Source organism: Crinia signifera, chromosome 8, assembly GCF_055691185.1.
Source record: "Crinia signifera chromosome 8, ASM5569118v1, whole genome shotgun sequence".
Taxonomy (NCBI): domain Eukaryota; kingdom Metazoa; phylum Chordata; class Amphibia; order Anura; family Myobatrachidae; genus Crinia; species Crinia signifera.
The window spans coordinates 12,477,788-12,594,060 of NC_139224.1; the positions used below are offsets into that span (position 1 = coordinate 12,477,788).

Genomic DNA, 116,273 nt, shown 5'->3' on the forward strand with positions numbered 1-116,273 from the left:
CATCCCTACCGAGGACCCCATCCGGGCTGCAGGCCCTATCCCTACGAGAACCCCATGCTGGCTGTAGCCCCCATCCCAATTGCGGACCCTATCCCTACCGAGGACCCCATCCCTGCTCGAGAACCCCATCCTGGCTGCAGACCCTATCCCTACTCGAGAACCCCATCCTGGCTGCGGACCCTATCCTGGCTGTTTTGCAGCAATCCCTGTTCCAGCACAGGCAGCTCTGCACTCTCCTTCTAGGGTAAATGACTCCTAACCGGGGCACTATCCCTATGACCTGTACCAGTTACCCACCGCAGTGCGGCTCCACCTTTTATCCCCTACTTATCTATCGTCCCTTCAGACGGAGTTAGTGGCTTTGGAGTTCTATTAGAGCTGGGATGTTGCCCATAGCAACAAATCAAAATCTACTTATTTAGAGTATTTTGTGACTCCGTGACTGGAAAAGGCATAGCGATGACCATTGGCTATCGATGTATCATAACAGTCAAAGGTATATGGTCAATGTAGATGCTTCTGCCATCGCTGGTTAAGAACTAGATTGCTTCCTTCCATTAATGGCGCAATTTGTTTGTACCCCATGGTGCATAGCTCCACACCCTTATGAGTGGCCCCTGGGCTAGTCAGTCACATAAAAGTGATAGCCAACCATTGCATAGTTGGCTACTAATCGATGGCCACTTGTGGTCAGCAATGGTAAAGGTTGACATGCAAAAAGGAGACTGACAAAAGGTCAACATAAGATTTTGTTATGTTAACATGGACCCCCACTTCGTGTAGTGCATACCCTACTACAGTGGCTCTCAAACTCAATCCTCAGGACCCCACACAATTCAAGTTTTCCAGGTCACCTTACAGATGGCCATCGATGATTCAAAAGCGATGGGTTATGGCCAATGTAGAATACTTTTGCCATTGATGGGAGACATCCAGTTTGTTTCCCTACATCGATGGCACAGCAAAACCGAGGTCTTGGTTTTTTTTTTTTCAAAGTGTCGGGAAATGGAGCATAGCTCTGCCCCCGACACCCACAAAGCCCCGTTCATGTGTTTTGATTGGCCCACAGGCCAATCACTCAAACATAATAGAGGACAACCGATATATAAAACTATCGATGGCCACCCATTGAACAGTTTTAAATTATCAATTGCCATTTGCACTTTTGCCAAATCGATGGCAAAGGCACCGATAGCCATCCCTAGGTCACCCAGCAGGTGCACTCATTACTCACTGACACATTTTAAAAAAGAGCCACAGGTGGAGCTAATTATTTTGATTTGAGTCCTGAAAAACATGCACTGTGTGGGGTCCTGAGGACAGTTTGAGAACCTGTGCCCTACTAGACAGCCCAGGGTGAGCCTATTACCAGAGATCAGGACAGTGATTTGCGCCCCCCCCTTACAAATAATTAGTGTCTAGACATCATTGGTCCTGGACATCTGAACGTTGTGATAATCGGTCGTTACTCTGTTCCTTCACGGAACACCTTGTTTTTTAACATGCATACACCACACGGGTACATATTCAACGGAAGTTCGAAACAAAACATTTTAATTTTTTAAAGATAAGAAAATAGAAACAAATGTCCACGGAACATAAAGGCAGTTAGGCGGAGGAGTCTGGCCCGGCCACCTTATCTAACCCATTAAAGAAGGACGTGTATTCCTCCCGCACCTTTTCAGCCTGGACAGTGGCATTAGGTGTGGACCGTGACCTTTCCAGTCCAGGTAACCTGGCACAGTCCACCACATGGTCCTCTGGAAGAGAAGAAGATGGGGGGCATGTTGGGGTAGTCTTCCGCCTCATATAATTGTGTAGAGCGCAACAGGCCAACACCACCCATTCTATTTTATTCACCCTTAGGTCAATAGCAAAGTGGAAAATTCGGAACCTGCTACTCAACATCCTGAATGCGTTTTCAACTACGCGGCGGGCTCTTGAGAGCCGATGATTGAAAATGCGTTTCTCTTTTGATAAGTCCGTCTGCGGGTAGGGCTTCATGATGTGCTCCTGCAGAGCGAAGGCCTCATCTGCCACAAACACATAGTCCAGCCCGTGTCTACAGTCCTCAGCTTTGGGGAGGTCCAATTGGTTTGAAAGCAGCCTCTCATAAAATACGGTGTCTTCCAACAATTCACCACCGGCGGCTCGCCCATTTTTGCCCACATCCACAAATAGGAACTCGGAGTTAGCATTTACGATCGCCATTAAGACTATGCTATGGTATCCTTTGTAGTTGTAGTACAGAGTTCCACTATCTGCAGGGGGCACGATGCGGACATGCTTGCCGTCGAGGGCACCTGCGCAATTGGGGAAATTCCAGCGAACCTCAAAGTCCCGGGCGATTTCTTTCCACTCCTCAGCATTAGTGGGGAACTGGAAAACAAATCATTACTACATATTGCATAGTGAAACGCAAAGTCACACAACATTTCTAGAAAGGCAGTAAATAAAGATTGCTTAGAAATTAAGCACAAATAGCCGTGTGTGCGCCTCATAGGGAAGGTGATGTGCAACGCAATAGTCAGGCTCAATAGTTCAAGCATACTTGAGATATCTAGTCATCTGTCCTCGCAGGATATGGTCATTGGGTCACCAGCATGATTGTCGACATGGGTAAGGCCGGCAGGGTCATTCGGTCGACATGGGTAAGGCCAGCAGGGTCATTCGGTCGACATGGGGCTTTTTTACTGTTTTTTGAGCTAAAATGTGCAGACATGGTATTTCATGCCCTACCATCCACTAAGGCGTGGTGGGAGAACACAAAACAAAACAGTGTGCCGAGCGTTTTGAGCCATGCGAGGAAACGCAGTGCTACGTTTTAGTGTTTGTTAACTGTGTTGACATTTTATAAAAAAAAAAAAAAAAAAACACACACACACACACACACACACACACACACAGACTTTCAATGTCGACCTTACCAATGTCGACCTAACGACCCATACCCGTCCTCACTATTGAGAACACAGGCAGTGACATATCGCTCAGCACACATCGCTGGCGCAGCAATCTGAGTGATTCAGTATCTCAGCACAGAGCCAAACTCTCCCAGTGTGTACGGGGCACAAGTCAGCAAACCGCTCATTTACAGCTATTAGTGTATCCTGCACCCACATACATTAATAACTTCATTATACTCAAACATTCAACACGTACAGCCGCCCATCTGCAGCCTCCCATTATAGCCTACTGCAGCGCTGAACCACTATTGGTCGACAGGCCATAGGTTGACGCATGAAAGGTCGACACTGTCAAAGGGTCGACATTATTTATATGTTATTTTCCAAAAAAAGCACCCAGAGCGTAGCGAGGTACCATGCCTCAATCATGGCGAGGGGACGTGGTGCACTTACATGGTGTCCTGTTGACCTAGACACCCCAAAAAAAAAAAATTGAAGAACTCATGTCAACCGTTTCCATGGCGACCTATTGCTTGTGTCAACCTATGGCCTGTCCACCAATAGTGATCTACCTATTGTACGTTCACCTAATTACAGTCAACCCTATTACCAATACCCATATGCACAAGTGTCTCTCCAGTTGTTGTGGAACTACAAGTCCAAGCATGCCTTTCTAAACTTAACTTGGCAATAATTGAACTGCGACATTTCATTTTACAACAGCTAAACCAGGGCTGGGCAACACCGGCCCTCCAGATGTTAATGAACTACACATCCCAGGATGCTTTGCATTAGTTTTGCTATGTGGCCATGCTGAAACTGATGCAAGGCATGCTGGGATGTGTAGTTCATTAACATCTGGAGGGCCGGTGTTGCCCAGCCCTGAGCTAAACTATGGCTGTCCCCAGCTGTTATGAAACTACAAGTCCCAGCATGCCTTGCCACAGTTTTGCTATAAAGGAAAGCTAAAACCATGGCAAGGCATGCTGGGATGTGTAGTTTCACAACAGCTGGAGGGCCACAGTTTTGCTATAAGGGAAAGCTAAAACCATGGCAAGGCATGCTGGGATGTGTAGTCTCACAACAGCTGGAGGGCCACAGTTTTGCTATATGGGAAAGACAAAACTATGGCAAGGCATGCTGGGAGGTGTAGTTCCACAACAGCTGGAGGGCCACAGTATGGGCAAGTGGTTTATCATTACACCATGCTGCGCCCATACTGACCCCACAGCATAAAGCGCCGACTACACCGGTTCTTACCTTCAGATACTCGTTTCGGAGGGCGCTGTACAGGGCCCGGCAGGTATCAGGTATTATGACACCCAACACCTGGGGGGAGATCTGGGTGGATAACCGGATGTCCTGCAGCGATCTCCCGGTAGCCAGGTAGCGCAGAGTCGCCGCCAGGCGTTCCTGAGCAGAGATGGGCCTGCGCAGAACCGCGTCCCGCTTCTGGATGAGGGGCGCCACCAGCCGCAGCAGCTCCTGGAACATGTCCTCATCCATACGCAGGTAGGTCCTGTAGTCCTGAGGGTTATTCTCCCGGATCTCACGTAGCAACGGCCTACGGGACAGGGCATCCCTCTTCAGCCGCCGCTGCTTGGCCCGGGAAACCCGAGCGAGTCTCCGCTCCCTCCTCTTCCTCGCCCACTCCATCTCAGTCATCGCAATAGCCTGGCAGTACAACACCTTCAGCTCGTAGTTATCCATTGCAAAGCACTGACGCATGTATAGTACAAGACACACTGACAGCAAAATGGTCGCCGACATTTATAGCCTCAGCAAAAAGACACACCCCCTTCTATTGTAGCAGCACCTAGCCCCGCCCCCTTACCTCTGTAACGCGGTAGCAGCACGCAGCCCCGCCCCCTTACCTCTTATTGTAACGCTGTAGCAGCACGCAGCCCCGCCCCCTTACCTCTTATTGTAACGCTATAGCAGCACGTAGCCCCGCCCTCTCACCTCTGTTACGCTGTAGCAGCACGCAGCCCCGCCCCTTCACCGCTTATTGTAACGCTGACGCAGAACGCAGCCCCGCCCCTTACTTCTTGCTGTCACATGTAGCAGGACGCAGCCCCGCCCCCGGTGACGCACGGCCAATGACAGACACCCGGGGGGCGCCTGTGCCTCTGGTTGGGGGGAAGTACTGTTAGCGGGTGTGGCGCGCTGTGAGTGACATGACAGGAGGCCGGCTCCGCCCCCCCGGGTAGGCACCATTAGGCAGCAGCGGCCGGGATGTGAGCTCGGCGCCCGGTCTCCTGGTCACCGCGGCCCCAGCACTGTGAGGATGAGCTCCGGCAGACACAGCTCGGAGCGGGAGTGTGAGTGAGGGCCGGGGAGCGGGCACGTATCATGCTGGGGTGGGTGTCTCCTTCCTGTCTGCCTCCCCGCAGGTGCCCCGGGGGAGATTGGGGAGAGGTCCTGCGGCTACTGCACCACACACTGCTATACTGTGCACAGGGGCAATTACTGAGCGGGTACTCACTGTAGGGGCAGTAACTGAGGGCACTTACTGTGGGGGGTAGTTACTGAGGGGGCACTCACTGTGGGGGTAGTTACTGAGGGGGCACTCACTGTGGGGGTAGTTACTGAAGGATCACTCACTGTGGGGGGTAGTTAGTGAGGGGGCACTCACTGTGGGGGGGGGGGTTACTGAGCGGGTACTTACTGTAGGGGCAGTAACTGAGGGCACTTGCTGAGGGGGTAGTTACTGAGTGGGCACTCACTAATGGGGGTAGTTACTGAGCGGGTACTCACTGTGGGGGGTTGTTGCTGAGGGAGCACCCGCTGTGGTAGGTTGTTATTGCGGGGGCATTAACTATGAGTCAGTTACTGGACCCCATATATCTCACATGTCAGGTGTGGTATAACTAACCCTGTATCCCGACAGTCAGTATAACGACACCGGAAACCCGACTGTCTGTGCTCCGACAGGGTGGGCCGAGCGCAAAGAAGCCCCTTGTGGGCTCGGTGGCTCGCTTTGTTCACCCCTACAAAGGAGAATAGCCCCTGTCGGAGCATCGGCAGTCAGGATTCCGATGTCCTCTCTATCAGAGCAATCCCCCTCCTGCCTGGGGCCCAACACATTAGACCGCTATCGGGGCAATCCCCCCTCCTGCCAGGGGCCCACACAGACAGCTATCGGGGCAATCCTCTCTCCTGCCTGGGGCCCACACATCAGACCGCTATCGGGGCAATGCCCCCACCCCACCCCACCCCACCCCCTGCCTGGGGCCCACACATTAGACCGCTATAGGGGAAATCCCTGCTCCTACCTGGGGTCCACACATCAGACCGCTATCAGGGCACTCCTGCCTGGGGCCCACACATCAGACCGCTATCAGGGCACTCCTGCCTGGGGCCCACACATCAGACTGCTATCGGGGCACTCCTGCCCGGGGCCCACACATCAGACCGCTATCAGGGCACTCCTGCCTGGGGCCCACACATCAGACCGCTATCAGGGCACTCCTGCCTGGGGCCCACACATCAGACTGCTATCGGGGCAATTCCCTCCCCCCCCCCTGTCTACTTAGCGCACGTAGACTGACCAAGTGTGCGCCCGTTAATGGCTATAATACCAAATGCTAACCAAACAATTCTCATTTCAGCCGACACCAGTGTCCGCCATCATGCCCTGCAGCGGAGTAAGGCCGACATCCCGCCTATTGACCTGGAGGTCCTGAAGAATTTGGAAATCCTTACACAAGAGGTCGCCCTGAAGGTGGACCAAATGATGAAGAGTCTGAATGGCACAATACAGAACGTAAGATGTGCTGCCTGGATAAATAGCGTTGGGCCGCTGGTGCCTCCGGGGGTTAATCGCAGACAGGAAGCAGCATTACTCTGGGAAATAACAAAGAAGGCCCATCCATACTAGCACATCGTTCCCATCATGGTTGGTGCCATTGGTGTGTCACGGGGGCCTGGGAGCAGTGATTATTTATACAGAACGCGGGCACTGCCCAGCTCACATAAATGCTACAAAATGCCCAGATGGCAGTGTTTCAGAGTCACACAGTCTAGAGGCAAACTACCCCTCACCTCTATAAGGTGAAGTACCGCCAGTGGCCACTAGAGGGACTAAATTACTCCGTTGTGTCCTAAAAAGATATCATAACAGACTGAAAGCAATTTTTGCAGGGACATTGATCTGTTTCAAACTTGTTGGATATGGAGAGAGGGAGCTGTGAGATTGGAGGTAGGTGCAGATAGGGACTGGGGGTGGGCTAAAAACTGTCACAGCTCAAAGTGAAAGTGCATTCCGGAAGCCGTCATTTTGACGGACATTTAACTAGTATATGTATAACACTTGGGGGGAGGCTCATATACCCTTATGCTATTCTGGGACACAAATGCCGCGGGCAAACATTTCTCCTCGCACCCTAATGGGGTGTTGTGCAGAGATTGACATAAGTTTTGGGCACCCTAACCAGTACTTTTTGCAGCTAATCCCAGTGCCTTTCGGTGCAACAAGAGCATAAGTAATGGGCACCGTGGCAAAAATTCGATAAGTTCCATCAGCTGCTCCTTCCTAAAGCACCCCCCCCCCCCCCCCCCCCCCCCAAAAAAAAACAACAACTGGCTTTGCCCCTTAAATTACTCTGCAGAGGGAAATAAGTGGAATACTCAATGTAGGCAGAACAGGGTCCCTACCGCAATAGTGATACACATGTGTGACGTCTCGCATCCCTTGTGTATTTGTCAGATGACAGCACTCAGCGTGGGATACATCCAGACGTACAGGGATTCCGTGGACAGTCTCGGGGAGTCTGTGGATATGAGCATCAAGGTAATTACACTCGGCAAAATTAGCAGGATATTACATGGAAGCCCTATTAGTATCCCATATTGGGGGGCGTAGTCTAGAACTTGTCTCTTATCCAGATTCCATAGTGTTATCACCATTCCCTGTCTCCTACACTGATGAGGCAGAATGCTATGTAACACGTCCCTCTCAAAGATCACGTGGGATTGTTACCTGCGTTCCCAGCCTGAATCCGTTCTCCATGTCCTTATATTTTTAGTTTTTAGATTCTATTTATTTTTGTTCTAGAACATCCACATGGCTGATGCTTCATATTATAACGGTGTGATTCTGTCCCAGCCTTCTCTGCACACTGACCTCCTCACGCCGCAGCCTTCTCTGCGCACTGACCTCCTCGCGCCGCAGCCTTCTCTGCGCACTGACCTCCTCGCGCCGCAGCCTTCTCTGCACACTGACCTCCTTGCACCGCAGCCTTCTCTTCACACTGACCTCCTCGCGCCGCAGCCTTCTCTGCGCACTGACCTCCTCGCGCCACAGCCTTCTCTTCACACTGACCTCCTCGCACCGCAGCCTTCTCTGCGCACTGACCTCCTCGCGCCGCAGCCTTCTCTGCGCACTGACCTCCTCGCGCCGCAGCCTTCTCTGTGCACTGACCTCCTCGCGCCGCAGCCTTCTCTTCACACTGACCTCCTCGCGCCGCAGCCTTCTCTGCGCACTGACCTCCTCGCGCCCCAGCCTTCTCTGCGCACTGACCTCCTCGCGCCGCAGCCTTCTCTGTGCACTGACCTCCTCGCGCCGCAGCCTTCTCTTCACACTGACCTCCTCGCGCCGCAGCCTTCTCTGCGCACTGACCTCCTCGCGCCCCAGCCTTCTCTGCGCACTGACCTCCTCGCGCCGCAGCCTTCTCTTCACACTGACCTCCTCGCACCGCAGCCTTCTCTGCGCACTGACCTCCTCGCGCCGCAGCCTTCTCTGCGCACTGATCTCCTCGCGCCGCAGCCTTCTCTGCGCACTGACCTCCTCGCGCCACAGCCTTCTCTGCGCACTGACCTCCTCGCGCCGCAGCCTTCTCTGCGCACTGACCTCGCACCGCAGCCTTCTCTGCGCACTGACCTCCTCGCGCCGCAGCCTTCTCTGCGCACTGACCTCCTCGCGCCGCAGCCTTCTCTGCACACTGACCTCCTCTGCGCACTGACCTCCTCGCGCCGCAGCCTTCTCTGCACACTGACCTTCTTATGTCACCTGTTTTGCTCTGTGTAACTGTCTTCTCATGTTCCTCCCCCAGGGCATGTACACATTGATGGCCCGCTGTGAGGAACTGGACAGGACCATGCAGCCGATTCATGCTCTGGCCAAACAAATCAGGGAAATTAAACGCACCCTGGACATGTTTGAGGCACTATGTAAATAACTTATTGATAAGGCACTCGGATTATATTTTTAAATAAACACATTATTGCACCACTGGAAGAGTCTTTTCTGTTCTGTGCATGTACAAAGCAACCTGGAAGTGTTTCCTGAATTCTTACACCCCAGAAGGGGGCAAGACCCGTTCTCCACTACAGCCCATTTCCTGACCAGCAGATCTCCGACATTGCTCATTGTACTGGGATTACTGAGTCCTGCCCCCAGTGTTACATTCTGTCTGCAGACAGGTAAGGTAATACAGATGTCTCCTCATTCGCCGAGATCCTCTGCTATGGGTAGCAGTTTGTACCTTTTCCTTTCTGGCATAATAGCAGCTGATCAAAAAACAGAAAGGGAGAGAAAGAAACTCGGGTGGGGTGCACTCTAAAGGGCCCCATACATCAGCAATTAATTGTGACAATTTTCAGATATGGAGATGATTGCCACAATTAATTTTAGATGTGTGGGCTCCCCCTTTTGGCAATCCCAATCAAAATCGCCAATCGATTGCTTAATCAGGTTTTTAAACAGGTTTAATAATCTGGTATTATCTGCAGATCTTTTTTATATGTGTGGGCATTCCCAATTCGTCTTCTTCATCTATTTACATTATGAACAGCTGAAATGACAATCGATTGGGCAATTTCCAGATCTGAAGATGCAATCTTTAGATGGAAAAATCTGCCGATCACTGAAATAAATCTGTAATGTGTGGGCAAAGTCAGATAGATTGTAAAATCCATTTATCTGGCCAAAAATCCCTGTATCTGGAAATCCATAAATTGTGATTGCTGATGTATGGGGCCCATTAGTCCCCTAATTGTACTATTCTGAAAGAATTAGAATTTTAACTGACAGGTGGGTCATTAGATACTGGCACCAACTGTATAAAATGATCGCAGGAAGTTACACAATAAAATGCACATAGCAATGTGTTAAATTGTTAAAATTATTTAATTTATTATTCTCTCACCATTATAATATATAGAGCAATTTTTCCATATAATTTGTGCACAAGCAGATATATAAAAAAATTCTAATTTTTTCAGAATAGTACAATTAGGGGACTTAGAGTGCACCCCACCATCCCCATTTTTTGTAGAATAATAGCAGCTGGCAGTGTGCAGGCATACTACAGAAGTACTTGGCACGCCGTGGGTCACCTGTAACACATCTGTATTTTGTTAACCAGCTTCCGAGTGATTTGCACACAAATGCCAGTGTCAAGCCCACAATGAACTCACGTCACGTTCTGGATGCAAATATTTTGCCACGGTCTCTGGCAGGGCACAGCTAAACTAAGGTCTGTGTGTGTGGACACACCTGCATTACATGGTAACACCACCCGCTCTCAGCTGGTGCTGCCTAAAGACCCCCATACAGGAGCCGTCTGACCCGATTTCCCCGGCAGGCTCGCACAAGTTTTGCATGTTATAAATCGCATGCAATTCATCACATGCAACTCCCGGGGAGCTGGCGGGGGCGGGGAAGCCAGGCAGTGTCTTCTGATTATAGCCAGTCAGTGGCTGCCCATTCACTTGTGTGTTTTTTTTTATTCGCCCGGCTTCAGCTTGAACGTAAGATATATCCTATGTGCAGCCCATCGGATGTCATACACATGCGATTTCACGTCTCGATCCATCAGAATCGGCTGACAGACCCAAAATGCATAGGGGCCTTTAGCTTACAAAGGCATTAACATGCCACAGTTTCCCATAGGACCCATCAGAAGCTGGCCTAGGATGCCGCAGGGCAATACACACTGAAATGAGGACAGCGCCGGGAAAGGGTCTCACCGTTTACATTTATTTTAACACAAACTTAAAAGGACAAACACTGATACAAAAGAAGAAAAAAAAACAGAAGAACAGAACCGGTTCTTACTGCCGCCCACTATATGAGGTGGAGACATCGCAGTAATACAGCATAATACACAGGAATGATCGGGGGACATCTAAGCGTTGACGTCAGAAACTCGGTGATTACAGAAAGAAAGACGATGATGATGATTTGGAGGTGAAGTCCATAGCGTATATCTGTATATAAAATATTTAAATGTATGTTGTGGCGATGCGAGGGGGGGTCTCTAAGTGAGGGTCTCTCCTTTGGTGACCTGTAAGAGAGGGGAGAAGTACACGTTATATTCAGGTGACCAGATCAGCCTGGAGAAAGATGGCTACAGTCAGACAAGATGGGGCTACTGAGTGATTACAGGTTCTACAAAGCAGCACAGCAAACAGGGTGTCCGGCACTCGGAAGCGTGGAGCATGCACATACCACCACACGGAGCCCTATATATAGATCCCTGGCACGCTGCCAGGGTAAGGGAGACGTTCTAGCTTGGCAGGCAGGACAGCCTTAATGGGAGGTGGTTTCATGAGGGAGCGGAAGGACCCCGGCTTACAAAGACGGATATCGGGGGAGGCACTGCTATTGGTGAAACAGATCAGGGATGTCCCAGTCCCTGGCGTAGGCATGTACCCGACAGGACAGTCTAATACTAGACCTAGAATTCATAGAATGCCAACTCGCCCACATAGAGAAACCAATGGCATGACACACTGCTAGCTCTAACAACAAAAAGTATCCTAAATTAAATATAGAATTATACCAACCTTGGATCAATGTATTTCAGAGGAGGTTTCGGTGCCTGTAAAGTCAGTCTGTACCCCTACACATTACACGCTGCTGGTGTTATCATCCTAGAGGTGTACTATTTAATCGGAAAGGTTACTAGGGTCCCAAAATCCTACTAGTGGTAGCCAAGGTCATAATATCAACCTGTGCAGCCTAATGTTCCCCATACATTTCCAACGTATTGCCACAATTCACGGATCTCCATTGGACGGGTCTGGGATTGGCGACTATTAAACATGTTAAAAAATGAGCAATGGAATATAAATTTTAAAACTACCGGTACATGTGTATTTTAGCGGCACGCATCGTATACCAAAAAGCATGCGATATACGCGATCTTGTACAATGTCATACAATTTTTAAATTGTATGACATTGTATATGGCATACAATGCGATTAAACATTGTATAAGCACCCTAATGCACCCCCACTATAAACGTGAACCCGAAGCGTGGCGAGCGCCAGCGAGCCCACGAGGGGTGGCGGTACGCGTCCTACGACTTTTTCATACCCCCACTATCCATGTCGGCGTGGAGTTGAGAATAGAAAGTGTGGCGAGCGCAGTGAGCTACCGAGCCCCGCAAGGGGACGCGGTTACCTGTGAAGCCCGCGAGGAGACGCGTATACCTGTGAAGGTATCCGCGTCCGCTCGCTACACTTTCTATTCTCAACTCCACGCCGACGTGGATAGTGGGGGTATGAAAAGGTCGTAGGACGCGTACTGCCACCGCTCGCCACGCTTCGGGTTCACGTTTATAGTGGGGGGTTGGCGTGGGGCTGCATTTAACATCGTAAGCACCCTTTAGGGTGCTTATACAATTTTTAATGGTATAGGGGGCCAAAATCGCATCACATGCCATCTGGTACATGGCATGCGATGCGATTAAAACATTGCGCGACCAACATCGGGGGCGCCGCTAAAATACACAAGTACCAAACAATCTTATTAAAAAGACTAACACAAAAATGTGCCTATTATATAATTAAAGAAGCTGGGACACTGTTGAAAGAAATGCCAGGAGCGCCCCCCAGCCCATCCATTCCCGGGACATTTGAGTGAAACGTCATCTCAGCCTCTAGTGCCGAATTTCCCTTAAAAAGATTCTTATTTGCTGGAGAGTCAATGAGGATGGATACAATGATAAAGCAGGTCGCATTTTGGTGTAGTGTGCTCCGGTGTATCCCTCCGCCCAGCTGTGCTCCTTATACAGATATCCCTCTGCCCATAGTAGGATAAACAGTGGCCAACAATCTCGTGGTCATTAATATTCACATTTTAAAGGAGAGAGAGAAAAAAAAAAAAAAAAACACTTGGAAGATAAAAGACTTTTATTGTAATTGCTTCAAAAAAACAGCCAACATCACGATTAGGAAGCATTTGCAGGAAATACAAAACGGCTTTATGTAGTGCAAACATGTTATACACAGACATACAGATCTACTACCCCACTAGTGCTCACACCTTCCATGTATGTATGGAGCAGCCATACTGGTCAGACACTGATGCCACCACTTTACCATCTATTGCTGTAGCCACATCTTGCGCTAGTGTCAGTAACAGCGCAACTCCTGGCATAAAATGTGTGCGTCTGACTCTGAAAGGGCTGGGACCTCACAGCGAGCATCGCAACCATCGGGAGTTTCCCCATGCTAGAAAAGGAATCTGCGGGTCCAATACCGCTCCTGCAATGCGAGTCTGCGTGATTAGACCAGCCCTGTTACTCTGAGAATACATTGGCAGGCAATCGCTATAACATGATCAGCAATACTGCTTCCAACTCAGAATCAGCCCTATTGTGCTAGAGGGAATGGCACATTTTGCTTCAAAGCAGAAGAACAACAATTAAATGAAACCAAGATAATATTACTGCAGGAGTCCTCTCCCCCCATCGTGTCAGTGGGCATTCAACAGTTTGTTGGCGACGGGCACACGACAAAGCAATTCAATTGTTGTTCTGTTCGGGTGCAAGCAGCTGCCACAGATTCTGCCTGCGTCAGAATCTGCGGCAGCTGCTTGCACACGAACAGAACAACAATTGAATTGCATTGTTGTGTGCCCGGGGGGGAGGGGGGGTTAGTGAGCAGAAATGTGGCACGTTGATGGCACTTTTCGCATTACAGCCATCCAAACAATTGAAATGCCCCAAGGTACTTACAGGGGGATTTCAGGGCTGGGTATGTCCTTGTGTCTAGGTCTCCTGCAGTAAAGGAGATTTTGAGCCAGACAGATTTCCTATTCTCTGGGACAGAATCTAATACAATCATTTGTGTGGTATCATATATCGCGGTGGTGAACCGAAGTCAAATCTGCCATGATTTAGATAATGTAAGGGCTGCCTTAATGTCCTCACACAACACTACATACACCCATTATTAACTTCCAATACTGCTATACACTACCGTCACGGGAGGGGGGACCTCAACCATAAACTGGTTTATCGTTTGGACAATATGTAATAATATACCATAGGAAACAGTTTACAATCCACTAGCAATACAATACACAATCCTCAGAGGCTAAACTGAGAAATTGGGGCGCAGCAATGATCCCCCACCACCACCCTTCAAGTACTTTTGGCCACAGGAGCTCCAAAACCAAACTCTCCACCGTTCCCCTGAACAAGCACCCCCACATCTGCGTCCGATCCCCCGAACCACTAGCACCGCCGTTCCACAGACCAGATGCGCCGATCAGCAGCCAGCGATGTCAGGGGATCGGGGAAATTAAGCATGTAAAAAAATGCCCGTGAGGGTCAGAGGATCAGGATGCGACTGCCCCGATATATAATAGATGGGAACCATAACAGTCTGAATGTGCAGCTGGTGTTGCTCCGCCTACTTCTCTCTCCATTCATGAAACCACCGGCAGCAGCAAATCTGCGGGAAGGTCAGAACACATCTCTACGGCAGTGTGGTCGGCAAAGCGTTAAAAGGGATTAGAAGGAGTATCAATAGGGAATACACCCCTTAGAAGAAGGGCTAAACGTTCCCATTTCCGGGATGCATGGCGGCAGGGAAAGGAGAGCGGTGCATTGACCCCAGAGTAAATGAGGACACTGAGCATAGGTGTCTGGCAAGGGGCGATCGCAGTCCCAACACAATATAAATCAATAGTTACAGAACATGGATTGAAAACTTGGACCAAACAGCGTCTTAAAAACAAGGAGAACACCATGCAGCCGGGATTCATGCAGCACAACAGTTATTCTGCAAGTCACCATTCCGGAGAGGAAGCGTAAAAGTAAAAATAAGGAACAAAAACAGAAACAAACGTGAGATTCTCAGAAATACACAGTTTGTCCTCTGCATGCACAGCCAGAAGCTACAGAGCCTTCCCGATACCACCCTGTACAATAATCCCCCGTCATTCCCAGTACAGTGTACTTGTCGCCATAGGGATCCCAGTTATGGGGGGTATTCAATTACGGGTGATGTGGCAAGGTGTGCTGGCTGTGACTCGCCACTACGGTTACCACCCCACTGAATTGAATCACCCCAAACAACTTTTTACAAATGCACTGGGGACAACAGTGAGGCATGAGGCACTACAGGAATAGCAGTCCAGGTGACGTACACGCTTTAAAGCGAATTTAGGAGATTTGACCCAACCTAATGTTTTTCATAAACAGATCCCGAAATGTTTCCATCCTGCCCCCAACTCCTATACGGCTAAATCTCCCATCTGCAGCTCTGTAATACAATAGGTTACCCCGATGGCACCACGCATGATGGGAGTACCTCACACATGCCAAATGGATGCTTACAGCAGCCCCCCCCCTCCCCCCAATGACCCCAGTACGTGGCTAAAGGCACAGCTAATGTAAGATTGTTATCTCAGATGTAGGTAGGCATTACATACCCGCGCTTCTATGTATTCAATCCGCCTTTCCAACGCCGTCAGCTTCTCGTTTAGCGTCGCCAGTCGGGAACGGCAGGACATGTCTCAAAGGAAAATGAAAAGGGTGTTTAGGATGAGTCTCCTGAGTGGCAGGGATGCAGGGGATGGGCAATGTGCAGTACATGTATCATACAACTGGAGCCAATGCCATTTTCTATAACTGTCCTCCTATCACCCCCCACACGGTGAGCATCTTCTCAGCACCAATGGCTCTCCACAGCCGGGAAAGCACCGGGCACCTCTAAATACTGCAGCGCCGGGCTTCCCCCGATATCACCATAAGAGAAGGAGGCGGGCTGTTTTAGCGGGGCACTGCTAAAACAGCCTAGCGGGAACACGAAGTATACCCTCGCCTTCCCTATAACGCCCGCATACACCCCAGCGTACTCTCCCCTTCCCTATAACTCCCTCATACACCACAGCATACTCTCCCCATCCCTATAACGCCCGCATACACCACAGCATACTCTCCCCATCCCTATAACGCCCGCATACACCACAGCATACTCTCCCCATCCCTATAACTCCCGCACACACCCCGGCATACTCTCCCCTTCCCTATAACTCCCGCACACACCCCGGCATACTCTCCCCTTCCCTATAACTCCCATATACACCCCGGCGTACTCTCCCCATCCCTATAACTCCAGCACACACCCCGGCATACTCTCCCCATCCCTATAACTCCCGCACACACCCCGGCATACTCTCCCCTTCCCTATAACTCCCGCATACACCCCGGCATACTCTCCCCTTCCCTATAACTCCCATATACACCCCGGCGTACTCTCCCCATCCCTATCACTCCCGCACACACCCCGGCATACTCTCCCCATCCCTATAACTCCCGCACACACCCCGGCAAACTCTCCCCATCCCTATAACTCCCGCACACACCCCGGCATACTCTCCCCATCCCTATAACTCCCGCATACACCCCAGCGTACTCTCCCCATCCCTATAACTCCAGCACACACCCCGGCATACTCTCCCCATCCCTATAACTCCCGCACACACCCCGGCATACTCTCCCCTTCCCTATAACTCCCGCATACACCCGGGCGTACTCTCCCCATCCCTATAACTCCCGCATACACCCCAGCGTACTCTCCCCATCCCTATAACTCCCGCATACACCCCAGCATACTCTCCCCTTCCCTATAACTCCCGCATACACCCCAGCATACTCTCCCCTTCCCTATAACTCCCGCATACACCCCAGCGTACTCTCCCCATCCCTATAACTCCCGCATACACCCCGGCATACTCTCCCCTTCCCTATAACTCCCACATACACCCCGGCATACTCTCCCCATCCCTATAACTCCCGCATACACCCCAGCATACTCTTCCCTTCCCTATAACTCCCGCATACACCCCGGCATACTCTCCCCATCCCTATAACTCCCGCACACACCCCGGCATATTCTCCCCATCCCTATAACGCCCGCATACACCCCAGCGGGGATGCAGTTAAGATCCCGGCGGTCGGGATCCCGGCGTTCAGAATCCCGACCGCCGAAATGCCGACACTTTCTCCCTCCTGGGGTGTCCACGACACCCCTGGAGGGAGAATAAAATAGCGTGCCGAGCGTAGCGAGGCACCGGGCCCGCTGCGTGGCGAGCGCAGCGAGCCCGCAAGGGGGGGCGATCCACGTCCCCCCCTTGTCGGCATTTCGGCTGTCGGGATTCCGGCGTCGGGATTCTGAACGCCGGGATCCCGACCGCCGGGATTCAATACTGAATCCCCCCAGCGTACTCTCCCCATCCCTATAACTCCCGCATACACCACAGTATACTCTCCCCATCCCTATAACTCCCGCATACACCCCGGCATACTCTCCCAATCCCTATAACGCCCGCCTATACCTCGGCATACTCTCCCCATCCCTATAACGCCCGCATACACCGGGTATATTCTCCATAGAACACCCGCATACACCGGGTACGTTCTCCATAGAACACCCGCATACACCGGGTACGTTCTCCATAGAACACCCGCATACACCGGGTACGTTCTCCATAGAACACCCGCATACACCGGGTACGTTCTCCATAGAACACCCGCATACACCGGGTACGTTCTCCATAGAACACCCGCATACACCGGGTACGTTCTCCATAGAACACCCGCATACACCGGGTACGTTCTCCATAGAACACCCGCATACACCGGGTACGTTCTCCATAGAACACCCGCATACACCGGGTACGTTCTCCATAGAACACCCGCATACACCGGGTACGTTCTCCATAGAACACCCGCATACACCGGGTACGTTCTCCATAGAACACCCGCATACACCGGGTACGTTCTCCATAGAACACCCGCATACACCGGGTACATTCTCCATAGAACACCCGCATACACCGGATATATTCTCCATAGAACACCCGCATACACCGGGTACATTCTCCATAGAACCCCCGCATACACCGGGGACATTCTCCATAGAACCCCCGCATACACCGGGGACATTCTCCATAGAACACCCGCATACACCGGGTACATTCTCCATAGAACACCCGCATACACCGGGTACATTCTCCATAGAACACCCGCATACACCCGGTATATTCTCCATAGAACACCCGCATACACCGGGTACATTCTCCATAGAACACCCGCATACACCCGGTATATTCTCCATAGAACACCCGCATACCCCGGGTATGTTCTCCATAGAACACCCGCATACACCGCATATATTCTCCATAGAACACCCGCATACACCGGGTACATTCTCCATAGAACACCCGCATACACCGGATTTATTCTCCATAGAACACCGGGTATATTCTCCATAGAACACCCGCATACACGGGTACATTCTCCATAGAACACCCGCATACACCGGGTACATTCTCCATAGAACACCTGCATACACCGGGTATATTCCACCGGGTACATTCTCCATAGAACACCCGCATACACCGGGTACATTCTCCATAGAACACCCGCAAAAAACCGGGTACATTCTCCATAGAACACCCGCATACACCGGGTACATTCTCCATAGAACACCCGCATACACCGGGTAAATTCTCCATAGAACACCCGGTACTCTCCCCTTACATATAACGCCTGTATACACCCGGTATATTCTCCATAGAACACCCGCATACACCGGGTACATTCTCCATAGAACACCCGCATACACCCCGGTATATTCTCCATAGAACGCCCGCATACATCGGGTACATTCTCCATAGAACACCCGCATACACCGGGTACATTCTCCATAGAACACCCGCATACACCGGGTACATTCTCCATAGAACACCCGCATACACCGGGTACATTCTCCATAGAACACCCGCATACACCGGGTACATTCTCCATAGAACACCCGCATACACCGGGTACATTCTCCATAGAACACCCGCATACACCGGATATATTCTCCATAGAACACCCGCATACACCGGATACATTCTCCATAGAACACCCGCATACACCGGGTACATTCTCCATAGAACACCCGCATACACCGGGTACATTCTCCATAGAACACCCGCATACACCGGGTGCATTCTACATAGAACACCCGCATACACCGGGTACATTCTCCATAGAACACCCGCATACACCGGGTACATTCTCCATAGAACACCCGGTACTCTCCCCTTACATATAACGCCTGCATACACCCGGTATGTTCCCCTTCCCCCCATAACATCCGGTATGTCCCCTCCCCTATAACACCCGCATACACCTGGTATATCTCCATATAACCCCGCATACACCCGGTATAGCTCCATAGAACCCCCGCATACACCAGGTATAGCTCCATAGAACAACCGCATACACCCGGTATAGCTCCATAGAACACCCGCATACACCCGGCAGTCACCGAAGGAGTTGAGGAAGTCGGCGATCTTCTTGATGCTGCTGGTGATGACCTCTATGTACTCCCGGTTGGCCCAGTCCTGGTGGATCTCCCTCTGCACCGGGTCTTCCTGGCTGGCCATCTTTCCGTCTCTTACTCCGTGATCCAGCACCGCCTCCGCCCGGACCCACAGCGCCGCCTGCAGGAACACTTCCCGGCGTGCCAATCAACGCTGAGGCCCCGGCGACCATCTTAGAGAAGGGTCCCTAGCACTGACGCGACGTACGGCGCCGTCTTAGAGAAGGGCAACCCTAGCTTTGACACGGCGCCATCTTAGAGAAGGGCACCCTGGCCTAGCAATTGCATGGCGCCATCTTAGATGTGGGCCCATCTGTTTCCCATACATGAAGAATAAGTACAGTACTAAGAATAAGTACAGTACTACAGCATACCTCCCAACATGACCCTCTCCAAGAGGGACACAATGCTCTGCTCCTGCACTATCCTCTTAATTAATGATTGCAATCACCTGTGGAGAAACACCTTTCCTATTAGTAAACCTGTTCAACACAGGTGATGGCAATCATGCATTAAGAGAAAAAGTCCAGAAGCAGAGTAATTTGTCCCTCCTGGCATGGGTCATGTTGGGAGGTATGCCATACCTCCCAACATGACCCATGCCAGGAGGGACACAATGCTCTGCTCCTGGACTTTCCTCTTAATGTATGATTACCATCACCTGTATTGAACAGGCTGACTAATTTTTTTGATTGAAAAAGCAGGTCTTTATTGTACATAAAGAATGCAAAAAACAGACGATAACAAATATCACACATATACCGTGTCGCAGCACAGCCAAAACACAGTACACATGCAAACAGTATAGTACATATTATAAAATACAGCACAAGATAAACTCACACTATAGACTATACTATGCACTATGCATTCTAACGGTAACATTTACACTACAGTATACAAGACTATGGGTGTGGAGGGTAGGGGGTGAGGGAGGAGGAATCACATGCCCGAAGCTTTATTGACCAGACAGACACGTATAAGGGGAGGGCAATAAATAGAAATACATCAACAAAACAACAGACATTGTGAAGTGAGGGGGAAGGGGCCACGGTCCCAAAGTCTTATAAAACAGTCCAAACAAGGGGAAAGGACCAGAAGAAAAGGGGTTTAGTCCTCTTCCTCCTCAGGGCTATCCCGAATGGAATAGTCTCTGAGCAGGCTGTGAACCAGCCTGCGGCAGTCCTGAACGGACATTCTCTCCCTCCGCAATATGAGACGATTTCTGGCAAACCACAAAGCGTCCTTAACACAGTTTATAAGGCGCCAGGCTTCCTGGGTCGCCCCATATGTGTGGGTGCCTGGGAATAGTCCATACAATACCGAAAGGTATGAAAGACAGTTCCTGGGCACGGAGTCCTTGAATTCAGTCTCTAGGGCATCCAACAACAACTGTGCGTAGGTGCAGTCCCAGAAGATGTGCATGGAGGTTTCTTCATGCACAAAGCACCAGGGACAATGTCTATACCTACACAAGTTTCGGGAGTGCATGAATGACCGGTGAGGCAAGCCGCCCTGAATGGCCATCCATGACATGTCTTTGTGTCTATTTGTGAGCCTTTTGGAGGCCACATACTCCCAGACAAACTTGGCAGTTGCTGAAGGGAGCCCTGAAATCGGTTCCATGACGTCTTTGGCTCTGATGAGCTTGTGGACATTTTTAGGTTTCCACAAGTCGGGTTTCAATCCCTCCAGTTGGTGCTCCCTCACAAACTTGGACACATCCAGGTAGAACCATGGAGTAGTCCAGTTGTAAGGGATGGAGCTGTCCCACTTGTCCCATTTAAGGGTCCTCCACATAGGTAGGAGGAAGAAGCGGGACATGGAGTTCCCCGCAGAGCCAGCACAATTGTCAATCAAAGTTCTGCGGATACAGTTACATGCAAAGAAGGCTCTCAGCATAGTTGGAATGTCTGGAATGCCTTTGCCACCTTTGAGGGGATCTTTGTACATAACAATCCGCTTGACTCTGTCCATTTTGGAGCCCCAGATGAAGTAGAAAACAGCCCGTGTGATGGCCTTGCAGATCGCCGCCAGAGGTGGCCAGGCCTGGGCGGTGTACTGAAGAACAGGAAGAATCTCATTCTGCAGCACAAGTGTTTTCCCTTCGATGGTAAGGTCTCTGAGACTCCACAATCCCAGTTTCTGACGCATTGTCGCAAGTCTTTCATCCCAGCACTTCAGGGCCGCTCCATCTCCCCCGAACCAGACACCAAGGATCTTGATGAGGTCTGGTTTTACCGTGAATGGGAATGGAGTGGAGGACGACAGGTGCCACTTTCCGAAGAGCATAGCCTCTGACTTCCCAAGGTTGACCCTTGCTCCTGAAGCACGGCCGAAGTTTTCGCAGGTCTGGACGAGGGCCGTCACCGATCTCTGGTCTGCGCAGAACACAGTGACGTCGTCCATGTACAGCGAACACTTGGCCTCTGGGTGGTCTGGACCCGGTGCGGTGATCCCTCTGATCTCTTGATTTTGCCTGATGGATACAGCGAAGAGCTCTATAACACAAACAAAAAGAAGAGGTGAAAGAGGGCAGCCTTGTCTGACCCCAGACATAACAGAGAAGGGGTCAGTCTTCCAGCCGTTCACCAACACCGAGCTGTAAATGTCAAGGTACATCAGGTTAACATACGAACAGAATAGCTCACCAAGACCAAATTTACGCAGTACCTTGCCCATCAGCTCGTGGGAGACACGGTCAAAGGCCTTTTCCTGATCAAGACTGATCAGGGCTGTGCACACATTACGGTCTTTCACGTAATGGACCGTGTCTCTGAGGAGGGCAAGGCTGTCTGCGATTCTGCGGCCGGGGATGGCGCAGGTTTGGTCTGGATGAACGATCTGCCCAATGACAGCCTTCAGCCGGTTGGCCAGTACCTTGGCGAGGATTTTGTAGTCCACGTTCAGAAGAGAGATGGGACGCCAATTTTTCAGGTCACATCTCTCCCCCTTACGCTTATACAAGATCGTGATCATTCCTTCCCTCAGCGAAGAAGGCATTTTGCCCTCCACCACCATCTCCTCGTACAGCTCGAGCAGGTCCGGGCCAATGAGATCCCACAGCGCAACATAAAGCTCTGCTGGGAGACCATCACTGCCCGGAGTCCTGCCCTGCCTAAGGGATTTAGCGGCAGAGAGCACCTCCTCCAACGCCAAGGGAGCATCCATGGCTGATTTACCTGCAGGATCAATAGTGTTAGTGATACCTGACAGGAACTTATCCGCCTCATCTGTGTCTGTAGTCTTAGGGGAGTAGAGGTTGCTGTAGTAGTCGCGAACGACCTTCATCACGCCCTCCTTCCCCTGTCTGGGGATGCCATTCTCATGACGCAGCTCTGTCAGGGGCGTATGGCCAGAGTGGAGTTTCCTGAAAAAGAAGGAAGAACACGTCTCACCCTTCTCCAGATTCTCCACCTTGGAACGGAAGATGATGCGTCTGGACTCCTCCTCAAAGTGCCTTTTCAGGCTCTTTTTGGTCTCGTCCAGGTCGTCCTTCACGTCCCAGCCGCACCGCTGGAGGTCCACCAGGGACTGGAGCTCACGCTGCAGTTTTCTGAGGTTCCTCTTGCGGTCGCATGCCTGGATACGCCCTTTAGCCTGAAAGAAACTGCGGATGTTAGATTTGGCATATTCCCACCAATCAGACATACAGTCAAAGTAACATTTGTCATTCTTCCATGTGATGTAGGCATCCTTAAGCTCAGCCAGTACTTCCTCCCTTTCCAGTAAGGCACAGTTCAACTTCCAGGAGCCTGGGCCAGATGGAAAACCATGGCCCAGAACCCCTTGGAAGAGAATGGCCCTGTGGTCAGAGAAGAAGCAGGGAACCATAGAATGCCTAACCTGCTGCACTGCCCGGGAGGTGAACACAAAGTCAATGCGGGAACGCACAGAGCCATCGGGGCGGCTCCACGTGAAATTCACGGAGCCGGCCCCCATGGAGCCCACAGCGTCCCGCAGTGATGCTTCGGCCACCATTTCCCTGAGCAGGTTGGACGTGATGTCCAGCTTCGCAGAGTTGCAGGTGCTTCGACCATCCCCTTCGATCGGGCAGTTGAAGTCCCCGGCCATCACTACAGCCCTGGTGGTGGCGAGCTGGGTCCGCAGGGTCTGGAATAATTCCAAACGCTCATTCTTAAAGGGTGAAGCATACACGCAGATTAGCCTGATAGGCTCGCCTGCCCAGGAGCCATCTACGACGAGTAATCTCCCGCAGACAAACTCCTGGACAGAATCTAACGTGAAGAGGCTGCCCCTAATAAGAATGGCTACCCCTGCAGACTTACACTCACCTCCACCGGACCAGTAGGACGGACCATGGGACCACTGCCGGGCCAGGTGCCTGTAGGACCTGGAGAAAGGGAGAGAGCATTCCTGCAACATATACACATCACATTTCTGAATGTCAAGAAAGGAAAAAATAGTTTGACGTCTGTTCTTGTCCTTAATGCTCCTTACATTAATGGTAAAAAGATTAAAAGCTACCATTTGTTAAGAGAAAAAAGGTTACTGTGGCGATACGTATACTTTACCACTCCCATCGGGAGGTGCTTCCTCTGGGTCGGCCACCGGATCTCCCTGCTGGGGTGTCTCGATGTTGTTGAGCAGTTGGTCGATGTTGTTGAGGCTGTCAAGCTCAGGCACCCCACTCTCCTCGAAGACCTCTGCATAGGCCTCCATCTCCTCCTCGAGGGTGAGGGAGTCCTGGTCTGGCTCGACCGATTCGACTGCCGCTTTCTTGGAAGATTCTGGGTCAGCAGCTGGGCTGTCTAACTCCTTCCTCTTCCTTCTCGGCTGTACATTTCCTGCATGGGCAAGTGGTGGAAACTCTTCCTCGGAGAGGAGAGGGACAGGGAGGGGGCGAGAGGGGGTGGTGGGAGGAAGGGTGGGTTGGATCACAGGTCGGGAGGGTGAGGGAGGGGGGGTGGTGTGAGCAGCCGGGATGGGAGTAGCTGTCACAGAGGGAGGGAGGGGAGGGGGGTTAGGAATGGTGGGGGAAGGTTTCTTACCACCTTGCTTTTGCGGAACCTTCTTCCTCTGCACCGGTGTGGGTGGCACCTTGGGAGGGACGATCACACCCGATGCTGCTGCGGCGTAGGATCTTGCTCTACTTGGACAGTCCTTGTAGACATGATCCACTGAGCCGCACAGGTTGCAGGTCTTCTTCGTGGGGCAGTCCTTTGTCTCATGGCCGGCCAGTCGACAAATCTTGCAAGCCAGGACCTTGCATTCCTTCCCAAAGTGGTCCTTTCCATCACACTTACGACAAGTGCGTGGCTGGTCCACGTAGTGGATAAGTCCTGCAGTTCCCCCCAGGGAGAAGCACGGTCTGAGGTGCTTGACTCCATCTGGGCACGAAGTGTCCTTGTGCAGCCTGACAATCACCGACCACTTTCCAGTCCAGAGTCCATTCTCGTAAAGGATCTTTGTGGGGTCCTTTATGACGGTGCAGGATCTGCTGAGAAAAGTGACGATGTCCTTGATGTTTGTGTGTGGGCTTCGCATTGAAACCGTCACCCGCCTCTCCTCTCTTTGGATAGGGCAGTTGCCCACAAAGCGAGAGAGAGGGGACTCAGGCTTCGCCGCTTTCACCGCTTCCCAATACCTCTTGCAGATTGCGATGGAGGCAAAGGTGGCGTAGAAGATGCCTCTGAAGAAGCTCTGGACGCTGAGCATTTCAGGTGCAGAGAATCCTTGCTCCAGGACCATCTTCTTGCCGAAGTACTCAACCGTCATGTCCGGCACCTGGCCATCTACCTCCTTTAGCTTCATCACCACAGTCTGCCTCATCCAGGGCTCCAGGGCTGGGACGGCTTTGGAGTGGTCCTGGACGGGCACCGTTGGTGGTGTCACAGAAGGGGCAGTGGAGCTAGGGCCGGCCAATCTGGTCGGACATTCGGCCGGTGACTTACCCTTCTTCCCGGGCTTCCTCCCAGCGAGGGGGGCCGAAGTGGAGGCGGTGGCCATCCTTCCGGCTTCTCGGGGCAGCTGAAGTCGAGGCAAAGGGTCTTCTCCGGCGACGAGAGGAGGAGATGAAGGGGACGCTTCAGAGGGCAGAGCAACACAAGTCTAACCCTCCAAGGAGGCTAGAGAGCGATGCACGGCTTCAGAGGGCAGAGCAAAGCAAGTCTAACCCTCCACGGAGGCTGGGGAGCGTTGCAGAGCTTCGGAGGGCAGAGCAGAAAGTCTGATACTCGGCGGCGGCGGCTCCGGAGCGGTGGAGGCTTCAGAGGGCAGAGCAGAAAAGTCTGACCCTCCTAGGCAGCTCGGGAGTGCTGCAAGGCTTCGAGAGGGCAGAGCAAAAAAAGTCTGCCTCTCCCAGGTGGCTAGGGTGCGTTGATCTCCTCTTCAGGCGAAATCTTCTTCTCCTCGCAGTCGGGGGCGGAGCTTCTTCCTCGGCGTCGAGAGGAGGAGGGGTCGGCAGTCGCTTCGGAGGGCAGCAGAGCAAGTCTGAGCCTCAGTCTTCTCCGGCTTCTCCCTCTTCTGGCGATGTTTTCTCCTCCTCGCAGTCTCGACGTCTTCGCTCAATTCGCTCTTCTCGGCCTGGCAGCGGTAGCCCTGAGAAGGACCGTTGTCGGTCCAAGAAACAAGGAGCAGAGCTGCCTCTCAGAATAAACTGATAAGAACAGATACTACACTTGATCTTAGCCAAAAGGCCGAGAAGCGGCTGACTAATAAAGAAGGTGCTTCAACCCAGGTGATGGCAATCATAAATTAAGAGAAAAATCCAGGAGCAGAGTATTCTGTCCCTACTGGAGAGGGTCACGTTGGGAGGTATGGGTATGCTACAGTACTGTGTGGGGTAATGAGGACCGAGTTCCCTGACCACTGACCTAGTGAGTGTCAACCTAGACATTGCATACCTCCCAACTTTCGTCCGGAGGAAATAGGGACACTCGCGCGGCGAGCGCCCGAAAAGGGGGCGGGGCGTATGCAAATGAGGGCGCGGCTTATGCTAATTAGCCGCGACCTCATTTTCATACGAGAATAGACGCTGTGCGCATGCGCACAGCGTCTATTCTACTAGATTGGGGGGTCTCCCAACTGCCACCCCCGCAGCGGGACAATGCCTGCCGCGGGTGGGACGTCGGGACAGGACCCGAAAATCGGGACTGTCCCGACGGAATCGTGACAGTTGGGAGGTATGGACATGGTCGACCTAGGGTCCAGATACTGTAGGAGCTACCCCTTACTGTGAGACACAGTTGCCTACCCTCCTGCATTATGCAGGAGACTCCCTGAATTAGCAGCAATCTCCCTCTCTCCCTCATTAGTCTAGCAATCTCCCTCATGTCACCTAGCCCACATTACACTGTTACATCATAGTTGCCTCCCCTCCTGCATTCTGCAGGAGACTCCCTGACATAGCAGCAATCTCCCCCTCACCCTCATTAGTCTAGCAATCTCCCTCATGTCACCTAGCCCACATTACACTGTTACATCATAGTTGCCTCCCCTCCTGCATTCTGCAGGAGACTCCCTGACATAGCAGCAATCTCCCCCTCACCCTCATTAGTCTAGCAATCTCCCTCATGTCACCTAGCCCACATTACACTGTTACATTTTTTTTGGGAAAAGGAATAAGAGACAGATACATTTCATACTTGCCGACTTTTCATCTCCCCTTTGCGGGAGACCAGGCAGAGGGCAGCTAATTAGGGGGCGTGGGAGCTCTCAAATGTAATTTGGATAGCTCCGCCCATGACCCTCTCCCATTTACGGCACAAAAAAGGGGCGTGGCTATCTAAATTACATTTTCAGATGGTACCGTAGCACTTTTTAAAGGAAGGAACCCTTACCCAATTAAAGGAAAAATAGTGGGGAGCAGAGGGAGAGAAGCAGGAGGGAGGCACGAAGCAGCCAGCCGCTATCTTACCATCTTATCTGCGGCGCTGCCTTCTGCTGCTTGTGCCGCTCCCTCTGCTGCCCCCTGCTGTGCTGCCGCTGTAGGCAGTATAGCCACTGCTGACAGATCCCCGGCCGGACAGCCGCGGCGTCTGCCTCGGCACTTTGTGATTTGCACATGCGCAGTCACTTTTTTTTTTGCCAGACGGGCTTAAAAACCGGGAGGATCCCACACATTACCGGGAGACCGGGAGAAAGGAACAAAAACCGGGATACTCCCGCTAAATGCGGGAGTGTCGGCAACCCTGATACATTTACATTGAATCATCAGCACCATTTCCCAGCACGTTACCAAGTATAGTATCTCTTACTAACTGCTTTGGGGCTCATCTACATTTGCATAGAAGTCATTTTAAATTACACACGCATGCTTCTAGGTGCCACGTTCACAATCTTTTTCCACAATTTCTCCATATATGGAAGTAGCCACGCCCTTTGGGTGGAGCATGACACGCCCCCTCAATGGGGCGCTGTGCAAAATTCTGCTACCAACCGTAATCTCCCTGAAACTACTTTTCCTGTACCTGCCGTTCTCAGTGCCTGCACTGTACCTGCCGTTCTCAGTGCCCTTTATACTTTTCATTACCCTGTGCGCGGTTATGGAGGGAGGGCATTGGCGAGATAACACCATGTTGGTGCCTTTTTTGTTCTTGGCATAAGTAAAAATTCTTATCACTATTTCCAGAAACAAGAAGACATGAATGAAATAAGAGTATCGGAGACTGTGGTAACATAGCCTCCATAATGCACAACGTAACCCCCAACCTCTGTGGAATGAGGGGAGTCAAGATGGCCGTCCACCATGGAGGGATAGCAACAATCAATGAGAAATAGGGTACTTATGTAGTATCTGGGCTGCCGATTTCTAAATCGGGTACATCGCATCGCATCGCATGCGACCATCGGATGCGATGCGGTGCGATGCGATGACCCGATTTTTCCATAGGAATCAATGTTAAAATGGACTGAGTCCATTTTAACATGGAATTCAATGGGAAAAAGGGGTCCTTTTCATACCCCTACTATCCAAGTGGGCATGGAGTTGGATATAAACCTGTGGCGAGCGTAGCGAGCCACCGAGCCCGAAGCGTGGCGAGCGTAGCGAGCCCCGCGAGGGGACACAGAATACTGTCCCCTCGCGGGGCTCGCTTCGTTGCCACGCTTCGGGCTCGGTGGCTCGCTACGCTCGCCACAGGTTTATATCCAACTCCATGCCCACTTGGATAGTAGGGGTATCAAAAGGACCCCTTTTTCCCATTGAATTCCATGTTAAAATGGACTCAGTCCATTTTAACATTGATTCCTATGGAAAAATCGGGTCATCGCATCCGATGGTCGCATGCGATGCGATGCGATATCGCATCGCATCGCATCTGATTGTATGCCTTAACTTAAGGCATACAATCAAAAAATCGGCAGCCCAGATACTACATAAGTACCAGAAATAGCTATACCCAGGAGCAGAATTAGGGGTCAAGCCTCCCCAAGGCAGATTACTTGTTGCTGCCCAACATATCATGTCGGAACTGGATCCAAGGCCTCCAGACCCCACCTAACCTTCCCCCACTTATTTTCCCACTGTAATAAATAGAGCTAAGAACAGCTTTATATTAATCCCCTGGTTAAAAAAATAAAATACAAAAATCAGTGACACATTATGGGCCAAGTTTGAGTTGGGTCGAGCAGAGTTTTCTTATTAGCATTGTAGCATAGCTGCCTCCCCTCCTGGATTCTGTAGGATACTCCCTGAAATAGCAGAAGTCTCCCTCTCTCCCCCATTAGTCTAGCAATCTCCCTCATGTCACCTAGCCCACATTACACATTTGCATCATAGTTACCTCCCCTCCTGGATTCTGTAGGATACTCCCTGAAATAGCAGAAGTCTCCCTCTCTCCCCCATTAGTCTAGCAATCTCCCTCATGTCACCTAGCCCACATTACACATTTGCATCATAGTTACCTCCCCTCCTGGATTCTGTAGGATACTCCCTGAAATAGCAGAAGTCTCCCTCTCTCCCCCATTAGTCTAGCAATCTCCCTCATGTCACCTAGCCCACATTACACATTTACATCATAGTTACCTCCCCTCCTGCATTCTGCAGGAGACTCCCTGACATAGCAGCAATCTCCCTCTCTTCCTCATTAGTCTAGCAATCTCCCTCATGTCACCTAGCCCACATTACACTGTTACATCATAGTTACCTCCCCTCCTGCAGTCTGCAGGAGACTCCCTGACATAGCAGCAATCTCCCGCTCTCCCTCATTAGTCTAGCAATCTCCCTCATGTCACCTAGCCCACATTACACTGTTACATCATAATTACCTCCCCTCCTGCATTCTGCAGGAGACTCCCTGACATAGCAGCAATCTCCCTCTCTCCCCCATTAGTCTAGCAATCTCCCTCATGTCACCTAGCCCACATTACACTGTTACATCATAGTTACCTCCCCTCCTGCATTCTGCAGGAGACTCCCTGACATAGCAGCAATCTCCCTCTCTTCCTCATTAGTCTAGCAATCTCCCTCATGCCACCTAGCCCACATTACACTGTTACATCATAGTTACGTCCCCTCCTGCTTTCTGCAGGAGACTCCCTGACATAGCAGCAATCTCCCTCTCTCCCTCATTAGTCTAGCAATCTCCCTCATGTCACCTAGCCCACATTACACTGTTACATCATAGTTACCTCCCCTCCTGCATTCTGCAGGAGACTTCCTGACATATCAGCAATCTCCCTCTCTCCCTCATTAGTCTAGCAATCTCCCTCATGTCACCTAGCCCACATTACACGGTTACATTTTGGGGGAACAAAGGAATGAGAGATAGATACATTTACATTGAATCATCAGCGCCATTTCCCAGCACGTTACCAAGTATAGTATCTCTTACTAACTGCTTTGGGGTCATCTACATTTGGATATAAGACATAATAAAAGATTCCCCACAGATGTAGCAGTACACACCCACACTTCTAGGTGCCACGTTCGCAATCGCTTTTCACAAACTCCATATATGGAAGTAGACACGCCCTTTGGGTGGAGCATGACACGCCCACTCAGTGGGTGCTGTGCAAAATTCTGCTACCAACTATAATCTCCCTGAAACTAGTTTTCAAAAGTAGGCAAGTATGCATTATAGGCCCTGGGCAAGGTAAAGCGCTGGGGCCCTACACACCCATGCATGGGAACCACTTACTCCTCCTGTGTCCTACAACATCTCACTACATCATTTTATATAGTGAATGGCTGTCAGCGCTCTGATTGGTAAATAGCTCTTGCCACCGACCAATCAGAATGCTGGCAGACATTCACTGTCTTGCTGCAGGTGGACATTGCTGCCTGCATGCTCTGATTGTGTGACCATGCCCTTTAATTGTGGGACCCTGGGCCTATACGTTAAGATGGTGGATCGGCTATCAATGTCGACAAGGGTCCATTACAACATCGGGTTATCTGGTCTCTGACATGTCCACGGTAAGATGTCATACTATTTACCTGACACATTGCACTCCGTCCGCAACAACAGATTTTTACATGTTTAAATGACCGGTTACATTTCCCATTGAGCAGATACAAGTAAAGTCGGGTACACACTACGCAATGTGTGTGCCTGGCGATATTGGCCATGTGCATACACATTTGCCGATGCTGGAGATAGGGAGCGGCGCGGGGAGCATTTTGCAGCATGGCCCTCGTTAACAAAATGCTCCCTCCTCTGTACAAGCAGGCTGACGGATGGCATACTGTAGTTAATGACCCGCGGAAGCGCGCAACCGTGACGACATTCAGCATACACGCTAAGCGGTATTTTAAACGATATGGCTCAGAAGGGGGGAAATGACCGATACAGTTCAAAATATCATCTAGCATTGTGTATGAGGCTTATCAGGCTAACAGGCCAAACGTAACAGTGTACGGCTCCACGGTGTGTGCAGATACTCTGCTTCCACCAGGGGGCACCCTAACATAACCTCTACAACAGGGGATTATTAGCTTGTAGCTGATTTCCAGGAGAGTATGAGACAATGGGAAAGACAATGGGAATGTCGACTGTGAAAAGGTCAACATGCATTTTCCTTTTTTTTCCCTTCAAAAACAGGCAGTATTTCATACCCTGCCATCCACTAGGGCATGGTGGGAGAATATAAGTGCCTGAAGCATGCCATGCGGGGGGACGGGGTACACCTGTGGTGTCCATGTTGACTTACGTCGACATTCGGGACAAAAAACGGCAAAAACTCATGTTGACCTTTTGCCTGTCGATCCTCCCATTGCCGAGCTAATGCTTGTGTCTACCTTCCGACCCTGTCAACATCAGCCATGTCAACCTATTTCATGCTTTGATTTAAGTCCTGTGACTGTCGACCTTTAGTATGTCGGCTCAGCGACTGCGTGCCATCCAGGTTTATATTAATCGACTTAATAACCCATTGTTTGGGTTCTTTTCTTGCTAATTATATCATACGTATCGCTTGTAGGAGTGCCAATAAACCAACTCTCTCCAGCAACCATCGATGGTAAAGCATTTTACCACTGAAGGCAGTTTACCGATGGTGAACATCGGCTGCGGAAGATATTACACAATGGTGGTGAGGATTCAGCAGCTGCTGTTGGGCTGATGGCGTACGAACCCCTCCGCAGCAATGAAACCATTATGTGAAGTCCCAGCCATCTATCCACATTACCAAAGGGCCGTTTCCCTCTGTAGCTCTGCAGGACGGAAGCTTCTCAACTCATTTCTAAATGGGGAAAACAGATATCTGCTTAATTTAATATATACATTTGTATGTAATTATACTAATTACATTGATGAAGAACATGCAACTTCCATGTTTGTCAGTAACCGCGTACAAGAGATTTCATCAGGATAATGTGGCGGTGGGAATCAGTGACCAGCAGTCTCTGTGATGTCTCGGGGCAGATGTGTCCAGCCCTGTGCCCCCTGCGGACTTCATCTCCCTGCCTTGTGATATTCATGCCTACTTTTGAGAACTAGAATCAGGGAGATACCAGTAGGGGGTGTGTCCCACTGTCTAAAGGGCTTGTCTAGCTCCACATATGGGCGTGTCTAGCTCCACATATGGGCGTGTCTAGCTCCACATATGGGCGTGTCTAGCTCCACATATGGGAGTGTCTATGCTTACATGCTTGTTGTTGCGAGATATTTTTATATAGCATTAGTAACAATATAGTTTGGGAATCTTTGCAAGTATTTTGGCGTAGTCGGCAGGATCTGAACCCACAGGCGAGATATGGGGCAACCCCAGGGAGGCTCGCCGGAGGATCACTCCGGAATCAACTTATCCCTGTGTGGATGAAGACGGTTGGGTGGAGGTGACACCCTTGGAAGGAGAATTTCCCTGTTGGCCTATGGTGAACGGCCACAGCGAGCAGCCACTCCCCCAGAGGGTCCGTAGAGGAAGGGCAGAAGCCAAAGACTTGAGATGTCCAGAACCCGTGAACGACGGGGGAGAGGGGTTAAGTGTAGAAATATGCCCGTGCAGGGACGGTTCCCCCTGCACCGGAGCGGAAGGAGAGGTGGCGCCGACTCCTGCAGCCGGGGCCAGTGTACTCGTGCGGTCACTGGCCCTGCTGCTGGTGGGCGCGTGCTTCCTTACCTGGGGTAGCCTTCCAACGATGGCGGGTGTGATGGCAGCGGTGAGGTTTAACCGCTGCTCCACGCAGACAATGGCGCATTGCGGCCATTTGAATTTGGCGCCAAAGGGGAGCCAATCACAGCTCCCACTCTGGCGCCCAATCAGAGGTGGCAGCGGCGACCCAATCCCGGCTTGCTGCATCATAGCCCCGCCCCCTGGCACTGGTTTGAACTGGCCAGCGCCAGGAAAGAGAGAGAAGTTTGGCAGCCCTGTACACAGCAGCAGGAGCTGCCGCCGGAGAGGAGAAGACGGCGGAAGCCCAGGAAGGCGGCAGGCATGTGCGGAGTACTGCTAAGCGCTGCCACCCGCCGGGCAAAGTGCAGAGTGGCGGACGCTGGAAGCCCGGGCACAGCGGAGTGCAACGCAAAAGAGCTTGCCTCGGCCCATGCTGCCCCGGTGAAGACTACAGGAAGCCCGGAGATGGTGGGAGTCATCCCACCTTCGGTGAAGACAGGGCCGAACACGTGGCTGGACCAGGCTTGGTCCAGCAGCTGCCCCTAGGATGGGTAAGCCCACATGTGGATCCCCTCCCTAGGCAACCAGGTGTTCGGGCAGTAGGCCCGCGGGCCCAATCCAGGCACTAGGCCTGTGGCACGGTAGTCGGGCAGTAGGCCCGCGGCGTTAAGGGATGTTATAGTTGGGCACTAGGCCCCTTTGGTGCTTTGGGCATTAGGCCCATTGGTGTTGGGCAGTAAGCCTGCATAATCGGGCACTAGGCCCATGGGTAGTGTCTGCGGACCTCCTGGCCCTCATCTAAGTAAGTTAGGCCTTCAGGCCCTTGTTGTGTGCTAGGCCCAGACCCTCCTAGGACTGAGGCCTCTCAGTAGGGGTGAGAAGTCTGCAGCAGCAGGCCTCTGACTCAGGTATTGCCACAGTGGCGATTGTGGCACGGCTGGGAGCAGCCAGAGAGAGGTAAGCCTTCACTAGTGTGCTGGTGCAGTGTTGCATTGTACTGTTTTATTTGGCACTGTGTATTGTATGCTGTACTTGGGTTCATGCAATTGAGGCCCTGTGCAGATTGTGTTCTCCACAGGTTGCACGACGCTAGGTCGCAGGTTGCGCAACGCTAGGTCGCAGGTTGTGCAATGCTAGGCTGTGGCATCTAAGGATCCAGCGCTAGGTCACAGGTTGCTCGGGCGTTGGACGCCAGGTTGCAGAACGCTAGGCCGTGGCATCGGAAGATCTGGCGCTAGGCTGCAGGTTTCGCGGGCGTTAAGCCGCAGGCGTGTTGCCCTGCCTTAGGGAGCAGGAGGTTACGTGTGTTCATTTTCAGGTGCCGGTACCAGCATCCTAAGCGAGTCGTAAGACCGGTAGGCGGCTGGTGAGTATCACCTGTGTTGCATCTGTTGTTACACCTGCCGTGTTCCACAGGTGGGTGTAACCAGTCTGAGGCCATTAGTACCTGTGATGAGCACCCCCCCCCCCTAGTGGGATTCCCCACCCCCCTTGTTTTCCCTACAGGTGATGTTACTTCGGAAGCCAGTGGAGCAAGAGGGAAGTACCGGGACCATCATCGGACCGAAGGTGGGAGACAGAGCGCAGCGCACCAGATCCTCTGCGCTGGCGGACGCCGGCGGAGAGGCGATCATGCGGGCACCGGCAGAGAGGCGCTCCATCTGCCTGAGACGCACAAGCGTCTCATGCGCTTGCGCGTCTCAGTAATTCTTGCGGCAGAGTACGACAACCCTGCCCGTGTCCACTTCAGGGACACGGTCAGGGTTAGGGGTTCGGTCGCGCGTGCGTCTCGTGCACAATGGGGGGGTGGTGGCGCAAGTGCATCTCATGCACAATAAAGAACGCATTTGCCAGTCCTCCATGTTACATACTGGCAAATGCCTCCATTTAAAACCCCCACTATCCACGTCAGCCCAAAGCAAGGCTAGCGGACACTGTACTCGTCCTCCCGACCTGTTCATACCCCCACTCCATGTCGCGTGTGGCGAGTGCAGCGAGGAAGATTACTAGCAAAAAATCTTACCCTAAGGGGTAAATTCACTCAGATGGGAGTTCTGTTGAAGATGAGATGTTCCCCTAGCAACCAATCGGATTCTATTATATTCTAGAAGGTGCCAAATAAAGAAGTAACAGTTGACTGGTTGCTATGTTCAATATAACTCCCATTTTAGTACATATACCCCTAAATTACTCACTAGAAGAAGCAGCAGCAGGCTATGGATAAGGGGCACACCAGCACAGATAAGAAGACCCTGTGTGATCATAGGCTTCTGTCTCTCTCTTCTGTTAGGGCAATGATTTTCAACCTTTTTACCTTGCGGCACACTAAATAAGTTTTAAAAATTGCGAGGGCACACCATGAGATCCCCACAAGGCAAAACACATTGGACCCCACAGGAAAAAAAACAACCTATTGGCCCCCATATAAAAAAAAACAATCACACTGGTCCCCAAAGGTAACAAAAATAAAATACATTGGCCCTTTACATGAAAAGAATAGACCAATAAATAACAGTTGAACTGGTGGTGGCTGTAAACTGGTTTGGGCATCTCTAGATCTGGGGGCACACTTGAGAACAGCTCAAAGCACACTAGTGTGCCACGGCACAGTGGTTGCAAAACACTATGTTAGGGGTTCCCACAATGGGGAATATTGAGGGTCGTCATTAGGGACTCCTGAGCAGTTGCAGTAAATAGCAGTGATTACAGAAAATCATGGTCCTTACAAAATAACTTCTTAGTGTCACCTCTGGCAGAATATGAATAGTCCGGATGATTAGGAGTATACTGCAAGACAGCAGGAGATTTATGACTGAAACAGGAGCCTCCTACAGGATGCGAGAGGGTAGGCAATTATATCCTGTTAGCGTTGCAAAGACACAGATGAGAGAGGCTGGGCAGTGAGCAGTATTGGACTGTCAGGACACGTTACCTTTTCTGTATTCACCAGTTCCACCAATAGCTGCATCTGTCAGCATCTGCTTAAAGGCGCAGATGGGCGATCGGCTCATATGTGGCCAAGTTTGACATAGAATCAGACCATAAACACTTGTCCAATCCTCAGCAGATCAGACTGTGACTATACAATCTAACAATCAGTCTATGCATACACGCTTGTCCAATCCTCAGCAGATCAGACTGTGACTATACAATTTAACAATCAGTCTATGCATACACACTTGTCTAATCCTCAGCAGATCAGACTGTGACTATACAATCTTACATCCAGTCTATGCATACACGCTTGTCCAATCCTCAGCAGATCAGACTGTGACTATACAATCTTACATCCAGTCTATGCATACACACTTGTCCAATCCTCAGCAGATCAGACTGTGACTATATAATCTTACATCCAGTCTATGCATACACGCTTGCCCAATCCTCAGCAGATCAGACTGTGACTATATAATCTTACATCCAGTCTATGCATACACGCTTGTCCAATCCTCAGCAGATCAGACTGTGACTATACAATCTTACATCCAGTCTATGCATACACACTTGTCCAATCCTCAGCAGATCAGACTGTGACTATATAATCTTACATCCAGTCTATGCATACACGCTTGCCCAATCCTCAGCAGATCAGACTGTGACTATATAATCTTACATCCAGTCTATGCATACACGCTTGTCCAATCCTCAGCAGATCAGACTGTGACTATATAATCTTACATCCAGTCTATGCATACACACTTGTCCAATCCTCAGCAGATCAGACTGTGACTATATAATCTTACATCCAGTCTATGCATACACACTTGTCCAATCCTCAGCAGATCAGACTGTGACTATACAATCTAACAATCAGTCTATGCATACACACTTGTCCAATCCTCAGCAGATCAGACTGTGACTATATAATCTAACATCCAGTCTATGCATACACGCTTGTCCAATCCTCAGCAGATCAGACTGTGACTATATAATCTTACATCCAGTCTATGCATACACACTTGTCCAATCCTCAGCAGATCAGACTGTGACTATACAATCTTACATCCAGTCTATGCATACACGCTTGTCCAATCCTCAGCAGATCAGACTGTGACTATATAATCTTACAATCAGTCTATGCATACACACTTGTCCAATCCTCAGCAGATCAGACTGTGACTATACAATCTTACATCCAGTCTATGCATACACGCTTGTCCAATCCTCAGCAGATCAGACTATGACTATACAATCTAACAATCAGTCTATGCATACACACTTGTCCAATCCTCAGCAGATCAGACTGTGACTATATAATCTTACAATCAGTCTATGCATACAAGCTTGTCCAATCCTCAGCAGATCAGACTGTGACTATACAATGTAACAATCAGTCTATGCATACACGCTTGTCCAATCCTCTGCAGATAAGACTGTGACTATACAATCTTACATCCAGTCTATGCATACACACTTGTCCAATCCTCAGCAGATCAGACTGTGACTATACAATCTTACATCCAGTCTATGCATACACGCTTGTCCAATCCTCAGCAGATCAGACTGTGACTATACAATGTAACAATCAGTCTATGCATACACACTTGTCCAATCCTCAGCAGATCAGACTGTGACTATATAATCTTACAATCAGTCTATGCATACACGCTTGTCCAATCCTCAGCAGATCAGACAATGACTATATAATGTTATAGTCTTATATACAGTATGGGGGGGGGGGCACAGCAGCATGGGGTACCCCCAATTTCCAATTCCTAGCATCAGGCTAAGCCAGAAGTGGTGATTATGCCATAGCATGGGGGGACACAGTTTGGAGTCCCCCACCCCACCCCCACATTAACCAGCCCCATAATAGCTTGCCATTGCTGGAAATCAGAATGGGGTCCCTCCTAAAGACAGATTTAGGCCTCACGGGGCGCACAGATATGGGGCCCCACTTTCTCAAACAATTCCCTGGTCAGTCAGTAAATCCCAGTGTCTGCCCACACCCTCCCAGTCATTGTATTCTAAAACCTCTGAAAAAAGGGTGTGTTCTTGTGAGGAAGGGGCATGATTACACTATAGAACCCCCGAATTCAAATGACACCACTCAGTAGTGTCCCTTATACCCCTTTTCCACTAATAAGAAATAACCCGGTAATCTCCGCGGGGACGCGCTTCTACCCAGGTTTTTCTGCTAGTGGAAATGCTCCCTGTCAAATAACCCGGTTTGGATTCCCCGGCAATCCTACCCAGGTCATGATCAGGGTAGCACCCGGTTAGCACCCGGATTCAAGGGTAGTGGAAACGCTCCCTAACCGGGTTATTTGACTGAGCATGTTAAAATCTTCACTGATTGGTGCTGCTGGGGCGCTGGTGAGTGATGTCATCACTTAGAGCCCCGCAGACTGCCCACATAGCACGGAGGACAGCGTTGTGTGCACATGTGCTGCATGTCTGTCCTGCTGACTTTCCCCTGCTGTATCAGAGGCTGCTCCAGCAGCCACCTTCCTCTCTGCCGCCAGCACCACAGGCTGCCCCAGTGGACACTGCTAATCATCCCGCAGCACAACTTCATTATGGCTGCCAGCAATTGGTCTGATGCTGAAGTGAAGGAGCTGCTGCTCATTAGGGCAGAGTAATGGTAATGGTGGCCCTATTTTGTGACCTCCCATGGTAAAGCCCTTTAAAAAGGCTTTTTCCTTATGTAATCTATAGGGAAAAAATGCCTTACCCGGGTTAAGTGTAAAAGGGGATGATCAGGCAATTTACCGGGTAGCACTGTAGTGGAAATATGTGTCCAACCCGTGTCCAACCCGGGTTCGAACCGGGTACAATTTACCAGGTCCGACCCAGGTTGCTAGTGGAAAAGGGGTATTAGTCACGTTTTTCCACACAGTAGTACCCCGTATACATATTATGCAACACACTAGAGAACATTATTAAGATTATGCTACAAATTGGTACCCCTATTCACTCTTAAGGCCCGGATCGGACTGAGAAATCGACCCAAAATCGGATGCTTTTGATGTCCCCTCGGGTCCAATGCACGGTCCCATGCACATCTAGAGGTCAGACCTCGGACCCCCCTCCCGGCGGCGGGGAACAGGGGTCGCATGTGATAGATACATCATATGTGGAAGGCCTGCAGGCTATCCTGCTGCCTAGGGAGGTCCCGAATGGTTCGTGGGGGATTGGCTGGCAATACATCGCAGCAGTGTATGGTCAGCTTTACCCTCCTACCCCCCATTCCTCTCCATTGGGGAAACCAATCCCGGAGCATTCTTTCAATCCCGGAATTCGGGATTGAAAAATGCCCAATCCCGGGATTCCCTTCCCTAATTAAAAAACCCGCCCGCATATTTACTTACATGTGCGGTGCGGCTGGGCGGTGAAGCTGGGAGGGTGGGCGAGCGATTGCGGATGCCGGGAGGCGGCCACTTCACACCGCGAGCCGGCAGGGAGGTGTGCGGGCGGCCGGGCAGGCAGGCGGGCGATGACATCATCATGCTGCGCGCCCAGGACGGGGCTGTGCAGCTGCATGGCCTGCGCAGCGTGACCTCTGGCCTCATCACGCTGCGCAGAGATACAATGCCAGGACGGGAGTAGACGGGCAGCGCCTGAGCACTTGCTCAGACGCTGCCCGGCATTAGACTGCGCATAAGCAGTCTAATCCCGAAATTGGAAACTCCAATCCCGGGATTGAAATCCTGCCGTTTTAGGGGCCAAATCCCGGGATTGGCCACCCTACTCTCCATCCTGGTCCCCATTACCCTCTTATCATCCCATTCCTACCTCTCCTGTCCCCGATGACCCTCCTATCCCCCCATTCCTTCCTCTTCTGTTCCCCATTACCCTTCTTCCCCCATTCCTACCCCCCCCCCCCATTCCTTCCTCTTCTATTCCCCATTACCCTCCTACCCCCATTCCTCTCCATCCTGCTTCTGATTACCCTCCTATTCCTATACATCCTGCTTCTGATTACCCTACTATCCCCCATTCCTCCCTCTCCTGTGCCCGATGACCCTCCTATCCCCCCATTCCTTCCTCTTCTATTCCCGATGACCCTCCTATCCCCCATTCATCTCTCCTGTTTCCGATTACCCTCCTATGCCCATTCCTCTCCCTCCTGATTACCTTCCTATCCCCCCCATGCCTCCCTCTCCTGTTCCCGATTACCCTCCTATCCCCCATTCCTCGATCTCCTGTTCCCCATTCCTCTCCCTCCTGTCCCTGATTACTCTCCTATACCTCCATTCCTTCCTCTTCTGTTCCCCATCACCCTCCTATCCTCATGAATCTCTCCTGATCCGCCTCCTATCCCCCCCATTCTTCTCCCTCCTGATTACCCTCATATCCCCCCCATTCTTCTCCCTATTGTTACCGATTACCCTCCTAATCCCCCATTTCTCTATCTCCTGTTCTCCATTACCATATCCCCCCATACCTCTCCTCCCTGTTCCTGACTACCCTCCCTCTTCTGTCCCCGATTACCCTCCTAGCCCCCTTATTCCTCTCCGTCCTGCTCGCGAATATTCTCCTATCCCCCAGTCCTCCATCTCCTGTTCCTGATTACCCACCTAACCCCCATTCCTCTCTCTCCTGTTCCCAATTACCCTCCAATCCCCCCCATTCCTCCCTCTCCTGTTCCTGGTTACCCTCCTATTCCCAATTCATACCTCTCTTGTTTCCTGTTTACCTTCCTATCCCCCCATTCCTTCCTCTTCTGTTTCCCATTACCCTCCTATCCCCCCCATTCCTCTCCATCCTGTTCCCAATTAACCTCCTGTACGCCCATTCCTCTCCTTCCTACTGTATCTTCGCCATTTCTCTCCCTCCGTTTCCCAATTACTCATCTATCACCCCATTCCTCCCTCTCCTGTTCCCAATTACACTCCTCTCCCTCGTTACCAATTACTCACCTATCCCCCCATTCCTCAATCTCATGTTCCCAAATACCCTTCTAACCCCCCTCATTCCTCAATCTCATGTTCCCAAATACCCTCCTACCCCCCATTCCTCCCCCTCCTGTTCCCGATTACCCTCCTACCCCCCCCCCCCCCCCCCATTTCTCCCTCTCATGATCCTAATTACCCTCCTATCCCATTGTACAATGTTCTCCAGTCACTAATGGGAGATCTCAGGACACAGAGACAGACATTTACCATATGAAATACAAACTTTAATAACATCCATTGGCAATTACAATAATTATAATCTGTGGATATACTAGACAGTGTTTGTACGTGACATATATATGTATTACTATAGACTCTGGCGCCACACGAGACTTTGGCGTTAAGCCCTGGCGGAGACCATCTTGCTGAGGCCGGAGAAGTAGGACTTCTCCCTCTCACTCATCACCTGGAAGTGCAGTGGCTGGCGGCAGAAGTTACATTCAGCGGTAGAGTGGGGTCTCAGCTCCAGGTCCACCTCGTGCCAGGTCTTCAGCAGCTTTTCTGTGGAGAGAGCAGGCATCTGGTAAAGTGCAGAACCACAAACTGAGCAATCTCATGTTGCAACCCAAACTACAACAGGGGTAAGCCTTGGAGAGAGGTAAAGTAACCAACCAATAAGCTCCTGCCATTTTTCAAACCCAGCGTGTAACATGGCAGTTAGGAGCAGATTGGTTGGCACTTTATCTCTCCCAATGCTTAGCACATAGACCTCATAGTACTAGTATAACAATATGTACGTTTATAAACCACAGGAAAAGCTGTTTCATACAATAAATAGAAGACTCCAGTATAGGAAGGGCTAGCCGTATCAACACCCAGCAGTCCATTACAAAACCAGGATCAGTGTTGATATCGTAGCTCTCGTAGACCCGGTAACGTTGTGCCTCATGCCTCAGCGAGGTACCATATTCTCAGGCTCAGCATGTAGTGACCACAGCCTTCCACAAACTGTGCGCTTCCTTCAGAACTACAGAAAACCTACCCAAGAAATAGTTCATCATCTGAGGATTGTGGTGCGGGGTGGGGGCGATCCGCAGCAGCTCCTCCCCCCTCGGGACTGTGGGGTAATTGATGGCTTGCACATAGATGTCGTAGTTGCTCATCATTTTGTCGCAGATGGCCGTGTTCTTCGCAGCGTCTGAAACCTGAAAGAAAATGTTGCATTATGGGTTCAAGCAGTGGAAGATCCAGGGGGTGGGGGCTGCAGCACAGTCAAATTTCAAAAAGGGGAGAAACACCAACTGCCAGTGGGTCAGTTTGAAATGGCAGTTGGTGGTAGTGGGTGTGGCTCCCCGTTTTGAATTTCGAACTGTGCTGCAGCCGCACCTCTGGAGCCTCCCCTGCGTTTAAGCAACATTAACTTGTAGACGGGTAAAACGTCAGGAACAAATTATGTGCTACGGCGATATAAGTACTTCTCCCTGGTGATCGACGGGTTAATATCCAGCAGCCTATTGCAGACGTCTTCATTCCCGCAGAAGTTGTCCGAACGATTGCTACGGTATGGCCTCACAGATGTGAAAGGAACTAGAGATTTGTGCAAACTTGTGCTGGAATTAGTAACTTAGGGCCTTATTCTAGTTCACTCTTTCTGACAAATTCCTTCTTAGATGGACAAAACCATGTGCACTGCAGGTGGGGCAGATTTTACTTGTGCAGAGAGAGTTAGATTTGGGTGGGGTTTTACTTCAAAGTGAGATCTATATTGCAGTGGAAAAATAAAGCAGTCAGTATTTACCCTGCACAGAAACAAAATAATACCCCTTTTACACCAAAAACCCTGGTCGGACCCTGGTCTTTGAATGCTGGAGTATCCAGGGTCTGACCCTGCTTTAAACCCCATTTACAAAGCACTTTGACCTGGGTCTGCACCATTTACACTGAATCTGGGTCAGCCCTGCCTTAAATAATATATCTATCTATCTATCTATCTATCTATCTATCTATCTATCTATCTATCTATATATACCTTGTCATGGGATGTGACTCCCTATGCCCGGCACTCGCATACAGCAAATAAAGACGACCTCACACAGGTCTTTCAGCTGAAAGACCTGTGTGAGGTCGTCTTTATTTGCTGTATGCGAGTGCCGGGCATAGGGAGTCACATCCCATGACAAGCTCTATAGGACCAGCCAAGGCACCCCTCTTTCCCTTACTTGAAGTGGAGTACCGGATTGCCTTTTGGAAGATATATATATATATATATATATATATATATATATATATGGCAGGGCTAACCCAGGTTCAGTGTTTTTAAGGGGGTAGATGGGGAGTGCTGTCCCCGGGTGCTGGGAGGAGGGGGGTCCCTGCGGCTGCTGAGGGGAGGGGGGTACCTGTCAGCCTGAGGTCAGAGCTCACTCAGCGGAGGAGATGATGTGCGCCGCTGCTGTACCACTCCACGCAGCCGCGAAGTTCCTGCGGCGAATGTACAGTCAGTGGCGGGGGTCCCTCTGGTGCATGGAAACTAGTACTAGTTCCTATGCGCTGGAGGGACCGCCGACACTGACTGTCCATTCGCCACAGGGACCGGCTGCCGGGGGATGGTACAGCAGCGGCGCACATCATCCCCTCCGCTGAGCTCCGACCGCAGGCTGACAGGACAGGTACCCCCCTCCCCTCAGCAGCCGCATGGACCCCCCTCCTCCCGCAGCAGCTGGGCACATCTTCCCCAGCGCTGAACGCTGTGGACCCGCTGCGGGTGCCTGCACCCGCAGCGGGACCATTTACACCGCCATTTACACGGGTCCTACCCAGGTCAGGACCTGGGTAGAGGACCCGTGTAAATGGACATGGATATACCCCATTTACACCACCGATGATCCGGGTCTGACCCGCAGCTGACCCGGATTTTTTGGCGGTGTAAAAGGGGTATAACTCACCCAAATCTAATTCTCTCTGCACATGTTACATCTGCCCCCTGCAGTGCACATGGTTTTGTCCATCTAAGAAGGATTTTGTCAAAAAGAGTGAACTAGTATAAGGCCCTTAGTGAGAGCTGGGATTCTACCCGGTTTTATTGAGGACATCTTCCCAGCACTAGACAGGACTTCCGCTCTAGACACTGTTTAGTCATTAAGAAAAGCTTAAAGCCTCGCAAACTGGAATGCCAGGCTATACGTACACACTAGCTTATGGCCTTAGGCTCTGACACTCCCAGTACTAAAGCACTAAGGCGTTTCCAGCGCAGCAATCACGCCCATCAACTGGAAAGTCGCCCAAACTTGTATTATAAAATGCAGAATCACCGCTTCATCCGATCGTGCACAGGGGACATACTGGGCTTTGCGAGACTTGTGTAACCTCTGTGCAGCTTGTAAACAGATACATACACACCCAGGATTATCAATGGGTGGAGGAAATACTTGATACTTTAGTGAAGTGGTTCTCAAACTCGGTCCTCAGGACCCCAAACAGTTCATATTTTCCAGGGCCCCAAACAGGTGCTCTCATTACTCATTGAAACATTTTAAAAGATCCCCCAATTATTTCACTGTGAGGAGACCTGCAAACCATGCACTGTGTGGGGTCCTGAGGACCGGGTTTGAGAACCAGTAAAAGACTTACTCTGATGGGGATGATGTGGCTGGGGCAATGCACCACTGGAAGGCCGGCGTCCATTAACATTTGCCGCAGAAGCTTGACGTTGCGCTGGTGCTGGCGGCGCAGGGCTTGCCCTTCCTCGCTCTTCAGGACCCTGACAGAGGCCATTGCTCCGGCCAGCAGCATGGGGGGGAGGGAGGTTGTGAAGATGAAACCGGCAGCGTAGGAGCGGACGGTGTCTACCAGAGTGCTGGTACTGGCGATGTATCCTCCAACGCAGCCGAACGCTTTCCCTGCGGGAGAGACATCGAGATGATCAGCACAATCCTAACCTCACATGCTGCTTAGGTAGTATGGGGGAGGTGAACCAAGCGGGGAAAAGGGCACCGTAGTATAAAGGGATAGGCAGAAGCGGATTTCACGATCGGGTGACTCGTCCATACCGTTTGATACATGTCCCCCTATGAAAGGCGTCACGATGACATGTTATCATTAATGATATTGAGTGTTCACGCTAGGCGTTATGAACGATATATGGTCTAGTGCAGCGCTTCTCAAACTGTGGGTCCCGACCTTCTCAGCATGGGGTCGCGACTCCATGTTACTGACCATCAGGATGATGACTTTTCTAATCTCAGTCAGTGATTCAAGGAGTCTGAGAAATCTGTTCAATTGTCTGTTAGATAAGACTCCTCCCATCACTCTGTGCCCCCACAATGCTGCCATGTATGTGCAGTCTGCTGACTACACAAGTGATGTGATGGGTTATGGTATATCAGACTCCTCCCATCACTCTGTGCCTCCACAATGCTGCCATGTATGTGCTGTCTGCTGACTACACCTGTGATGTGATGGGTTATGGTATATCAGACTCCTCCCATCACTCTGTGCCTCCACAATGCTGCCATATACGTTCTGTCTGCTGACTACACATGTGATGGGTTATGGTATATCAGACTCCTCCCATCACTCTGTGCCTCCACAATGCTGCCATGTATGTGCTGTCTGCTGACTACACGTGTGATGTGATGGGTTATGGTATATCAGACTCCTCCCATCACTCTGTGCCTCCACAATGCTGCCATGTATGTGCTGTCTGCTGACTACACGTGTGATGTGATGGGTTATGGTATATCAGACTCCTCCCATCACTCTGTGCCTCCACAATGCTGCCATGTATGTGCTGTCTGCTGACTACACGTGTGATGTGATGGGTTATGGTATATCAGACTCCTCCCATCACTCTGTGCCCCCACAATGCTGCCATGTATGTGCTGTCTGCTGACTACACGTGTGATGTGATGGGTTATGGTATATCAGACTCCTCCCATCACTCTGTGCCTCCACAATGCTGCCATGTATGTGCTGTCTGCTGACTACACATGTGATGTGATATGGTATATTAGACTCCTCCCATCACTCTGTGCCCCCACAATGCTGCCATGTACGTGCTGTCTGCTGACTACACGTGTGATGTGATGGGTTATGGTATATTAGACTCCTCCCATCACTCTGTGCCCCCACAATGCTGCCATGTATGTGCTGTCTGCTGACTACACGTGTGATGTGATGGGTTATGGTATATTAGACTCCTCCCATCACTCTGTGCCCCCACAATGCTGCCATGTATGTGCTGTCTGCTGACTACACGTGTGATGTGATGGGTTATGGTATATCAGACTCCTCCCATCACTCTGTGCCCCCACAATGCTGCCATTTATGTGCTGTGTGCTGACCACACGTGTGATGTGATGGGTTATGGTATATCAGACTCCTCCCATCACTCTGTGCCTCCACAATGCTGCCATGTATGTGCTGTCTGCTGACTACACCTGTGATGTGATGGGTTATGGTATATTAGACTCCTCCCATCACTCTGTGCCCCCACAATGCTGCCATGTATGTGCTGTCTGCTGACTACACGTGTGATGTGATGGGTTATGGGATATCAGACTCCTCCCATCACTCTGTGCCCCCACAATGCTGCCATGTATGTGCTGCCTGCTGACTACACGTGTGATGTGATGGGTTATGGGATATCAGACTCCTCCCATCACTCTGTGCCCCCACAATGCTGCCATGTATGTGCTGCCTGCTGACTACACATGTGATGTGATGGGTTATGGTACATTAGACTCCTCCCATCACTCTGTGCCCCCACAATGCTGCCATGTATGTCCTGCCTGCTGACTACACATGTGATGTGATGGGTTATGGTATATCAGACTCCTCCCATCACTCTGTGCCTCCACAATGCTGCCATGTATGTGCTGTCTGCTGACTACACATGTGATGTGATGGGTTATGGTACATTAGACTCCTCCCATCACTCTGTGCCCCCACAATGCTGCCATGTATGTCCTGCCTGCTGACTACACATGTGATGTGATGGGTTATGTTATATTAGACTCCTCCCATCACTTTGTGCCCCCACAATGCTGCCATGTATGTGCGGTCTGCTGACTACACGTGTGATGTGATGGGTTATGTTATATTAGACTCCTCCCATCACTCTGTGCCCCCACAATGCTGCCATGTATGTGCTGCCTGCTGACTACACATGTGATGTGATGGGTTATGGTATATCAGACTCCTCCCATCACTCTGTGCCTCCACAATGCTGCCATGTATGTGCTGTCTGCTGACTACACGTGTGATGTGATGACCTTCTGCATTCACCTGCTGGGGTCCGGTAATTATTTTTATTGTCTAATGGGGTCCCAAAGCAAAATAGTTTGAGGACTCCTGGTCTAGTGTGTATGGGGCTGTAAGCCAGCTAACCTAGTTGTAGGAGTACAGACTATGTAATAAACCCGGAGGCAACCAATGCACACAGAGGGAGAACATACAAACTCTACACACATTCTGCCTTTGTCTGAAATTAAACTCTGAGAGGCAAGAATGCTAACCACTGCACCACCGTGCTGACTGCAGTGAGTGCTGGCTTTGTGTGTTCATAAAACGTCAATTACACATGTGTTATTCGTGTTTGTGTGAGATCCAGGCGGTATGGCGGTCAGCGGAATCGCCCCTTCCCACAACCGATGAAACATCGGGTAAAAGGACTACAGAGATGCAGTAAATGTAGTGTGACCATTGTACTACGGGCAGGTTGAACATACCCAGTGTGCCGGAGATAATGTCCATTTTATTCATAACGCCATCACGGTCTCCAATCCCGCCTCCTCGCGAGCCGTATAACCCGACCGCGTGCACCTCATCCACAAAGGTTATGGCTCCGTACTCATGCGCCACGTCGCACATTTCCTCCAGGGGACAGACTGCACCTGTAACAGGTTTGTCACACACAGAACATTCATAAGTGACAATGACAGTATTTACATAGCCCAACATTCCAGTGACTAACAATAACAACAGGCCGATAATGCATCTCATTGTGTTCCGGGAGTAAAATGCCCTGAGACAATGACAGATTGATGAGGGGGTTTTCAGAGATTAAGGAAATGGTTCAGGTTATTGGTTTCCCCCATTATAAGGAAATGTTTCACGTTCTTGGGTTTCCCCCATTATAAGGAAATAATTCACGTTATTGTTCGCAAACCTTGTTGAACCTAAAAAAAAACAAAAAACATAGGAGGCACCATTTTAAGGCTTCTCCTCTCTGATTGTTTGGCTTTGTCCATCTTTAATGATTCAGTAATAAGTTACACATTTTATATATAGGTCAGTGGCATAACTAGGGCACTGCAGTTAAAGGGGGGGGGGGGGATCAGAAGCCGGCGCCGCTGGGTTTCTGCAGTTTCGATACGGCCTGGTCATCCACATGGAACTGCTAAAAACCACCCACCAAAAATGGCAGTCACCTTAGAGGAGACAGATGCTAGAGGTCATACTGGACCTCTAGCTTCTGTCACGGGAGCGCTGCGCATATAGCGCAAGGTGGAAGTGCCAGATTCTGGGAGCCCTTGGCAACAGCCACTAAAACCTCCTGGCAACACAAACAGAATCCCCCTGGCAACAAAAACCGAAACCCCCTGGCGGCAGGGGCCCACAAAATTTCTAGTTCCGCCACTGTTTAACAATAAGCAGGAAAGCATAGCTACACTAAGAACCAGGCATCCAGGATGCCCTTACAGACACGCAGGCTACATAAACGCAATGGTGTCCCCCCCCCACCCACGCACTCACCATCCATGGAATGGACGGTCTCAAAAGCAACAATCTTAGGGGTCGACGGGTCAGATTTCTTTAGCAGCTCCCGGAGATGGTCAACATCATTGTGGCGGAAGATGTATTTTGCAGCCCTGCTGTTCCGGATCCCCTGGATCATGGAGGCATGGTTTCCAGCATCGGAGTAGATTTCACAGCCTGCATTTTATAGGGGAGAAAGAAAAATAAATATAAATATATGTGTTTTTAAATTGTAATAAACTTTTGTTAAAGGGCAAGCGAGGTAATATATGCACGCGGTCCCTGAAAGCCGTACACTACGGGACACACAGAAACATCACTTAAAGGCCCATACACACTTGAAGATTTTCATTTCAAAAGACTTTGCCAAAATCTTTGATAGCTATATCTTTCACCAAAGTAGTGCGTACACACTGAGCTATTTTCCCCAAAGAGCGAGAGATTTTCAGGAGGCGAAAGACTTTGCTGAAAATCTTTCATTATAAATGGGCTGGGTTTGAATTCCAAGGGTTCCATATATATACAGTATATCGGTGGCAGTGGGCATATAAATATATAAACATTGGTGGGCAGTGTTGGCACTAATGTATGCATTGCTGGCACAGACCAGCAATATATACGTTACCGCCAACACTGCCCACCAATGTTTATATATTTATATGCCCACTGCCACAAATGTATATTTATTTAAATGACACCCCCCCCCCCCCCCCCATGTGTCCCTGGAGCGACTCGGAGGCCATCACCGCATCACCCTCCAGCCCCTTCCCTCCCTCGGAGAGATGTTTCCGCATAATTTCCCCGTGGAGCAACGCGGCAAACCCCCCCCCCCAGTGGAGTGGGTAAGCGCCAAAGCGCCCTCCCTCCCCGCCTGGGGCACCCCGTGCCCTACACTATCCATGGCCGTCCCCAGCAGATAGCGACGCACACAGCTGCCCACCAATGTATTTAAATGCACCAACAATATATTATAATATATCATATAATATAATATATGTATATGTATATATATATATATATATATATATATATATATATATATATATATATATATATATATATATATATATATATATGATAATATATCTATATATATATATATATATATATATATATATATATATATATATATATATATATATATATATATGATAATATATCATATATATATATATATATATATATATATATACACACGATAATATATATATATATATATATATACGATAATATATATATATATATATATATATATATATATATATATATATATATATATATATATATATATATATATATATATATATATATATATATATATATATATATATATATATATATATATATGTATGATGCAGTTAAGATCCCGGTGGTCGAGATCCCGGCGTTCAGAATCCCGACGCCGGAATCCCGGCCGCCGAAATCCCGACATATTCTCCCTTCGGGGGTGTCCACGACACCCCTGGAGGAAGAATAATTTAGTGTGCCGAGCGTAGCGAGGCACCGGGCCCGCTGCGTGGCGAGCGCAGCGAGCCCGCAAGGGGGGGCGATCCACGTCCCCCCCTTGTCGGGATTTCGGCGGTCGGGATTCTGAACGCCGGGATCCCGACCGCCGGGATTCAATACTGAATCCATATATATATATATATATATATATATATATATATATATATATATATATATATATATATATATATATATATATATATATATATATATATATATATATATATATATATTATGTATATATATATAATATGTATATATATATATATATATATATATATATATAAAATATATTATATAGGTGCATTTAATGAACACATTGGTGGCAGTGGGCACGATAATATAAACATTGGTGGCCAGCAGGGTGTTAGCACGGAGCAGTGCTGTCTGCTCCGTGTGTTTAGCCAGGCTGGGGGCGGGGCTAGCCTGGCCGGGGAGCAGGGCTCTGCAGCAGCAGCAGCAGCATCCATCCAGCCGGCCAGCCAGACGGAGCACAGGGTGAGTATGACAGGCGAGGGGGCGGGGGGCGGTCCGCCGGGCTGAAAGTGGTTAATCTTTCAGCCCGGCAGGCGTACACACACGGCGATGATGGATGGAAAACCATCCATCATCGCCACATCTGCTGGTAAAACCAGCAGATGACCCACTTTCCTAGCGATGATGCGGGAGCGCGCATCATCGCTAGTCGGCAATCTCCGGGGCATACACACTGGGCGATTTTCGGACGAAAATCGCTCAAAACGGCTGTTTTGAGCGATTTTCAGCTGAAAATCGTTAAGTGTGTATGGGCCTTAACAAATTATACAGAGGTTCAGGTTAACCGCCAGAAACAGAACACAGATAACAGAAGACAGAACATCCCCCGACGGACACTGCTCGTACATCCACAGATAGCAATCACATAAGAAAGGAATTGCATAACCGTGAGTACTGCCAGTACAATATGTAAGCCGCTCTCCCAGGTCAGCAAATATTGCACAATGCAAATTCCTTCATATCAAGTGACGCAGCATTAGAACTATTCTCCTCACAAGGGTGGAGGGTGTGAGAGGAGAAGTGCTCAGCCCCATATGATCTGCAGCTATGAGCTCCCAGCTGGGGTGGTGGGCGATCTCGGGTGTCCAAAAAATGTTTCCTCCAATTACTCCCGGAACTTTGGCACCAAGAGAATAAACTATTTACTTTGTATACTGAACAATGGGTCTAATTCAAACTTTATCTTCAGAGCCAAGCTTGCAAAATTATTATTATATAGGAGATTTGCTTCAAATCTGCTCACCATGTAATGATTCCCCAGTGTGTGCGTAGCCCAGGACTTACTCAGTGGCTGCGATAGGCACAGGCTGATTGGGGGCGGAGCTGATGTCACATGACTTCCTGTCACACGCCTGCGGTGTCCCTGACACTTCCAGATAACAGCAGCTCACCATGTAATGATTCCCCAGTGTGTGCAGTCTGTGCGTAGCCCAGGACTTACTCAGCGGCTGTGATAGAAACAGGCTGATCGGGGGGGCGGAGCTGACATCACATGACTTCCCCTCACACACCTGCGTATTACCTGACACTCCCAGATAACAGCCGCCCACCATGTAATGATTCCCCAGTGTGTGCAGTCTGTGCATAGCCCAGGGCTGTGCCCAGGGCTGTGGTCACATGACTTCCCCGATAACGCCTGGGCACCCCTGCGGTTTTTCTGACACTTCCAGAAAACGGCCGGTCACCACCCCCAACCTTGCTAACGGCTAGCAAAAAAAATAAAAACAGTAGCAGGATGGCCTTGCGCATGCTTACTACAATCCCTACGCATGTGCAGTCTATTGACAATCTCCCTGCCTGCGAATTTGCAGCGGCGCGATCAGCTAAGAATCAGGCCCACAGTGTGATTATATATTATTCGTAACGCCTTGCATACTTAGCGGTGACACGGTGACATTCAGTATGCACTCTCACAATACCTGTAATAACACTTCTGCGGGGCTCCCTTTTTTATTACCAGAAAACCTTTAAATGTCCTGAATTGACACCCAACACGGTACAGTTGCAGTTCCCATCACCCAGATGGGGAACGATGCAGTCACAGTAATCCAATCAGCAGCGGCTCTTACCGGGTAACATCTTAGCCAGGGTGAAGAGCGTGGAATCATTCGCCACGAAGCAGGAGGAGAAGAGCAGCGCGGCGTCCTTTCCGTGGAGGTCGGCCAATTCATGCTCGAGATCCACGTGGAACTTGCTGGTTCCCGAGATGTTTCTGGTGCCACCTGCCCCGGCACCATGTTGTTTTAGGGTCTCCCTGCACCAAAAATAAATAATTATTTAGCAACAAACATTGCGATGGTATGGACACAGCCTTACACCTTATCTATGGGGGAAGTCAGAATAAGAAGTGGGATTTAGTAATCGGCCGCATGCAACACGGACCTCCCCTTACATAACCTGGCGGCTCCCGACGTGTAACACAGACCGTGACCATCTGCCCTGTCTGTGGCAACGTTACTTCTGCTCTGCCGTCTTCCTCTTTCTGATACACCGGCACCAGGTCCCAGCTACTTCCCTCGCAGCTTGCACAGAACCGTGCACTATTACCCAACACGGAGGTCGCAGTTACAGAGAACATGGAACCCTGTGACCCTGTTTAGATTATTGGTTAATATAATGATACTGAGCCAACTCTAACACTGCTGGAAATAAACAGAAGAAAGAAAAATATTACCTCCGCTATACATGGCTAACCTTCCTGGATCAGGGGGTCTCTGTGTAAATCTATCAAGAAGCTGAAACACCCCACACGGTCAGGGAAACACAGGCAGAGAAACACGGGCAGGGAAACACGGGCAGGGAAACACGAGCAGGGAAACATGGGCAGGGAAACACGGGCAGGTGTATTAAACCTGGTGAAGTGATAACGCGTCAGGTGATAACGCGTCAGCCAATAAGCTCCTGTCATGTTACAGACTGGGTTTGAAAAAATACAGTTAGGGGCCTTTTGGCTGCTGCCCCCCATCACCTTCCACTGTCCTTTAGGAACGGAGTGCACTGGTTGGGTTGCTACAAAAGCAGGCTATGAGCTATGTAGCTGCTAATGTATAGGACAGGAACAGACCGGTCATCTGGCCACAACGAATTGAACAGGTATCAAATATTAATGCACCAAAAGCCGCCTGTATCGCGTCAACGGGCAAATTATTACACAGCTCTATATAAACACTATGAACAGGCGAAGGAGAGTTTAATCAAAACTGGGAGAGAGATAAAGTACCAGCCAATCCGCTCCAGTCATTTTTCAAACAGTGGGGCAGATATATTAAGCATTAACAAGAGATAAATGCAAGGGTGATAAGGAGAGATAAACGTCCAGCCAATCAACTCCTTACTGCCATGTTTCAAGCTGTGTTTGAAAAAAGTCAGTAAGGAGCTGATTGGCTGGATGTTTATCTCTCCTTATCACCCTTGCATTTATCTCTTGTTAAGGCTTCATACATCTGCCCCATTGCCTGTTGCAAGGCAGTTACAAGCCAATTGGTTTATACCTCTCTACTATATCTCTCTCCAAACTTTGATAAAATTCCCCCTAGGTGCTAAGAGCCCCAGCAAGGATCCCATAGCTGCTTTATGCAGGAGTTAGGCAAAGACTACTACACCCATGAAAACACACTTATCAGACAAGGAAGAGTTGGTCACAGAACTCAGGAGACAGAGGGCAGAGTAATAACCACCTGAGACAGACCCCCCCCCCCCCCCCCCCACACACACACACACACACACACACACACGGCAGACCGGTGATCACAACAGCCCATTACACAACCAGCGTTTTGTTAAGAGTAAAACCACAAGACGACAAAGGCGCCGTACAGAACCAGATCCTGTACACAGCTTCTCACGGACTGTACAGCCTGACCCAGCTAGAAGCAGATTTAGGTCACAATACAATGGCATCGCTAACTCTCAATCCCTCTTAGTCTATAGAACGCACAATAAACTCATAATTAGCTTCTTTATCAGGTTTCAGGCTTAGGCGATGGACATAATGCCGGCCCACAGCAGGGACACAGTTCCAGTTACATACGTTGTATGTGGGTCACAGGCCTATAGTGCTACGTGACCCAATTAGTGCTCGCCATGGGTGTTAGAGGTATTAAGTGGAACGCGGAGGTCGGATCACAGATTAAATCACAGACGTCAAGGTCACATTCAGACCTCGGGTCCCGAGACCCTGAGCAAGACAAATCTGTATCAAAGGACTTCTGAAAGCATTATATACAGTTCTCAGATACATAAATATATACTGTATATACATACACACACATATATATACACTAGCTAAATTATACGGCGTTACTCGGGATTGGTTGTGTAATTCGCATTACTTGAACTTTATCAGTCTCTTGTTTTATGTTAAACCGCTCTTCCAACAGACCTGATATTCTCATCCAAAACCATCCAGCAGAAGGCTCTGAACATGCCCCCCACGCCCATTGTGCGCCCGGCCATCCCGGATCTGATCACGTTTTTTTTCCCTAAACCCCACGTCCTCTTCCCCCTCTATGTAATGCAACTGCTGTATCTTCCTTCCCTGACCCACTTTGTGTAGTGACCGGACCCCACTTTGGATCTCCGCAGGGTCGGGTTTGGGAGTCTTCGTGACCGTGAACCTAATATGGACCCAATCAAGCCACCTGATTTCATCCAAAATCGGCCCAACAGCGTCTGATTGCATACCGGACAGACAGACAGATAACAGATGGGAAATGTGTAAGAGATATGGGTGAAAGATTAAATGAATGCTGCTCCTAATCTAGAACCGGAACTAAACCGCCAATAGGACTTTCTGGCACAAGAGCCCTCCAACCGCGACTAGAAGACCTCCTCCTGTGGGGCCCCAACACTGAAAGCTGCCCACACACTGTAAGATTTCTTTTTAAACGATGCGGCAGTTTTGGACCGATCGGAACGACCAATCGTTTAAAAACTTTCTATGTGTTGGCGCGATCCATTGCGCGCACCTGACGGTCATTCATCAAGCTCGCAGATCCCTTCAGCAGGCGGGAAGATGAACGACCCCTCGTGCAGGATTTGGCCACATTAGTCCGTCTGTAGGCATGATGCACGATGTGGCAATGATGTGGTATAGGATTTGTAGTCGTTAACCCTCTAATGGCCTGTCTAGCCCTCTAATGGCCCGTGTAACCCAGGCATGTCCAAACTATGGCCCTCCAGCTGTTGTGAAACTACACATCCCAGTATGCCTTGCCATAGTTTTAGAATTCCCTAATAGCAAAACTGTGGCAAGGCATGATGGGACTTGTAGTTTCAGAACAGCTGGAGGGCCATAGTTTGGACAGGCCTGGTCTAACGGCACATCTAACCCTCTGATCATTTGTCCAATCATTGTGTGTGTGTGTGTGTGTGTTTGTTTGTCCAGGATTGTTCCGGATTTCAAGGGAAACTGTATAAGACATTGGATTTTGCATTTAATCTATCTGTGTGTGGGCACATTAAGGTTCAATGGCCGGGCACGGGGCACCCTCCCGCCCCCAGTCATCGTACTACACAGTTATGTAAGTGTGGTATGTTTATGTGTTTGTTTTTTAACATATCACTTATTAACTGACCATTTTACAGAATTTATTGCTGGTTTAGTAACGCACTGTTTTCCATTTCTAACTTCGCAGATAAGGGCGATATTTGATAAGATAAAGATGATGTTATAAGATAAGAATATGAATCTAATCAACAGTGAATTTTTCAGCAACTCACATGACAGCTCCCACCACCTTGGGGTGTCGGCTCATTCCCAGGTAGTCGTTGCTGCACCAAACGGAAACCGACTTTTTACTGATCAGCGTGTCGGAGTAGTCATCGGCCATCGGGAAGACCTGCGCCCGCCGGTTGACCGTTTTGAACACGCGGTAAGTGTGGTCATTTTTCTTTTCTTCAATCTTCTTTTCGAAAAAGCGGTCGTACTGGAAGGAGCGCACGGCTGCAGGAACGAGAGTCACGTTACATAAAACTCGTTATTGCCAAGGTTCATTAAACTAAACATTGCTCAATGGTCATGCCACCCTGCTCGGGGGCCAGCGATCAAAAGGGACACAATCTATTCATCAGAAGGTAAACACTGGCTTGGGGCCCCCATGCACGTCAATGTGCGTGTGACCCGTATAAATTCATTATTCCGAAACTTTTGATTTCATCATTTCAGCAATGACCCTAAACCAACCCCAGTGCATTGTAATTTGGTCTAATATTTAATTTATTGAGTAAACAGATCAACAAAGTCTCTGATATTCAGAAAAGGCCGCCATGGTAAGCGTATGCTTTTGCCACAGCGCCAACATCATCGGTCTCCAAATAAGGCCACGTATCTGTGTGGCACGACGGTCAAACCAGGCCAGACTGCTGGGATATACAATTCAACAGTTCAAGTGCGAAACTCATATCGGTCTGCTTTTTGGATCTTCTGTGTGGTAAAGATTAAGAGGTAGGAAGGGGTGGGATAATGGTGTAAGCAATGATCCAATATACACTATGACGCCCCACACCAAGAGCAGGGTTTCTTTGGAACAATGAACAGTAATAAAATAATTACATTTTGGCATATTATCCTGGAGGAGGTGAGACACCAGCTCCGGCTTCTGATGTAGAACCCGCTCCTGAAATTGCTCCAACACCCCGATCTTCTTCTGCGGGCTGCCTTTAGCCACCGCCGGCTCGGCGAGCAGATCTGGAAAACAATGCGCAGGGACACTTATCAGACAATAGGTTCGGCACAGCAATGAATATAAAAAGGTCTTTATTTTACACTATGACCGTAATCGGAGAAGATGTGTAATAAACCTGCAGAGCTTACATAATGCAACCGCTTAGGTTACAGCTTCCTTATTGCCACTGAAGAAAGTACAAACATTACACCAGCTCCTCCTGTATAACACAGTGTATTCTGATCAGGAAATTGTATTCTGATCAAAACAATTACCAGTGATGTGCACAAAGCTCACAACTGGGAACTGGATCCAGACCACATTGTAATCAACTTATCTTAGAAGAACAAAATAATCTATTTAGGTAGAATACAGGGGATGCAGTTGATTTCCCGGCGGTCGGGATCCCGGCGGTCGGAATCCCGACACTGGAATCCCGACCGCCGAAATCCCGAAACTTTCTCCCTCCGTGGGTGTCCACGACACCCATAGAGGGAGAATAAAATAGCGTGCCGAGCGTAGCGAGGCACCGGGCCCGCTGCGTGGCGAGCGCAGCGAGCCCGCAAGGGGGGGCGATCCATGTCCCCCCCTTGTCGGGATTTCGGCGGTCGGGATTCCAGTGTCGGGATTCCGACCGCCGGGATCCTGACCGCCGGGAAATCATATCGGATCCGAATACAGCCGTTCCTTAATGATGCCAGCCAATAGGAATACTCCAGGAGCCCCAAACCAGCCAATACTAAGTCTCAAGGAGCCCAAAACCAGCCAATACTAATTCCCCAGGAGCCCCAAACCAGCCAATACTAACTCTCTAGGAGCCCCAAACTAGCCAATACTAATTGAACCCCAAACCTTCCAATACTAATTCTCCAGGAGCCCCAAACCAGCCAATACTAACTCCCCAGGAGCCCCAAACCTTCCAATACTAACTCTCCAGGAGCCCCAAACCTTCCAATACTAACTCTCCAGGAGCCTCTATCCAGCCAATACTAACTCTCCAGGAGCCTCTATCCAGCCAATACAAATTCTCTAGGAGCCTCTATCCAGCCAATACTAATTCCCCAGGAGCCCCAAACCTTCCAATACTAATTCTCCAGGAGCCCCAAACCAGCCAATACTAATTCCCCAGGAGCCCCAAACCAGCCAATACGAATTCCCCAGGAGCCTCTATCCAGCCAATACTAATTCTCCAGGAGCCCCGAACCAGCCAATACGAATTCTCTATGAGCCCCAAACCAGCCAATACTAATTCTCCATGAGCCCCAAACCAGCCAATACTAATTCCCCAGGAGCCCCAAACCAGCCAATACGAATTCTCCAGTAGCCCCAAACCAGCCAATACAAATTCTCCAGGAGCCCCAAACCAGCCAATACTAATTCCCCAGGAGCCCCAAACCAGCCAATACGAATTCTCCATGAGCCCCAAACCAGCCAATACGAATTCTCCATGAGCCCCAAACCAGCCAATACTAATTCTCCAGGAGCCCCAAACCAGCCAATACTAATTCTCCATGAGCCCCAAACCAGCCAATACTAATTCTCCAGGAGCCCCTAACCTTCCAATGCTAATTCTCCATGAGCCCCAAACCAGCCAATACTAATTCTCCAGGAGCCCCTAACCTTCCAATACTAATTCTCCAGGGGCCCCAAACCTTCCAATACTAATTCTCCAGGAGCCCCAAACCAGCCAATACTAATTCCCCAGGAGCCCCAAACCAGCCAATACGAATTCCCCAGGAGCCTCTATCCAGCCAATACTAATTCTCCAGGAGCCCCGAACCAGCCAATACGAATTCTCTATGAGCCCCAAACCAGCCAATACTAATTCTCCATGAGCCCCAAACCAGCCAATACTAATTCCCCAGGAGCCCCAAACCAGCCAATACGAATTCTCCAGTAGCCCCAAACCAGCCAATACAAATTCTCCATGAGCCCCAAACCAGCCAATACTAACTCTCCAGGAGCCCCAAACCAGCCAATACTAATTCCCCAGGAGCCCCAAACCAGCCAATACGAATTCTCCATGAGCCCCAAACCAGCCAATACGAATTCTCCATGAGCCCCAAACCAGCCAATACTAATTCTCCAGGAGCCCCAAACCAGCCAATACTAATTCTCCATGAGCCCCAAACCAGCCAATACTAATTCTCCAGGAGCCCCTAACCTTCCAATGCTAATTCTCCATGAGCCCCAAACCAGCCAATACTAATTCTCCAGGAGCCCCTAACCTTCCAATACTAATTCTCCAGGGGCCCCAAACCTTCCAATACTAATTCTCCAGGAGCCCCAAACCTTCCAATACTAATTCTCCATGGGCCCCAAACCTTCCAATACTAATTCTCCAGGAGCTCCAAACCTTCCAATACTAATTCTCCAGGGGCCCCAAACCAGCCAATACTAATTCTCCAACCCCCCCCCAGTGAGAACACAGAACCTCTGTTGTCTTTATACAAGAACAAGTAAAAAGATTGGACCCTAGAATCTCGGTGACTCCTCCTCCTCCTATCTTCCCGTCACCCACTATTGGTGAACATAGTCAAAATGAGCAACAGGAGTTTTTCACAATTTTTTTCCTCTCTCATACTTTATTATCCAAATGGACTATGGTTAAATGTGGACTTGCTGAAAGCTAGGACAAAAAATATTTTCAGATGTCAACCTACAACCCGTCAACCTTTTTGGGGTTGACCGAGACACTGTCGACCTAATGAATCAAACCCCTTCCCGGTATATTTACCACCATTCTGCATAGTCTTCTCTCCCGTCGCTGCGCCACGCACGGTCAGCCAGAGCTGGGGCGCCAACGTTATGTACGAACGTTTATAAAAGGTTCATGGTCTGATGAGAATAGTTTCTCCCATCCACTCACACATCCCAGCTCCCATCTTCCTCCCGCTGTGCAGACGGGGGTCCGTCGCACACTATATATAAGTCCGTACTACACCAGTGTGACAGAACAGTGGCCCCAGTTTGCGGATTGGCAACATACAGCGCGGCAGAGACGCAGAACGCACCTTTCCTCATGCTCTGCATCTCATGGACATCCTCCTGCAGAGCAAGGCTGGCCTTCCGGAACACGCTGCTGTTCTCCTGGGTCATCTCTGCAGCCAGGAAGGGACATTTTGAAGCAGCCTGAGCGCTGGCAGCAACATGATCCGCTGGCATCTGGGGCGCGGCAGCGGGGACCGGGGCTGGAATCATAGTCGGTTGGGCGTCTAGAGAAGAAAACAACAATATAGAATTATTAATATAGAGTATGCCAACACTATACAAGTGGCGGTCCCCTTAGCCGTGATCAGTTCACTAAATACTAATGAAAGAAACTGGTTGCTCACGGTTACACGCGACATATGGACACCAGTGTATTAATTAAGCCTGGCAGTGTAGACAACACACGCTATACACAGGTGACTCACAGTTAATGACCATCAACATTTAACCCATTATACAACTAACATGGAATATATTTATGGCTTCCGCTGCCGGGAGGGAGGGTTAGGCTTAGGCTGCGGGAAAGGAGCGATGGGGAGAAGGTTCAAATATTTAGCCTAGAACTGCCGGGATAGTGGCCATCGGGATGCTGGGGTCGCTATTCTGACCGCCAGCAGTCTCATCACCGGGGTTCCTTACCCAACCCCATAGAACACTTCATTATCTTATAACTTGGGCCTGGTTTGTAAAATTATTGACATTCATGTTTCTCTGAGTGAGTTTCTCAATAAATGTTTATTTAAGGGAAGAGAGAGACTCAGGCCCGATGTGCGGATAATGACAACATTAGCCGCGGTTTTAAAAAACGTTCTGGGGGTTTCAAAACATTAGTGGTGTCAACCTCGTGGCCCTCCAGCTGTTGTGGAACTACACATCCCAGCATGCCCTACCACAGATTTTATATAATGATTGCTAAAACTGTGGCAGGGAATGCTGGGATGTGTAGCTCCACAACAGATAGAGGGCCATGAGTTTGACACCACTGATGTACACTGTAGATTATACAGGCTGGATCTCTGTAGAAATAGCACCATGGATTAACTGGACGTTCAGCGTGGTATTTATCAAAGCGGGAGAGTGATAAAACTGTGAGAGATAAAATACCAGTCAACAATCTTCTGCCTTAGAATTTACACGTTCTATGTGAATAATGACAGTTACACACTGATTGGTTGGTTTGTTGCTTCTCACGGTGTTCGCTCTCTGCAAGTTTTGATGAATCCCCCCCTTAAGTGTTAGAATCCCTTACACGCTGTCCTAGCTAGAGGAGCTGGCCTGGAAAACGCAGCAAACCGCATTATATGAGATGTGTAGGCCAAGTACAGACAAAGGAAAGTCACCAAATCAAATATTAACTAACTTGGAACAGAAGTATGAAAACTGGTTTAACCCCCCAGGATAAACTCACTTTCCCCCACCCCACCCTCCTCCGACTCAGCAACATGCTGGAGATCTGGCGCAGGCGTGCGCGGATTACACCATGCCGGCCAAGTCATCCCAGATTATAGATAGAGAGTTTGGGCACAGAAAACAGGGCTTGAGTCACACACAGGTAAAACGAGTGCAGCCGAGCAGACTCATTTCACCCAATGGGAGGGTGCAGCGATAGAGAATAGAAGGTCATATATCAAAATAGGAGAACTATTTATCCCAGGCCTTAAGTCATGGCCATCCCGGCCATGCTCACTTTCTACCTTTTTGCCTGCACCTCATGTCACCTGTCTCGCCTCCTAGGCACAGGGCTCCGTCCTGGTCTCACAGCTCTCTTTTCTTGCACTTCAATTACAGCTATTTTCTACTCAGCGACCAGGTAGTACACGGACACCTCCTCTGCTTCCCCTGTATTGTACTAATGTGTGCCCTATGTACGGCGCTGCCCCTGGTAGTACACAGACACCTCCTCTGCTTCCCTACATCCCAGCTGTATTGTGTACTGAGCATTGTGCTGCTGTTACCTGTGCTGTTGTAGTGTCTCAGTCACTGTAATGTTCTGTGTCCCCTGTATTGTACTAATGTGTGCCCTATGTACAGCGCTGCCCCTGGTAGTACACGGACACCTCCTCTGCTTCCCTACATCCCAGCTGTATTGTGTACTGAGCATTGTGCTGCTGTTACCAGTGCTGTTGTAGTGTCTCAGTCACTGTAATGTTCTGCGTCCCCTGTATTGTACTAATGTGTGCCCTATGTACGGCGCTGCCCCTGGTAGTACACGGACACCTCCTCTGCTTCCCTACATCCCAGCTGTATTGTGTGCTGAGCATTGTGCTGCTGTTACCTGTGCTGTTGTAGTGTCTCAGTCACTGTAATGTTCTGTGTCCCCTGTATTGTACTAATGTGTGCCCTATGTACGGTGCTGCCCCTGGTAGTACACAGACACCTCCTCGGTTTCCCTACATCCCAGCTGTATTGTGTACTGAGCATTGTGCTGCTGTTACCTGTGCTGTTGTAGTGTCTCAGTCACTGTAATGTTCTGTGTCCCCTGTATTGTACTAATGTGTGCCCTATGTACGGCGCTGCCCCTGGTAGTACACGGACACCTCCTCTGCTTCCCTACATCCCAGCTGTATTGTGTGCTGAGCATTGTGCTGCTGTTACCTGTGCTGTTGTAGTGTCTCAGTCACTGTAATGTTCTGTGTCCCCTGTATTGTACTAATGTGTGCCCTATGTACGGTGCTGCCCCTGGTAGTACACAGACACCTCCTCGGTTTCCCTACATCCCAGCTGTATTGTGTACTGAGCATTGTGCTGCTGTTACCTGTGCTGTTGTAGTGTCTCAGTCACTGTAATGTTCTGTGTCCCCTGTATTGTACTAATGTGTGCCCTATGTACTGCGCTGCCCCTGGTAGTACACGTACACCTCCTCTGCTTCCCTACATCCCTGCTGTATTGTGTACTGAGCATTGTGCTGCTGTTACCTGTGCTGTTGTAGTGTCTCAGTCACTGTAATGTTCTGTGTCCCCTGTATCGTACTAATGTGTGCCCTATGTACGGCGCTGCCCGTGGTAGTACACGGACACCTCCTCTGCTTCCCTACATCCCAGCTGTATTGTATACTGAGCATTGTGCTGCTGTTACCTGTGCTGCTGTAGTGTCTCAGTCACTGTAATGTTCTGTGTCCTCTGTATTGTACTAATATGTGCCCTATGTACAGCGCTGCACCTGGTAGTACACGGACACCTCCTCTGCTTCCCTACATCCCTGCTTTATTGTGTACTGAGCATTGTGCTGCTGTTACCTGTGCTGTTGTAGTGCCTCAGTCACTGTAATGTTCTGTGTCTCCTGTATTGTACTAATGTGTGTCCTATGTACTGCGCTGCCCCTGGTAGTACACGTACACCTCCTCTGCTTCCCTACATCCCTGCTGTATTGTGTACTGAGCATTGTGCTGCTGTTACCTGTGCTGTTGTAGTGTCTCAGTCACTGTAATGTTCTGTGTCCCCGGTATTGTACTAATGTGTGCCCTATGTACGGTGCTGCCCCTGGAAGTACACGGACACCTCCTCTGCTTCCCTACATCCCAGCTGTATTGTGTACTGAGCATTGTGCTGCTGTTACCTGTGCTGTTGTAGTGTCTCAGTCACTGTAATGTTCTGTGTCCCCTGTATTGTACTAATCTGTGCCAAATGTACAGTGCTGCCCCTGGTAGTACACGGACACCTCCTCTGCTTCCCTGCTACCCAGCTGTATTGTGTACTGAGCATTGTGCTGCTGTTACCTGTGCTGTTGTAGTGTCTCAGTCACTGTAATGTACGGTGTCCCCTGTATTGTACTTATGTGTGCCCTATGTACTGCGCTGCCCCTGGTAGTACACAGACACCTCCTCTGCTTCCCTACATCCCAGCTGTATAGTACTAATGTGTGCCCTATGTACGGCGCTGCCCCTGGTAGTACATGGACACCTCCTCTGCTTCCCTACATCCCTGCTGTATTGTGTACTGAGCATTGTGCAGCTGTTACCTGCGCTGCTGTAGTGTCTCAGTCACTGTAATGTTCTGTGTCCCCTGTATTGTACTAATGTGTGCCCTATGTACAGTGCTGCCCCTGGTAGTACACGGACACCTCCTCTGCTACCCTACATCCCAGCTGTATTGTGTACTGAGCATTGTGCTGTGGTTACCAGTGCTGGTGTAGTGTCTCAGTCACTGTAATATTCTGTGTCCCCTGTATTGTACTAATGTGTGCCCTATGTACAGCGCTGCTCCTGGTAGTACACGGACACCTCCTCTGCTTCCATACATCCCAGCTGTATTGTGTACTGAGCATTGTGCTGCTGTTACCTGTGCTGTTGTAGTGTCTCAGTCACTGTAATGTTCTGTGTCCCCTGTATTGTACTAATGTGTGCCCTATGTACAGCGCTGCCAACCACTTGTGGTGCCTTATTACATAAAATGTAATAATTACTTTGATCCATACCAAACACATCTTAATGCAGGAATTTCGTTCACTTGTCTACACGGAGCCCGAGGTACTTTGTGATAATCAGTAGCATAATACATGAGCAAACCAAACAGGATACAGCTATAGCTTATGTAATCTGCAGTAAGGGGGACTCTTAGCATTGAAGCAGCCATCATATAATTCTGCACGCACAGGACAACTGGTAGCGCCCAGTGGTAGGGGCAGGCGGGTGGAGACTGACATGGGTACTGTAGGCAGTTTATGTAAACAGAGTAACCTATCTATCGATATTTTATATAATGAGAGCAAACATATGAGATCAGGGTTTAGAATCCTCATATACTCTGGGGACCATTGAAAGTACCATAAAGAATGATCACAGAGATTCTGTTTCTTCTCAGAAAGGAGCTGTTACTTCAGCCCAATAACACTTCTGCCATGGGAATATGCTAGATTTCATGTATTATATGGACATATCAGTATTTGTAGCTCTGATCCCCCTCCCCTTTCCCAGTGCTATCTGTACCCTTTGTACTAATTGCGGTAGAAATTTCGGCTTATCAGATTTACAGGTCCTGGGCAAAAGATCAGCCCTTGTGTTATGAACACGCACACGGGAATAATTCTAGAACACTCCTTAGGAGCACGGGACCTACGGTTATTTTGAGAGTAGTTTACAGGCAAAAGGGCAAATTATTCAGACCAATGATTAAGAACACAAACACTGCACTTAGTTTACTGCTGCTAATAGGTTTCAATTAGCCCCAAAGACAGTGTCTGGATCCCCCAAAGGGGATTTTTGGGGGGCTAAAAAGCATCAGAGCTAACAGGAACCCACCACCACCCCCGCCATTAGAATTAGTAGAGTTCCATAACTGAATCATCAATGCTCCTTCAGTTTTTCTACTGATTTAGACTGTAAGCTCTTCTGGACAAGACCCAGAGTCCTAGATGTAAATGTGCTTGTCAGAGTGGCTGTCGGATTTAAAGGGGCAACAATAACAAATACAAAACATGCCCTGTTTTGTACTTAATATCATCGCTCCTTTGAATCCAGTTTCTAAAACCTCTGTAAACCGGGATCTCTGCAAAGAGCTACATATCAATTTACACAGTTTTAGGGGGGAGATGGTAGCCGGGCCCTATTCAATGCTGTCTTCCTCGACAGCATTGAGCAGAGTTTCTCGGCAGAATGATCCGATGCTATTTTTTTACCTGTTCATAACCCCACTATCCACTATGCATGGAGTTGATTTTATATAGTATGGCGAGCGCACGCGGATAACTGCGCTCGCCACACTATATAAAATCAACTCCATGCGTAGTGGATAGTGGGGTTATGAACAGGTAAAAAAATAGCATCGCATCGATATATCAGACGATATCGCATCCGATATATCGGCCGCCGTGAAACTACACAAGTACCGCCAACTGTACTCTGTGCCCACTGTATATATACCGCCTTATGGAACTTCTTGGTATGGTATTAAAGTCCTCACACATTCATTGAATCATTGTTCCCAGGGCGATTAAGTCATTGGCTTGTGAGCCACAACGAGGGGAAGATTCATGAATACAGCCATGTCCCCCACTATTGGTGCCATGTGGAAAATTCTCTGTATACAAATTAAAAGTTATTTATTCTCCTCTCCACAGACCAGGAATAGCGAATACGTATGTTCAAATATTCTCTGTACAGCACTGCGGAATATGTGTGCGCTACAGTACATATATAATCACACAGCGCTGCAGGGAATAAATGAGGAAACAGTCTCATGGTGACACCTGTGGTGGCCACCTTACCTGGGATTTGCTGGGGGCTGTATGGGAGGTGAATGGACAGGTGTCAGACAGAGGTAAACAGAAAGGCTGTGATCTTACTCTGCTCCTGGGGTGGGGTCTCCTTCGCCTCCTGATGGCGCACGGCGGAGGTGGACAAGGACCTGGGGCCCATCATCACCGGGCAGTTCTGGGCGTATGAGATGAGGGACTTGCCGGCTTTCTGCAGGAAGGTCTGAGAGACCCGAGAGAGGAAGGGGCAACGGCGGACGATGGTCTCCATCCTGATCTGCGGCTTCTGCGGGATAGAAATACATTATTACTATTACTACATTATAGTAGCACATCAAACCTATTAATGCAGATCAGCAGCCAAATAAAATGCTATATATTGTAGATCATGATACATAATATATTATGTGTTATATAAAAAAAAAAATATATATATATATATATATATATATATGTACACATTCACTACACAAGCACACAAAGGCAATGGGCCAGGCACTCACCAGCTGTGGCAGCACTACAAGTCTCAGCACGTCCTCCTGTCTGACTGTTCTGCTCTCTCTCTGCTACGGGATCGCCCCAATGTCACCTGGTAATAGCTGAGACGAGAGATGGATGTTCCGGCCGGGAACATACCACGCCCTCCCTGCGCCACCATTGGTCAATCCCTCAGTCCCCGCCTCCCCCCGGCTTGCAGCCTATCGCTGGGCTGCCTGAGTGACTTTCCCAGTAGCCAATAAGCGCTGCCGCCCACACATCGGCCCCTCGCTGGCCTTGGTGACGCAGAGTGACGACTGCTGCTGTCAGGGTCAGGGAGGATCCGATGTGCGGGGGCTCTCCGTCTGTCTGAGAGGTGCGGGCAGGGGGGCCGGGGATACGGGGGTTAGGGAGCCATAGTCCTGAGCATTAACCCTTCACTAGCCGCGGCGGCATTATTATTCTCTGTACAGTATGAGAGCAATTACACCGGGGCAGTTTTGGCTTACACAGGTTCCGGGGCTGGCTGCATTCATACTTGTGTGAGGCAGCCACGGAACCTGTGTAATGCATATCGGTATACTGGAGGGAAGAAGAGATACTTTGGTAAGCCTATCCTATGGGATAAAAGGCTAGCGCTGCACCTCACCTTTACGGGGGGGAGATTCAAGTGTTGTGCTCGGCGAAGGCCACTAGGTGGCGTCTGACTGAGCGATTCGACTGTTGCGCTGCCTGTTGCGCTGCCGGCGTTACCTTTACTGATACGTTGTTCCATCATCTTCATCCGTTATCCTAACACAGGAGGGGTGGGGGGTGACGCACAGGGGATATGGTCGACAGAGTTGGAAGGTCGACACATAATAGTGTTCTGAGCGCAGCGAGGCACCGTGCCCAAAGCATGGCGAGCGCAGCGGTGCACTGATACAGTGTCCATGTCGACTTACAGCGAAATAATTATATAATGGTTAATTATGTAGGACGTGCAGCTGTGAGGAGCCCTGGCCACCTGTGGCTGTGTAACTGGGGTTCCGCTAATAAGTGTAAGACATCTGTGACCCTAGGATGAGGGGGAGGCGTAACTCAGGCTGGGGATGGACTTCAAAAGGGAAGCATCATTACGTGTGTAACGATGGTATGTTATATATAATGGATTCTGTTTTGTTTGATGGTTTGAACCATCTGTGTTAAGGCCCATATACACTGGGCGACTTTGAGCTGAAATCAGCTCAGTTTTGTAGTTTGGACTGTTTTCAGCTCAAAAGCCGCCCAGTGTGTATGGGCTAACGGTGAGTGCCGCTGCGCGCTCCCACATCATCGCCGGTGGCCACCGCTTATCACCAGCAGATGAGTGACAAGGTGAATGGCTTTCCATAGCATCCTGATAAGGAAAGTCATCCATCCCAGGGAAAATCGCTCAGAAGGGCGAAAATTGCTCAGTGTTTATGCACTGAGCGATATTCAGCCCAGTTATTTTCCCCATCATCGGTCAGCATACACACTCGGCAAAATCACCCAGTGTGTATGGACCTTTAGTCATGCGCACAGTGAAAGCTGGTTTGTGCATTTGCAAATAAGTACTGCCACCCAGTCAGTTTTTCTCCTTGAACCTGTGGTGTATCACAGCAGCTGGCATCGGAAGAACAACATCGGAAAGAAGCAGACAGTCCAGGACATTAGAGTCAAGGTTTTATATATCGCTTCTCGGCCTTTTGGCTAAGATCATGTGTAGTATCTGTTCTTATCAGTGGGTATGGACTGGCCTCTGGCAGAGAATAGAGAAAGGCTGGACTGAGCTGCTCTGATGGACGGAGGGTCTGGGACCCCTCTTTTTTGCCTGGGAGTGGTAAAAAGTCTGGCTGAGTACCTTCACCTCTGCCTTTGGTAGGAGGTGTTGTTTCCATAAATCCACTGGTAAGAGGGGGGGAGAAACACTGGGCCTAGTAGTTTGACTCTCTTGACGGGGTTCGTAGCCCCCGAAGGATGAGACAGCGAAAGGCTCTGTCTAGTATCCATTCCCAAGGAGCGGAGAAAGGCTGGGACTGAGTAGATGGCTCCTGTTCCAGAGGTTCGTAGCCTCTGATGGGGAGACCGCGAAAGGCCCAGCTTAGTACCTTAACCTTGGGATCGGAGAAACACTGAGACTGAGTAGATTGCTCTTCCGAGGGGGTCGCAGCCCCTAAGGGAGTCAGTCGAAAAGCCCAGTGGAGTACCCATTCCCATGCCAGGGGCTGGAAAATGGTGGAGGGAAGTCTACTGAGGGTCTCTCCAAACCTTCGGGTGCGGAGGACCCACCGTCCTAACCCTTCCGGGGGTTGAGGAATGAGGGTCTCTCTAAGCTTCGGCGAAGAGGACCCACCGTTCCCTATTTTCCCCTCTTCGGCCTTATGGTTGAGAGGGGTTAGGGGAAAAACGTGGGCCCGTCTCCTTCGGGAGATGGACCCACTTCGATCGCACGGCCCCCTTTGCGCGTGTTTAGGCACAGCACTGGTGGTAGGGAGCACACCTCGGGCTCCTGAGTTTTTTCAAACTCATGTGTTTGTCCATCACTGTCTTGCACCCCTTGTGTGCAATAGGTTTCTGGATCCACAAAATGATTACGATATGTGAACAATGGTACTTGTTTAGTTTCACGGCGGCAGCATGGCTGCACGCTACTTTTGGGTTCGGCACTCTCCAAACTTTCTAAAATAAACTCCATGCCAACGTGGATAGTTCGTACCCCCACTATCCACGTTGGTATGGAGTTGATTTTAGATAGTGTGGCGAGCGTAGTGAGCCACCGAGCCTGTAGCGTGGGCGAGCATAGCGAGCCCCGCAAGGGGACTCAGGCACATGGCCATGCTGCCGCCGTAAAACTAAACAAGTACCTGAACAATATATAAGGTTTTCACCAGAAGAGTCTATGCAAAGTATCATACGTATAAACCACTTGGTGAAGTAGCTGGACCAGTCCTAAGCAGTTATGTACTTGGATGAAGGTCTCCACTGCAGCATCTGTTGACTCAAAACAAACCCCACACATCTTGTGCTTAATTTATGGGAACAAAGAGAAGTTGCAGGGGGTCAGGGCTGGACTGTATATTGGAAGACCAAGCTCCTGGATAAGTTCAAGGGCCAGAAAGTCCACCACTTTGTGGGCCGTTGCATTGTGGTGAACGCTGCCTAGACATGCCTTCCAGCACTTGCGGCAGTCATTGTTTGGTGTACCAGTACTACGGAAGCTACATGACAACAATCACAGCCAATATCTGCTTGACCAAGCTTTGCTCACATCGGAACTTCTGCAGTGGTTCACCTCCAATTGGGGCCAACTGTTGTTTGGTCTCAGGGCCGAAACTGTGGATTCATCGCCATTGGTAATCTCCCAGAGTTTAAATGCCAGCCATCAAACTTGGCCAGACACCCAAGTCACCAGCACCCCCTTCTGCTCTAGAATCAGCTTATTCCTCCTCTTCCAGGGACCACACTGAAATTTAACACACCAAACACGGGTTCGGGACGGCACTTCCGCCACAAAAAAACAGCTCACGGTCGGTGTAAATGTTCCTGCAGACCACTCTTTTTTCACACTACTTGTACTGTCCGTCACTGTTTTCTTGTTCTGTTCTTATGTTTATGAAGTTTGGCTCTCATTCAGTGATCCCATGCAGTCATAGATGAACATTGCGACCGATGGCAATCGCATGCAGTTTTACCATTAGAATCTGCAGGCAGGAGGTGATATGCTGGAAGTAGGCGGTATGCACCTTGTTCTGCATTGTTTAGGCTCGCATACGCTAAGCTGATACCATCCATCATGAATGAGGGTCTTTGTTGCCGGACCCTTCAGACGCCATATGATTAAACAATAATAATAATATCCTTGCTTCAGCACAGATGACTTAACTAGTACCTCAGTTAATTTAATTGAGCCATCTGGACCCAAGCATGCTTAGCCTTCAAATCTTGACCATAATGACAGAGTATGAGACACTCCGATGATGTCACCTAGAGAGCACCTGATCTCTAATCATCGGCCAAGTGCAGCTTCCAGGTACGACGAGATGCTTTGCAAACCAGTATGTCTGCGTCCTGATACAACCCTCTCCCAGCCATGATCATAAAGAGTTTGTCGTCTCTCTCCATTGCTGATGAAGTCTCCTCCTTCTGGGATGGAATCCCAACAATGCAGTCCAATGAGTGCCAAGGGTTCCACGTAAACTGTCTTCTTGCACTAGCTCCGGAATGTAGAAATCTGCCCGAAGGTTATGTTCCGTCAGCTGTGATCCAGGACCTACAGTATACGTTCTCATAGGGTGCATTTGCATAATTGGCCTCGTATTTGCCAAAACAGTACAATACTCTATGCTGACTTTGTTCCTGGATCATAAGAGGAGGCAATTGTTAGACCTCCACTAAAATAACACCCTAATGCTGAACAGTGTTCCTTGTATTCAGATTCTGATAGGGTCATGGTTAATAGTGGTCCCTTATCAATACTTGACAGCACCACCATAAGAGCTTAGTGTTCTGATGACAAGAGGGAAAAGGCCTGATTCTGTTTGGTTCCGTCCCCCTTGTGTTCACACGCAGGACCGATGTCAAAGCAAAGCGCATAAGGGTAAAAATAAATAAAAAAACAAGTCGACTTTTTCATTGTCAACCTTACCCATGTCGACCTAATGACCCTGTCCACCTTATGACCCTGTTGACCTAACCCATGTCGACCTAGACTCATGTCAACCTTCCTGCATGTCAACCTAGACCAGTGATGGCTAACCTTGACACTCCAGCTGTTGTTGAACTACACATCCCAGCATGCCCTGCTTCAGTTTTAGCAAGGCCAAGTAGCAAAACTGTAGCAGAGCATGCTGGGATGTGTAGTTCAGCAACATCTGGAGTGTCAAGGTTAGCCATCAAGGAGCTAGACACATGTCGACCTAAATGCATGTCGACCTAATGACTTGCTGGTGACCAACTGATCCACACCCGTATGTAGGAGGGACGGCAGACGGAATCTCCGATCCCTCATGCACCGCCTCCGGACGCATCCCCCACCGCCTGGCGGATTTTACAGGGGGGGGCGCTGCAGTCCATAGGCAGTGGCGTAGCTACGTTTTGGGCGCCCCCCACCATTAGGGGGGGGCGCCCCCCCCCCCCCGCCGCCTCCCCGCCAAGCACCACCACCCCCCTGCCCTGACGCCCCGCCGCCCATGCAAACCCCCCCCCCCCAATCCCCCACAGCCTTACCTATCACGCTGGTCCCGGCGGCTCCGTTCTTCTGCTGAGGACCACCACAAAATGGCCGCCCCCATACAGCAGACAGTTTCAGAGAACTGTGTGCTATATGGGGGCGGCCATTTTGTGGTGGTCCTCAGCAAAAGTACAGAGCCGCCGGGACCAGCGAGATAGGTAAGTCTGCGGGGGATTGGGGGGGTGTTTAACTATAGCACCGCAGCCCCCGGCACCCCCACATGCACAGCGCCCCCCCCCCCCCCCCGCCACCAGGGGCTACGGTGCTATAGTTACGCCGCTGTCCATAGGTAATAAGCGCCACTCGTCTTATCCCGTGTTATGTGATGATTCTACTAGACCACAATACATAATCCTCCGCAGCAGCAGCAGTGACGTCCAGCGTCTCACATTTCCTGTTCTCCTCCTATTGCACCATGATCTCATTCCCTTTACCTGCCGGGACACATGGCCGCCGTCTCGCTGCCCCCACTAACATTTAGTTGCACAAGGGGAAGTTTGACCTTTATTATGTTATTTTAAGCACTTGTGTTGTGTAATTCCCAGAAAACCTGTTTTTCCATGAAACAGCTGAGAGATGTCAAGATGGGCCTTTGCTGCCGACCAGTCCTTCCCCTGCACTGAGGAGCTGGACAACAGAAGAGTTGTAACGATGGGGGTTATTCAGACCTTATCGCCGTTGTGCAAATTTGCAAGACTATCGAACAACTGGGCAGGAGTTACAGATCGTAGCGCACATGTGCGGCCCAAACAGCGGCAAAAATCAGCAATTACTTTTTCGCAAACCCCTCGCAACTTGACTGACAGGAATTCGGCGAGTGTCGGTGGTAACCAGCCATTTTCAGGGCGGGCCTGTGACATCAGTGCTGGCCCCGATCAGCCGGTCTCTGTCGCAGAGTTGTGGGAGGGTCAGAGTTACACTCGCACAGACTGGGAAAATAATTTGATGGTAAGTAAACTGCGTACGGATTTGCAGCTGGACGGCAATATTTTCGCGAGCCATTTGCAGTTATTCTCTCTGACTGGGCGGTGACTATCTCACCGCAGGACTCTGCAGAATCGCACAGCCGTGATCAAGCGTGAATCAGGCCCTGTGTGAGAAGCTTGAATTGGATTTGGAAGGGAAGCCAGTGAAGAGAGGGCAGGCGGACGTAGTTAGGGATTCAACATCATCGATGGTTTATGGCCGATGTCGAATACTTTTGCCATCGATGGGGAAGAACCAGATGGTTTCCCTCCATCGATGGCACAGCAAAACGATGTTTTTCTTTTTTTTCTTTTTCAAAGTGCCGGGACACCCGCGAAGCCCCCCCCCTCCGTTTTTTGATTGGCCCACAGGCCAATCAATCAAACACAATGGATGACCATCGATATGTAAAAATATCGATGGTCATCCATTGCATAGTTTAGCACTATCGATGGCCAGTTGCAGAATTGCAATCAATGTGAAAGCGTTATTACACACTAGAGTTCATTTTTTGCTGTTGGAAGGCAATTTTTGAATCGTGCAAGGAACCGGAGGAAACCCCCAGATGGGATGCAGTTAAAATCCCGGCGGTCGGGATCCCGGCGTTCAGAATCCCGACGCCGGAATCCCGTCCGCAGAAATCCTGACACTTTCTCCCTCTGTGGGTGTCCACGACACCCCTGGAGGGAGAATAAATTAGCGTGCCGAGCGTAGCGAGGCACCGGGCCCGCTGCGTGCCGAGCGTAGCAAGCCCGCAAGGGGGGGGGGCAATCCACGTCCCCCCCTTGTCGGGATTTCGGCGGTCGGAATTCCGGTGTCGGGATTTTGAACGCCGGGATCCCGACCGCCGGGATTTCATACTGAATCCCCCCAGACATAGGTATACAAGCTTGTTAGGGTCACCCAGGGTGGGGATCCAGTAGCGCACGCAGGGGGGGTTTCCGAGTACCCAGAAACCCCCCCAGAAGTCTAAGGGCCCTAGGCTGAAATCTGAGTGTCCCCTCTTTCCATGGGTACAAGAATTTTAAAAATCGGCCCTTGGGAACCGGAGATATCTGACTTCAAAGCAGTGGTCCCCATCCAAGCCTGTTAATTGCTCTTCCCAGTCAGATATTTCGGGTTCTTTCTGACATAGAGTTTTTCTGAGGGTATATTCCAAAAGCTGGGACTCTTCCCCTTTGATGGACACTAGAAGCTTGTCTCTACTGTTTCCAGAACCAGAGATATCAGCCTTCGAGCAGCTGGTTACTGCTCCAGCTCCACACACCTGGTATGTAGTATTATATACTCGTTGGCAGATTGCTCTGCCTCCTGAACTCTGATTCCCTAGTCCCCAATACCATTTGGTAGGTGGGATTCTCTAGTTTTTAATTCCATTACAATCTATTTCCGGGAACTGGAGATATCTGCAGTCAAGCAAGCTGTCCTCCCACCAGAAAATTATGAATAATAAGCCCACTCCACTATACACACCTCCTCTGCATATTAAACATCCTCTACCACCCTGGAAGTTATGTATCAGGGCCCCTTAATTCAGCCCAATGCCCACTTCTCCCACCCCATCTCCCACCATCTGTGCAGTAAAGGGGAAATTTGTGGAAATTACTGATCCAGGCCCTACATGCTGAGCGGTTGATATAATACCCCCTACCACCTGCGGGACATCAAAGCTTCCCCCACCCCTACCGCTGGAGGATCGGTAGGGGCCCCAATACATTACTATGCCCAGGGGCCTACACTGCTGTTGATGCCCCTGTATGTATATATTTATATATATGTATGTATGTATATATATATATATAGTTCCGTGTGTGGACCGCACTCACACTCAATTTTTATATATACTGCGGGGTGCCAGACAAAGGATCCACGTGGTGTACGTGTGTCCAGATAATAGTCCAGGGTGCATCCACACCTATTCTGGTGTGGAATGTCAGGCACTCGCCTAATAATGATAAGTCCAGATGGTTAGTAAAATCCATAATTTGTGAAGTTTTATTCAACTATCCAATCAGTCATATGAACAATAAATCTTGTCACAGGTAGTCATAGGATATGCCCCGACGTTTCGGTCCTAAATAGACGGACCTTTTTCAAGGAGCTTTTTTAGCAAAAGAGACTTTCTATCATCGAAGATGGGGATGGAAAACCCCGTGGTGCCTGGAGCTGCTGTTTTCCATCCCCATCTTCGATGATAGAAAGTCTCTTTTGCTAAAAAAGCTCCTTGAAAAAGGTCCGTCTATTTAGGACCGAAACGTCGGGGCATATCCTATGACTACCTGTGACAAGATTTATTGTTCATATGACTGATTGGATAGTTGAATAAAACTTCACAAATTATGGATTTTACTAACCATCTGGACTTATCATTATTAGGCGAGTGCCTGACATCCCACACCAGAATAGGTGTGGATGCACCCCGGAATATATATATATATATATATATATATATTGTTTTTATTATTTATATACATTTGGTCTATCTATAATACTTTAACTGACCCGGCATATACTGGGTCACCTAAGTGTCCATTTCCGTGCTTTGCTCCGCCCCTCTGGAAACCCCCTTCTGAAAATCCTGCATTTGCCACTGGGATCAAAGCAATTACTACAGTAATGTAACCAGTTTACACCATCCATATTGTTACCAGTGGGACTATTGTATCAGAAGAGTCAGGGACACCTCAGTACAGTTTAACAACCATTTATTTACAAAATCATTAACAAACAAGACATTTATACTTTCCTCAAGACAGTTACAAGCTATAGCCAGAGTCCAAACATGGATGTATTTCCAGGGAGCCTCCTCTCACTGTGTAGTCCTGGATCTGTGGTCAGTCGCAAGCACCCCATACCTCCCAACACTGGAGTGACAGAAAGAGGGACACTGCACGGCACGAACCTGACATTTTGGGGGGCATGGCCTAGTGACATTTCCCCCACTGTGGGGGCCTGGCCAGTGGCTCTGTTAGCTGCCAGCCAGGCCCCCAGACCCTCTGGCTGCAGGAATAGACTAGGGTTGCCTACGGAAAATCAGGTCACCCTCCTGGACCCCCAAAAAGGTGGGCAATCCTCCCCGATTCTGGGGGACCCCCCCTCCTCTGATTGTGGCTTCCTCCCCTCTGACCGCGGCGTTTAAATAACCTTATCTGCCGATCTCTGAGTAGGGGGCAGGGCTAAAGTGTCATAATCGCGTCATTTAGCCCCGCCCCCTCCACGGAGCTAGACAAATCGGGTAATTTTCCTTCATGGGGGTGGGGCTTGATGACATCACGCTTAAACCACGCCTCCCAAACTCCTACTGAAAGAGAGGAGCTTTCAAAAGGCGGCAACCCTGGAACAGACGCTGTGTGCATGTGTACAGTGCCTATTCACCAGTGACAGGGGGGACTCCGCTGTTTACACTGAAACTGGGTCAGGGTTTTCCCTATTGATGGCAGGTATTTTCTTAGGGTAAGGACTACCCTTGAACAAGCAGCACTAACCCACCTCCTTCCACTCCGCCACGCCCCAGTGCCAAGACGGGTCATACCCGGGATTTTGTAGAACCTTGGCACTCCAGCTGTTTAACTACACATCCCAGCAGGTTCTCCCTCACTGGTTTAGTGAATGGATTGCCATCGACCATCGATGATTATAAATCATCGATGGTTTATGGCCGATGTTTACGTTTTGACATCGATGGGGAGAACCATCCCGCCATCGATGTCAAGCTTCAATGAAGAGTTTTATTTAGCTTTTTTCCTCCCCGACACCCATGAAGCCCTGCCCCTCTATTTTGATTGGCCCACATGCCAATCAATCAAAGAAAATGGATGACCATCGATATGTAAAAACATAAATGGTCATCCATTGCATAATTTTACACTATTGATGACCAGTTGGACTTTTGCCAACGATGGCAACCATCGATGGCAAAGGCAACAATGGCCATCCCTAGTCTAGTTTGCATTAGTAAAGCGCAACGAAATATCCTGCGCTATATAAGAAACTGTAAATAAATAAATAAATTAGGAATGGCCATCGACCATCGATGATTTGAAATCATTAATAGTTTATGGCCGATGATGAATACTTTTGCCATCGATGTGAGGAGAACCAAATGGTTTCCCTACGTCGATGGCAAAGGAGAACCGATGATTTTTTTTTCAAGGTGTCGGGACAAGGAGCATAACCCCGCCCCTGACAACACTGAAGCCCCGTCTCCGAGTTCTGAGTGGCCCACCGCCATTCAGTCAAAAATAATGGATGACCCAGTGGCGTAAGTTCATCCCAGTTGCCCGGAGGCAAGGTAAGTACTGGTGCCCCCCAAAATAGCTCATTCAGTAAGGTGTCTGTCTCCAGTAAGGTCATGGGTCTAATACAGGGTATGACACTTGCAAAAATGATGTTAGAAGGGGGAGTAAGCCACATTAGCAATATCAACTGCTTTCAATTAACTGATTCAAAACTCAAAGGGAAGGAGATGTGCCCCCTTGGGAGCAGGAGCCCGGCGGCAGATGACTCCATTGCCTCCCAGAGTTCTGCCTCTGGGATGACCATTGAGATCTAAAAGTATTGATGGTTATCCATCACACAGTATTGACTATCGATGGTGGCCATGCTGCTGCCACCTCAGCGGGGCTCCAGATGGGGAAGCATTCAGTAAACGGGTGCAGGGTGTTCGGTGTGGGCCCCTCTGGACCACCTTTCACCCACTACAGCTTCTCAGGAGCAGGTCCGCAGACACAGCCACCTGACATACATGAGGACCAGTAGCAACTAAAGTAGGGACAGCCATCAGCCAATCGATTTTGGTTTATAGACAATGTAGAATCGTGTTGCCATCGATGGAGAACCAGATGTTTTTCCTCCATCGATGTCAAGCATAAACAAATAATATTTTTTTTTTTTTCTTTTTTCCCCAAGGGGCCAGAACACAGAGCATAGCTCCGCCCGCAACACCCATGAAGCCCCATCCCAGTGTTTTGAGTGGCCCAGGCAAAGAAAATCGATGACTATCAATAAGTAAAACAATCGATGGCCATGCATTGCAAAGTATGCCACTATCGATGGCCAGTTGCACTATAGCCATCGATGGCTAAACCATCCCTAAACTACAGTATGAACCACGTGACTTCGGCAGTCACATGACCTGATGCCGTCAGGCGGAGGGGCTGCCTGTAGTTGCAGGACTGCTGGGTTTTAAATGAATGGCGGATAACTTGTCTCCTAGCAACCTAGTTGCATAGCCCGTTAGCCCCGCCCCGCAGTGTCTCGGCCTATTAGATTGAAGGCGGCCGGAGAGGCGCGCTGTGCAATAACCCGTTACTGTCCGGAGCGGCGGCTGCTGCCAGTAACTGAGCCCAGGACCGGCAACACCGAGAGGACGGGACCCTGCCAGCCGCAGCATGGAGCAGCCGGTATGTCCTTCGCTAGGTCTCTCACTCTCAGCAGTCTGGGCATTGGGGGGGACACCAATTCTGGGGACACTAATGCAGGGTACACATGGGGGGGGGGGGGGGTCACTAATGCTTGCTGGGGACACTAATGCAGGGTACACATGGGGGACACTAATGCAGGGAAGTGGAACACATGGGGACACTAATGCTGGGGACACTAATGCAGGGTGCACATGGGGACACTAATGCTGCGGACACAATGGGGGGGGGTCACTAATGCTTGCTGGGGACACTAATGCAGGGTACACATGGGGGACACTAATGCAGGGAAGTGGAACACAAGGGGACACTAATGCTGGGGATCCATGGGGGTCACTAATGCTGGGGACATATGGGGGACACTAATAAAGGGACACATGGGGGACACTAATGCTGGGGAGTGGGGACACTAATGAAGGGACACATGGGGGGGAGGACCCTAATGCTGGGGGGGGGGGGGGGCGGACGTACTAAAAGGAATGACAGTCTGGTCTGCTGAAAAGGAATGCCAATCTTACTATATTAGGAGATTTCATATACATATATTTCTTACGTATACAGTCTATTTTTAGTACACATCTTGCTAAGACAATTACACATGTTACATACAGAATGACGCGGAATGACGGCTGATTACTATGGAATGACGGCCATTTAATTCGCCATCCCTAAGCCAAAAAAGCATTAAAACTGCTCCATCATCGTAAAATCGAGGTTGTAATATCGCATAACGGAGCTGTTTCAATGCTATTTTGGCTTAGAGATGGCGAATTAAATGGTTGTCATTCCGTGTAATTCTTCATGTAACATGTGTAATTGTGTTAGCAAGATACTACAATTGGCATTCCTTTTCAGAAGACCGGACTGTTATTGCACTGTCATTCCTTTTCGTACATCCCAGTTGGGGACACTAATGCTGGGGACACTAATGCTGGAGTCACAAGGGGGGGATACCAATGCTGGGGACGCTACTGCTGGAGATACCAATGCTGTGTACACATGGGGGACACTAATTCAGGGGACACTAATTCAGGGGACACTAATTCAGGTGACACAAGGGAGGACCCTAATGATGGGTACATTAGTGCAGGGGACACTAATGTACCAGCTGTTATTATTGGCGTGTAGCCCTACTGGACATTCTGTGCAGAATTTGCACTCTGGTTCTATGTGCCAGGTCTGCACCACCAGGAGCAGAGGCATGATTACACACAGGTGGCCCGGGACCTGCGTCAGGGTGTTTGGGCTTCCCTGAGCCCGGTACGAAGGTTGCCTCCATCTGATCTGGTACCTAATGTTATACACAGGTAGTGACAATGCACAAGGTCAGCAAGCCAGAGACTGGGACACGAGGTCACGGATAAGCTGCAGGGTTAAGACTGGCAAGATCAGGAAACATCTCTAGGACTGGCACGCAGCGAGGTCACGGATAAGCCACAAGGAGATAATGAAGGATGGGAACAGCAAGGGTACGGAGAGCGACCTACCAATGTACAGACACCCAGGCGGTTAGCATTCCAACCCTTTCCCTCCCTACCTGCAACCTGACCCCTAGCCCCTCTCCCCAGCGGCCTAACCCTAACCTTCCTCCTAGGGATGGCCATTGCCATCAATGGTTGCCATCGATGGCAATTCTGCAACTGGCCATCGATAGTGCTTAACTATGCAATGGATGACCATCGATTATTTTTACATATCGATGGTCATCCATTGTGTTTGATTGGCCTGTAGGCCAATCAAAACACGGAGGCGGGGCTTCGCGGGTGTCGGGGCGGAGCTATGCTCCGTGTCCCGGCACGTTGAAAAAAAACAAAACAGCAAAACATCGTTTTGCTATTCCATCAATGGAGGGAAACCATCTGGTTCTCCCCCATCAATGGCAAAAGTATTCGACATAGGTCATGAACCATCGATGATTTTGAATTGTCGATGGCCATCCCTACTTCCTCCCCAGTGGCCTAACCTTCCTCCCCAGTGGCCTAAGCCTAACCATAGCCCCTTAGTGCCTAAACTTGACCCTCCTCACCTGTGAACTAACTAATCAGCCCTGGCATACTTCTGTTCAGGATGCAGAGTGTTGGAATTCTAGCACTGGCATTGTGAGTGGTGTTTGAGTACCAGTGCCCGTCTTATGACAAGTGTCAGTGTTCTGATTGCCGGCATCCTGTACGATGACCGGATCCCCTTTAAAACAATTTCTATTCAATGAATGCTCAGCGTTCTGTAGATCTTGCCTTGCTGGTTTGTTGGACCAGTTACTTCCCAATAGACAGTTTTGTTAGCAACAACCTTTAATCTATGTTCTACTGAAACCAAGGGCAAAGTTCTGGCTGTTCACAAGAGCGTGCAATCGTCAAGGAGAAAGGAGGTGGAGAGGCGCAAGGTTTTGTAGTTGGCCAAACGGATCATCCCAGTGGTTCTGAGTTTGTAGTGTACTCAGGGCTGCAGGGCAACTGGCTTACCCTAGTGGGAATGATCCTAGGTGGTGGAATGATCTTTCTCCTCCTCGTGTATCGCCTATATGGAATATTGGAGAAGAGTAATTACGTGGCTGTGGTAGCTATAGTTTATTTCCATGTCCGAATTAGGCCCTCAGATGTGTATCTGCAATGGAAGCTCTGAGCACAGATGGTATGTGGGTAGGAGAATACATGCAGGAGGCTAGGTACAGCAGACTGTACCAATGCACAGGTACAGCTGCAAGAGGCAGACAGCACACTGGTGTAGAGAAGTGCTTATTACAACCAGTGAGCAGATGGTATCTCTGCTGCGGCACGGTGAGCGCTGGTGACCGGCTGAATCCGCTAGAGTGGGATCACTTAGGGACACAGCAGTGAGAAGTGGTCCAGATGCTGAGCTCTTCTATCAGGGGATTAGGAGTCCTAGGAGAATTGTTGCATGGTCAATAGGCAGGTGGTAGAGAGCAGTTTACATAGGAATCTCTTGCTCAGGATTGGAAGTGAAAGTCATGTGCAACATAGGGACAATGTGACTGGGTGAAACAAGCTCGAATGATGGAGGCAAGATGGCGGTGCCCTTTCTGCACCACATGGCAGCTAGCAAAATAAATTGGATGTGACTGGCCTGCAGGCATGCGTCATCCAGTAAATCGGTAACTCCGGCGAGGGTAAGAGGGTTAAGTACTTGATTTGTGCCGATGCCTTTTTACTGGTGCTCCATCCAGCATTCCTCTTACGGGTTGGGATCATTGGGTCTACAGCAAGTTGATTGGCAGTCATTAGGTCAACATGGTTCTAGGTCTACATGGTTTAGGTCAATAGGTCGACACAAGCATTAGGTCGACAGTCAAAAAGGTCGACATGGGTTTTTTCACTGTTTTTTGACCCGAATGTCGACATGGACACAGTTTCCAGTGCACCGCTTCGCTCTCGATGCTTCGGGCATGGTGCCTCGCTGCACTTGGCGCACTATGTTATTCTCCCACCATGCTCTAGTGGATGGTAGGGCATGAAATACCCACTGTCTGCACATGTCTGCTCAAAAAACTGTGAAAAACCCCATGTTGACCTTTTGACTTGTCGACCTAGCCCATGTTGACCTTGACCTATGTCGACCTAATGACTGTCGACCAACTTTCTGTAGACCCAATGACTGTATCCCCCTCTTACACCACCCAGCACCCAGGGCTTGCCTTGTTAGAGTACGCCAGCTCCAGCCAGAAGAGGGCGCTGTTAGCTTACTGCACAGTATGTGTTCCCACCTGCAGATTGAGTACGCGATCTGGTAGTGTGACTATACATTCATGGACAAATATCTCATACAACTTTTATCTTAGGATGATCCATCCCTGGAGCGCCATTTTAAAGGCCACCGAGATACAGTGACGAGCGTGGACTTCAATCCTAATATGAAGCAGATAGGTGAGTACCTTTAAAAGTAAGGCTGAAGAAACACACAGGTTAAGGCGCTGTTATATATATATATAATATGTCCTGTTTTGATTGAGGTCTGGATGCTGAATTTGGGCGACCTATTCTTCGTAGTTCATGATTTTGCTTGAAAATACGTGACAGATGTCTAGTATTGTCTTCAATATCCACACTTGGATCCTAAAAAATCTTCAGAGAACTGTTGAGGTCTAAACACCTGGAATAAAGGTTTTTTTCAACAGTATCAATCGTGTGTAACTATCGCCCAGGGGGTTAAAGGTCGGAGGAACCCTCACTCAGTAAAACCCCTTTTACACCAGCCCCAATAACCCGGGTTTTTGCATGGGAGCGCACAAAAACCCGGATTTGTAGGCGGTGTAAACCCGGGATTTCAACCTGGCAAATGTTCTTGGTTGAACACTGGTTCAACCCGGATCGCGATGTAGTATAAAAAGGTATCCCAGGTCGATGGGACCCGTTCAACTGCAATGGAAAAAAGTCGGCACTGGGAGATGCTGTCATCTTCCAGCGCCAGCTGAGGCCCCGCCTCCATTGAAGTTACCTGCTCTGCATTTTGCTGGGTGGGGACAGGAGTGTAAAAGGGGTCAAAAGCCAGGTTGGAGCCAGGTCCAAAGACCCAGGTGCAACCCGGCTTTAAGGTGTAGAAGGGGTATTAGTAGAATTAGAAGCATAAAGGTTTCTTTTTTTTTTTCTACAAGATTATAGATATGTTGACGTTCCGCCCATACCCACAAGCATTATTACAGACCTGATTCTATATTTCCCACGTACTTACTTTTTCAGATAGAGACTGGAACGACGCTTTAGATACCCTTTTGTCTTACACCTGTCCCACCCACCATATCTATTCATTATAGAATTTTTTAGACCAATCCTTGACCACGCCAAACTAAAGAGAGAAATGTCTATGTGGTTGGATCATTTCCCTTCTTTGACTATACTAATATTATAACAGGCCCCTTTTATATTCACGACAAGTTCTTAGAGGTAGCATGTATACTGTACTTCTCCTCAATATCTCCCATAACTCATCTGCCCCGGAGGTCAGGACTCAGCAGGGTCTCCGCTCTCTGCTCAGTGCTGGGGACCCGGCTCACTCCACTGTCAGACTGACAGCGCTGCTAGGCTGTGGGTAAGGAGCTGTGCACAGTGTGGGAAGGGGATAGCCTGAGGCCGCAGTAGTAGGATGCCGGGCAGGGACACTGCTGCTGCGGGGGAGTCTGTCAGTGTGGGGTGAGAGGAAGAAGGACTTCTTGCTGCCTGGGGGGTGGGGCGATCGACCCGCTCTGTATCCGTCCCTGCTCTAGGGACACTGGCACTGTGGCACCCCTGTCACTGCGCTGCGGCACCCAGGGAGCGTTGCGGCACCCCAGGGCGCACAGTTTGGGAACCACTGCCTTATGCTCCTAATTCTTCCATCTTCTAAATAAGTGAGGGTCTGCTGCCCTTTAATTTCAGGGTGATGGTTACACATGGTTAGGACTGTTGAAAGAAACCTTTAAAAACAAATGTAATTACCCCTCTGAGTTTGTCCAGCATCCCGCACGGCCTCTGAACTCCGAGGCTATTATATCTGACCTCCGCTGTTTAATTGTGATTTGGGTACGCTAACCTCATCTGATTCCTGACTTTTTAGGATCCAAATGTAGATATTTAAAACCAGATATTTTTTTTTCCAATTTATTCTATTTCTGTCTCATATTCTGCGAGAGACCTTCTCATATCATGAACAACAACAAATTAGTCTCCCAAATTCAGTATCCGGACCTTAATCTTAAGGGATGTGTTGTATACTTAAAAGCAGCATAATCTGTGTTATTTCTGTCTTATTTGTCATTCTGGATGTGTCAGCCTTGTGTGCTGAGCCAGTGTTCTGTCATCTTGAGTTGTCTCTTGGACTCCCCGACAGTTCTGGACAAAAGATTTTGTGCAAAGAGCTTAAGATTTCAGACACTTTTTATCCCTTTCGGTGGAAATGTTGTGTTTTTGAGCTGTACTGCCGGAACAGGATCCCCCAGAAGATTTCAGTGCATGCCACTGACATGTAGGTGTGCGCAACGTCATCACCCCCCCCCACACACACAAACACACACACACCCATTGCTCACCCCATCAACTGCACGCTGGTATATATGGTGTATATGCATGTCATGTACAGTTACAGGAAGTGCAATTACACCTGTTGATTAAACGCAGTTGCATTCAGGCCTCATTCATCCAACACTGTCTACGACACTTCTGTGCCCAGTGTGGGATGAAATAAGGCCTCATATTGTGCGTAATGATTGTTCTTTCCCAGCAGTTATTAATACATAGACACATAGGGCAAACACGGGGGGCCCTCATCTGCTACTACTGGAGAGGGCTGGGTTGGGGAGGGTACAGCTGGGTGGAGAGGGCTGGGCTCTCGGGCTCGGTATCTGCTGCCCGGTTTACGTACAAGGATGGGAACGTGTATTATGTGGCATCATCGATAATGTCCTCTGCCTACTTTGATATATCTATCTATCTATCTATCTATCTATCTATCTATCTATCTATCTATCTATCTATATATATATATATATATATATATATATATATATATATATATATATATATATCTATCTATATCCTTTGTGTTCTTGTAGTAACTCCTTTGTGGTGTTTCCGTTCCAGCCAGTGGCTCCATGGACTCGTGTGTCATGGTCTGGAACATGAAAGCTCAGATGAGAGCGTATCGCTTCGTCGGCCATAAGGACGCTGTAATGTCCGTGGAGTTCTCGCCGTCTGGGCATCTCCTTGCGTCGGCATCCAGAGACAAAACGGTCCGGCTGTGGGTCCCCAGCGTGTAAGTGTTTGTGTTCTACATTACAAGTGTTACTTTGTCTTCAGCTCATGGAAACCGTAGTCATGGACTATAGTGGCACAAGAACCCTCTACTGTACCTGGTGATCTAGGGAAGGGGGTCGTCTGTTGGGGTCAATTCCAACATTGCCTGGGGTGTCGCTGTCTGCTGTGGTGTTTCTAGCACAGGTCCAGTTTGCATATCAGTGCTGATATACAGACCACACTGTGCTAGAAGCACTACAGCAGTCAGCGACACCCCAGGCAGGGAAGAGGAACTGCATGGGTTTTCAATGATGCCGGGTGATAGAAATATAAAACGTTCTGGATCGGGTAAAAGTTTTCTGCTAGTCTTTGTCCCCTAAATCCCAAATATGTCCTAAAACTTCCCATTAACCACTCACGGGATGCCTTCCTGGGGTAAAAATGCCATCCGTTTCCTATTTTATTTACATTTTGTATTGTACTTGCAGCGAATGACTAGAACACCAGAAGCCCACTTTACAGTATTGGTTTTATAGAAGAAACGCGTCTTATAATCCCATTGGGTCAGCGCCTATATACAGCACTTGTCCTCTTATGTCTCTCCTAATGCTACTTTTTCACCCATGAAACCTAGGTGTGTCATTTCTAAGTTTACATCTGTTGGTATACCAGCGCCATCTGCTGCTTGTGGTGGTCACTGCAAGGGTAAAGAAGTCCATTTCAAACCACATGGTGGTATAAGGCTGCAAACTGACACATGCTTATAGTAAGCCAACAAATAACAGTAGGGGGTTACTAAATAATAATAATAATTATAAATGGACTTTATGTTGGTGGGATATCCTTCTTCTTTTTTTTTTTTATCACTTTAAATGAGTGAATTGGGTTAAGCACATTTATTCAAAACATATCTGACGTGATTTTATATAAAAAGAAATAATATTTATAAACATTGGTTCAATGATAAATTGCTCCACCGATGATCTGAACACATTCCGCCGCTGCTTCTCTCTGCAGTTGCTGGGTGTATACAGAAGGTACAGACAGCTTGTTTTTACATTTCTCCAGCAACTATTCACTTCTGCAGGTAGAGGGCGCCAGGCTGCTCAATCTGCAGTGGTTGGCTGTACAGCAGGCATTGCGGGGAGGTAGCAGAGGGGCTGATAGCACTTATGGGCGTCTCTGACTGGCGGCATCAGATGCCACCACACCAGGCAAGTAACATTACAGTTTCTTCAGAAGCAGGTGAAAATTTTTACCTAGCGTTTGTAGAAATAACCATTTATTATAAAGGTAACGTAGGAGATATCGTGGGTATCTCCTGCTTTATGTCCCGAAGTGTCTCTCTATGCCTCGTATGCCCCCCCCCCAAGTAATTAAGTGTCCACTTAATTACTGCAATTAGCTGCGGTGGATACAGAATCACCCCCCCCCCCCCCCCCAGTTCAGGAAATACATAACACCCCCTCTACATACACATGTGTTCACCTCAGGACAGATCCTTCCAGAGGCCGTTTCAGTAACAGATGCAGATGGTGGGAAAACTCGAGATCTCCGCAAGAGGCGTTACATTGGTATATAACTCTGCACAGGAGGCTGAGCGCCATAGGCCTCCACCAATGTAAGCGGCTGACTAATGGGCGGGACACATTCTCACGTGTGCAGTCACTGCCATACTCTTTCCACACTTATACTGCCTCTGCGGGTTACATGCGGCCTTCTGTTATGGGCATCTGTTTAAAAGATAGAAATTGTGTCTACAGAGTAGTATTTGTGGGCTCAGCCCCTGACGTGCCCTCAGTCAGGCGATATATACTTCATTTACATGACGTGTCATTATTTCAGGAAAGGAGAATCCACGGTGTTTAAAGCCCATACCGGCACGGTGCGCAGCGTCAGCTTCTCCGGCGACGGTCAGTCTCTGGTCACTGCCTCTGATGACAAAACGGTGAAAGTGTGGACAGTTCACCGGCAGAAATTCCTCTTCTCCCTGAACCAGCACATAAACTGGGTGCGCTGTGCCAAGTAAGTGCCGAGATCCGCACCGTATGTCGTCTATCGTTTTATCTGTATGTCGGGTTATATTAGCTGTGTGTACACTCGGCTTACAGCTACTCCTTGTATTAAGGTGGTCCTCTATATAGTAACTGTGCCATCTGTGCCATGTCAGACATGCAGGGGATCACACCCATGACCGATGATGAAATGTCCAAGGGTTGAGCTGGTTACCCACTAGGCGACGAATCTCTAGTATGTAAGCACTGCTTCGCTCACGATGCACGTACCAAAGGATCATTCGCCACATCCCCTGCATGCACTTAATGGTACCGGGTCCCCGCCCCTTCCAATATCGCGCTGGATACACGTCGTTAAGTGCGGACCCTGCATTAGTTATACTAATGCTGCCCATACACTTGTGAGATATTGTATACAATCATTCGATTTCGACCAATTCTGGCTGATAAATCGAAGGATTGAATGCATTTTTAAGGGCTTTTTCGACGCGATGCGCGGGCACGCCGTCGAATGTCGCGTTGATAGATATTATGTGCTGCACATAATATCTATCGAATTGTAGGAGCAGTCGCATGTGGTTTTTAACCACATGCCATCGCTCTAATACAATCCGAGGGCGGAGGGGGTGCATTCAGCGGTGTGGGGGCCCTAGGGACCGCTGGCGGCATACCTGCATCTCATATCAGGAGGCGGCGGAGTAGTGTAGCAGTAGCGCTTGTGGGCGGTGGGAGTCAGTGGTGGCGGGAGAATGGTTTAAAATACTGGGCTGCCCTGTGATTGGTTGAGAGAGCTCAGCCAATCACAGGGCAGCCCAGTGTTTTAAACAAATCTGCCGCCACCGCTGACTCCCGCCGCCCGCAAGTGCTACTGCTAGCATACACTACTCTTCCAGCCACTGATGTGCCATCGGAAGATGGCATGCGACATCGGAGGCTGACTTTTGCACCCAAAAATGTGATCGGATTCGATGGACATCATACTTCGATGTCGCATCGAATCCCATGGCATAAGTGTATGGGCACCATAAGTTTGATGAGAAATAAAGTTCCATCCAATCAGCTGCCCTGTTACAGGCTGTGTTTGAAAAGTAACAGAAACTGATCGGTTGATAGTTTAGCCCTCTCCCCCTTTATCACTCTCCAAAACTTAGTACATCATGTGTGTATAATTGGAGTCTCACGCTGTAGCAAAGACCCTATATTCATCTATAAAATGAGCATAGCCCTGGGTGGCGGATTCCTGTTCCACGTATCGCTCAGGCACCGGCGGAAATGCTGTTCTTCTGCAGATTAAACTTTTGATCCCCCTGCGATTCAGGTTCTCACCGGATGGAAGACTCATCGTGTCCGCCAGCGACGACAAAACCATCAAACTGTGGGACAAGACCAGCAGGGAGTGTATCCATTCATTCTGTGAGCACGGCGGGTGAGTACCACAGATGGCAGAGGCTAGGAAGCTGTTGCTAAGATACATTTCCTAGGATGATTAGATTCAGGACCCCCTCCTCTCGGCCTATCAGAGGCGGCTTTAGGCCTCATCTACAATGTGCACCAATACCAGCTCATCGTGAGGTTAAGTTGTTGTGTTTTATAGTTCTGTCTTTTTATACCGGTTTTGTGTTTTATGTGTTAGGTTTGTGAACTTTGTGGACTTTCACCCCAGCGGGACCTGCATAGCTGCCGCAGCTACTGATAACACTGTGAAGGTCTGGGATATTCGTATGAACAAACTCATCCAGCACTACCAAGGTATTCTGCCACGGCTATATCCCATCACATGTGCCCCACCACTCCGCTTCTGCAGCAAGGACTCCCCTTTGTAATCCCTGCTGTAATATGTGCTCTTTATAGTATGTTACTGTGCAGCGTGAATAATCAGGCACCACCTTGGACCATCGTTTCATTGTTAGGCAGCCCTGCGTATACCCTGGGTGATACAATCCAGCACTGAATGGGGTAATGGATGAGGAGGGGCTGCAGCCATTTGTCTAATGATGACCTTGTTTAGTGCTTCTGAACCCCTAACGCCGCCTCTCCATTGCTGCCTGTAGTGTAACTTCCAAACATTCCCTGGAAATGTGCAAACAGCACTGGGTTGACCGGACCAGATTCTGTCCTAGAATCACCTTTTAGTGTGTGGTTTCTGAAGTACTAGGATCTTCCGGTGAACGGTTTTATAGAGGCTCTTGTCCCTTTAATGTAAGTTTGCTGCAGACACAAGCGTGTGGATGTTTATACAGAGAGCAGGAAGTGCAGCCAGTTAGTGTGACGGGCGATTAGCTGAGTCACTGTGATCTAGCTGGGTTACCATCCCCTTATATCAGTCTGCAGGGTTCTCAAATTGGAACCTCATCAACTCTGCGTAAAGCAGAGACGAAGCGGATGTACAGCTCCAGTCACCAAGCCGAGCGACCGCTCTAATCATGTGGAGACTGATCCAATTAAAAAAGCAGACTGTGCGGGCCCCTAATCTGTGGGGGCCCCAGGATGACCGCTCTGGTTGCCCCTCCCTTAATCCAGCCCTGATCACGTGATCGCTGTAAACCAGTGCTGATGAGGACGGGGGCAATGCACGGTGTGCGCTCATAGAACATGATCCCCCGGTCCTCATGATCCCACCGGCAGAAAACACCACATTCAAGCCCTGTTCCCCATAGAAACAAAACCCTGTGGTCGCTCTTGCAGTATTTATACTTTATATAGTACAACTTTCCACGATTGGAGGTTTCTCTAATGCAGGGTACCCGGGAACATGGTCCCTGGATCATGCAGGGACATTGCCGGGTTAGTCCCTTTCATACCAGCCTAGTCCCTGCATTTCCTGGTGTGAGGGGGCGGGGGGAGTGGGATGATACTGGCGGGGCCGGCCAGGGATTGGCTCAGGGTGGAACTATACCCTTTTAGTCACCCGGCGGCTTCCCCCAGCAGTGGTAGGCCGCAAGACTCTGCGCTCTCCACCCGGTGCCAAACTCTTCACCAGCAGCTACAGGCCTGACCTCCCGAACCGGCACCCGCACCACCTCCACACAGACGGAATCACCCGGGTCCGGCATCTTGGCTGCCACCATCTCCCGACTCCACAGAATGACTGCGGTGAGTAGAAGCCGGGAAGTCCCCTTGCACACTAGCCAGTAACCTGGGCTGGTCACGGGAGCAACCCTGCTAGCTAGCAGGGTTGAAATTCCCCAGGGAATTTTTCCAGGAAACCTTTCACACAGCGCTAGTCGCGGGTTGTTCTCGGGCTCAATCCGAGAAATAAGGCTGGTGTGAAAGGGTTATTGGTAAACACAACAATGGTTATTTTCACCATGATTTAAAAATACAATTGTTGCCCAGAGGTCACTGGTGCTGGTGAACTAATACCCCTTTTACACCAGAGTTTGGACCCGGGATATTGCCGCTCCAGTCCGGGGCAGGGCATGGTGTAAATGGGCTTAAAAAAAATAACACGGGTACTGTTCCCCGGGAATCTGACCCGGCAAATGTTCAGGGTCGGACACGGGGCTTATCCGGGGCTCAGGGTGGTGTAAATGGCCATTATCCGGGTTATTTGGTGGGTAGAGGGGCGCAAAGAGCTGATTGATGCTTCTGCAGCTCTGGCAGATGATGTAATCTGCTGGAGACCCGCACAGGGCGCATGTAGCAGCGCAGCAGCAGCGTTACCACGCTCTGTGCTGCAAGCACACTCCACACTGTGTTTACAGCCTCATCTGATGCAGCACACACTGGCTGTCACGCAGTGTGTTCCACTTTGGCTGACCCCAAACCTGATCTGCACCATCATGTCTGCAACTGCAACACAGCTACTCCATCTGCCATCTTTGCTGCAATTCTGGGAGCAGAACCCACCCCCTCCCTTTTCCGTTTCTTGTGACCTCATCTCAAACAGCCCAAAGGTCCATTTTTAATGACACCAGCAAGGAAAGACAGGGCTGATCCGTTTTCAGTATGAAAGGGCCTTACCCGGGAATAACCCGGATTGAAGTGCAGTGTAAATGGGGTCTGAGGCAGGGCATGCCCTGGCAATTTCCCGTGTTCGATTTCCCGGGTCCTATCCGGTATTCTGGTGTAAAAGTGGTATAATTACCTCAAATAAATTGTCCAGTCCGTGAGACATGTCCTGCGGCCAATTTGATGAGTTTTATCTGGTAACTGGAATAATCCAGTGCTATTGACCACTTTGGGGTTAGATTTGCAAGTGTAGGTGGTGCCCAAAACAACCAATACGATTCTACTGTCTAGAACGTTACAGATCGTAACTGTTTACTATGGGCGACACCAGCACTGCTTCTATGTCAGCTAGTGGTTGTAGATGACGGTTGTCCTGTCGCCCGGTGTTACAATTAGACATTAATGTATCCTATTGTCTTGCAGTGCACAGTGGGGTGGTGAACTCCCTTTCCTTTCACCCGTCTGGTAATTATCTCATCACATCCTCCAATGATTCCACGCTGAAGATACTGGATTTGCTGGAAGGACGGTTGTTATATACACTGCACGGTCATCAGGTGAGTGGCCGGTTATATACTGCAGTCCGTTATCCGTTATTGCACTGGGCTCTGCTCAGTACCGCCTCCTCCGCCACTCCCTTCTACTTCTTCCACACGGCGTCCTGAGGTGTCTGAGACGCATGTCTGTCACTTTCCTTGATTAATGTCTTGGATGCCTTCCGCTTACCGGTGCTCGGCATGCTTGCAGCCTGAATGCCGACCGCTGGTATCCTGACACTGGTCGGAGGAATGACGCAAGAACTCGTAAGTATGCCAGGGTGATTCCAGACAGCTCACGCTGATGGTGGTGGGGCAATGGGGGGGGGTTAGCATACTTACCTAGCAGGTTTCAGGATTCTGCACGTGGTTCCCAGGAGAACATTTGTGTATGTGACCAGTCAGCCAATAGAACCATCTATTCGAACCATGACCGGAGTTGTGACAGAAATTGGTGGAGAATTCACGACCTTCATTATGTTCTTGGCATAGGGCCTGATTCGAACCTGATCACTGCTGAGTGTATTAGCACAGCGGCCAATTATCGGTACACTGCCTAGGGGCCATGCCAGAAAATATACTGGACGTGTCTGGGAAAATGCAAGCGTGCCAGAAAATATACTGGGCGTGTCCGGGAAACCGCAGGCGTGCCAGAAAATATACTGGATGTGTCCGGGAAGCCGCAGGCGTGCCAGAAAATATACTGGGCGTGTCTGGGAAACTGCAGGCGTGCCAGAAAATATACTGGATGTGTCCGGGAAACCGCAGGCGTGCCAGAAAATATACTGGGCGTGTCCGGGAAACCGAAGGCGTGCCATAAAATATACTGGGCGTGTCCGGGAAACTGCAGGCGTGCCAGAAAATATACTGGGCGTGTCCGGGAAACTGCAGGCGTGCCAGAAAATATACTGGATGTGTCCGGGAAACCGCAGGCGCGCCAGAAAATATACTGGATGTGTCCGGGAAACCGCAGGCGTGCCAGAAAATATACTGGGCGTGTCCGGGAAAATGCAGGCGTGCCAGAAAATATACTGGGCGTGTCCGGGAAAATGCAAGCGTGCCAGAAAATATACTGAACGTGTCCGGGAAACCGCAGGCGTGCCAGAAAATATGCTGGGTGTGTCTGGGAAACCGCAGGCGTGCCAGAAAATATACTGGGTGTGTCCGGGAAAATGCAAGCGTGCCAGAAAATATACTGGGCGTGTCCAGGAAAATGCAAGCGTGCCAGAAAATATTCTGGGTGTGTCCGGGAAAATGCAAGCGTGCCAGAAAATATACTGGGCGTGTCCAGGGAAAACGCAAGCGTGCCAGAAAATATACTGGACGTGTCCGGGAAAATGTAAGCGTGCCAGAAAATATACTGGGCGTGTCCGGGAAAATGGAGAGATTTTGGATATTTTTGCTCAGCTGCAAATTCTACGCTAGTCGTACACATCGCACAGTGAGCGATTGAATTCACTAGGCGGAATTTCACTATAGCAGGCGGCATCTATCTGTTCACTGGCTGATGCACTTTCACTACGCAGCAATCACGTCTGAATCAGGCCCATAGTTCTCAATGATAATGGTGAAATAATGAGGTCCTAAAATTCCGTTCTCCATGTATTTTGCTAGTTAGGAACAAGCTAGTCGGATGCTGGATGTGGGCACGTATCTAAAGAGCCCTAGTACCCATCCTGTCTGTTGCCTGCCCTTTCATTGAGCAATGCAGAGGGTACAGCATGCTGGAGTATTTCCTCTCCACCTATAGGTGATAGTGTTGTGAGTATGGAAGGAAGAAAATCTGGCAAAACCTACCATGCCGGTTTCTGCACTTACTGGCTGCAACAGATCATGCCACTATATGTGTGAATGTAACTCTCTGTATAGAACATCTGTTACCTAGGAGACTGCAAGTATTTCACGCCTACTTTTGTATTGCCCAGGATAGGCAAACTTCATTCTTCTGAGTTATGTAGGTTTTTTGAAGGTTTTGATAAACACGAGTCGGGAGGTTTTTGGGGATGGTTTAAAAAAAAAAAAAGTTTGAAAGTTTTGTGGGATTTGGACAAAGTTATAAACTGGTTTAAAGTTGCTTTTTTTTTTTTTTTTTTTTACATTGCTTTTATTGGTTTTACATTGTTTTTATCTGACTGGTGCACAGTGGGCAGGACTGTATAGAATGATTCTGAATTGTGCGTTCTGTGTTCTAAAGTGGATTGCACTGTGTATTCCCAGGGTGCAGTCACCTGTGTCAAGTTCTCAAAAGAAGGAACGTACTTTGCCTCTGGAGGATCGGATGAACAAGTGAGTGCGAGTAACTACACAAATAACAGCAGTACACCTGCGTTAGCTCCATGTGCGCGAGTCACCGACGCTAAAACCATCGTTCTACAATCTGACCCGTCCTGGCGTTACTGTCCGGTCCGTGGGGTTATCTGGTTCTACACCGCTCTCACAATACAAAGCCACAGCATACAGTGTTCCCGGGATTAGTGTCCCGAGGGCAGCTCTTCCCATGGAAGCTTTAGTCCTGAGCTAGAAGTTTTGCAGCCGTCGGATCAGTCTTTCCCCTAATACCTGGGTCTTATGGTGTTTGCGATAAATCCGTTTTGCCACCCATGATTCAATTTTTAACCCTTTGAGCACCAACGTTGCTGTGACAGATGTGCAAAATATCCGCAAAAAAATGCCAGCGCCCGTAATCAAGGAATATGATTCACTTTGGTGTCGGCAAATGATTTGAAGTCCAGTTAAATATTGTGCCCCTCAAAAAAATGTCGATGTGAGCGGGGCTGGAATGTTTAGCGGATATTTTGCACATATGTCACAGCAACATCGGCAGTCAAAGGGTTAAGCACTTCTTTATATTTAACTAGAGACTAACCGTTAAAACGACAGCACAACAGAACAGTAGTGTCAGCCCCATGGGCTGTGTGCGGAACCACGTGGGGGCAACACTTAAATTGCACCATCTAGAGGTTACAGGTACACAAAGCACTTGGATGCTTCAGGTATCGGTGAGGAGCAGCGTTTGCTTTTTGTTATCGAACTTTTGCAAAATAACCTAATATGCATTAATGTCGCTATTGTTCATTTTAAATAATAGATGCGCAAACTGAGTGTCAGCGCAGCCCACTGCAAATCATGCTCTAGCCTTGTTTTAAGATGATGGCATAGAGGCAGAAGAAGACATTAGGGGGTTGGTTCATTTTCTGGCTTGTTTGGTTCCCGTGTATACTGTATCCTCTGTACAGGGAAGTGTTTGTTGCGGTAACTTAATTGCAGAACTGGAAATCCCTCTGTAACGTATATTCCTGAGCATCACAACATAAATCAATAACATAAATACCATGCCGTTATTAAGCGGCTGTAAGGGAATTGTAACCTCTTTGCATTGTCGGCTCCTCTGTTACACTCCCCATTGTAGTGGGTCACGATGTTTGGGAGGTGAAGTGATACGTTAGTTGCATTATCGGTCATGTCCTGGGCTCATCGCGTTTCGTTGTCGCCTCTGTGAAGGAGCTGACACATATTTGTGTCTCTTCCAGATAATGGTTTGGAAAACAAACTTTGACTCCACCACCTACGCTGACCTCCTGAAGCACAAACTACGGGACACCTTTGTGAATGGCGCAGAAGCCAAGACAGATCTGCGCAATTCGACGCATGTTCCGATCCAGAGTGATCCAGTTTATGAGGTTGGAAGTTCTAAAGTTCTTTTATAGCTGTTATCATTGCTGCTTGGGAGGTTGACCTAGGCCATTTTATTCAATGCTGGGATTAGGGATTAAAAAACGCTCAATCTCGGGATTGACTTGGTCATGGCAGTGGTAGGCAGCTCCAGGAGGTAGTGGCTGCAGTCCATCCTCCTCCTGTGCTCATAATAACAATAATAATATAAATATATATATTTTTAAATAAAGGTATGGTACAATGACTATAGAAGTGATAGAATGCAGCAGCGAGTGTTACATAATGGGAGTTGTATAACGGATACACCCTGATGTGTGTGTGTGTGTGTGTGTATAAATAGCACGTACCTGCTGATACATGTGAGACTGTGTTTACTTGTGCAGAGTACTTACATGGGGTGAATGTTTGACGCGCTGCATGCCCGCACTTCCTCGTTCTGCCTTTGTTTGCTGTCTTGCTTCTTTGTTTCCATCTCTGTTACGTTTATTTCCAGCCTTCGCTGCAAGTTCCGCATAGCACTACGCTGAATGTGGAGGAGAGAAGACCGCTACCACCCAAGCCTGTCTCCCCTCAGCGTCCGACACCGCCAGCAGAGGCGTATAACCTCCACAATGTAGCCAACACGTTAGAACACATCGTCGGACAGTTGGATATCCTCACCCAGGTGAGGTCCGGACTGATGTGTCTATTTTCAGGAGGGTTATTTCCCAGCAATCTGTGCAACAGGCAGATGTGTAATAATGCCAACACTATTATAAGGTCTCCTCCCACTATATAACAATGAGTGCATCTACCGCTCCACTGGGTGATCCGGTCACTGCTCGCTGATTGCCCGTAGTAGGTTTCGCCGGTCCGGTCACTTCTCACTGTTTCCCAGCAGTGGGTGTGGCCGGGCACTGCGTGCTGATTCTCCCCCCTTCATAGAGGTGAGGTGCAGTTGGCCTCATAGGATAATTACAGTTGTTTCCACACAATCGGTAACATTTTATGTTTTGTCTCCTTACCAGACTGTGGCGATTTTAGAGCAGAGACTTTCTCTCACCGAAGACAAACTGCGAGAATATATACGACGAGACGAGACCGCCACTCATCCGCAGTAACACCGACAGGTGAGGACCGCGGGAAGGGACAACGCTGGTACTGTTTGTTTTATTGTTTGTTTTTTACATTGTTAATATAATTTATTTTAATAAACCATTTGTAATACTAGCTGTATTTGTCTCAATCACCCATTGTTATATACTTACTGCGATTTAAGGGACTGGTTTATCACAGGGGGATCAGCTCTGTCATTGGTGTTCACATTGGGGCTCATTATCACGTCGCCCTATGGATGATGGTCACTGCTGATTCTTACCCCGGCCAGCCCTGCGTGTGTGTGAGAGTGCGTGTGCGCGCCTGTTTCACAGCTGAAATATAGTCAAGCGGGTCCACACATGGACAGTATATACTCTGTACAGCAGCAGGATTGTCTTCTTGTGCGGGGAGGAGCCAGGCTGCGTACGGAACCTGCTCTGTGTACAGCAGGATGATGGCCAGGAGGAGCCAGGCTGCGTACGGAACCTGCTCTGTGTACAGCAGGATGATGGCTGGGAGGAGCCGACCTGTGTACGGAACCTGCTCTGTGTACAGCAGGATGATGGCCGGGAGGAGCCGGCCTGTGTACGGAACCTGCTCTGTGTACAGCAGGATGATGGCTGGGAGGAGCCGACCTGTGTACGGAACCTGCTCTGTGTACAGCAGGATGATGGCCGGGAGGAGCCAGGCTGCGTACGGAACCTGCTTTGTGTGCAGCAGGATGATGGCCGGAAGGAGCTGGCCTGTGTACGAAACCTGCTCTGTGTGTTGCAGGATGATGGCCGAGAGGAGCCGGCCTGCGTACGGAACCTGCTCTGTGTGCAGCAGGATGATGGCCGAGAGGAGCCGGCCTGCGTACGGAACCTGCTCTGTGTGTAGCAGGATGATGGCTGGGTGGAGCCGGCCTACGTATGGACCCTGCTCTGTGTGCAGCAGGATGATGGCTTGGAGGAGCCGGCCAGCGTACGGAACCTGCTCTGTGTGCAGCAGGATGATGGCCTGGAGGAGTTGGCCTGCGTACGGAACCTGCTCTGTGTGCAGCAGGATGATGGCCGGGAGGAGCTGGCCTGCGTACGGACCCTGCTCTGTGTGTAGCAGGATGATGGCCGGGAGGAGCCGGCCTGTGTACGGAACCTGCTCTGTGTGCAGCAGGATGATGGCCGGGAGGAGCCGGCCTGTGTACGGAACCGGCACTGTGTGTGTAGCAGGATGATGGCCGGGAGGAGCTGGCCTGCGTACGGAACCTGCTCTGTGTGTAGCAGGATGATGGCTGGGTGGAGCCGGCCAGTATACGGAACCTGCTCTGTGTGTAGCAGGATGATGGCCGAGAGGAGCCGGCCTGCGTACGGAACCTGCTCTGTGTGCAGCAGGATGATGGCTGGGTGGAGCCGGCCTACGTACGGACCCTGCTCTGTATGCAGCAGGATGATGGCTGGGTGGAGCCGGCCTACGTACGGACCCTGCTCTGTGTGTAGCAGGATGATGGCTGGGAGGAGCCGGCCTGCGTACGGAACCTGCTCTGTGTGTAGCAGGATGATGGTTGGGTGGAGCCGGCCTACGTACGGACCCTGCTCTGTGTGCAGCAGGATGATGGCTGGAAGGTGCCGGCCTGCGTACGGAACCTGCTCTGTGTGCAGCAGGATGATGGTCGGGAGGAGCCGGTCAGTATACAGAACCTGCTCAGTGTGCAGCAGGATGATGGCCGGGAGGAGCTGGCCTGTTTACGGAACCTGCTCTGTATGCAGCAGGATGATGGCCGAGAGGAGCCGGCCTGTATACGGAACCTGCTCTGTGTGCATCAGGATGTTCTATGTGGATTATAAGAATAGACTAGAATGAGTCATCAGTTACTGTCCACACACAGGAAGGAGCTCATGTCTTTTCTTCTGCCAGTTCTGACTACTCTATAAACCTCATGGCATACACATGCATGCATCCGTACCCACCCATTGTGCCTACAGCCCTGTGGTGACTCACACCAGCGGGCCGGGCTCTCGCCAGTCCTGACACGCCGCTTGTAGGCTGTCGCTGTTTACGTCAGTTGTCGGGGATTACACAGCATAGCTGTCACTGTGTGTGTGTGTGTGTGTGTCTCCACACTAATAACAACATTTCTCATTGTGTAATATGTGACCAGAACATTTTACCCGGCACTGCGTTGTACTAAGCGAGTAGAGGGTGGTTACACAGTAGTATAATGTATAGCAGGCCTATGACCACATAGTAGACTGCTGGACTATTACAGGACATCTGCTTTATGGTTGTCTTGCATATGGTCTTCGTGTTATTGCAGTACGCGCCCGTGTGGGATTCGCTGTCGGCTTTACAGCTGTTAATGACCGCAGCCACCCACGTACTGGCGGGAGCACGGTCACTGTGCTCTGATGGTGGTGACCGTATTCCAGCTTTCACATCGGTTTCTTGTTTGGCTCTGAATCTATATAAGGGGTTAGATCGTCAACCCACTCCAATTTTATATGGTGGAGTTTGCTGGCGTAACAGATGTGTTCACATACGCCTATATTCACTTTGCGCCAAATAGGCCCACCACGCATTCCCTTCTAGAGGGGGTGCACTGGTTTGGCCTAATCTTGACAAGACAGGGAAATGTCAAAATTGTTGACTGTTTTCTGTAAAATTAGGGCTCCTGAGAAATAGCAGCCTCATCAATGTCTCGTACAGTACTTTATTCATTTTCCTATGACCTCTGTTCTGCTTCCTAACATCCCTGATCAATTACAGCATGGGTCCTCAAACTGCGGCCCTCCAGATGTTGTGAAACTACAAATCCCAGCATGCCTTGCCACAGTTTTAACACTCCCTTATAGCAAAACTGTGGCAAGGCATGCTGGGATTTGTAGTTTCACAACATCTGGAGGGCCGCAGTTTGAGGACCCATGAATTACAGCGATTCGCCTGTAACTTCTCCAGCAAGTCATGTGTCCGTCTTCCCTCGGAATGACGCCGTTCCGGCAGCTTCCTTTACTTGGTGCATTTTTCTATTCCTGAGCGCTAAAGGAATATACAAGTCTAACTAATATACCAACACCTTGTGGCATTTCTTGTATTCAAACCCAACAACTTAGACCAATATCTAAAGTAAAATACATGTAATGTTATAGGACAACACAGGGGTTTCCAGTTGCCTGGAAACCCCCTTCTTGACAATTGGATCAAATTCTGCCAACAATAGTATATGTAACAATTACTGCTGCACAGGCCCAGTGGTAGCAGCTTCTTCTACCAAGTTTGCTCTGTGTCTATCTCAAGTCCTCAATCAGTGCACTGGGCCAGAGAGCAGCTACCAAGAAGAAGAGACAGGACTCTTGCTATGAGGTAAGCAAATGTGAGCTTAGAAAGTGCAGTACTGGTTCTATTATGTATGTATTTTTTTTTATGGGATGTTTAACCTTTTCCTGAGTACTTATTTATATTAGGTAAATGTGTGATACAGCCCATACTGTAGACCAGGGGTGGGGAACCTTTTTTGGGGCCAAGGGCCGTTTGAAATGGGGGGGGGGGGATGCTTCGGGGGCCATATAGAAAAAAAAAATCCACTTACAAATTGGCCTGCGGCAGCCGTCCCTTGCTCTGCCGCTGAATAACACACACACCGGCTACGGGGGCCATATAAGGCCCACGGGACAGAGGTTGCGGTCTGAGTAGCACGCCCGGTGGCTTTGCCGGGAGTCAAGTACAGGGGAATTCTCGCGAGATGACTGTTAATCAACAGCAGCCAGAGACTCGTTCCTATTCAGCGGCAGCCGCCGGTGCGCGGGACGGCTGCAGCAGGACAATTTGTAAGAGAAATTTTTACATATGGCCCCCGAAGGATTTTCCCCATACAAATGGCCCTTGGCACAAAAAATGTTCCCCACCCCTGCTGTATTCCATACAGTATCCAGTGTATAAACAGACCAATGTGTACATTAATGTTCAGGGTGGTTACTGGGTTCTTCTACCACTTCCCCCAGACTCCTGCACTTGCTCCAATGTTTTGCAGAGTGGGACATTGTGGACGACATGTGGAAATTCCCCTCCAGAAATCCTGCCTTTGTCACTGATGCATTATTCATTTTCTGTAAACTTTCACGGAATAACCATGGGACCTTGGCTTGCTCCAAACAATGCAAAACTAGCAATACGTCACGTGTACTCATGCTGTAAGCTCCTGTGCTCCCTACGGCGGCGTTGGCCAGTGCATCAGTACTTCTAGGTATAGTAGCTGATAGGCAGCTGCACAGACAAAGGTCATTCTATCAACGGGCACCGGGTTCACAAGGAGCAAAATGAGGGAAATGTAATCGCAGCGAGATGCGGGTACAGCCACACTTCTGGCGTGTCTGTTTGCTGTTTTTTAAAGCGGCAATGATTTTAAAATATGGGGCAGAATTGCATCTTCTTGGCTGTTGCATTTCCCTTATTGAGTTGAGCCCAGACAAAAGCGGAACCTGATGACGAAACAGAAGTGGTTGTAACAGTGTAATTCTTTATTGTTTGCACATTGCTGAAACATGACATATTCTGTTCCTCATTCTGATGACAAATACTCAGTGCTCATAGGAGCTGCCTTGTTCAAGCAGTGGTAACAAAATGGGTGTTCTATCTGATTCATGCCACTATGGCCATTGGGCGCACTGTCACCTAGATGTCTACTCGTATGGAATCCAGACACAATTGTGTCACTCTGCTGAGATTAGGTCTAGGCTACAGGAGAGGAGGGTACAGTTAAGCACCAGTGGGGCAGGGTAAAGTAATAGGAGGTTAGGGTTAGGCTGTGGGAGGGGGACTTGGGCAACAGGAGAGGTGGTTAGGGTTAGGCTGTGAGAGGGGAGGTTACGATTAGGGTTTGGCTGTAGGAGGGGAGGTTAGGGTTAGGCTGTAGGAGGGGAGGTTAGGATTAGGCTGGGGGAGGGGAGGTTAGGGTTAGGCTGGGGGAGGGGAGGTTAGGGTTAGGCTGGGGGAGGGGGGTTAGGGTCAGGCTATGGGAGGTTGGGGTTAGGCTGCATGAGAGGAGGTAAGGAATAGGTTACGGTTAACATTAGGCACCAGTGCAAGGGTAAGGCTACAGTAGAGGAGCTTAGAGAATAACCAGAGGGATAAGATTAGGCTGCAAGGGGGGGGCGGGGGTTAGGGGTAAGGGAAGCGTATTTGCTGCGGCCAACGGACTGTATCCCCAGATAACTGACGTCATTGTGCAGTTTTGTTAGCATTTCATCCGTGTGCCAGTCTGATGTTGACATGACAAATGACCTAAACAGAAATCTATGGCCCAAATTTAACTGTGCAGCTCCCCATCCTGCATCGTGGCTTATTCCCTGGAATATGATAAACCAGGTGATGAAGGGCACAATTACACCCATAGCTACTCTTATCCTATACTATGGTCTCCCTGTATCAAATTGATTCCTTTCCATAATGCGATGCGTCACAGAGTAGTGTTCCCACGGACTGACACTAATCCAGACGGGAACATAAAGGATTCCTTACACTCCACACTAATTCTGCCTTCAACAAAGAATACATTATATCTAGTAACATTCGGGGTTAAATGAATTACTGTACAAAGCCGCTGTGTATTTGTCTGGTGGATTTAAAGGGCCAATTCCAAACAAAGATGTTGGGTTTTGCATTTAATATTGCCCCTTTAAATCCATCGACCAATAATATGGCGGCTATGAAAGATGCGGCACAGTAAGCTTATCCCTCGGTGCGTTGTTGGTGGTTGTGATGAGAAATGATGCTCTTTCCACAGATTACAGCTTCTCTAAACCTAGTACAGATGTTACTATGAAAAGATTTCCAAATAAACCACAATTGATTCATCAAAATGTAACTTACAGTTTCACAACTGTAGCAGGAAGTTGCCAATTAAGAATAATGGGAGGTCTTCCGCTCACCCCATGCATCAGCTGTATATGGCAACTTAGTATATGGGATGCAGAAGTGATACCCACATTATATCAGCAGAGATACTTTGCTCTGATTGTCTTTAGTAGACGCTGCTGCTAACAAGCCTGTGTGTTAACTGCCCTAAATGCATCCTAGAAAATGATAGAACCTGTTGCTATGGGCAACATCACCTCTTTCTTTTTAGAAACTTTATTACACCCCCTAAGTAGCTGAAAAGTCACTCAGTGCATGGTCCCCTGATGTGTGCGCACAGAAGAGCAGCAGCGACTGAAGCGCATCGTCTCGGAGATGGGCTGGCAGTTTTGGCAGACGGAGATGTATTGTCTTATGGGAGTATTGCAGAATGGGAGTGACAGATGCTTAATTGCTTACCTTGGAGTCCGTACTCTGATGTAGGTTCCTTACTGAGTGTGCGATGTGCAAGTCTCAATGCTACATCTGCGGGGTTTAACTAGAACTATGGGCCCCATAGCAAAATAATGAAACACCTCTCCCCCATTGCTGTTGTCACTGTAATGCCACTTAGGGGGACAGGACCGAGTGAGTGAGTAGAGTGGAAGACCAGGTCACCTCACAGATACACAGGTGCACTAATTACTCACTGGCACATTTTAAAAGATCACAGGTGGAGCTAATTTCACCTGTGATTGTGTGGAGACCTGAAAAACGTGCACTGTTGGGGGTCCCTGAGGGCCGAGGTTGCGAACCACTGGTTTATAAGAAGAATGTTGGTAATATTCTTCCTTGGTTTTGTTTCTTCAGCAAACTTAATTATATGTAATTCTGCACAGGGATCATGTGATTGCCATGGCGACCAAATGATGCAGTTAGCAGAGAGGCTTTGGAACACTCCTCTGAGCTCTGTCTGCCCTACAAATCCTCTCACCTCCTCCCCTGTCATCACATGTCAGGCTATGAGTGACTGGTTGCCATACTTGCCTGTCCTCCGTAGATGTTTTTAGAGGGGAAACAATAGTTTGAAGGAGAATATTTAGCAAAGGTACTTTCAGATATAGAGCCTCGATGTTGTGTGCCCGTGTTTGGCGCCCGTGCTGGATACCAGTCGGGTCGTTTTTCAAAAAGGGCGATCACTTACAAGGGAAGACCGTGCCTTTTAAATTATTGCCCCTTTAAAACAATGTCAGAGTTCAGCCGGCATCCCATACAGCAGCCGAACTTGCATTTTAAAGGGAAAAGGGGCAATGTGAGATTGCGGTTTCAGGTACACCCAGGGCTGCACACGCCTTGGCACATTTTTTTAGGCAAAATCAGAATATTTTTTTCCCCTCATGTCTAAGCACAGTGGAAGGGTGTTACAAACAGGCATCGTTATTCGGGGGGTAATATGGATGTGGTTATTGTAGTGCACCTATTAGGATGTGTAGGCCAGAAGAGGCCCGCCTTACGTCAGCCTGATAGTGATCTGTAGCCAAAATATTGGGCTAATCACTCTGTATAATGGGGACTAGAATGACTCAATGTTCTGTGCGGATGAAGGTCAGTGCCTGGTACGCCGTGCTGGGTAAGAGATAAGGGAAGCTATGGCGCGACTACAGCTACGCAATGTGCAAATAAATAATCATTATTATCATTGCAAAACCTGCATGAAAGCGTAATGGGGCCTACACACGTAGAGATTTTGCTGAGCGATTCTAGATTTCTCAGCACACAGCGCTGCATAGCAGTCCCAGTTTTCTTCATGTTGCCGGCATGCTCCAGGAATGCTAGGCGGGCGCTTAATCTTTTTCTCCTATGAACAGATGCAACGCACATGCGCACAGCATCTCCTCCGCTTGTTCAACCTAGCAGAGCAGCGAGTAATAGGGAGCTAGGAAGGCAGATCCTGGGGCAATCTCTCAATCCCGGGATTGGCCTCAGGACGCTATGCCGGGAACTGCTGTAGCAGTCATTAAGTGGGTGTGGCCAGGCGCAGCTACAGGGGTAGGCAAGTGAGTGGCTGCGCTTTGTGACCTCCAACATCACGACATGCAACTGCGCAACCTGGATCCCTAGCAATTTTTGCTCTAAATCCCTGAGGGAGCCAGCCAGACTTGGGGCACTGCAGCCAGTGGTTGGGCCACGGCATTGCAGGCCTGCTAGTGGTTCCTTATTTCTTAATAGGCCCTTGGTTTTGCATATAGGTAGGTAGATAGGGAAGAGCTGTCTGTAATGGCCCACAGTGAGGACTATACCTATAGGCCAGGAGGAAGTGTAATGGCCCACAGTGAGGACTATACCTATAGGCCAGGAGGAAGTGAAGACTGTAACATACAATGCAAATATTATGGAAATATAACATAATGTAAGGAACTTACATGGGAGGAAGTCTTCTTACTAAGATGAAACGCGTTGGGATTCATACTATACCTGGACCTCTCCAATGGAGCCAGATGTACTAAGCTTGATAAGTGATACAATGGAGAATGATAAACCACCAGCCAATCAGCTCCTACTACCTGCGATGTTACAGGCTGGGTTTAAACATTTTCAGAAAGGAGATGATTTTCAAGAGACGCATGTGAAGGCTATTCAGTGGTTTCATCATCTGTAAAATCTGTATTTCTTCGTGAAGAATTCTCAAGCATTACCATACGCAGCTTGATTGTTCCCCCAAAGTGGACATTTATAACGGGATCCGGTTGGTTGGTCGACCTAAAGATGGTCAACAGTCATTAGGTCAACATACTGCAAGTTCGACATGGGACAAGGTCAACAGGTTATAAGGTCGACATTGGGTTTTTCACAGCTGTACTCCTGGATGTGGCAGCCGACTGATAACGATATCGTTAAGTGTGTAGGTGCTATATTGTTTGTACAGGAACATGGGCAGTTCAAGGGGATAATCGTTAACAATATTGGTAGGTAACGTTATCGTATAGCGTGTATGCACCTGTAGTAGTGTAAGAGGGGTGGCGGTGCGGTGCCTGCTGCTGTGCAGGTGTATCCTGACCACTTACCTGATGCCGCACTCTGTCACCTTCAGGCCGTGGGGAACCACGGTCCTGGTAAACTCCGGCACCCGGACACAATCAGCTAGGAGGAAGGAGAAGAGGTGAGTTCTGTTCCTCCTGGATGTAGACCGGTGCGCCCTCCGTCCCATGATGTCTCTACAAAAGAAAGCTTCGGGCTCCGGGGAGCATCATCCTCGGCACACATACTCAGAACCTGAAGCGTCACCTATTGGCATGCACGCTCCTATGTGAAGATTTGACCTTGCACAGGGATACAAGGTCCACGTACTCCCTGAAGGAAAAAGGAAGGAGAGAGGCCGAGACAAATGGACAAAGATAACACTCACCGTCACTAAACTTGCACCTTCACCAAGACGTCCCTTCCAGGGCACAACAACAATGTCGTGCAGGGCCTAATGCACACTAGTGTGCCACCAGGGCCAGATTAATGGGGGGGGGGGGGGGCTCAGGGGGTCTATCTAGGGCCACATGAGGTCAGCATGTATTTTTTGTTTTGTGCATGGCAGTGGGGTAGAGCTGCAGCTTCACCTATCTGTTAATGTGACAATGATAATGGTGCTTAACATTGGGAGCTAAGGCACACTGACTGCACAAGTGGGCAGTGCATTACTGGGAGTTGACCCATGAGACTTTGCACAAGAGGTCAGAGGCTGAGAAGCTTTTGCTGATCTCTGATTGATGGAGCTCATCACATGCTTCTCAGGCCCATGGAAGACAGCAGCAGCGGCCTCGTCATGGGAAGGTTTTTGATTAGAGGCAGCGATGAGCCTGTGAGGTTTCCTAAAGAGTAATGTACAGAGGGACAAATACAGGCTTTTCGTGTGTGTGTGTGTGTGTGTGTGTGTGTGTGTGTGTATATATATATATATATATATATATATATATATATATATATATATATATGAAAGGGGGGGGTTGTGACCCGATCCTGCGCTTATGAGTGAGCAGCACTACTCTAAAGACCCCGCCGCTAATGGGAGTCTGATGTAAAGAATGGAGAAAAAAAGGTGTAGAGGTGCGCTCAAAGGGTGGTTTCACCAGTCCACAATTTGTAAAAATACAAAATATTTATTTTTTACAATAAGACAGTTTAAAAAAGTACAAGTTTTGAAATCGTTTTGCACTAATTTTCATGGTTCAGTACAGGACTTCAATCACAGGTGTAACATGATCATACGAAAAAAGCCTACGCGTTTCGTCCCATAGGGACTTCTTCAGGGGTAGTACACCAAGATCAATAAGCCTTTTAAACCTTGATTAAGTGTATAAATCTAGAAATACACTCTTGGGTGAGTGCTTTAAATGATGACAAGGTCTCCGCTGTTAGTCTACCAATTCTGTGTTGCTCCACTCGATGGGAGACAGCGATTTCAGAACTTAGGGCGCAATAAACGCCTCTCCAGCTGATGTCCTTTTCCACGTTACCGTCAGTTCTAGATAACGATGGATAGTGTTCAGAGTCTATCTGCCAGAAGCACAGCTCTCTCCACGCTGACTGTGCTTCTGGCAGATAGACTCTGAACACTATCCATCGTTATCTAGAACTGACGGTAATATATATTAAAGCACTCACCCAAGAGTGTATTTCTAGATTTATACACTTAATCAAGGTTTAAAAGGCTTATTGATCTTGGTGTACTACCCCTGAAGAAGTCCCTATGGGACGAAACGCGTAGGGTTTTTTCGTATGATCATGTTACACCTGTGATTGAAGTCCTGTACTGAACCATGAAAATTAGTGCAAAACGATTTCAAAACTTGTACTTTTTTAAACTGTCTTATTGTAAAAAATAAATATTTTGTATTTTTTACAAATTGTGGACTGGTGAAACCACCCTTTGAGCGCACCTCTACACCTTTTTTTCTATATATATATATATATATATATATATATATATATATATATATATATTCTCCACCCTGCAGTTACTCATTGACCAAGTATATACTTCCTTTACTCTGTGTTCTGACAATGTAATATTCTCCCGTGCACTTAGCGGCCAGTAATGACAAGTGGGAGGGGGCCACCCTGTCTAAAGTGACCCAGGACCCCCCCGAAGGCTTAAACCACCCCTGTGTGGCATGCAACTAGATAACTACATCACATAGCCCTCAAACTATGTGTGTGTGGTGTGACACAAACTAACAGTACTACAACCAAGGATATCCTGCACAGAAAACAATACACAATCAGAATTACGGTACAAGAAAAGAGACGGAACCACCTTTTTTTACTGCTGCCTACTACGCCTCCCTAAAGTTAGCCAACTCTTACATACTCTAAATATTCCTGTTCCCTACTTGGGGAGCAGAGAGTTGACAGCCGCACAACCTGTCCACCTCCTATACCAACCAACCACGAGGAACTCCCTACGCTATGGGGGGACCACACTACTGGGCCCTTACTCACCTGCAGGCATTGCGGCCTGAATAACACCCACAGGGATAGTGCTTGCCTAGCTGACCAGTATAAGGTGACTTGGGCCTAATGCCCAAGGTCACCAGTCCTTATAACGAGGGGGCCCGACTAAAAGTGCCCACAGGCCAGAAGGGCCCACAGGTTTAGTATCCGAACACCTGGTGGTCTAGGGTAGGAGTAGGTGGCACTGAGGCTGCCTACCTGACATTGGGAGAGGCCGGGACAGATGCCATATTTTCTTCTGCTGCTGACCCGTCGCCGCAAGAGGGCGCCACTTCTCTTCTTCCAGAATGCGCCGGAGATTCTCTCTCTTAATTCTGGCCTCTCCAGCGGTCTGCGCCATCTTCTGTTCTTTAGGAGTGATCCGCCGACGGGCTGCTTCTCTCCTCTTCCGCCTCCTGGCGGCATCTGATGTTAGACGCCGGGGGCAGGGCCAAGTATGGCAAGGCCAAGGCCGATTGGCTTGCTGTGGACGTTTTCTATTGGCCACCGATTCGGGAGCCGTGATTGGCTCCCAGACAGGGTGAAATTCAAACCGCCGGGCCGGCATTTCTGATTGGCTGCCATAATAGTGCCAAATTTGAAACGCTGCTCCTTCTGCCACTGCCGCTTCCAGTCCAGCGCCAGGGACCAAATGCTGGTCCCGGCCCTGGGCACCCGACGCTGCCTGGCTGTTAACACGGGGATCAGACAGCTGATCCCTGCGCTGGGGGGAGCTGTGTCATGTGGAGGGCACAGCTCCGTCTCCTTCTGGCTGTGCTGCTGCTTCTCTGGTGCTGGGAGCAGGGGAGCTGTCCCAGCACCGGGACATACTCCTACAGTATTGTGGTCACATACCTCCCAACTTTCTGTTGGGGGCGTGGTCTGTTGGAAAGGGGGCATGGCCTACAAATTACATCATTCCATGAGGCCAATGCCCAATTTTGCCACTGTGGGGCATGGCCCAGAGGCTCTGTGAGCTTCTAGCCATGCCCCCAGCCATAGTCCAGGGTCTATTCACCACTGCCCCCTTCTGCTGCGGGACACTGCCAGCCCCGGGTGGGCTATGGGAAGGTCCCCAAAATTTGGGACATTCCCACGGAAAGCGGGACAGTTGGGAGGTATGGGGTCATAATGTCAATAGCAGTAAAAGAAAACTCAGTTAAGAATCGAGAATAAAGAACATCATGGTTTTTCCTATGAAATCCTGCATCTGTTTGATATGTCACATTACTGCCTTCCCAATTAAAACAATTAGTGGCGCATCCAATATGGCCGACTTCAAAATGGCCACCATTCTGCTGACACAAACCTGAAGTTTCCTCCCAGCAACCGTATCATATGTAAAGACACTGGATTCAAATTTCCTTGTCCATTTCCTATTTACAGGGGTGTTTCCTGTTTACGGGGGGGGGGGGGGGTACACTTCTCCACCCTTATCAACGCTTCATACGTCTCCTCGGCCCCCATCATATAGCTTTAGTGGGCGATAATAGAGATGGGTCGTTCGCTAACGAAGCGAATTTTGGAGACGGATCCCATTCAAGAACGACTGAGCCGCCGATCCCAAAAAGGTGATCCGTCGTTCTTTTACTTTTTTCGTTTAATTATAATGCATTTTCCCGATCTCAGCACTGCCACCTGTGGCACCTGAGATGTACTGACTCCGGAGACTGAGTTCAGTGCTGATACTGCAAGTAAAATGGGTACTTATGAGTTATCTGGGCGCCCGATTTTTTGATTGTATGCCTTAAGTTAAGGCATACAATCAGATGCGATACGATATCGCATCGCATCGCATGCGACCATCGGATGCGATGACCCGATTTTTCCATAGGAATCAATGTTAAAATGGACAGAGTCCATTTTAACATGGAATTCAATGGGAAAAAGGGGTCCTCTTCATACCCCTACTATCCAAGTGGGCATGGAGTTGGATATAAACCTGTGGCGAGCCCGAAGCGTGGCGAGCGGACGGTATTCTGTGTCCCCTCGCGGTGCTCGCTATGCTCGCCACGCTTCGGGCTCGGTGGCTCGCTACGCTCGCCACAGGTTTATATCCAACTCCATGCCCACTTGGATAGTAGGGGTATGAAAAGGACCCCTTTTTCCCATTGAATTCCATGTTAAAATGGACTCTGTCCATTTTAACATTGATTCCTATGGAAAAATCGGGTCATCGCATCGCATCCGATGGTCGCATGCGATGCGATGCGATGTGCCCGATCCGACCCGATTTAGAAATCGGGCGCCCGGATAACTCATAAGTACCGTAAAATAAAGGGATGGCCATCGGTGCAGACGCCATCGATGGTTGCCATCAATGGCGATTCTGCACCCAGCCATCGATAAGTGTTTTACTCGGTTATGTATGTTCTTATTTGTTCAGCTCAATGTTTTTTTTTTTTAAAAAGTAAAAAATAATGGGTGTAAATGATTAGACAAAGTATGCTTCGTTATTAACAAATTACCCCTTCTTTCAAAGTGAACCGTCGAGGTGCCCAAAAGATACGGATCTTTTCACTGACTGATCAATTGGATCACAGCTCTCACTAGTGACCCGTTTTGCCCACCTCTAGCCGCCGCGATAAAGGAGGCATGCGCGCCCCTGAGCTCTCCCGTCTCCAGGCTGTGACTGACAGGGGGCGGTGATGCCTCCCCCTGTGGAGGGAGTGACTGGCTCTGGCTCCTCCCCCCACTCTGTAAACGCTCTGTCTCCTCCTCTCAGAAAGTGAGTGACAGACGCGGTCTCCACCTCCTGGCATTGAGTGACAGGCTCTGTCTTCCCCCGCCCTCTCCGGTGTTGAGTGATAGTCGCAAGACGCTGCCTCCAATCCCCAGGCAGTGAGTGACAGGCGCCGCCTCCTCCCGGGGGGCGTGGTCCCGCAGACAGCTCGCTTGCCTGAGAGAGTACAGTCGGATACTGCGGCCGGTCCGGGACTGCTGCTGGCGGGTCCAGGCCGATGGCGACGCCGCACCCAAATAAGAGCGCCCGGTGGCTGCGGGAGGAGCTGGAGGCCGGGGCAGGCGGGTTATTGCTGCTGGATTGCCGGCCACACGAGCGCTACCAGGCGGCGCACATCGACTCGGCCGTCAGCGTCACCGTCCCCAGCCTGATGCTGCGCCGCCTGCGCCGGGGGAACCTGTCCGTCCGCTCCCTCATCGCCAGCGACACGGAGCGCTTCTCCCGCCGCGCCCAGGCCGACACCGTGCTGCTCTACGATGACGCCACGCTGGACTGGCCGGATAACAGCCCCGCCGGCTCCGTGCTCGGCCTGCTGCTCCACAAGCTGCGGGAGGACGGCTGCCGGGCCTTCTACCTGCGAGGTGACCGCCGCGGAGGGGGCCGGGGGCATGGTGGGGCAGACACTCACTGACCCGGGGTCAGAGCATGAGGGGGAGGACTCACTGACCTGAGGGAGGGCCTGTGTGGGGGTATACACACTGCCAGGGGCCCTGATCCGTGGTGCGACACTCACTGACACAGGGGGGATCACGGGGGGCCACTCACTGACACAGGGGGGATCACGGGGGTCACCCACTGACCTGAGGGAGAGCATGGGGGCCACTCACTGACCTGAGGGAGAGCATGGGGGCCACTCACTGACCTGAGGGAGAGCATGGGGGCCACTCACTGACCTGAGGGAGAGCATGGGGGCCACTCACTGACCTGAGGGAGGGCCTGTGTGGGGGTATACACACTGCCAGGGGCCCTGATCCGTGGTGCGACACTCACTGACACAGGGGGCATCACGGGGGACACTCACTAGCATGGGGGTCACTCACTGACACAGGGGGCATCACGGGGGACACTCACTGACACAGGGGGCATCACGGGGGACACTCACTGACACAGGAGGCATCACGGGGGACACTCACTGACACAGGAGGCATCACGGGGGACACTCACTGACACAGGGGGTGTCACGGGGGTCACTCACTGACCTGAGTGAGAGCATGGGGGTCATTTACTGACCTGAGTGAGAGCATGGGGGTCACTCACTGACCTGAGGGAGGGCCTGTGTGGGGTATACACACTGCCAGGGGCCCTGATCCGTGGGGCGACACTCACTGACACAGGGGGGATCACGGGGGTCACTCACTGTCACAGGGGGGATCACGGGGGTCACTCACTGTCACAGGGGGGATCACGGGGTCACTCACTGTCACAGGGGGGATCACGGGGGGTCACTCGCTGACCTGAGGGAGAGCACGGGGGTCACTCGCTGACCTGAGGGAGAGCACGGGGGTCACTCGCTGACCTGAGGGAGAGCACGGGGGTCACTCGCTGACCTGAGGGAGAGCACGGGGGTCACTCGCTGACCTGAGGGAGAGCACGGGGGTCACTCGCTGACCTGAGGGAGAGCACGGGGGTCACTCGCTGACCTGAGGGAGAGCACGGGGGTCACTCGCTGACCTGAGGGAGAGCACGGGGGTCACTCGCTGACCTGAGGGAGAGCACGGGGGTCACTCGCTGACCTGAGGGAGAGCACGGGGGTCACTCGCTGACCTGAGGGAGGGCCTGTGTGGGGGTATACACACTGCCAGGGGCCCTGATCTGTGGTGCGACACTCACTGACACAGGAGGCATCACGGGGGACACTCACTGACACAGGGGGCATCACGGGGGACACTCACTGACACAGGGGGCATCACGGGGGACACTCACTGACACAGGGGGCATCACGGGGGACACTCACTGACACAGGGGGCATCACGGGGGACACTCACTGACACAGGGGGCATCACGGGGGACACTCACTGACACAGGGGGCATCACGGGGGACACTCACTGGCACAGGGGGCATCACGGGGGACACTCACTGGCACAGGGGGGATCACGGGGGTCACTCACTGACCTGAGTGAGAGCATGGGGGTCATTCACTGACCTGAGTGAGAGCATGGGGGTCACTCACTGACCTGAGGGAGGGCCTGTGTGGGGTATACACACTGCCAGGGGCCCTGATCCGTGGGGCGACACTCACTGTCACAGGGGGGATCACGGGGGTCACTCACTGTCACAGGGGGGATCACGGGGGTCACTCACTGTCACAGGGGGGATCACGGGGGTCACTCACTGTCACAGGGGGGGTCACGAGGGTCACTCACTGTCACAGGGGGGGATCACGGGGGTCACTCGCTGACCTGAGGGAGAGCACGGGGGTCACTCGCTGACCTGAGGGAGAGCACGGGGGTCACTCGCTGACCTGAGGGAGAGCACGGGGGTCACTCGCTGACCTGAGGGAGAGCACGGGGGTCACTCGCTGACCTGAGGGAGGGCCTGTGTGGGGTATACACACTGCCAGGGGCCCTGATCCGTGGGGCGACACTCACTGACGCAGGGGGATCACGGGGGACACTCACTAGCATGGGGGTCACTCACTGACACAGGGGGGATCACTCACTGACCTGAGGGAGAGATTGGGGGTCAGTCACTGACCCGGCGTCAGAGCATGAGGGGGAGGACTCACTGACCTGAGAGAGGGCTTGGTGGGGGATACACATTGCCAGGGGCCCTGATCCGTGGGGCGACACTCACTGACACAGGGGGATCACGGGGGACACTCACTGACCTGAGGTAGAGCATGGGGGTCACTCACTGACCTGAGGGAGAGCATGGGGGTCACTCACTGACCTGAGGGAGAGCATGGGGGTCACTCACTGACCTGAGGGAGAGCATGGGGGTCACTCACTGACCTGAGGGAGAGCATGGGGGTCACTCACTGACCTGAGGGAGAGCATGGGGGGTTTAATGGGGGACACTCACTGGCAGTGGGGTCCCTTACCTGGGGAAAGCATGAGGGACACTCATTGGCAGTGGGGGCTCTGACGTGCGAGGAGAGCGTGCGGGGCACTCACTGACATTGGGCTGTGTGGCGGCAGGTGTATCGGGCACCGGGGGTCTGTGGCGGCAGGTGTATCGGGCACCCGGGGTGTGTGGCGGCAGGTGTATCGGGCACCCGGGGTGTGTGGCGGCAGGTGTATCGGGCACCCGGGGTCTGTGGCGGCAGGTGTATCGGGCACCCGGAGTCTGTAGTGTAGTAGGAGGGGGACGGGTATTTCTCAGTCAGGTATACAGGTCTTCCAGGCTGCTCCCTCCCACCTCGCATACATGCAGCCAGTGTGAGCCATGTGTCTGTCACGCCACCCTCCAGTCTAGTGACAGAATCTCTATTGAATACGGACAGCTATACACAGAACAGTGTATGTATATCTGTGTATTTCCCTAGCAGAGGAGACTGCAGTAATAGCTGGTTACTCTGTCAGTGCTGTTGGTGGTCTGTTATCACGTATATACATCATGGTCAATGACCGCTGTTACCATTGGGAAGTATATGCACAAACAGGGACCAGAAATCCCCAGCGATGCCACAAATGTATAGGCACAAGTTGTATATTAATGACTTTCCTTATAGACCACAAACACCAGGACTTGTATGTGAAGTAAATACTTTTATACGTCATTATAGGAGTTTCTCTCTTACTATGAAGCTGCACATTGTGAGTGCTGGGCCTGGCACGCCGGTGGTTAATCCATGCCTCCTCCGCAGTCTGTGTGGGTGTGATAATTTGCATGTGTAATATGTGGACTATACCAAGCATTGGGTGGCACCCTCCGCGTACATTTTTGTTAATCCGTCGTACAGTTGACTCTTACCGACGTGTCCAATCTTGTCTCGGAGGGAGGATGCTTTTCTGTAGTATAGAATTTCTCTGAATTAAATCCCCGGTTGTAATTAGCTGTAATCTGTCTTCGGGATGATGACGACGGTGCGTTTACATTTTCGTGGCCGGTCATGTTCTTGTGTTTGATGGGATAGTTTGGACGCAGTGAGAAAACTGCTGTCAGCCTTCCCGCGGAGGAAGCCGACTCTGTCAGAGCCTTGGCGGAGACTGGTGTTTACATGTCAGTACACTTCCTCTCGTCATTCTCTAATTACCACACTCTCGTTAATAATCTGCTGGTAATTGCTGCTCCTCTGTCAGTCAGCAGCCACTGGGAATTGCTCCAGAGGATAATGTGCATCAGATGGGAAGTTTATTACATACATAAATAAAGGTGTTATTTCTTCACCTGAGAAGATTGTTTTTGCGTCAATCAATCTGGGTGTTGACTTGTTTGCAGAGTTCTTAGGGCAAAGATCCCCATAATGCTTAGTTCTGTATAAAGAGATGGGGGGGGGGCTCTGATATCTCGAAGGACAGTCCTGCATTAGGAACTTTGGTACTTGTGGTGGAACCTGTCTCTTTCATGCTTTGTACTACAGTGTATCGAAGGCGAGCTGCCTGGGGGGCTGCGATGGTCCGTTTCATATGAGCATGCTGTCTCTGTAAATCTATCATTGATGGATTATTAATGTGCAATATGTAATAATGGGGGCAGTATTTCTAGGATTAGGCGGATATGCTGGTAAACTCAAGTCAGCATTACCCATCCTCCTACGAGCCGTCACATAACCATGGTGTATTTTGCATTAATATTCTCCAGTCTTCCTTCATGGTCTGATTTTAGTGTTGACTTTTATTGACAGGTGGATACAGCAAGTTCCAGAGGGAATACCCGGAGCACTGTGAGGTTGGCCTTGAGATTCCCTCTCCCAGCGACCCACCCCTAGAATGTGTCCTGGGACTAGGGGGACTGAGAATAAGTACAGAATGCTCCGACGGAGAGTCTGACCGCGAGCCCAACAGTGCGACTGAATCTGAAGGAAGTCCCGTCCTCTCCAACCAGTCCACATTCCCCGTACAGATACTTCCGTATTTGTATCTCGGCTGCGCAAAAGATTCAACCAACCTGGATATATTGGGAAAATATAATATAAAATACATCTTGAATGTGACTCCGAACTTGCCAAACACGTTTGAACATAACGGAGAATTTAAGTACAAGCAGATTCCGATCTCTGATCACTGGAGCCAAAATCTGTCGCAGTTCTTCCCTGAAGCCATATCCTTTATTGGTGGGTATTGTCCTGCAAAATGTATACTATGGAACTTCCCCTGTTGTGGGGAGGGGGCTCTGTGGTGCAGGAACTGTCACATCAGGGTATGGGGCCCGTGTGCGGTGCAGGAACTGCCACATCAGGGTATGGGAGCCGCCATGGCAGGTCAAGCTGCCACTCTGGACTCTCCAGTGCCTGCCTCTTTCCTGCCTGCCTCTTTCCTATCGTGCCGGCAACCCGCTACCTCGGCGATCAGGTTGTGGCCCCAGGCCGGGCAGTGTGTTGCATTTGCACAGGAAGCCCACATGTAAGGGCAGGGGAGCTGGTACAGACAAGCATTGTATCCTGTGGCTAGGCCTCCCGCAATGCCCACATGGCTGACCTGCTGCTGAACTCCTCTGCCGAGAGCAGCACATCGGCTTTCAGCTGTCCACCGCTGTGCTAACACGTCGCTCTCAGCTGAAAAGCCGACAGCCGCGGATAATACAGTCCTCAGCTGCATGTCAGCATGGAAGGGCAGGGCTGCAAAAGAAGCTTAGTTGGAACACTGCAGGAACTGCCTCATCATTGTGAGAGCGGGAATGGTCACATCCCTGGTATGGAGGCCGTGTGTAGTGCATTAGTGGTGGTGGGCAGTGCAGGAACTGGCTTACTATGGTGGTAGTGTCTGACAGCTCTGGCGATGACCTGACGTAGTGATGGGGTATACACATATTGTGCAGGAGCTGACCTGATGGGGTAGGGGGCTGCGTAGTGCTGAATCGGGCCTGTGTTCTATGTGGGGAACGGTTATGCACCCTATTCAGATGCCCGCTTTCAGCTTGGCTCCTAAACTTGTCTGACTGGCTTCTGTCCCCTGCTCGGGCTGATCTACCTGTGGTTTGTTTGTAGAGATTATCTTTCAGACGAGTCACCTTGCTGTGTGTGTAACCTTCTATGTCACATGTATGAT

At 49.8% G+C, this 116,273-nt stretch overlaps 6 protein-coding genes and 2 pseudogenes across 8 annotated transcripts in view; 4 read left to right on the forward strand and 4 right to left on the reverse strand.

Moving 5' to 3' along the window:
- Positions 1–5,036: 5,036 nt before the first annotated feature.
- Positions 5,037–9,140, forward strand: BORCS6 (BLOC-1 related complex subunit 6). The gene is made up of 4 exons (XM_083155766.1): positions 5,037–5,227; positions 6,518–6,672; positions 7,615–7,698; positions 8,960–9,140. The coding sequence occupies exons 1-4, from the start codon at positions 5,194–5,196 to the stop codon at positions 9,083–9,085; spliced, it is 399 nt and encodes a 132-aa protein (XP_083011892.1). The 5' UTR covers positions 5,037–5,193; the 3' UTR covers positions 9,086–9,140.
- A 1,726-nt stretch (positions 9,141–10,866) lies between these two features.
- On the reverse strand, positions 10,867–19,695 carry BRK1 (BRICK1 subunit of SCAR/WAVE actin nucleating complex). The gene is made up of 3 exons (XM_083155767.1): positions 19,471–19,695; positions 15,578–15,660; positions 10,867–11,194 (listed from the first exon to the last, which is right to left on the reverse strand). The coding sequence occupies exons 1-3, from the start codon at positions 19,586–19,588 to the stop codon at positions 11,168–11,170; spliced, it is 228 nt and encodes a 75-aa protein (XP_083011893.1). The 5' UTR covers positions 19,589–19,695; the 3' UTR covers positions 10,867–11,167.
- A 4,338-nt stretch (positions 19,696–24,033) lies between these two features.
- Positions 24,034–25,707, reverse strand: LOC146026920 (uncharacterized). The gene has a single exon (XM_083157967.1). The coding sequence runs from the start codon at positions 25,492–25,494 to the stop codon at positions 24,034–24,036; it is 1,461 nt and encodes a 486-aa protein (XP_083014093.1). The 5' UTR covers positions 25,495–25,707.
- Positions 25,708–26,088: 381 nt separating this feature from the next.
- Positions 26,089–26,195, reverse strand: LOC146029938 (U2 spliceosomal RNA; annotated as a pseudogene).
- Positions 26,196–41,142: 14,947 nt separating this feature from the next.
- On the reverse strand, positions 41,143–66,683 carry ALAS1 (5'-aminolevulinate synthase 1). Its single transcript, XM_083155769.1, has 11 exons — positions 66,526–66,683; positions 66,113–66,308; positions 59,857–60,057; positions 56,731–56,865; positions 55,899–56,121; positions 52,247–52,431; positions 48,633–48,812; positions 47,606–47,770; positions 44,508–44,776; positions 41,923–42,085; positions 41,143–41,441 (listed from the first exon to the last, which is right to left on the reverse strand). The coding sequence occupies exons 2-11, from the start codon at positions 66,291–66,293 to the stop codon at positions 41,281–41,283; spliced, it is 1,863 nt and encodes a 620-aa protein (XP_083011895.1). The 5' UTR covers positions 66,294–66,308; positions 66,526–66,683; the 3' UTR covers positions 41,143–41,280.
- Positions 66,684–66,856: 173 nt separating this feature from the next.
- On the forward strand, positions 66,857–96,226 carry POC1A (POC1 centriolar protein A). Of its 3 annotated transcripts, XM_083155770.1 has the most exons (12): positions 77,834–78,100; positions 79,426–79,587; positions 81,915–81,999; positions 84,688–84,859; positions 86,686–86,865; positions 88,174–88,281; positions 88,489–88,604; positions 91,230–91,363; positions 93,560–93,628; positions 94,873–95,022; positions 95,511–95,681; positions 96,025–96,226. In XM_083155770.1, exons 2-12 carry the CDS (start codon positions 79,573–79,575, stop codon positions 96,115–96,117), a joined length of 1,293 nt encoding a protein of 430 aa, XP_083011896.1. In that variant the 5' UTR covers positions 77,834–78,100; positions 79,426–79,572; the 3' UTR covers positions 96,118–96,226. The 3 variants fall into 3 exon arrangements, with proteins under 3 accessions (XP_083011898.1, XP_083011896.1, XP_083011897.1); XM_083155772.1 differs by lacking the exons at positions 77,834–78,100; positions 79,426–79,587 and adding an exon at positions 66,857–66,875; XM_083155771.1 differs by lacking the exon at positions 79,426–79,587.
- Positions 68,193–68,325, forward strand: LOC146029959 (U2 spliceosomal RNA; annotated as a pseudogene).
- A 13,960-nt stretch (positions 96,227–110,186) lies between the features above and the next one.
- The window catches only part of LOC146025743 (dual specificity protein phosphatase 7-like), a 15,018-nt gene continuing 8,931 nt past the window's right edge, over positions 110,187–116,273 (forward strand). Inside the window, exons 1-2 of the mRNA XM_083155773.1 lie at positions 110,187–110,704; positions 114,911–115,339. Of these exons, the coding sequence (XP_083011899.1) occupies positions 110,341–110,704; positions 114,911–115,339 (793 nt within the window). The 5' untranslated portion in view covers positions 110,187–110,340. The remainder of the gene's footprint in view (positions 110,705–114,910; positions 115,340–116,273) is intronic.

Excerpts from the sequence above, each read along its gene's own strand:
- POC1A (XM_083155770.1), top strand. Across the intron at positions 86,866-88,173 it reads AACTGGGTGCGCTGTGCCAA|GTTCTCACCGGATGGAAGAC; the intron begins GTAAGTGCCGAG and ends CCTGCGATTCAG. Across the intron at positions 88,605-91,229 it reads ACTCATCCAGCACTACCAAG|TGCACAGTGGGGTGGTGAAC; the intron begins GTATTCTGCCAC and ends ATTGTCTTGCAG.
- ALAS1 (XM_083155769.1), bottom strand. The coding sequence starts at position 66,293 with ATGGAGACCATCGTCCGCCGTTGCCCCTTCCTCTCTCGGGTCTCTCAG. Across the intron at positions 52,432-55,898 it reads AAGGTGGTGGGAGCTGTCAT|GGAGACCCTAAAACAACATG; the intron begins GTGAGTTGCTGA and ends TTTTTGGTGCAG. Across the intron at positions 44,777-47,605 it reads CATTATCTCCGGCACACTGG|GGAAAGCGTTCGGCTGCGTT; the intron begins GTATGTTCAACC and ends TCTCTCCCGCAG.
- BORCS6 (XM_083155766.1), top strand. The coding sequence starts at position 5,194 with ATGAGCTCCGGCAGACACAGCTCGGAGCGGGAGT. Across the intron at positions 5,228-6,517 it reads ACACAGCTCGGAGCGGGAGT|CCGACACCAGTGTCCGCCAT; the intron begins GTGAGTGAGGGC and ends TTCTCATTTCAG. Across the intron at positions 7,699-8,959 it reads CTGTGGATATGAGCATCAAG|GGCATGTACACATTGATGGC; the intron begins GTAATTACACTC and ends TTCCTCCCCCAG.
- LOC146026920 (XM_083157967.1), bottom strand. The coding sequence starts at position 25,494 with ATGGCCACCGCCTCCACTTCGGCCCCCCTCGCTGGGAGGAAGCCCGGG.
- BRK1 (XM_083155767.1), bottom strand. The coding sequence starts at position 19,588 with ATGGCCAGCCAGGAAGACCCGGTGCAGAGGGAGATCCACCAGGACTGG. Across the intron at positions 15,661-19,470 it reads CGACTTCCTCAACTCCTTCG|ACATGTCCTGCCGTTCCCGA; the intron begins GTGACTGCCGGG and ends TTTTCCTTTGAG. Across the intron at positions 11,195-15,577 it reads TTGAATACATAGAAGCGCGG|GTCACCAAAGGAGAGACCCT; the intron begins GTATGTAATGCC and ends CCTCTCTTACAG.